This window comes from Anthonomus grandis, chromosome 1 (genome assembly GCF_022605725.1).
Source record: "Anthonomus grandis grandis chromosome 1, icAntGran1.3, whole genome shotgun sequence".
Classification (NCBI taxonomy): Eukaryota; Metazoa; Arthropoda; class Insecta; order Coleoptera; family Curculionidae; genus Anthonomus; species Anthonomus grandis.
The window spans coordinates 51,618,988-51,737,221 of NC_065546.1; the positions used below are offsets into that span (position 1 = coordinate 51,618,988).

The window sequence follows — 118,234 nt, forward strand, 5'->3', positions numbered from 1 at the left end:
TTAAAAATTTAAAAACTGCCTATATAACCCCTTAAAGGCGCCTCTGAAAATCAGTTTTTATTGAATAACTTTTAAAGTACTTGGTATAATTTAATACAAATTTTACGTGATCAACTCTACTATAATGACCTATAAAAATGGAGTCCTTTTTCACACACATTTGGTTTGTTTATTTTACCAGGAGCGGACTAGATTGTACATTATAATGTTAACATTTTTAACACCTTGTATGAAAAAGACTCTGAAATAATAAATAAAGATAGCTTGTACCTTAAACGAAAGGAAAGGCACTCATTTATTATTCATTATCAATAAAATGAACTGTTTTAGAGTAAACAAATAATTAAGGAATTTTAATTAAAGAGAACCATGATACGTTCGTTTTTTTAGCGATCCGACAGTTATTCAAACAACAGTGAAGTTCAATTTTAAGTTGTTTAATCTGAAAAAAGTGCATGTTTTTAAAAATGCATTGTGGTTCTTAGAAAGGCGCCTTAACATTTAAATTATTTAAAAAAATGTAAATCTATGTTTTTCTTAAAACGAAAAAAACAACCTGAAAAAAGAATGTAATAAATAAAGAAGCTAATAAATCGAAGCAATTAATTAAAAACTTTATAAGTAGGGTAGATTCAACTTGGATTCCCGGACATAATATGTCCGGGAATCATATTATGATATTATATAGTGTATCATATTATGATACACTCGCGGGTACGACGAATCGTGGACTACTGTTTTCACCACACAGGGCCGAGCCGTGCCGGGGGTGCAAGGAGTGCGCCGCACCCGGGCGGCGCTCATTTGGGGCGACAAAATATCCGAAAAATAAAATAAAAAAGCGCCAAGTAATGAAAAAAAAAATATGAATAACAAAAATTTATAAAATTTAAAACTTATAATTAAGGCGCCAACAGAATACAATGTTTACTGAAACCGAGCATTGTTCCCCGAATCGTTGCTATAATAATAATAATCTATATAGATAAAGAAATAGGTACCAGGACCAGGTAATAAAAACAATAGCACCGCAATTATGGTGGGTTCAGCCACGCCGGCGCCGCCGCCGGTGCTGATGATGTTATAAGGGCGGCGTAATTAAAAGAGCCGCGTAAAGTACCACCAATAGTAATTCCTCGAAATTTATTTCTTGCGGAATTTCAATACTTTTAGGTAATAAATAATATGTATTTTGGAGCTGCAGAAATAAGCGGGGGTGTAATGTTTAGAAATTCCGACCCTTTTTTTTTTAATTTATTTTAATTTGCGAGTTTTAAAGCGACTTGTCGATTAGTGTTTATTTTTAATACATTTTATATAAAAATTGTGTTTGTGTTGTTAACGGTAAGTTTAAAATATTTTATTAATATCTTCCAAATATTTAGAACTTCATGCCTTAAGCAATTTTTCATTGAAAAAAGTATTGTCTGATTTTTGTGCCAACTCTAAAAAAAATATTTGTTGATTTAGATGGCTGATGGTCGAAAGAGGCTTTCTGGTTCTCAATACCGAAAAAGGAAGCTAGAAAAGGAGGAAGATGACAGGCGGTTAGCAGGTTCGTTTTTTGCGTCACCAACGAACCCACAAAATGCACAACCTCAACCTTCAACAAGCCAAAGGCCGGATGTTCAACCTTTGACGTCAACTGAAGCCGATGCCGATGTAGAACAATCAAATGATGGAGATCAACAACCATCAGGAGATGAACTGAAACAAGATGATCACTCGACGAATACGCCAGCAAATACGCAAACTGAGAACATTGAAGCTATTCAGGTAAATGAAGAACGATTTAAAGATCCAGCATATTGGCCCGAAATATTAACGGATAATATTAGATTATTGATTTTAGGAATAGGACCTGTTCAAATTAAAAATAGTAATTATCTCATTAATAATTTAAATAGATGTTTTAGCGCTGCTTACTTTGAAAAAAAATTAACTATAACAATGAAAAAGTTCCTAGAACCTGGCTTATTTACTCAAAATCTAAAGATTCAGTGTACTGTTTTCCTTGTAAATTATTTAAAATTTCTGATAATAGTTTTAATGAGAGGAATGGCTATAGTGACTGGCGACATTTATTATCTCGGACTTTAGAAAGACACGAAACCAGTAAGGGGCATTTTGAAAGTGTTAGGAAATGGCTTGAAATAAAAAAATCAATAGAAAAAGGTTTAACTGTGGACTCTATCAATCAAAATTTATTTCAAATGGAAAAAAAAAGATGGACTTCGATTTTAGAGAGAATAGTATCTGTTATCCAGTTTTTAGCTGGACAAAATTTAGCTTTTAGGGGTAATAGTCAAAAACTATTTGATAAGGGTAACGGTAATTTTCTGAAATTAATTGAGACGATTGCAAAATTTGATTCTGTAATGGCCGAACATATTGATAGAGTCCAAAAAGATGGGAACAAAATGCCGCATTAAAAAATTTTAAATATTAATCCTAGAGCCTTTTTTGTACCCTGTGCCGCCCATAGTTTAAATTTAGTAGTTAATGATGCAGCAAAAAGGTCTCTAGAAGTAACTAATTTTTTTAGCATTATTCAGGAAATATATGTCTTTTTTTCGGCCTCAACTTGCAGATGGAATGCTCTCTTAAAAGAGCTGCCCAGGCTAACACTAAAGTCCTTATCGGATACCCGCTGGGAAAGCCATATTGAGGCAATAAAAACTCTTAGATTTGATTTAGAAAAAGTGTATGATGCTGTGTTTACGCTTTTTAATAATGAAAGCAGAGATAATGAAACAAAGAATATTGCAATGTCCCTAATAAATAAAATAAAATCATTTAAATTTATTTGTTCGTTAGTTATTTGGTACAACATTTTGGCAAAAATTAATATAGTAAGCAAAACACTGCAAAAGTCTAATGTTATTTTACCAGAAGCTGTACAGATGCTAAAAGAAATCAAATTATTTTTGACACAAATGAGATCGGCAAACGGGTTTTTAGACATGATAAATGAATCTAAGAAAATTGCGGAAGAAGTAGACGCCGAAATTTCCTTTCCAGCCATTCACTCAATAAGATCAAGGGAAAAAAAACGTTTTTTGATTATGAACACAAGGATGAGCCAATCCAATCTTCAGTAACAAATTTTAAAGTATTTTTTTTTAATATTCTCGATATTTCAACCTCAAAATTGGATGAGAGATTTCACGATTTACAAAAACATATTGAATTATTTGGTATTTTAAACAATTTGAAAGCATTTTCCCAACTCGAAATAATGACCTATTGTAAGAATTTAGAAGCTAAATTAACTGACCCTGAAACAAAAAATATGGATATAAATGGATTGGACCTCTATAATGAAATCGACATATTATCAATTTACATTAATGATAGAAATATTTTCTCGGCCAAAGAAATATTAATATATCTGGTTGCTAACGATTTAAAAGGCATATTTCCAAATTTATTCGTAGCTTTAAGAATATTTTTAACAATTCCAGTCACTGTAGCTCATGGGGAACGCTCATTTTCCAAACTAAAATTAATAAAAAGCTACTTAAGATCCACAATGAGCCAATCAAGACTATCAAATTTATCAATAATAAGTATTGAAGAAGACATTGTTCTAATTTAGATGTTACCGACCTAATTAGGAAATTTGCATATAAAAAGGCAAGAAAAGTAAATGTTAGCACTTAAACCAGGGTTCTAATTACTTTTTTTTTTATTTCTTTAAATTAGTATGTAAGTAAAATATATTTTCTTTAGGTGTTTATATCGATGTAATTACATATTAATATAGAAATACTTATATAAGTGAATAATATATGCTTTTATGTATATTGTTTGTATAGATAATATTGATATATTGATTAACATATGTGTTTGGAATTTAATTCAATATAATTTTTTTATTACACCTTTTTTTTAAGCGTTGTACTTTGGTAAGAGCATTTTTAAAACACTTTTTATAAAAATCACTGCAGAAGGGGCGGCAAAATTAGCTCTTGCACCCGGGCGGCAAATACTCTAGGCTCGGCCCTGTCACCACAACAACCCTGGATTGTTCCTTATCACATCAGAATTAATCCTCCCAAGTATTCCAGGACACCCTATATAGGCAGTAGTCAGATTTTCTGACTTTAGGAATGGATGTTCCACGAGGCTCGATAATACCCACTGTTATTTTTCAATTTATGTTTCATATTATCCCACCACCTTTTAAAAAGTGTATGATAAAAAGTGTTTTCATTAAATTAGTTGCGACATTTTTAATTTGACTTTGTTGATTAAGTATTTTGACATCCGTTGAAAAAGATTCTCTTGAGAACTAAGCCCAGATTGCATTTTGATATGTCTACTTAAAACATAGATGAGTAAATATATAGTAGTCTATTAAAATAGATGCCTACAGACTTAGAAACTACAGATTCTTATTGTATAAATAAATGTGTTCTTATCCAAATTGATTTACAATGGAAAATGTCTTTCTTGGATGCCAAAATACCCATACATTATAGGCAACTGAAATCGGTAGGCAAAGTCTTAAGTTAAAAAAAAACATTGCTTTAATGTAGGAGACACGCTATTGTTCTCTTTTTTAACTTGTGACTAATATTTGATATTGCAAGCTTATTCCATTGACTGAAACCTATTTTTCAATCAACGCTTATACGTTGACTTTTACACCTAAGGCCTCACTTGGCCAAGCGACTAATTTCAGTGTTATATACAAATATTCCATAAGTAAAAAAGGTGGATACATAATTCTTTTATTTTTTGAAACTGGTTTTATCAATTTTCTATTACTGTTATCTACATTCAAATTTTGGATGAATAAGACGTGTTAGACCCATCTAACCAGAATGCCGAACAAGACTAATATTAGCTGCATCTAAAATAAAATAACTTATTAATTAGTTGTGGCATTTATTAAATTTATCATAAAAGAAGCAATTAAGTATTAGTGTTCTATTAGTGATATGTAGTATATTATTTTTTGTCAAAACAGAAATGTTATCGTGCCATATCTTTAAACATTACAAAATATTTTCAAAAATCCTCTAAATAAATGTACAAAGCATATCAAATTATAACTAAAAAGCGCTAATTCCAAGACAATGTAAGTAAGCTTCCGCATTCTGTGATACAACCGAAGTTTATATAATTTTTTAAGTCTATTCGTTTTGAGTTGATATAACCGATAGAAAGGAATATGCCAGTTTCACTCTCTGGAAAGAAAAAGAAAAACTGTTAGAATGAAACGTTCAGAACGACAAATAATAACAATTCTATGTATAAAAACTCATATTTACAGAAACAGCTCCATCTACAGTTAATGCTCCAAATGGTCCAATTGTTAGCGCTACCGGTACTTTACATCTTAACATCATTAAATAAATAAGCCTTCTCGATTCCTTGTTTTGTTCGTACCACTTACATCTATAAATTGCATTAGACATTCCCTCAGAGCTCTATAAAATATAAAAACTATTTTAGTCGATTCTTTTCGAAAAATTTCAAAAATCACCTAGACCACATGCTTTAAATTGTCTCTTGTTTGTAGTTATTTTTGTGTTGAGTTGTATAGGTCTGATGATGCTTTGTTTAAATCAAAATATGTAACCTGTTTTTTATTTTACTACAAGGGATACGTATAACGGATAGGTCCTAAGAACTGATAAGTTCTAACAACACAATTACCACTTAGGCAGAGCGAATATGCATATCGAGCAAAGAGGTCTGCAGAAACGATCCTGGATATTCTAAATAGACTCCTCTAAACTAGAGGGAGCGTTTCATTATGATCAAACTGCTTTATGCATCTTTATGCATAGTCACCCCTTTATGCACCTATGCAAATTGAACAGCTTGATCGTAATAGTCAGAGACAAACAAAGACTGACAGGTGATGCAATGATACTGGCTTAATGAAAAATTTGCTTGAGACTAACATAACAACGCTTACAAAGTCAGAGTTTTACAAAATACGTGATGTTGGTAGAAGCAGAAGTCCAAAACAGGCCCTAACAAGGTGAAAGCCAGGCAGAAGTTGCCGTCATTTAACGCTGTACCATATATGTATATCTAATAAAGACATACTTAACGGCCATAAACGCAATCAACTTGTAGTAAAAGACCTTTTGAGTAGCCTAGAGAGTATAGCTATATTTAATAAACCAACTCTACCATAGATACTAAGCATTTAAGGCCACTATGGTAATGAAAAAGCAGACAAGCTAGCCAGGAAACGGTTTGAAGTAAGCTAGTTAATAGGCACCCAATCATTCTTTGGCATTGCGGAAGAACTCTTAGATCTAAGATTAGAAGTAGTAAGGATAATACCTCTCTCAGGCGGTTTGATGGCAGGTTACTGCAAATTAAAAAAAAAACTAAAAACTAAGTAGTCTGTGACTTTTTTAATAAAGTCGATCTTGTGCCCCTACATAGTATTTTTACTTCATTCTTTTTAAAAAATCCGACGATAAGACGGTTTTTATAGTAAATTTTGTAGGATATGAAAACAGTTGTAATCACTTAGTTGTAAAGTACTCTAGGGAAATATTTAATAAAATAACTAAAATCTTTGTAATTAAAACATTCCAGAGTTTGTTGGCAATAGCTACGTCAACTTGCCAAAAGTCAGCGTTAAGTTGATAAACAATATGATTTGAAGCTTCTTCCCTGAAGATGTAAATATCAATATTTACATCAATAAATGAACCTTTCTTGTCCATAGATCTATTTGCTATCTCAGAAGGCGAATGGCAATACAAAATCTTTGATTCTGTACATGCTAAATATTAGGAAATAATCTCAGAGGCGGGGAAAATATTGGCTTTCGGAAAAAATGCGGTATTGCCAATAGAAACGATATTCATTGAAAAAAATTTGACCAGTAATATAAACTCCTCAATGAGAAAATTTCTGATAAATGAGTGTCAAATCATATCTTAATTCTAGATTCATACCTCTACACCTTTTCTTACACTACAATCTATTTCGTAAAGGTGGGAAATCCATAGATTTATGGAAATGTCATGCATTTTTTTACAATTAAGTTTTTTATTCTATGCATTGACCTAATACACTTAACATAATTTTATATCCGTTTAAATTAAAATCTAAATAAGAGTCACAAACGACCACATCAAGGCAGGGGTTTGAACCGAAGCACTCCGAACCATACTATGGCATATTCACTGTGCACAAAATATTACTTTAGATAGATTATATTAGCTGTATTTTGATTTCTAAGCTTACCTCAACCAAAATCTCATTAGCATTCCAGCACAACATGAATATTTGTAGCACGCATAAAGTCAAAAATAAAATGTTATAAGTCATCATTTTTCTCTAAAAAGAATATTATATTAAAAATTGGACAAGTTTTAGATTTATTAGACTTACGGAATATATCTGCATTAAAGTGGTGGCCAGCATAAGTGAAGTAACACCATATTCTAATAGCAAAAGGTTCTTGATAGAATGATTAAATTGCTTGGCAAACCTTAACAAAAAAAAGAGAAACTTAGGAGGCAAAAAAAATTAAAGAAGATCGAACTACATTTGACACAATCTCTTTAAGGAAAAATAAACGACTACTTTTAATTTCAAGAACTATAATAATTATACTCGTAGTTGTCTACTTATAATTATTTATATGCCAGTTATTATGTTATAATGCGCAAAGATGATGGATTTCCCTGACATATCTGTATTGATAATGTTGTTTAAATATAAAAGGAAGAAAAGGACACCTAATACTCTTCACTTAGGAAGAACATCATATTTAATTGAAAAAGTAAAACTAACATTTCTCTTTTCAGACAAACAAGAAATTACCAAGTGCCCTAAAATTATAATGTTCAATATTTTAGAGTCATACAATAACGAAAAGCTTTAGTAAAGTAACAAAATACAATTGCAAAAACCATATTATTACTCATTTAAACTAATATAAAAAGACTATTATTCTAATGTTTCTGTCAATAACCTTTGATGTTGTTGAAAGAAGGAAAACTCAACAGCTGGTCGAAAATTGCAAGTGTTTTTAGGATAGTTTTCCAAGACTCTGGATTTATGGACTGGACAAGATGCAGTATTCGGAATCATGAGAAACAGAAGAAAATATGCCATTTATACCATGCTATAATAATCTGGCGAAGATTTCAGGAGATTTTAGCATAGCACAATTCTAAAAGACTATGTTCGCCTCTTAGCGCAACATTTTTAGTTGTATGATAATATAGTCGTTTAAAAAAATAATCAAACATAGCAAAGTAATCAAACAAAGCAAATATATTGTTTTTGCAGAAACAAATCCATGTAGCTATTATGCCAGAATGTTCAAGATGATTCGTGTAAAATAGGCTAAGTAAGTGTAAGGGCTGAACCGATATTTTAAATTTTATTGCATATGGGAAAAATGTTGAATATGGCAATTGTATTAGAAATGTAAATGAACCCTGGTAGTGGGGTAGGCAGTAATATTCTTTTGAAATAAGCGACATAATCGTTTTGGTTTGTGCAAGGACAAAAAGAAGTCCAATTTTTGTTTGTTTTTTCCTTACTTTATATCCTTACAGATTTACCACACATTATTTTAGAAACTTGGTTGTATATTCATATAATATAAAACTATGTACTATATAGGTACTATGAGAACTTGAGTTTGAAACTAGCTATATATATACCTACCTAATTACTGTTTGATGTTTTATAACCAGATTTTTTAAAACTTCATAGTTGTAGTCAGTTTTGTTGTCAGGCTTCTTCTGGTTAACTTCAAGTTCTTGATTTTCAAAGTGTTCAATTTGGTATTGAAGAATTTTAAATTCAGTCTTTAGAAAAATCTGAAAACTCTTTAATATTAATAGAAATATAATCAATGTAAATTATTTCTCGTGACTTTAGTTTGTAGGCTTGCTTATTTTTTATTATTGGATATAGTTAAAAAAAACTATTTTAGACGGCCGATTTATATCTTTTGGTTCAAACCAAAAAACACATTATATAAATCGAGTGTTTGAAGTAGTTTTTTTACCTGTATCCAACAAAAAAAAACTGAAGCAAAAATATAATTATATTACTTTAATTTGAATCTATTACTTTAATTAAATAATATTTCGTAGCCCTAGCAGTTGGTAGTATAGATTGCATTTAGTAATCGTAATAATACGTTTGAGAGTAGAGGAATCGATTATTTGAACCGATAGATCTAAAAACCTCCTACAATCATTTATGTATCGAAATGTCATGTGTATTAAATATCCTTTAGGATAATTTCTTTTAGATCCTCTCTCCGGACGCCTTCTTCCGGACTGGTCATAATGTAGGTTACTCAGTTTCGTATGAGTTATTTGTTTCTTGACTACTTAATAATACGATTGTCACAGATTCGCATGCTATTGTAAAGGTTTTTGCGTCATTCTTTACTGGAATATTTATGGTATCTGGACAATATCCAGTAATTCATCTTACGTTAATATTTCTAAAGTTAATACTTTTAAGTGATTTCGGTCGGTAGAAGACTTAACTGACATCTGATGGTGTCAATGGTATATAATGGATTGTCTCGGTACGCTCGCTTTTCCCTTACCTACATTTTTAATTTATTACGTTCAAAGAGCAAATTCATGAATGATTAGAAAATTACCAGAATATCAAATCTCGGGAATATAATTTCTACATCCTTGTCAATTACTCACTCGAAATATACTTTCCAAAAGACAAATTAGACTATCAATTCCAACCGTTTTATTCCTGGAGCAAAAAATTTGTTTTTTAGATCAAGTCTGTTTATTATTCATTGGACATCCCTTCTAAGATACATTCATAAAATAAAAAATCTGGGGATGATACTGGACAACAAACTTAGCTGAAGATAATGTAGAGGGTACAGGTGTAAAGGAACAGTCAATAAAGCCTCAAAAGCCATTATGGTGGTGACACCTATCGGGTAAAAACTGGGGTATATCCTCATATTACTGCAGTGATGATGGCCAGACTTTGGCATTGCAAAGCTGCAAAGTAAAGACTTGCATACATTAGCAAGTAAGTGTCTTATACGAGCTATCCGATCTATAAGAAAAAAATGTCGAATAATAGAACTTGATCTTAAACATCTGTATGTATCAATAAAGGAAGCTGGCAGAAGGTAGAAACCACTGAATGAATGGCAAACAAACCTACCTAGTCACTCAGGGAAAATACAATATGGGCAGATGGTTGTAAAACCAATGAAGATCAGAAATAAACACTTGTGCCTTAAAACATGCAAGTTGAAAAATGTATGTACTGAAGTAATATTCAAGAGAAACTGTGGAGTCGCCAAGTCCGAAAGGCCTAAATTAATTAAATCTAAACTCCGAATTCTCACAGTATTCTTGTTATGTCATCTCTGAAAATTCCACAAAAACTAAATATAATCTGATTTAATTTAATGTAATCTTTCTCTTCAGTTCTACATTGGTGCCATCAAATTTAGTGTGTAATAGTAGATAATATATAATATTTGATAATTACCATGAGAGAATGCATTAAAACTTGCGACACAACGCTAAATGTAAATGTCTGTATTGGGCTTATTATTTGAATTATCAGCAGTTGAACCCAAGTATTTTCCTTGTTGGCGTTAATCCGGTCTTTTTTAGTATATATAATGTAAATCTTGACGAACAGCATAATTCCTAAAATTAAAACTTTACTTGTATTTTTAAAACCTGATATAAAGGTATAGTTTAGCAACTGTTCTAAAAATCCCACCCAAAATTTTGAGAAAAGGCTGAAAAAATACGTTGTTTGACCGATTTCGATGACATTACAGTAGTTAAGTTGGAATTAGACGCATTTTAAGCCTTTTTCCTATAATGTTAGGAGCGGTTTTCAGGAAAGTTGCTAAGCGAGACCTTAACCAAACATAAATAAACTCGTAATATATGTTTATTTATTGTTTAACTTATTAGTAATGTATAAATTCATTGAATGTTACCTAATTAGAATGACTACCTATTTTAGAAAAGTGGCGTCACTATCTACTCTTTACCACATTAGACTAAAAAACACATACTCAATCAATCAATGTATTAGCTTAAATTAACAAGCCTAAGTTTCAAGTTTAAAAGAGACTGATAGCGTCTCTCCTTCTCTTCTCCTTTACTAACAAAGAGCATAGTAAAGGCGAGACGTGCGGCGTCTCCTCTTAGCAGCAAGCGCAAGTGAGGAATCGGTGAAGCATTGTCGTTTTCTCTTTAACTTAATGCTTTACCTATGGTTTATGTTGCATGTTAATGCATGGATATTTTAGCATCCAATAAATGACTTTGCATGACTACGAAATGATATATAGAATATGGAATATAGTCATTATACTAACAAGACATAAAAATAAACAACAACAAATATTGAAAAAAAATATGATAATTTCCTGTACATTTAAAATGAGGACACCGGTCTAACAATCCAATATTGTCAGAAAAGTAGGTAGACGTGTTTACCGTTGAAAGGGTGAACAAAAGATGCGCATCTTCAACATTAGTAACACGAGAAAGCTAAAAATTTAAAGAATATTAATAAATACTTATTAGAGGATATATTGTATTTTCTCTAAAAACTCTATATTTTTTACCACTCAAGTGTCTTTGATCAAAACTAGTAGTTACAGCATCGTTAATACCAGCGATACCTGTCTACCGTGTAAAATTTACAAAAAAAAAACTAAAAATGCTTGTTAATCTGCTGAACTCCAGCTACCAAGGGTCAACCTATTTCGATGCACTATTAAACAGAAAACTACCCCGACATATATTTTACTATGTCCCTACACCAAAAAGACCCAACCACCAAAAATTCTACTCCTAATAAATCTGAACCTTATTAGAATGGTTCAGATTTTATACTCATCACACAATAATTTAAGCTCACCAAACTCATTCCACTTTTATCGAAAATTGATACTGAAAACATTCAAAGAAGCTGACTTAATAATAATTCTACATCTATAAGACAAAATTATTAGTTCCGTTGCCCACAAGAAATCCAAAATTTAAAGAAAGGCTCTTGTAAGAATTTTATCTCTTGATCTTTCCTTTGGAAAAAATTAGATAATATTAAAAACTATTTGTTCTTATACGTTTCAACCAAAAATTCGATTTTCATTACTGAAAATTAACTTAACATCTACGATATATAATATAAGCGTTGATTGAGTATTTGGGATTAGATAGATTGAATATATCCAAATATACAATATATATTTTTCCATAAAATACTTAAATTATTCTTACCGTTAAACACAAATGTTACGGTCGCCAGGAAAGTGGTAAAGAAAATAACACAAGTGATCCATTTGCTATAGCTATAATTTCTTCTATAAATATTTCTGATTTTCTGGATAGTGCTCGTGTTGTGTTTCCTTTCTTCCTTTTTAAGGACAAGTAGTAGGTCCATAACTTGCATTGATTGGCATATAAATATCCGAAATAAGACTAGCACAACAAATATAATGCGAGAAAGCAGGTTTGCGACTAAAAAGAAGATCATTTATAAGGATTTATTTAAGAAAACAGTAAACGATATTACTAGTACGGTAATTTATTAATATTAGTAGATTTATTAATATTACAAATAATACTGAATAAAAATTGGGGTACGAAGAAGGAGAATATTAATGGACAGGCTCAAACTAGCGCAGTCAAGACAACATTGTGCATTTAAGCAGTATCTAAGAAGTAGTAGGGGTTCTGGAAGGAAAGCCTTTGGCACTCCATGAAGATATAGGTCGCAGCAAAGCTTAGTAACCCATACGGTAAGGGAGAAAGTGCTGCACTACATTTATGCTCGATTCTTAAAGCGATTCTCATGGTAACATGAGAATCGCTGACACAGCTCTACCATTATGCCATGTATAAATAGTTCTGTAAGATTAGTTTTACGATATTTAGGTGTTAGAAAGAAGGAAGGATAGAGGAGAAAGTTGAGAGCAAAATGTATGTGAATATAAAATTTGACATTTGTCAATTAAAAGCTCTTTAGCATCTTTACTTTCTTTCTTATAGCTCGTCCAGCAGCACCTTAGTCTAGCATAGACTTCTTTCGCTTATCCCACATTGTCTATCCTTTAATATTAGCCTTATTAACATAGAAGAGACGATATATAAGTAAGTCTGAGACACTGATCTGTATGCTTACGAACACGAACGAAATCTAATTTCAGAAAGTATTCTGTTTGGTTCGATTCCCCTTTTGACAATGTTGTTATTTGCGAGACAGTCGTATTAATTACAAAGATCTAACAGAATGTTGCCACGTGCAGAGTGGCTATTCAGATCGAGGTACACTTTTGGCTGAAAGCGCCAAGCCAGCTACTTTGCAAAGTTAATTATCGTTCAATTTCTTGTACTCTACCTCATTTGGGAAGCGGATATCAGTCTCCTTAGTTCTAGTCTCCTTGAATAACATTTTTAACATTTGATTATTGTGTGGTAGCATGTACATACAAGTTTTTCTAGATATCTGTTTCAGCGGGTTGCAGAACCTCTCATTCGCTTCGTGATAAATTTCGTCTTCCGGTTTTTTTCGATTTTCAATCCATCTATGTATCATATCAGATCTTCACGCTTCTTATAGCCGCTCTTGAATCTTTCGCTTCCGAAACTATGAATTGTGAATGAAAGTTATATCTGGGAATCATGTGAATCGACATCTAACACTTTCCTGATTTATTGTGATTCTCTCAAACCGAAATAATTTTTAGATCCTATGGAATCCTTTTTTTCTTTTAACTCCTGACATGCTGCCACAATTCTACGATCCTTAGTTAAATTTAGAAACATAAAAATACATGGTATAAATATTTAGGTTTCAAAACTATAGGTTTCCATTTATATATGAATCACACGGTTTTATTTTTTACACATAACGGTTGCAGTCGATTCTTATATTCACAACAATATTCGTATCAGAATCTACATTTTTGCAGCAGTGATAGGAAAATGTAAAAAAAACTTTGGAAATCAGAGCGCTGTCTCTTAGGTTTATAGCAGTTACGCTTTTGCAAATAGAACATGCCGATACAGAGCGAAAAATCTACTCAGAGGGTGGTTCCTTTAAATCGCTGTTTTTAATAATACAAATAATAATTTAATCGCCTTTTATCTGAGAAAGTGGATACTCTCTACTAGAGAAGTCAATTGATCCAAAAAAGACATATCTGAAATAATATTCTTTATAATAATATTCTTTATAATAATTTGTAGGTACCATATCCGCGGTGAGAGACAGTGCCTGAAGACTTTGCCTGAATTAAAATTATCAATACATTTATTCAAACTCATCTTAAGATATTTTACTTACTTGAAGAAAAGTCATCCGCATGTTTAATTAGTTCATACATATAAAACACTGAATAAATTTTTGCTATAACGTATAAACCCTGATTAAGAAATGAGAATATATTATATATAATTTGAAACTTCTTATCTAGCTTCGGCATATTTCTTCTCCATAGCCCCGTTAGTATCATCAACGTTTTACATAAGGAAAACGCTTGATGCTCCGAGTATTTCATTATTTGTACTTCAATGATTTTAAAATTCTTTGTTTCTATCGACTGTCTGTTATAAGTATTAGAATGGTTTTTATAAATATTCAGGATCGTTACCGCTATAATAACAGAGGTTTTCCTATATAATTAATCGTAATTAATTGAGAAATATAAGACAAAGCGATTTTATATAACAAAGTGGTCAATTATATAAAGTGATCAAATTATTTTTTTTACCTTATTCATAATGGAAAATTGTCTTGTAATTATAACATAATCTTCGATGTACAGAATTTTGGCATCCAAATGAAGTAATTTTTACCAAGCTTAAAATTGCCAGTAGCCATGTCAGAAAAAAACGCTGGCGAATTTTAATATCTCCTTTTTGATAAAATGCTAGGAGAATCAGTTTTGACAAAAATGTATGTAATCTCAAGTAACTACTCTAGCCTTCTGTTAACAACGTCCTACCTGCAAAATCTATTTATCTTCCTTTAGCTACCTTAATATTATTTATATTTTTTTAAAGAGTTTATATTTTAAATTACGAAGAGTTTTACCACTAACCGCAACTCTTTATTTTACTCTCGATACGTGCTTCGTTAACGTGTACTTTTTATCACATTTGTTGCAATTAATCTGATAGATCCCGGATTTTTCACTGGTTTTAAAAATGTATCTTTTGGGTTTCCTAAAAGATTTCGTAACATGGCCGAACTTTGTTAGGCCATTCTTAGATCTAATATTTTGAACACCCTATTAAACCTTCTGGTCAAGATAGTATCTTCATCTATTGGAAATGTGGAAGAGTTTCTAAGATTAACTTTAAGCTTATGTCTTCTAATCAAGTTATCAATAATCTTATCGTCATTGATCTTAGCAATTCTTTTCATGGTTGCTTTTTCGTTATTAAATGTGTTATTACTTATGGGAAATAAGACCAAACGATGTACCAAGAAATGCATAGTAGCCATTTTATGTTGTAAACAATGGCTAGAGTCACTAGTTATATATCTAAAAGTATTTGTTTCTTATTCAAAGGAAGATTTAATAGATGGAAAATAGTTAATGAGTTATTTTCAAAATTATCAATTATTAGTGCTACTGTCGAGCACGGCAAACATATCTTAACCAAACTCGTAGAAAGTATAAATAAATAAGTAAATATGTCTTTATTTGGTATCAAATGCACATTACATTAGATTTGCCCAAAAAGGCGAAGATTAGCTAAAGCTACTTTTATCTCTTAATCCTAATATTAATAATAATTATAAATATGTTGACAAACAAGCAGTAATGGTAATATAAAAATTAATCAAAGAACAAATTGAGAAAAAAACTAAATTAATTGTGCAATATCCAAGAACAAAGTTTTGTAAAAAATTTTAAAGCGAGATATTGACATTGAACAATCAGGTCTAAATCAATTATAAATTGTTACGGCGTTGTAGGTATAACTACGTGAGAAAAAAGCTGTGCTATGGTGTGGCAACGTCAAAGTCTTATGTCTTATATCTCTAACATCAATCTCATTTCTTGGAATTAATTTCTCTAATAGATATTTTGGCTTTTGGTTTTATAGAGCCGATATATAAATACATATTGGAATTTATTTTTTGCATTTAACTAAAAACGGTTCATAAAGAACTCTGCCATAACGGGAGAGAAGCAATTAACCATGGCTGTACCTACCACTTCTTCATAGTACGACTTGTTATATTGAAATATATTTTGTGACATGCAAAGTTTTGTTAATCTAAGTATTTATTGGATATTATCAAAATCGTTACTTTTTAAAAGTTCAATCAGATATTCAAAGTTTCTACTATAGCAATGTTTGGGAACAAAGATACATCGAAAGAAACAAGAATTTAATTTTGACTTGAAATAATTAAATTATTAACCTTTGAAAGTCAGCCAAATTGTTGGCTGTTTTTGACTGAAAAACATTCATAAGGCAATTTCAATGTCTTAAATTGCTTTACTAAAAACTTTAATATATTGTAAGTTGAAGATCTTGTAGCGGTCCCATTTTAATACCAGGCTTATGGATTTATTATTTTTTAGGTCTGATGATGCTCTTAGGAGCGAAACACGTGTCATTATTCTAACAAATTAAAGAATTTTTGACACCGAGACTTTGTGTTGTTCTCCTTTGATTTATTTATGGATTTTTGGTTAACAATGTAATTTTGGAATTGTTGGATTCGAAAATTAATGCAACTTTTTCTGTTAATGCTGTAATCCAAGATCATTTTTGATAAAAAGTTTTTAGAGATCCTGTTAGATGGCCCATGTTTAATAAGATGATCAACTCGTTTACGTTATTCTGCTTTATCTAAAATAACAACTTTAATTCTCTTGTCAGCTTCTAAATTGAGACAATTTTTTTCTCCTATCGTTTAACAATATTAGAACCTGATGTGTTTCTTGGTTTGGTAATAATTCTTGTAATTTGGTTGCGAATCGTTTCTTTAGCAAAACGTTTTAATGACTCATAAATTCAGACCGGAAAATACTGAATTGATGATTCAACAATCACTTATTTTTGCAGTTTGAACCTGATGCAAAGTTAAGATCCTTATTAAGAACATCAAGTCCTTTCTCATTAAAAGACTGAGAGAGACTTGATTTCCAGTGATGTTAGTTTTTTTTTGGTTTATCCTTCGAACTCATCAACTTTTATCTCATCTTCTTTTTTTGTTGAGTGAAGAAGAGAAGAAAATTTGCTAATGTGGTTAATAACTTCAAACATGTTTCTCTGAAAATCACTCAAAAAGTGTTTACTATAAAAATGTTGATGTCTTTGATGTGTAAACTTTGAAAAGAACCTTAGGACTATTAGTTTATATTTTCTTTTCTATATAAGTATATCGTCGACTGAGAGCAAGTCAAGCCTGTATACAGGAGAGCAAAATAACTTTAAAAAATGTATGGAATTATCTTTCTTAATAGTCAAATTTTAATATGTTTTTTAAAGATACATTAGCTGTGAGTGCAATCAACCGCTTTATAAAAGTACTTTTATATTTTCTTTTAAATTAAGATGGCAGTCATTGTATCTCGTTCGGTATGAAAATAAGGAATGTTATTATTTAACAAAAGTTATAAATGAGTCATAAAACATTACAAAAAAAATAAAACTGCCTTATAACATTTAGTACTAAACATTTTTTTGATTTGTCTTAGGTGACTTCTCAGATTTACTTTTATTTTAGACCCTCGCTACCTTAGTCAAAATATTTTTTTTCGTTATTGTTTTCTGTTTCACGAGTGTATAGCCGATTATTATAAAATAAATCACTCTTTTGACATATTACTGACTTTAAATCTTTTACGTGTTTTTACTATTTTATTTGGTAGGTAAAGAACTCAAAAAGTTTATATAATAGCTTTAGCTTTATTAAGAATTCACATAAATGGTACAATAATAAACTCTTAATAATAACAATGTTAGATAACTTTAACAAGCTAAGAAATCAGTACTAAGGCAGCACAACTGCCAGTGCTTAGTTCTTTCAACTTTAAATTAAAATACTTTAAAAGTAAATATGATGAAAATTTTAATTTAAATGCTGTTACAATACTTACAACTAGAAACATATAAGAAAAATATTACTTACATTAAAATAACTGAACATAACAAAGATTAATAATAATGTTTAAAATTGAATGTTTGAATAAATGTTTTTTTTTCTTTAGCACAAGTAACTAGTAAATTTTTATGGAAAGCAACTCTTAAGATAACTAAAATCAAGTGATTTTATATGGATTTTACAAAGTTGTTAAAATTTTGATTTTTGATTAGTAATTGTTCTTATTTCGTATGATAAGGTATTAAATATTTTGGACCCATGTATGTTATACACTTTTATGAAATTCTCCTTTTTTATGTTTCAGCGACTTTTTGTGATATTTGTCGAGTTTGGTACTAATTTGAACTTATTTCATTAATGATTTTCTTTTTCTGGCCTTATAGTGGAGTAGCGTAAGCTTTATGATTTACTAAAAAAATCATATTGAAGCTAGATAACTCCATATGGATCTGGTTTTAGTAATATTTATATTATAAACCTCTGGTGGAACTCCCTGCTAATCTAGTACCTCATATTTTACTTATTAATGCATCCACTCAAATGAACTTATGCCCCATCAAGGAAGAGAATATCTTCTCATAGCTATACAGCAACTATATTTTTACTTGCACGATGTCTGGTTTCGAAATTGCGTGGTTTTCAATCTACCACGACAACTATCATGTGGTAGTGTAAAGGAAGAAATAATAATAATACGTTGAATACAAAATCATAAAATATACAGGATATTTTTTTGCAATTTTCATGTTAAAAAATTAATGAATTAAGCAATTATAAGAAGTAAGGCTAAAAGAAGTCGTTGCAGATATTGATAAATTACATCTCTACGCCTCCAGATATTTTCAGGAGTAGTACTCTGTATATGCAACCAACTTTAAGTTCTTTTTAATTTAATAGTTTTACAGTTTTAAATTTAAGATCCTTTGTTTAATTTTATCAGTTTTAAAATTTAAACCGGTTAAAAAGTATGCAATTTTGATTTATTTTCGAAATTGCGATAATATAAATATTGCCAGGATTTTTTAAATGTGCAATACTTTACTAATTCAGTACATAACATTCAAAGCTGTCTTTTTGTGTGGTAATATTTTTTTTCTTTTAGATGATATTCTAATTTTTGTTTCACTCTATGTACCCAATTAAGAAATTGTTAGGTTTTATTGGAAAAGTGCATACAATATACAAACTTTTAAATTAAATAATTTATGCATCATGCACTTAAATAGCAGTTTAACGAAAATTAGTAAAAGAAACGATTATAGTAGTTAATAATGTATCCAATAAGCAATTAACTATGTAGATGCTAATAGAGTAGCATTATTTATAAGGGAATATATTTCAAGGTCTCTATAATAATTGTTGGCTTAAAAGGTAGATAACGGATTCACTATTCCAGTTCGTTTGAGACCATACATGTATTTCTTTTTAATACTGCTAGTAAGGAATGGTAAATAATGCTTACATAAAGCCTTGCATTGGAGGACTACTATTTTTTTCCAAAGTTGAATGTTCCTCAAGTAAAGAATAGTTTAGAAGTCAGAACGGCTGTTCTAATAGATGATTTTCTCAGCAAACCCCAGGAGGGAGGGTCCTCTTTTAAGAGAAACATCAAAGATGCCGAACATTCTTTTTAGTGTAGTTAATACTGTATTGTACAAAATAAGATAATATAATCATATGGATCAGTTTGGGTCAAGAGAGAATATAATCGATGTCTAGGATCTATATAAAATTGATCGCATTGAACACGCACAATTGAAAAGTTCACCTGCACACTTTGTGGCTATAAGAAGGCTTTTGGTAGTACCTAGGGCCTATCCGCTAAGATCATTGCCTGTATCTTCTCCTCTATTATAAAATCTAATCTCACATACGCTGCTATCGTTCGATCACCTTTTACGGAGAAAGCAAGGATTAAGGTGGAACTGAATATGTTCAGGAGTATAGTTCGGTGGATATAGTCTATCAACATATTGCAAGCAGAGAGGAGTGACAGTAACAGGGGAACTATCTGATATACAGATGATATCAGTGTTGCATGGTTAAGGCTTCTATGCTACAGTCCTCTATACCAGGCGTATTCTGTGGGAGAATACGCCTCGGTCTTCTAAGCTGCAGTTTTTTGTGTGTTAAAATGCGGGCAATAAATTTTAAATTGAGGACATCGCAATACAGTAGTATCAATCTGTTTGGATAGTAGAAGCGCCATTAAGGCTATTGCGATTGAGAAGGTGAGCTACTGGTTCTACAGAGGCTAAAGCATACATACGAGAATTGAAAGTAGTATCCATTTCTTCCTAAAAAGACTTACTTATTAAGTTTTTGACCAAACTTGTCTTCTCATATATGTATAAGATAGACCTCTCTCTTACTAGACTATTACTCTGATTAAAATACTGTCAAGTCTTGAGTTACTGATAAGTCTTTTATCCGGATACTGACAATTAAGATCCCATTGCCGCAGCCTATGGGTATTATCGACAACCGGGAAGCGCCATTAAGGAGAAGCGCCATTAAGCCTATTGCGATTGAGAAGGTGAGCTTCTACTGGTCCTACAGAGGCTAAAGCATACATACGAGAATTGAAAGTAGTATCCATTTCTTCCTAAAAAGACTTACTTATTAAGTTTTTGACCAAACTTGTCTTCTCATATATAAGATAGACCTCTCTCTTACTAGACTATTACTCTGATTAAAATACTGTCAAGTCTTGAGTTACTGATAAGTCTTTTATCCGGATACTGACAATTAAGACCCCATTGCCGCAGCCTATGGGTATTATCGACAACCGGGAGTGCCGCTGGTGTTGAAAAGAGGAAGAAACAGCAGACCACATCGTCGGGAAGTAGCCAGCACTTATTCACGCTCAATTTAAATATGTGGGCAACAGTTACAGTTTGCTACGGGACATACAATTTTTTGCTCTGTTTTGGTTTTTCCTTCCTAAACACCTAAATAACAGGATACTGGTCCAGAAGTTGACTTTAAATTAGTACTGCGACCATGCTTCTCGAATAGAGTGGAGATTTTCATGTTCATGAGTGCATGTTCTTAAAGAAATCCCTTTTTTAATGTACTCTTATCCGACCACAGAATATTATCTAAAAAATTTGTATCCTCTTGATTTTTTTGCAACATTCTGCGGCAAAATTGTAGGCGTGGTTTGTAGTCTCGAGGCAGTAAGCTTTGCACCTGTTAAACATGATATGGGTGATATTGAAATCGCCTAGTGATGTCGTTTTCTACCGCTTTCGATATCTCTGCTCCTCTGCTCGTGCAGAAGTAGTCGGATCATTTTCAATTTTTTTCTAAAACTTGGTCAACATTATCAATACGAGGTCTTCCCTCTTCTCTCTCGAACAAGAGCATGAGGCATCCTGCCTTCGGAATATGAGCGGTGAACATTAATAAATACACACTAGTCAGGATATTGCGCCAAATTTGGATATCTTTCTTGATAAAGATTAGATGCTGCTGAAGAATTTCCTCTGTATTCACCATAAATGAGATGCATGTTTGCATACTCTTGGGCGATATACGGCATGGGAATAATAAATGATTAACCAATAAAACAAACAGCTCAAAAAACACAGTCCACAAGAAAATGAACTGAAAAATAAATCCAAAGCAAAATGTAACAGCGGTCACCTTCAATTTAACCCATGTTAAAAATAATTCTGCGCTCCTATTATAAATGTGTTTTAATTATAACTAAAGAAACCTAGACTTAGTGTCCTGAGGATGACTTAATATAAGTCGAAACGTCGACATTTAAGTAAACAGGTTTCTGTTTTATTTCTGACCCCACCCAACAACCCTCCGCAATATTAATTAGTTTATTTTTTTTATAATTTAAAAAACTATTAAAAAAAATTCTAAAAAATATCTATTCTTAAGGCGTGACAATCGAAAATCTGATCCAAGAGTAGCATTTTGGTGACTTCCACTAAAGTATCAATATCTCGAAAAGCATCGATTTTTTATTAAGGTCATTTTATATTTTTCTGGGTGCTTATATGTTGCTCCATCAGTCTCTTCAATATTATCGTTGACTTTCCGGACACCCTGTATATAAGTGTATATTTATTAAAAATTAAACATCAAAAGGTAGATAAATCATTCCGAAGTATTTATAAAAAAGGTTATCTATTTTTTTTTAATTAATAAATTTCTTAGGTACACAAGAAACAAACCATTTTTGGCATCAAAAACAAGACGAATACACATAGAGAATAGCACATCATCCTCATCAGTGAATCTATTTTTCTCGTTATCTTCAAATTCGACCTCTTCATCATCACTGCTAAAATTTATGGTTGAATGTCCAAATTTCTTATCTCTATTCAAAAACTTCTTTAAATGAGAGATTTTTATTCGATTGCGGAACTTATTATAAAAACTCTGTAAGTGTAAGAGATCCATTAAACTTAATTTACTATCCAGCTCTGAGTATCGACGTACTTGAAGTTACTGAAGAAGAGGTTAATGTATAGATTCTCCAAGTCTTTTAAATTGCATCATGCATTCTTAATAAGTCAGCTTGAAGTAAGCTTTAGAATCGATACTGTGTTTGATCAAGAGTTATTGGCAGAGAGAACTCAAATAAGTGAATAATTTTAGTCCAAAATTACTAAGATCAACTCTAATAGCTAACTAGCCAATAATAAAATAGCTATTACAACTAAATAATTATTATGTTGCTTTATATCTCTGCTTCAAGGAGCTCTGTCAACTTGCTAACTGCAATTTCAATTTCTAGAAGGAGAGAAAACATTTTTAAATATCCGTGAACAAACACTAGCTTTGCTTACAGCTTAATTTTTGCCTATTAAGCCAATTGTCATTACGTAAACAGGCAAACAATATTGTATTTCTTATCTATAAAGAAAGTTTTAATCAAATAAAAGAAATATGTTTTTAAAAGACTGAATATTTTAAGACAATGTCTACAGAGAATTTCCTGCCCTATGATTTTATTTATTACTGTAGATTTGTCATATTTCCCTTATAATACTCTAGTTAGGATAAAGCTTCTGCTGATTTCATGGAATAATGTTAAATAAATGTTTTTATTTTAATTTTCTTAATAGCAGTTTTTCACATTTTCCTTCACTCAGTCTATCTCAGGTTTAGTAATGTACCCTTATTTCTTCATTGTCATGGTGTTGCTCTATAGTTTTTAAAATTTCGTATAGCGAGCAATTTTTTTCAAGATAATGCTGTATTAGTTGTTTTTTAGTCTTAGCATCGACTTTAATTATTTTTTATTTTAACTACTTCAATAGCATTATATATTTTGTTCAATTATCCAATATCATGATACTGCTACTACAAGTAGGTCCGACAGTATTTTATTTCCCTATTTAGTCAGTTTTACTGTTGTGTTGTATAATTAATTGTTGTTCTTTTAAAGCAATAATATCCTCGTATAAATGTCATTGCAGAGGTAATATGAATAAAATCAAACTGTAATATCCGAAATGCCTCAAGATAATATTAATTTTGATTATAAGCAATCCTAAATAGATCAAATGATCTCTAATCCTACGCATACTCTCCTACGAAATGCAATACTAACACTCCGCAATAATTCATACATATGTTTAATATGTGTCGATTTTTTATAAATATTAAGGGCGTTATCTGGGTTGTAAATTACGACTATATAAAAGATATTAATATTTTGAATATTCTCCATTTAGATTTCAAGTTTGGTCAATATAAGTTTCTCGATATATTATTATGTGCAAAAAATGAAAATAAAAACTTTTTCAATTTTTTTATTTATTGTGACGCTCTTTTATGGTAAGCAACAAAATCATATTAAAGTTAGTTGAAGAGGTTATATTTAAGATATCTTATTGCTTTTTTTTACCATCATAGGAAAATTACATTTCTAGTTTTATTGATATTTTCATTAATTTTTAAGTCTATAAGCTAAAAACTTTAAAAAATCGATTACTATCTGAAAATGTATACTCCGAGAAACCTTATTCCTAAAGAGTTCCCACGTTTCAATAGTTGTAATATAAAAAACTCCAAATGAAGGTATCACTAGTGGGTAGTCAGATAAATCTGACTTAATTTTCCGTTTAAAGAACCTTTCTTGTATTAGCAACAAATCTACTTGGTATGTTATGTTCAGAGAATACATTTTGATGTAAGTTATTTAGATTAACTTACATCAAACATGACTGAAAATTGTAAGTAATGAATTAAAGTATAAATATTTTTTGAAATTTTCCTATAGTTTTCTGATTAGTATATTTCCTATTTTTTTACTATATTTTTAATATCTTTTTCAACAATATAAAATGATGTGAATACCAAACTTTTTTATTCTTATATCGGAAAATTTAGGAAAATATGAATGCAGATACAGACCCCGTATTTCTTTCATCTAATCTTGACATTAATCGAAAAAATGTGCAGTCTATAATTTTTCGAGTTTTTTTGTTCGAATAAATATAAAAACTCAATCCGAGCCTTAATCTGACAAGCAAATATTTAATTACTATCATTTAGGACAACAATATATATGATAAAGAAATTAAGTTAGTAGAATGTCCATAATGCTATTAAACTGTGGTATAAATTTACACTTAGTCAAACACTGCAAAATCTGATGAATTTTATTTGTAGAAGACTTTTGATAGCTAAGAAAATACTTATTGTTTAAAATAACTTACAGTTTATACAAATGAATGGAAATAACGTATTGCTGTGGAATGGTAATGGTAAAGGACTAAAGGTAGATTTTAAAAAAATATACTTAACCTATATGGCCAACTTATATCCCTAGAAATTAAAAGCCTTAGATTTGTCCATAAAAGTGGACGCCGAAAATAATTCTGATAGCTTAAATATTTTTAATTTAATTTATTATTTGTTTCTAGGGTTACTTGCTGATCAACAACAAATCAAAAAGTCATGCTTATCCTGTGGTCCCGAATGTCGTTCCGCCTGCGGATCTCGGCACTTTCGAAGCTGCTGCTTTAACTATATAAAGAAGAAAAGAAGTGCAGAAACAGAGTTTTCCAGATTTCGTTATACCGTGGAAGAAATGCCTCCAAGAAGGGCCAACTATAAAATACGAACTGAGCCTCAATCTGCTCAAAAAAATCATAAAAAAGTTCATAATTTGAAGATCGGAAGGATATTGATGTTATAAATAATATATTTTTTGTTAGATTGCCTAATAAAATTAATTTCGCTTTAGAAAACGTTATAGTTTTTATCGGCTTTAATTTATGTGATTTTCACTGATGGTTTGGGGTCGAATCGTCTTAGGTAGTGGAATTCCTTGAGCCAGGTAAGCTGTAGAGAATTAGAAATGCCATCAATAGGTGAGTGATGCCTGGGATTACCTCACAATTTTCTAGATCACCTCATGTGAAGCATACACAGGCAGACCTTAGAATGTATTAAGGCTTCCAACTCAATTAAAGAACACACACCTATGGTCCAGAATATTAATGGCGAATGGAATGCAAAATTAAATTTCTTTTGATAGTTTTGACAAGTTTATTTTTGGATTTTCTTTATTATTTTGTTAATGTAAAATTTCAAGAATTAAGGTTTTTATCTCGGCACTTTGTAAACCGTAAACCATTCTTAATCAAATTGTGCTATAGAATGTATGGTATTTACAATTTTATTTCCCAGCCATAGTCGTTTTAACCGGGGGAAAGTTTCCATCTTATCTAAAGTCAGCCAAAAATTCTATTAGAATGATGACTTAAGAAATTTTCCATTATCGTCCAGTATCCCTTTTATGTACACTCTCAATGATGATTGAGCAGCTCGTCAAGATTCAACTTTAAAATCCTTCTTGCCCATATTAAGCTGGCTTCCAATAATTAAGAAAGATATGTTCATGGCACCTAATAAAATTCCATGGTGTTGCCCTGGATTAATTGATATTTTACTTGGATAGGAGAGGAGTATTGTCCCAACCTTGTGGTGCGTTGTAGTCGACAGCCTCATAAATCTTTTAAACAATGCTGGCCTATACACACAAGCCTACGCTGACGATCTGGTAATACTTTGCCTGTGAAAAGACGCCGCCTCAATGCGGAGCCCTTGCGTATGGTAGACAGATGTTGCCTCTCCGGGAGTTTCAGGCTTAACCCCAAAAAAACAGAGCTTCTACTGTTCACGAGGAGACGTTACTTTGGTGATGTCTCTTGTTATATCTCTATGCGTCATGCAGCTGCATAACTCCAGGACAGTTCGAGTTCTGGGAATCAAGTTAGATTTCAAACTCTCCTGGTACGATCACAGAGACACCAGAATCAAGAAGGTCACCTGCGTGCTATGGGCCTACAGACGGGCTTTCCGCAATACCTCGGGTCTGTCTCCTAATATCTACTCGGGCATTGTAAAACCCGTTCTCACAATATACGGGGTTATCGTTTGATGGCCATTTATGGAGAAAGCGAAAATTCGTGCTCAACTGGACAGAATCCAACGTCTTGCATATCTCAACATAACTGGTTCCATGCGAACGGCGTCAAGTAGAGCGCTTGAGACTCTGCTGAGCCTTCCGCCTCTGGACCTCGTTGTGCAATTCGAGGCAATGAGGACTGCGCACAAGCTATACGTCCACGGCAAACTACGTGCTGGCCGGTCACGCAAAAATCTAGTCACGGGCCGTACAGGAATGTCCTTTCCTTCTGATGGGCAGTGACTGCATGGCTCCAGTGACAGTGGATTGCAAGGGATACGTGACATATATTGCAGGCAGAGAGCATTTTAACAGCTAAACAGGGGGACCATCTGATACAAAGATGGCTCTACAATAAATACCAGAGCTGGATCAGGGCTTTGTGGTGGAATCCCACATACTAGTAGGGCATACTCGCTGGGGAAGCATGCCGCTGTGTTCCAGGCCGAAGTATTCACTGTATTGAAATGCGGACAGAAAATCCTAAGCTGCGCACACCGCCAAACAGTCGTATCAATATGTTCGGACAGCAGAGCCTTTAAGACTATCACGGCCGTAAAGGTAAGCTTCAACTAGACTCGTACTAGAGTGCATAAAAGTTCTGGAAAAACTGGTGCAGGTTGGCTGTAGGGTTTAGCTCGTCTGGGTACCTGGCAATACAGGCCATGCAGGTAACGAGGAAGCGAACTCTCTTGTCAGACTTGGATTTGCGAATGTGCCGATGGGGCCGGAATTGGTATCGCCAATTGCGTAGCGGTCGCGTCAATAAAGAGTCTGCTAGGCAAGTGGACCCAACAAAGATGGGCTGAGTCCCCTGTTATGCATGAGCACACTATAGGTGGGCCCTTTGCCTGTCTCACCAAAAATCTACTACGCCTAAAAAGACCCGCCCGAAACGACGCGAACGAAAAGACGCTAGTGACAGGTCTTTTAACCGGACACTGATGGCACTTAACAAGCCATCTCCATACCATCGGCAGAACGGACAACTCTGTCCGCAATACCGGTAGTGCTGGGAGAAGGATGAAACTGTAGATTTTCTCTAGGTTACATTAGGTTACGAAAAACCGGATGAATTTTCAACGCAAGTTACAGATCTTCAACCCACTGCTTCCGAACTCGTCTTCGAAATAAGTAAGAGACAAATTTCTCACGTGCTAAAAGAATGAGCATGAGAAAAAACTAAGGTAAGCTTGGACAGTCGCTAGGATTGGAGTCCTTATACTGCAGATTCAATCTGCATCTGCGCCTATTATAGGAATGATGTATATTCTATATAATTGTGGCGCAGCAGAGGAAGCCACGTGTCACTTTCTTATAAGAAAATGTGAAAGGTAGGCTAGGGTGAATAGAAGGAAACCATCTTTGATTTTTTTTGATTCCACACTTACGAAATATCCCGAGGAAAAAAAAACACTTCATAAAATATTGTAATGCTCCTTATATTATGAATCAATTTAAAGCGAAAATTATATTTTTGTGAAAAATATTAAACTTGGAAAAATACGAAAATATTATTATAAGGTTTCTCTTTTGATGGTTCAAGCCAAAACTTTTATAACTTTTTAATTAAGCCATCCAGCGAACGGAGTTGATTGCTTACGTGCCAAGAAATTAATATTTTTACCGACGTCAATCTTATAAGTAAAATGCATAACTATTTATTTTAGGCATTTTTTAATAAAAAGAGTTTGATGTAGAGTGTATTCCTTAAAAATTACATCATTCACGTTGTAGTGTTAATATCTTGTGTGAATGATGCTTAAATTATTTATTTTGATTTATTAAAAGGAATTAGATGCATAATTATGTCCTGGTAAATAGTGGTTGTATAAAAAGGAATATATAAAAATGAAAGATAATAAATAATAAAAAAAAGAAAAGCTTAAACTAAGAAAACAAAATTGCGATTAAAAAATTTAAAATTGTCGGCAAATATCACTCCTGACTAGCTATGTGGACACTAAAGCAAGTCAATGATTAAAATTACACTTTGAGAACCGAAACGTAGCATTATATTGTCAAGAAAAAACATTGCTCATTGCACGTTGACATAGATGATATTCAATTGCTATTTGCTTAAGATGGTAACAAATTTTCAGCTGATTTATTGTGTAAAAAGCCATTAAATGACAAATAGTTTCTGGTATACACCACAATATAATACCGGCAATATCTGGTCTATTCGTGCAAAAGTTTATGTGTGTGTGATCCATTGTGGTCAAACTTTTTTATCATTAATGCCTTAATAAAGTTAAATCAGCTTATGAAAATAACGTTATAACAACATCTAATTTACAGGCTATATAGCATACATCTCCTTGTCGTGAATTGAGATGGTATTATTCTTTCCGGAAAGCTAGTATTATTTCATATTTACGTAGGTCAGCTATCTTTAGCATTGTACCATGATATTAATCATGGTAATAATTATATTTCATATATAGTATGCATTTAGATAATCTGAGTATCGTCGAGGCATACCTCTTAAACCTAGAAAATGTTGAGGGACAAATATAAGGTTTACCCCAATAAATATTGTAAAGAATTGAGCCTTCAGGAATTTGTTATTTAATTAAAGTCCTGTGAATAGTCTGAATCATTGAGTGATTCCTGCTAGAATTGCAAATACAGCTCCTAAAGAAAAAACGTAATGGAAATGAGCTACTATATAATAAGTATCATGAAGGACACCCAGGCAATAAAATAAAAGGTCGTCTTGTTTTGTATGGACATATACTACTCGTATGACCCTGTGTTTTATGTGTGTAGTATATTAATTGGCTATATTCAATAAGAAGATCTAGAACCAAGCAAATTTGGCATATTTGAAAAATGTTTTGCTCAATTCTTAATGTGTCTTCCAACCTTTTTGGGCTATCTATAACGTTGAATTTTTCACAGTTCATCGTTTTCTATTTATGATTTCGCTTGAGTCATTGCAACCTTTTTAATATAGATTAATCTTCCTCTTTGGTCATATTTTTTAATCCGCTGCTTGCTCAGTGCTAGTTCAGTTGAAGTATCTAGAGCTGATGTGATATAATCGGGTTTTTAAAATCAGCACTTATAAATAAGATATCATGTCGGCCCTTTGACCTTTTTGTCAATTATTCTAATATAACGGAGTAGAGCCATATATTTTTTGCCATAGGCATGTTCAAATGGCGTATGTAACAATGGTTGTCAGAGTTGCTTGTAAATTTTGATCAGATATCTGTCTAATAAACTAAACATCTTTAAAAAAAAGTCTATTAAGTGCTCCTTTAGAAGACATATTACCTATTCATATCAATTTTCTAAGGAAGAAACTCTACTTAGAAAACTTCGCATCAAATTGAATATCAAACGAGAGAAGTTTTCATATAAAAGGGGAATTAAGGTTATTGGTGATACTTCAACTTTAATATCGGTACAGTATCGAGAAGATGGGCAGGGAGTTGTTAGTGACGGCTCTCATTCTCGGTAAGATTATATTTAAAAATTTATTAAAGTAAAATTAATATTGTTATTAATTAGCTGTGGTTTATTTATCAATTGCTTAGTATTGCTTGATGTCATTTCAGCTTAAATATTTAAAATATATAGCGCTTACCAAGAAAGGTTTCTAATTTTTAAATTTAATTTGACTTTCCCACTTTGATTAGGAGTCCTTCTTATTTCATGTTTTTTCAAATAGAAACCTTCATATGCATGCGATGGTAATCTTAAAATATTTGGAATTAAAGTAATTTTAGTTCATACTTAGCATTATGGCTCTGACTGATAAGGATTAACCCCAAAGACGCAATAAAAGTGACTGAATATTACTCTCGATCAGTCATATCACAATCTGTAAAAAAGTCAATTTTACAATTTATAAGGTCTTATGGTAAATTTAAGCTCGTTTGACAAGTTTCAACCAAAGAAAACTAATTATTGCTTTTTCTGCCATGAGACACTGCTAACCATTAGTCGTCCTTTTTTTACTCATAGTATAGTTTCTAATGGGCTTTTTGTTTTTTTACTATATAGCGTTTTCTTTAACAAAATGTATGCAGAAGAGCTCATATTAATAGCAGTCTTATTTTTTTCTGTCTTGAAAAATGAGTGCGGCTACTTCGTATTCAGGCGTTTTCATTCTGTTATATTTTTACCTATTAAGACTCTCAGATAATCTTAAGATCTTTTTACTCCTTTCAATCAAAGAAATTAAACCACTGCTACTTATTTTTCTTGAATGAAAACTATTGGTAAAGGAAGGATGCTTGTGCTGCTACTAATAAAGTCTAACTTAAATGGATAACAATAGATAGTCATTTGTAGATGGTCAGAAAACTAAGTTACTATATTCTATTCTTTGCTTAATTCCTACCAAAACCTTTTCTTCAGCTTTATGTGCAATAAACGTACGTTACAAAGAATGTATGAATTTAAAATTTAAGGTTAAAAAATAAGATACTTAATTGATTGCTTAAAGTTCTAAATTATGGTGAACGTTGATGAAAGAAATTAGATCTCTATACCTTATTTCTTCTTAATGAAAAGTAGTGGTCAAATCTTTGCATTACTGCGGTTAATATTTGCGATGTCTACAAATTGAGCCTAATCCTCTTCAAAATGATAATGGCTCAGATAGTAAAGGGTGCTGAAATTGCAAGAAGAGGTATCGGGTTAAATATTAAATAAATGAAAATTGGTTGTTATTCTCTTTTTATATCGCAGAAGATGAAGATCACATACAACGACTGCTATACTAGGATTCAACATCAATAGCACCAAAAGCCTTCAGAAACAAACTAAAGTGCAACAAAGCTGCAATCATATCCTGAATAGCGATTATAATTTTTTTTCACTTTACCTTAAGTGAGAACTATTATTCTGTCACTTTTATTATTTTACATGTATTTATTTAATTAAAAAGACTTATCCTACAGACTGCGCCAATTAATTTTTTTTACGCTGAAAAACAATACTGAATTTAAATAATGGATGGTACAAGTAAATTTGACTTAAGTGAAGTAGTATTGCAACCACTAAAATCATAATTTAAGTTTCTTTGACTGTATATTGTTTTTTTAGGTTAAAATAGAAAAAACTTGTCCTAATTTTTAACAGTTAATAATAGTCTCGGGCTTTCTGATCAACTATACCCAAATAAAAACCTGTATGTTAAAAACATAACAAATATCTGATTAAAAAAAAACAACTATAGGCGGTTAAAAATAGTACAGTAAAAGCTCTTTATTCGCGGGATATACGTTCTGTAAATATGCCGCCAATAAAGAAACCGTGAATATGGAATGGTTAGTTTTTTATTTTAATTTCGGCTATGTTTGTAGTCAAAGTTTGAATTTGCACAGATTCTTCGTAATTTTCTGCAATCAGAGCAGGATCACATTCCATATTATCCAATATGATTTTGAAGGTTCATCTAATGCAATGGAGCTTAAAGGCCTGGATTATTCCTTGATCAAAGTTGAAGTAAAACCGTCGTATTGGGAGGTAAAAATGTCACTTTTATATATGGATGCATAGTTTCAAGTTTGCGAGGATGACCTGGTGCATTGTTTAAAACTAGAACTGCTTTAAAGTCTAAATTCTTTTTTTTTTAAGTAAGTTTCAACTTCAGAAACCAGTCACAAAAAATAGCGCTTGTAACCCATACTTTCTTATTAGCACGCCAAAACACTGACAGGTCGTCCTTGTTTTGATTTCTTAAAGCACGAGGATTTAACGATCTGTACAGCATCAGTGGATTAATGAGACAATCACCAGATGCATTAGAATATAGCAGCAATGTAACTCTATTCTTTGCTGCCTTAAATCCAGGGGCAGACTTTTCGCTTTTAGAAATAAATGTTTTGTTTGACATTCTCTTTCAAAACAGTGCAGTTTCATCTGCATTAAATACTTGTTCAGGTTTGGATCCTCCATCAGCTACTAGGTTTGCAAATTCTTCTGGATATCTTTCTGCTGCAGCAGTGTCTGCAGATGCAGCTTCTCCAATGATTTTAATGCTATGCAATGATTGTCTCATCTTAAATTTATTTAACCAACCTTCCGATTCTTGAAATCCTCCATCTATACATTCATCAACACTACTACCACCAGGTTCTTTAAAATGGGCGTAAAGATGCTTGGCCTTCTCTCGGATTATTGGACCACTCAGAGGCACCCTTTTTCGGCTGCAGTCTTCAATCCATAATGACAACGCCACTTCTATTTTTTCTATTGCTGGATCACGAACAACTTTCGCTGGCAGTGAAGTTGAAGTTACACACGACCTTATTTTATCTTCAGATTTTTTTTATCGATCGTACAGTTGATTCGTTGACATTGAATGAGCGTGATATCGATGCAAACAACTCTCCAAGGTGTAAACGATGAACCTTTTCTATTTTCACTGCAGTAGCACAGATTTTTTTCGCATTATACATTATACATTATACATTATACATTATACATTATACATTATACATTAGGAAGACAGTGGTAGAGACGTGTTACTCGGTCACAATTTTTGTAACGAATGGAATAACTATAATGGAAAAATTAATCTTTAAAACAAGCGAAGCGACTCTTATAGCGAGACCGCCCTAAAAATATGTTTACATTGTATTTACATTCTCAGAAACGCTGGGTATAGTTGTAATAAGGTCAATTTTACTTTTTTATTAGTCCATTTGACGATGCGTTTACAAAGAATATTCCGTTTAATACCTATTTGAATCCTTTTTATCAATATATATGTAACGACGTACTGGGTCGTTCCGCGAATCAAGAAATTTTTAACCGCGAATATAGGAATTGGGTCGCATTTTTTTAATCCGCAAATGAAGGAAGCGCGAATAAAGAGCTTTTACTGTATGTGGTTAGATGCCACGAACCACATAAGAAGAAGAAGTTTATTGTAAACTTTGCTTTCTAGACTAAGCATTTTTTTAAAATCTCTGTTTTATAGGAGTGGTATGGGGAGAAGCCGAAACATGCAACTCATGCGGCTTCGAATGCCAATCCGCGTGCGGAACGCGACATTTTCGCACATGCTGCTTCAATTACCTTAAAAAGCGCAGTGGTCCACCTGAACCTCTTCCTCTGTCCATGGATCCAAGTCTGAGATTGGAGCTATGGCTGGCCAAATCGAGATATCCCTATTTTCAACCAAGGAGTATCTCAGATGAAAACATTGATCCACCCGAAATAGCTGGCAGTAGGAGTGAAGTTGAGAATCGCCATGATTCAATCAAATAACAATTTTAAGTAACGTTTATTATATGTACTGTGTAAGCACAGATTAAACTATTTATGGAAGATTCACAACTGTGTTTATATTTTCATGAATATTTATTTTATTTCATTTTAACAGTTGCCTTGTATTTTATTATATTTTATTAAATTAATTTTAAAAATCTTGATATTTATATATGGCCATATAAAATGTCCATTCTTAAATTATTGTAGCCTCTCCAATCTATTGTATTTAAGATTTTTGTGTAAACTATTAACTGTTCTTTTAATCAGACTTAATAAAATTTAACATAATTATAAGTTCTTGCCTCTATCCTCTCAAATCCAAACTCATAGAGCTTCACAGTGGTTTAATATATATTCGGTCTTAGAAACCTATACATGTTCTAAATAGTACTGAGAAAAGCTGCCTTTTTAAGTTTTTAGAGCTTTCAAGCAGTTATTAATTTAATTTTTATAAGATTTGTGTGAGAAAACCAACTATCACAGCTTCCTAACTACTTTTTGGTTCTAGCTCATAAAGTCAGTATGAAATTTAGAGTTCGGGGTTTATAGCTTTTGTTAGCCTATTGGTTTTTTGATTCCAGCAAGTAGGTCTCTATTAGTCTCACTATTGCTCTAAGAATATTAAAAGTATCATATGCTTCAGCAGATCCAAATGAGAAGAAACTTTTCACTTTTCAGCATGTCATCTTAACTTGAGATCTTATCGTTTAATCTTTAACAAAAATGACTTTAACTTATTGATTCTTTCATTAGGCATAGTTGCGAATCTATAAAATCTTAGCCAAGATTGAGGGTCTAAACGTAAGGTCTTTTCTTATTTCTTTTTAAAATCTTTATTCTTCAAAACTATTCGTAATAAGATAGTCCTCTACCTTTTCTTGGGAGCAGGTGTACACTTATACAGGGTGAAAAATAAACGGAGATATTTCAATGGGTGATTCCTTGTAAAAAAAATGAGAAAAAGTTTCTATAAACATGGGTCCGGAAATTCACAGTTTTCAAGATACAGGGTGATAATTTTTTTTTAAATATTAATTTTTTATTATTATTAAACAAAATATTTATTTGATTCTTTTCAAATTTGGCAGTATTACTTTTTGTATTAAAAGGCTAATTTAGTCCTAAAATTATAAAGTCCAGTGGCGTTCCGGGGGACATCTTAGCAAATATTAATGACAAAAAAATTTACGCCACTGCCTTTTTTTCAAATTTAATATTTGTTGTTTGATTAGGCATTTAAAAGTACAACATTTTTGCCTCTTGTATTTTTTTCGTATCTCACTTTTTTCGACTCACTGTTTTTGACAAAAAAAATAAATACCGTTTTGAAGGTGGACCAATTCAATGGCCACCTCGCTCTCCTGACTTAAATCCAATAGATTTTTATTTATGGGGACACCTTAAAAGTCTGTTTTATGTTAGTCCCATACAAACAATAGAGTTAAGAAAAAGTTAAGAAATAAAATTGTTAATGCTTGCGAAGAAGTGAGAAATAGACCTCAAATTTTAGTGCGTCGTTTAATGATTCGTCGAGTAAGAAGGTGTACAGAAATGGATGGTGGACATTTCCAACATTTCTCGTAGTTGTTGTTGCAATAAAAAGCTCCCAAAAATGTTTTAGATTTTTCGTTTTCCAAGGCACCTGTGATTTTTTTACCAAAAATTGATAAAGCAATTTTGTCCAGCGGCATGCAATAAAACGGTATTTATTTTTTTTGTCGAAAACGAAGTGAGATACGAAAAAAATACAAGAGGCAAAAAAGTTGTATTTTTAAATGCTTAATCAAACAACAAATATTACAGTTGAATTTTATTTTTTTATAAGAAATCACCCATTCAAATATCTCCGTCTATTTTTCGAACACCCTGTATAGCCAAGATAACGAAAAAAGAGTTGGTGGTGCTGCTTATAAAAAGGTCCAGGCCCGACAAGACTATTCAGCTGAAAGAGGTTTTTTTTGGAGTATGAATACTAGATTTAGGTTTGTTGTGTGTGAGGCACCTTGTGGAAGAATAATAGTCCGAAAAATGGACCTAACATTGAAAGCACTCATCAGCATAGGCTCGATCAGGTCTTCGACTTCCAAAGAAAATCTTGCTTTGAAATAAATAACAAGCAAATCTCTCACGTCCTAGTCGTATAGACATAAAAGAAAACTATGCTAAGTTGGATAAAGAACAATAAGTCTAGGCGAGTTATTAAAGGTCACTGTAGATACAAGGTTGCCATTACCTAATTATGGATATTATCGTCCACAGCACGTATCCTCCCCTGCTACAGTGCGGGATCTTCCATACATACATCAGTTTCAACACCATTACCTTCACCTGCCTCAGTTGAAGGTAATGGTGCAGTAACCAAACATAATAACAGAAAAAACTGAAGAAACCTCTAATAATATTGGTGATCTTTTACGACTGGTGTAACCAAATAAGTAATAAAGTAACTTTATGAATATCTATTTGTTTTGATTTACCTTTACATATTCCGAAAGACTCTGTTATTGCATATTAAACATCTGGTACAATAGCCGTTATGGGCTTTTAAACACGTAAACAAAATATTGAAAACTTGTAAATGAATATTTGAAAAAATATTTTAAAATATGAGTGTTCAATTTTTTAAATGCAATAGATTAGAGATGAGCGATATTTCACTATCGGTGATTTGTAAATCACCAATAACGGCGGTGACTGAAATATTCATATCACGGCGACCCGTGATTACGAGATACCTGTACCGTTACCGTTCCAATAGTGTACATTGTCATGGAACGAGTTCAAGTTAAATGCTTCTGACCTATTAGTGATGACTGATATTTTTACAGCTTTTAACCACAGCCCGGCCAGTAAATATTAAAAATATAGTGATCACGGTCACCGTTTAAAAGAACGGTGATTGCCGAATCACGGTTGCTAATCACGCCGTTCCTAATAAATCACCGGATCGCTCATCTCTACAATAGATAGTCTTGAATTGTCTACAATCTCTATGATGTAAAGATGGCATTTTAAGTGAAAGAGTCTAACTAGAAGCCGTATGATATTTATTTAGATGAAGTTATTGCCTGATGAAATGGGCAGTAGGCTTAGCAACATTTCCAAAAAGTTTTGCTGTAAAACAAGCTCTTGAAATAAGAAAATCTCATCCATTTTTCACAAAGAGACCGACGTATACAACAGACGAAAAACAATGAAAAACACAAAGTCACGGTCTCACAACATTTACTTAAAGCTACACGTGTTTCGCTCTATTCAGAGCATCATCAGGCCATAAAAAGCCACTAACGTTGGCAAAACAGTAAATAAACATACAAGCTCTTGAAAGTTAACGCATTTCTCAGTGCAGAGTATATTACCAGTTTTGTTTGATCTTACTTAAAGAAGAAAGTTAGAGCAGGTTGAACGGTGTCTCCGATTAGGGTTTTCCTGATCGCTTTTCAATAAAACCCTTTAGAACTAAAACCCTTGAGGCTCTGTTTGATCCTCGACTCCTGAACCTTGACATGCAATTTAAGAGAACTGACTCAGCAAGGTGACTATTTGTCCATATTCCTACTAGTCCTTGCCTTTGGAGGACAGCGAGACTGGCCATACTAAAATCAACATTTTAAAATTAAATAATGCAATTTGGGCGACATGAATCCAAATGCGTATCCTCTGTGTTAAAATGCTAAACAGAAGTTTTTGAATTGTAGACCCTGCAACATACTCTTTTTAAGTGATTGGCCAACAATGCCGCCATTAACACAATTACTAGAGTGTTTAAAGGTCCTAGAGGAACTGGTGCAGTAGATTCCAGAGCTTACCTTGTAATCCCCAATACCTTACTTACCATTTAGGTAATGCTAGTAGCGAGGAAGCTAACGCCTTAACTAGGCTAGAATCTGCGAAACTAGCAGAAAAAGTAGACTCCAAACGCATAGTTGGAGTCTACTTTTACTACTTTTACTACAAGTGCCGTTGGTATAAACAGCAAAACTTATACTTCCACAACCACGTTGTTCTTCTTGTTTCCTGCCCTTTTTACTCAATACCTTTTCTCGTATTATGGTTGGCAGTAGAGAGTATCGATCTTTATTTCTCATAACATCTCATAAAATTCAATTTTGCTGTATCTAATTCTAGTGGCACCATCTAGTTTTAAAAAGCCTAATCTGACCTAGTATTGATTTTGCTAAATAAATCTGTGTATACTGTTCTAATGGACGAAATCGTTTGAATTAAATGTCAATAAATATATGTAATTACAAGATTGGTCGAGGTGTCACTAGAAGTTATTAGTGAGTCTTTTTTAACCACAAGACATTAATCAGAAAACATGAAAAACATATTATTAAGGTAAAGAACTTTATTTCATTTAAACTAGTTACTCAGTTCAATAAAGTCAAGTATATGCAACTATATCTTGCAATGCCATTTTTAATATGATGATATTAAATATAACACGGCGGCAACGCACAGGAAGAAGCAGCACTTCGATCTAAAAGACCGATATCTTCATTATCACCGTTGTTAATTGGTTGATGTTTATGTCTGCTCACTTCCAGATTGGCTTCTTGAATCGCCTCCCATAGTTTTGCCTCGGACATGATTTGTCTTGATAAATCTTCTACGGCAGGCTCAGCACTCAGTTCTAATAAGCTGTTGATAGGATTTTCGACTTCTTCACCGGTATGGGTGAGAGCTGGGAGATTAGACCGTTTTCGACCACAACCTTAAATAAAATAAGAAATGTTAGGTAGATTGCATATGTATTAAATCTGTATTAAAAAATTGTGTGGACTGGAAACTTTCTTGTACTCTCTTAATATTTCTGTGTAATATTGGTACTATTAAAACATTTTAGTCTTTGAAATTATTACCGAATTTGATTTACTCAAAAAAAGTACGGTAACCATTTGGAATAAAAGACAGTTCGAAAGAGGGCGAGATTTATTCCGCATAAAAAAATCTGAGAACACTCAATTACACATTACACAAAGCTCGATTAAGATCTATCAAATTATAGAGAACTTCTAGTTAAATATTTTAAAATTAAGAAAACTTCTGTGTCGAATCATTGGTGTGTTACCATTTGCCTTCCCCGTAAACGCCGCATAAAAATACAAACCTTATAACATTCAAATCCATATACTATATAATTATAGAATAAACATTGGCTGTTTTGGATTGATTGATTGTGCAACATCAATAAAAATAATTAATATTTTTAATTTGGATTCTTTAAATCGTTAAATTTTTATACAGAACGGCAACATATTCAATTTTCTAAGTGTCATACTCATAGGTTATAACATTATAAAAGACCCCATATTTGTGCAGTATTTATTGAATATTGGACACCAAAATTATTAAGGTTTTTCCCTTCATTTCCTTTAGGAAAATATTAATAAAAATGTGTAGTCAAGTAATAGAGAAGGCAGCATACGCCGTTTGCCAGCTATCTATTTATAGTCCGCGTTCGCTGTTAAGTCGATATAATGCCCGTATCTTGAAATTCCTAAGGAATTTTAATAATTGTTTGCCAGATAGTAACAATCAATAACTAATTCGATTTTTAGTCTTCTGTTACAAACCTCTACAAACTAAGGTTTATTTGTAAAAATGAATGTTAAAGAAATTTAAAAAACTTTCAAAACTCCCAAAAACTCTCATAAATCTATCTAGTTATTCAATGTTAAAATGTGGACAAAAAATTATTAAAATTTCTTGGGAATTATAGGAGATACGGGCATTAGATCGATTAAATAATAGCTGGCGCGGACTATAAATAGGTTGCTGGCAAACGACGTGTGCTGCGTTCTCGATTTTGGTTGCTGCAGATAACAATCGCTTCACACGCATGCAAAAATAAGCGGCAACATTGGATACTTGCATTGTAAAGATATGTGGTATTCTACGTTGCCAAGTTGGTTTTTTTCATTAACTTTTGGTTAGAATATCTCTTTATTCTGGAAAATTTGTTGAATAGTCTCAAAGTATATATTATTGGATAGCAAATAAAAAAAGTTAAAAAATACTTTTTATAGTTGTTGTAAAATACAACATGGTTGAAAAGTTTTGAACGGATTGACAAACCATTTTCTGAGAGATAGTGAACTCAAACACCTTGCTTATGGTTTGCAGCTAAACGTATTCTAGGCATTCAATGTTCTAAGATGCAAACAGAAAAATTGAACACAGTAGTATCAATTTGCTCAGCAGAGCTGCCATAAAGGATATAACGGTCGAAAAGGTAAGCACCAAGTATATTACCGGAGTGTATGAAAGTCATAAAGATTCCATATTTGCACTCTAAGTATTGCGGACGATTTAAAGTGCCGTTGGTATTTGGAGGAGGAAGAAAATTCAGGGCACGCCATTAAGAAGGGCCTAGAACTCACGCCCTTTTCTAAGCCTATTGGCCTCTGTTAACCTTCTGTAAGTCATGACTCGTCTATCAGGAGAGCTATGTGCAGCCGCATTAGCTGGCCACTATAATTTTCTTGTATAAATACGCTAACTAATTTACTAGAAACATACCGGAGTTTTTAATCTGAACAAACTGGACAAATCATACCTGCAGTTGGGATAAGAAGTGATTTGAAGAAAGTGGCGGAACCTATAAAGCACAATCGTGATACAGAATCAGAATAACTTTAGTCACTTAGTTAAGAAACTTCCCTCTAGAGTAATCCATTGCAACCAATCATGAATTTCAAATGAGCTCATATGTTAAAAGTAATGATGTTTGGTTTCAGATACGACTGTTCCCTGTCGATATGTTATATTGCAGCAATAATTCTTTTGATATATTACTTCTGTAATATTGTTACAACATTACACTAATATTACATTTAAAAAATAACAAATATAATATTACATGTTTATTGCTACAATAATTCATTATTGTTGAAAATGCAATATATCAGTGAAATGCTAGTGTAATGATGCATGTATATTGCAAGCACACTATTGCTGTAATATTGTTTATATAAAATTCCAGCAAATATTTATGTCAATTTATATTCTAATATTTCATATGCAATATTGCGTATATACTGTTAACTTTTTTGCACCTATGTTGCACCTGCAATACTTTTGCAATATTTAATAACCGTCACAAATGTGATATATATCACTGAAATTCGATGTGTAATATTACAGCCTTATAATGATTGATTAAATAGCTGATTAATTTCACAGGTATCTGGTAAATTTTACAAACAAATGTTTATTAAGTGGGTTTCAATGAAATATAATACTATAATAATCGAAATATATAGATAGTACAATTATTTATTATTATCCAGGTGTGTAAATATACATATATATTCAACCAAAAGCGCAATTACTTATATTACACAATTTACAAACTTTATTCCTAAACTAATTGGTAATATTATAATTGGCACTCATACAACTTAATTCATGCTCACTGTGTGAAGAATGGGAAAAGTGACGTAAGTTGTATCACTGCATATATATAGATGTATATATATTTATCAAACACAAATTCCTGTATGTTTCACTCTCTTATAATAAATGACTTTATCGCAATATATAATATATCCTTTAACTTATTCATTACCTTTCATCAATAATATTTTCAATAAGAATGGAATGTTAATTTTGTTATATTTTATCAATATTGCAAATTTAATATAAAATATAGCAGCAATATAAATGAAAGATATAAGTAATATTACGTGAGTATTACTACAATACAGCACATACATTAATGCAATATTACAGTAACATACCCCATGAATAATTGCTTTAATGCTTCAGCAATGTTGCGGATGCAATGAAAAAAGCGGACATTAAAACATTGCTGCAATATGACTGTAATGAACTAGTAATATATGTGCAATATTTCTGCAAGACGCAATATTGCAGATGTAATATTCCTGCAATATAATTTGCCGACAGGGTTTAATGAGCTCTGTGGAATCTTGGCGTTAAAATTAGCCAATAGAGTATTACTAATAGCTTAATAAAGTTTATGTTAACGATATGTGAAACTACATCTTCGGTACCTAATATCGCTTGCAACATAATTTTTTTTGGGTTAAGCCGTGTCCATTATTACTAAACGAGTATTAAGTTAAGGAGCATCAGAAAATTGATCGAAACCTTAATTCTTATACCTTACTCAAATGACCAAACTAATTATTGATTTTTGAGTAGCCTATAGGCTAATAAAACGTATATGATCTGAAAAAGATGAATTATCCGGCCAGCACTAATAGTCAGATAGTTTATTATTAGTATTATTTCCTGGGTATTTCCTATTATTTTTCTTTTTAAGGCTTAATACCACAAATTTTCCTAACCCAGATACCAAAATTCTGATAAGTTTTTGCCGACTACTATTGGATACTGGAGCATCCCATATTTAGTACGCGATCTAATGTTAAGTATTATTATTACTATTCCATTTATCGTTTTTGTTATTTCGCAAGCTCCTGTTTCATTTGCAATGCACGCTATTTGCTATTTTATTCGTTACTTACTGACTAGATTGATTAGATGTATAGTTAATTAAATAGTGTTGTACCCTCACACGAATTAATGTAATTTTTATTAATGTGTGTTATTAATGTGGGTATGATTATTATATCATTAAAAAGCTTTTCGGTTACTAGTTTAAACAGTTTTACGACGAACCAAAATTCTTTATTTTACTCTTGATAAGCGATTCGCTTACGATGTTAGCTTCTTCGGGAGAAGATTATTAAAACTGATTAAGGAAGGATAAGACTGATACTGAAGAAGAGTATGCATTTTATGTGTGTTCTTTGACTAACTTATTACTGTACTTATGACTTTTGTTGCGTACTTACCTGTAAAAGCATTACAAAATGGTCTTTTCTTAGGGTCCATAATAATTTTTTCTCTGGCATTTAGATAAGGTGTTATCTAAAGGTAAAAAAAACAATATTAAATTTTACTTTTAATAAATTTTACTTAAAATTTAACTTTTTATTTCCCAAGTATGTAAGCAAAAAAAAAATATACAGGGTGTAAATAAATAGACGCGAAAAAATTCAGGGGCCGATTCTTGGGTAAATTTTAAGAAAAAAACTTTATATGAACGTATGTCCTAAAAGTCCTAACTTTTGAGATACCGGGTGGTACAGATTGAAGAAAAATATATGTATTTTTACAATACCTGTGAAACCCCTGTAGATATTTTAGTAATATTTGGTATGCATTTTCTATGCATCAAAAGGCATTTTCTCTAGGAGACTCACTATTTTTTTTTATTTGTTCGTGCAAGATTTAAAGTAAATATATAGACTACGAGAAACTGAAACTTTTTAACCAATAAAACATGATTGTGGTCGCCAACGTGATATTAGAACACCGGAAATGAGAAGAAGTAGTACTTAATTTAATTAATGAACAACCTGACTAGAATCAGTACTAGAAAGACTGCAGCTACATGTCAATCATATGATGGTATGGACTATTTTAAAAGATCAATTATTATATCCATATCACGTACAACGAGTCCAGGTTCTATTACCACGAGATTTTCCCAGGCATCTTGAATTTTCTCGTTGGATGTTAGAAGTCATTGAGATAAACCCTCAGTTTTTAAGGTAGATTTTGTTTACAGACGAAGTTAATTTTTCCAAAGAGGCAATCACTAACTACCATGATAACCACATTTGGGCAGATGAAAATCCCCACGCCATAGTTGAAGCTTAACATCAATAACAATTTTCTTTAAATGTATGGGTTGAAAATACATTTAAAGAAAATTGTTGTTAAATCATTGGAGACCACCTTATTGGCCCATATTTTCTACTACAGAGATTGAATGGGAAGACATACACTCGTTTTCTCCAAGACATACTTCCAGGACTTCTAGGTGTTAGAAGAGTAATATGGTTTATGAACGATGGGGCTCCTGCTCATTTTAGTTTATTAGAACGTCGGTATTTAGACAAAACATAATATATCCAAATCGTTAGGCCGAGGCCGTCGTCAGTTTTAGCCACATCGGTCACCAGATTTGAATCTACTAGATTTTACCACATGGGGTCATTTAAAAACTTTGGTGTATAGGATTCTGGTACTGGATATTGATGACTTGAGAAATCGAATCATTAATTCATGTGCCATAATTCAAAATTCTCCTGGAATTTTTCATCGATTTCGTCAACAATTGCGGTAACGTATAGATTCTTGCATAATGGCAAAGGGTGGTCATTTTCAATATTTTTAATAATTATTTAATTTCTTTTTCTTTAATTTGGTTTAAAACAAAAATTAGAATTACATTAATAATAAACGTAATACATTTAGGTAGATGGATTATATTTTTTTAATCAAATACGCACCCTCGAACAAAAGAAAGTCAAGAGATTAAATTGCTCAGAAATAAATGAGAATTACAAGAACAAAAAAAAAAATTTAAAAAACTGGTGTATCATATTTTTCATCAAAAATATTTAGTTTAAACCATACACGAACGTCACTGGTACAAATAAAAAATCAGTGAGCGTCAGAAAATGCCTTTTGATCAATAGAAAATGCATTTCATGTCGAAAGGTTTGCTTCTTTGGCTTATTTCATGACCAATCTTTGGAAATGCTTTATTATGAACCTCAGGTTGCTGAAATTTAAAGGTTTTGCTAAGCTTTACGAATATTCATTAGATTTTATTGCAAATGAAATATTTATGGAAGTATTTTTTATTAAAGTTTATATCAATCTCAGTTTATTCTGTTCCTCAATATAACAAAAGCCATGAGGAACAACTTCGGAGGTAATCCTATCTGACGCACCTGGGTATTAATATCAAGGAGGTCGTCTTGATTACAATAACTCTCTTTCGCTTTGTTAGAATTTAGCTAAATAGCTAATGGCTGAACTAGCTAGGTAGCTAATTCAGCCATTCAAAAAATCGAAAGCAATTCGCAAATTGCATCTGTTGTTATAATAATGTTGGAACTAATCTTAGGACGCTACAGAAACAGATTTAAACTTTAAAAAAAACTCTATATTCTGCGATACAAGGTTTTAACAATCCTTCATTAATATACATAAATCCGCTAACCTGAATATTTTCAGAAGTAAGCCATAGTATGTGATGCAAAAAGTTTTAATTAATTAAGTTATCAATTCTTTAAAAAACAAAAGAAATACATCTACTTTATAATATTTATGTTATTGGTAAATCTATAAAAGCAGCAATTAATACTAGGCCTAGACATTCGTTGAACACTTATCATATTTCATCCAATAACTTAAAATTCCTTACCCGTTTTGGGAGAAACATTCCATCAGATTCCATGATGACAATAATTGCTAAATGCAATGTAATAAATAATACTGCTAATGTTGGCATACCTGGAAAAAAACATTGTCGATTATATTTAAATGTAAAATTTAAAAAAAGTAGTTAGGTAAACAAATTATTATAAAAGTTGTTTTAATAGGAATTTTCTTTATGGAGAAATGGCTTTTTAAAAAGGAAAAGTCCATTGTTTCGGCAACTTACAGTCAATAATGTCAACTAATTCTAACAGCACGAGAAGCTCTTATTATTATAAGCTATAATAAATCATGTAGCTTAATGTGGACAACCAGATTTTGCTTAAGAAATTTTCGATCTATGTCAGTACTCCTATCAATCTGTAAAATATTGGAAATTATGCTATGTCAGAGCCTTTTGTTATTGTTTGAGTACAGATAGAAAAACATAGATACGAATATACTTTCAACAGGTAGAACTAAAGTAATAAGTAGTAAGCATAGTAATAATAGAGCAGTTAAGTGTGGCGCTCAAGAAGGCTGTTTAGCTGATCGACATTTTATTTAAAGAAGCATTTGGCGAATTAAGGCGATAAATGAGTCAAGATTACCAGAAAAGCATTTTCCTCATATTAAGATTACATCAAATTCATTGGAGCTCCGTGAAACTCCATTGGATCTCGAGGTGCAATTTTAAGACAAAACTAGCAGTTTGTAAAGGAAAATTTCCTTAATGAATTTCTTAGTATACAAAAAGGTGACGAATACTAATAGGACTGTATTTTAATGTGAGCCCTTTATAGAAAAGTCATGTCATTTCGGAAACTGTACGTTAACTTTAATGTAATATGTTAGAGATACACGGTGCGGTAACTGTTCTGGTCATAAACATCTTGCACGTGATTATCAGAATAAAGTTTTCTTATTAAGAAATGTATGTATCCAAAATCTGTTGAGCACGGGTACTATTAATAATTTATACTCCTATTAATTATCAAGCGTAGAAATACTTGTCATTGGTAAAAAATGTTTGAGTTCAGCCTAAAACTAGAAAGCCTAGGAGTTCAGTTATAGTTAGTCATCGGAGCAATCAGGGTGCAGTTTGGATTTGTTAAAGGTAGAACTGTTAATTTAAGAAGGAGTAGTAATTACAAAAAGCATTTGGACAGCTAAAAGCCAGAACTCGAAAAAGGACGCCCTAGTAAATGAAGAAGATCATCTAAGTGTATGGATATCAAAAAAGAGTTTAACAACAGACAACATTGAGAGCCTACTACCTCTTAGTCGAGTAGCTCTCTACTCGACTAAGGGGTGGTGACAGAGCTTTAATTTTTTATGCAATGTTGATAAACTTTGATATCATTGTTATGTTGGTAGGTGTCTAAAATAATCCAGGACAATATAGGGCTTTGCACCTACAGGAAGCACAACTGCAAAATGCAATAGGCAAATATTCTTATCTTATAAATAATATTCTTATAATTCTGTTAAGGGGCAAAAAGACAGTTAAAAATGTAATTTTGTCAATTTATTAACATGTGTCATTTTCTACCTAAATATATTTTAAAGCTGAATTACAATTTTTAATACAATATACCTTAAAAGATATATCGTTAATATTTGCTTAATATAAAAAAACAGTACTGTTTTTTAAGATAGAATTTAAGGTTAAATAGTATTGACATTAAAATGAATAACTAAAATCTGCTTAAAATTTCCTGGAAACGGCCATTGAACTCAAATTTTGTTGGAGTCATTTAGGATCCTACTACTTAAAAAAAAAAATTAAGAAATATGCAAATACACAAATTTGTATTTATGCGGGAGTTAGGAAAGCGTTCATTCAATAACACCTTTCTGTGCAAATTTGCGACCATAAAATAGAGATTTATACAATGCCAAGTTAACATCATTCAATTCTCAACTCTCTCTCTTACTATAGGACTTAATGATACCAAATCTTTTTTTTCAATTTTATTTCTAAAAATAATCTTTTCTTCTAGACCTAGTATACAACCTGATAAAGACTTGCACGTTCAATCAGAAGAATTATTTTAAATATGTACTCTAGTTTAAAAAGTGAAAGTGTTAGTGAGTGCGATTCGTCAAAATAAAATTTGTAGGAGAATTTGCGAGTTGACCAAGCTTAGTCGCACAACTGTTATTAGAGCGGTTAAAGCCGGTGATGTAATAGATCACTCACTTAAACGCAAACGAGTTGGTGAAAAGCTTAAGAATATCATTTATGATTTTTATAATATAATTTTGTCTAGGGTGGGTATTTCCTTTTTAAAATAAAAAGAGTGAACTTTTCTTCGAATTATACATTTAGCATTTTCATCAAGGACTTTTGTAGGTCGTCCTGGCTTTTGCTTGGGAGATTCCACTTGACCTGCTACTTTTCTTTCCCGCAACAATTTGAAAATGGTGGACTTTCCAATTCCACTCATTCGAGAACATTTTTCAACAATTTCTTGCACAGTAAAACTAGGGTAATCGTGTTTTATGCAATTATGTACATTTAAAATAATAACTTTTTCACTCAGCGATAGTGGAGAATTTTTAGTACATCTTTTCGTTGGACTGAATACCTCCATTTTTTAAATATTGGGATAATAATATTGTGATTACACTACAGCGTAGCAGTGACTACTAACGTTTAAAATATGATTTAAAAGTATTTATAGTCTGTATATATTACCTGACCCCATTTTTGCATGTTACAAAGCGTTAAAAGATAGGTACCTATACAAAAGGATTAAAAGTATTTATTTAGTATTTAATCTCTTTCAAAATAAAGGCATTTAATCCGTGAAAATTAAATTCATAAATATTATAAGTACCTGCGCCTATGAACTACCACGAAATGTAGCCAAACAGAACGGAATTCCCCAGTTTATTGCTCTATACACTTCTGAAATAGAGTATAGTAGTAAAAAGGCTGATATAGTTAAATTTATGGTGAGCAAAAACATGCAAGTTCAAATAATAAAGGAGTTAAGTTATTTAGTTGTTATAAAGTTATTTGAATAATAACTTTATTCAAATAATAAAGGAGCAAGAGTTCAAAAATGAATATTTCCTAGACAGTTTTTCGAATCTCATGGCCACTCCATTTTACGATTGCCTCCATACTATTGTATTTTCAATTCTATTGAGATGGTCTGGGGAGCAACTAAGAAACGGTTGCGTAAAATTAATCAAAACCGCAATTACGCGCCTCCGTGCTAGACAATATACGAACGGTCATTGAAGAAATCGACAGAAGCAATTTATGGAAGACCTGTGTATCCCACGTTAAAAGTGTAGAAGGCGAATACTGCATCTTACCGTGAATTAATCCAAATATAATTAATGCCAATAACGAATCCAGTTCTGAAGAGATGGATAGTGAGGTTGAATAGGTAGATAAGCACTTTTGGACGTAAAAAATGTTGAGTGCAAAATTATGAATATGTAGTTAACTTCACTTATATTTGATTTCGATAAGACCAAAAAATTCCGCTAAACAATGAAATTTCATTGTCCAGTGGGAATTTTTGGGCTTATCAAAATCAAATATCAACGGAGGCAAGTATAACAATATTCTATTGCAGCATGGCGGCGACATAATCTTAAGCCGCGTATCCACCTGACAAACGGAACGTTTAGAAACATTGCAATCGTTTACAAACACAATGTTTATCCGGTGGATACGTCGGTCACTCACATTTGCAAACATTTGCAGGCGTTTGTCACTGTTCCGCGAAAAGTCGGTAACTTCAAAGGATTTGACTTGTTTGTGGATTTCTGCCTGATTTCAGTGGAGACGCGATATTCTACGTTTGTAGATAAATAGATATTTACATAGCTCGCTAATGCTTTCATGATGGCGGCACTTCAGGAATTATTCTAGAAATGAGCTGCTTCGAAACTCTGAAATTGATAATGCAGCACAGGCGGCAAGTTTCTTTCTACTTAACAGGGCCATTTTTACAATTTTTCTATTCTCGGTTTTCCTCAAAATAAAAAAAGATCTAGATACGCGACAAACACTCTCAAAACTGCTTTGTGAACAATTTCAAACAACATGTGCTGATCGGTGGGTACTTCGTTTGGCAAGCGTTTATCAATATTCGCAAACGTTTACAAATGTTGTTACAAATGTTAATGCTAGTGGATACGCGGCTTTATACCCGTATTGCAACGAACCACTATTTTTTTGAATTTATTTGCATTTTTACTCAATTTAGTTTAATTTTTTATTGATAAATTTTGTTATAATTAAAAAAAAAACTGTGTAAAAAATATGTGTCCTTAAATCTAACTATGATTTTTGCGTCACTTGATTAATGTTTTTGTTGGTTGTAAAAAAACATTTTTACTATATATACTAAACCAGAGAAACAAAAATTATATGCACGCCAATGCCTTATAAAGAAAATGCCGTGTACTAAACGTTTTTAGTTTTTATACTTGTTCAAGTAACTTCACCTAAATTATAACCGAATAGACCTTTTCTTATCATTCTGATGGGATTGAAAATTATTCTTAATATCTCTTGTTCTTTTTTTTTTTAGAAAATTGAATGTTCATGTTCTGACTAGTAATTCAAATGTATTATTTAAATACTATTAGTTACTGGTTTAACAATAAATAAATAAACTCAGCTATTTAATGTCTCCAGCTAAAATACTGAACAACAACAAATTGGTCTTAACAATCAAGCAATATAATTTTTGAAATAAATATTTGAAGAAGTGACACTACACGTATGAATTCTAAAATTTAAAAAAAATATACAATTTAAACCCCTTTATTTAAATTAAATGAATTTACTATGACCCTTCCACTTCAATAAAACGTTGAAAATTTTAAAGAGCTATAATTACAGGGCATCCAATAAAGGTATTTTATCAAAGACATAACTAAAACGTAATTTACATGTCAAATAATCGCTCGCTCAATCGCAGAGGACGTTCCCCAAGATAAAATCCGCTTTTTAATATGTTTCTTCGAGTGGCAGATAAAGCAAGGAGCCCCCCTGCCAAAATAAATTCTCTATATCCCGTGACTTTTAGCTTTACGCAATTACTTATTATTAGAATGAGCACGAGGGGGGACCCTTTCGGGCTTGTAGAACTAAGTGGCATTTACCCCCGCATTCCAGCTCTCGAGAGTGTTTCATTGTTGTGAATCGTAGGGGTGCCGCCACCCGGCCAATAAAGTAGGGCCATTTATCACTGTTAATAATTCGCCGCTGCTGCTTTAGGACCACCGCGCTCCTGCTTTGATTTCTAACATTTTACCGCTTGTTATTACACGTTATGTTATGGGATCGCTCGCATTTCGCTACAGCATACTCTCTTGTGTTTGCTACAGATCCAATAGTTTTGTCTTTGTCTTTGAAAGAGATCAAAAGGGTCTTGTTTCATATTTAATAAATTTTATTGTAATATTATGTTTAAGCTTATAAATTGCTTCAAAAGAATCATTCAAAAAAATGAATAAGTTCTGTAATGTGGTGATGTACCACGTTACAGAACTGAATAAGGCTCCACCGATCAGATCTTGATTCTTTAGATTTACTCCACAGCAATCTGTAAAGGGTTACAAAAAGGGGCCCTTTGTTCAATAAAACAAAGATACACTAGATCAAATACCTGCTAGCATTTTTCCAGAAACATATATTATAACTAAGTAATAATTTAATTAGGATAATGTAGACTGACCTACCCACTGATTGACCAACATTATGAATTTTTACTCTTCAAGCAAAATAACTCTGAGATATCTTCTTGGCAAGCTTATTGTTGTTCAAACTTAAGGTCCTAATCTATGATAATTACTTTAAGTGTTTTTGTGACCTTTAAAACATAAAACGTTTTTAATTTCAGATGGATTAAATGACAAGAAATTTGAGAAACTGTATTTTCAATCCTTGTAAGTCCAGTGACAGAGAGACCTGCAGAAACCCACTACTATTAGAGCTATGCCACAGAAGGGTCGTGTCTATTCTTAAAATTCATTACCCCATGTTAACCCTTTCACTCACTGTGTACACATTTGTGTATATGAATTTATCATCATCCTTATATAAATTCAGAAAGGAATTTATTGTTTTGCTCATAGTGTCAACATTTGTGTACATTAGGATCTTACATGTAGTATAGATGCCGCCCTCTAGGGGCTTTCAATAAAAGTTTGTTACTGTAATTTTAACAGCTGGCGAGCAATATTTGAGTAACGCGTGCAAGGTTATCTGGTAGATTATTGTGGTGTCTTGTTTGTGGTGAAAATAGTAAAAAAAAATAAAAACAAATTAATAAAAGGTGGTATTGTGAGTGCTAACAGTGATCCATTCAGTTTTTTTCGCGTAAGTACATTTTTTTTGTCTTTGAAGACACGTACACATTTGTGTACACTGTGAATCAGAGAAGTAAAATTACAAGGTAAATTTTATCGTACTTTTTTCTTTTTTATATTACTAAATAGTTAAATATTATAGAATCCACGTTTATAATGAGCCGAAATCGGCCGCTTACTGATAGAGAACTATTAGATATAATAGAAGCCGGATTATTAGACATTGAAGGACTCAGTGACGGCGAATTCAATGAAGATGATGATCCTGATGGTATATTACTTGGAACTAGTATATTATATAATGTGCGTAGCATATATACTTTTATCTTGTAGAATTACAAGCAATGAGTGATGAGGAGGAAGAGGCTGAACCTGTTCCCAGCACACCTGTAACTCAACAACGTGAAGAGACTGAGCATCTAGAACAAGCAGAACCTAAACCTGCTCCCAACATAATGGCAAAAACTCCACAAAAGTCGAAGAAATCCAATATAGAAGACTATTTGGAAAACAATGGTCTTTTAAAGAAAAAGGATATATTCTGGCGAAAAAATGTGTAGTATATCACTCCACCCATAGAGTAGCACGCTAGAGAAGAAGAACCAGTAGTTCAGCTAGAAAGCCCAGCGTTTTTTTTTCTGTAATTATTTTGCAGATATTTTTCAACCCATGATGGAATATACAAATCTTTACGCTGTTCAGCAACAAACCCGCTTTGTTCCTACGACTGTTGAAGAACTAAAAACGTTTGTAGGAATACATATCATCATGGGTAATCTACATTACCCAAGAATTAAGTTTTACTGGGACCATAAATTACAAATTCCACTGATTTCCAATAATATGACTGTTAACAGGTTTTATAAATTGCGACAACATATTCACTTCGTGAATATTCACGAAAAACTGGACAACAGTGACAGATTTTGGAAGGTGCGTCCGTTATATGATGCAATTAGGAGAAGATGCCTTTCCCTTCCATTGGAATCAAAATTGTGTGTGGACGAGCAAATGGTGCCGTTCAAAGGCAGTTTAAACGTCAAGCAATACGTCAAAAACAAACCCAAACCATGGGAATTTAGATTTTTGCGCTATGTGGCAGCAGTGGCATCTTGTATGATTTTATAATATATCAAGGATCTACTACTGAACTTGACCTACAGCAACTTGATGTATTTGGTTCGGGTGCTGCAGTGGTACTAAAATTATCTGAACGAATCTTACACCCTAGGGTACAGTTATATTTTGACAACTATTTTTCAAATTATAACTTACTTCAGTACCTAGGCAAGAAATAGGCAAATATATACAACGTGCACAGCAAGATAGAGCTGAAAGATTTAAAAATCCGCCATTTTCGTCCGATAAGGATATGAAAATAAAAGGTCGAGGTTGTTCCGAAGAAATTATTAGCGGGGATGGGGAAGTCATAATGACAAAATGATACGACAACCGGCCAGTTGTAATGGCATCAAATTATATGGGAGTTGGTGCTAAAGACAAGTGCCGGCGATGGGATAAAAAAGGGAAGGGCTACATTTACGTTTCAAGACCACAAGTAATAAATAACTACAACTCTAACATGGGGGGTGTTGACAAGATGGATTTCCTTATTACCTTGTATCGGACATTTATTAGGTCTAAAAAGTGGACTCTGAGAATGTTTGCTCATGCCATAGATATGGCATGCGTAAACGGCTGGTTGGAATATAAAGAAAAAGCTGCTAACATGGGTGTGGCTAAGAATGATGTCCTAGATTTGCTTCACTTTAGAGCCTATGTTGCTGAGGTTTTAATCTTGGCAGGAAAAACATCTACTAGGAAAAGGGGGCGACCAGCAGCTGATAGTCCCGGTCCTTCAACGCCCAAACCGTTAAAAGTAAGACCAGAAATTAGACCAGTGGCCGAAGTTCAATTAGACAGACTAGACCATTTGCCATCCATTGACGAAAAAGACTTTGCATCTAGGTATAAAGTACCAGGCTGTAAAGGACGGTCAAGAATTTTATGCCAAATATGTAACGTTCACCTGTGCCTTACAAAAAAAAGCAACTGTTTTGCAATATATCATACAAAGTAATTTTTTTGTTTTAATTTATCTTTTATACCATTGACTACCAATGTACACAAATGTGTACATAAAAAAAAACTAAAAACAAACAAAAAAATAAAAAAACTGTTTACGTCAAAAATTTTCAAAAAAAATTAAAGAGTTGATTTACAAAAAATCAAATTTTTCTTTTAAAAAATTAAAATACATGGGTAAAAGGGATAAACCAAATTTATAATTAATTTAGACATATAATTTTATTGAAGACGGAAAAAAGAAATAAGTCTAAAATTCACGGTTGTGTTTAGCAAGAAAAAAGTTTATAGATAGACCATCCTATCCGCAATATTTTTTTTTATTTGTTTAGTCAGTTTGAACACAGAAAAACTAAATTTTAATAGAAATATTTTATAAAAAGTGTGTTCAAGCTAAGGATGTCTATGTTACTTGAGAGCGGAGCGTATTGTAACACATCATGGTTCTCTGAAGCATGATACCCAGAAATAAGTAAGTAATATTTCAATGAAATTTACTTCTGATTATAATAGATAATGAGACCGTTGATGTTTATAATAAACTATCAGAATATTGATATTTCACAGACATAACCTATTGAAGAAAATCAAAGTAATCACTACAGGCGGGTTTGGTTGGGTTGGGTTGTGTTTGGTTGGGTTTAGTTGGATTTGGTTGGGGTAGGTTGGATTAGATTTAGTTGCGTTGAGCACAAACCATTTCTTACACTCAAAAAATTTTTGCTTTAAAATGTTCTATATAGATTTTTTCAGAAAAGCGCAAATTTTCAGACCAAGAAAAAACTTTGAAATGAGAGTGGACAATCAACGTGAGTCACATGAAAATATTATGACCTAACGTTGAGAATAAAAAGAGTATGTTCCCTGGTTTATTTTATTTAAACTTAGATTAATTATTTAAAAAAGAGATTGTCACTCGTGATAAATAAAAATAGAAGACCCATTTAAATGATGTGCAAATCGGATATGATTAAGAGAAATTACTATTATAAAATATTTCTATCAAAGCAGTTTACGTTACGTTTTATAAAATATAGCAAATAAAACACTTTGATATAAATATGAAGGATATAGAGATTTGAACCACTTCTTGTTAAACCACTAACATTTATTTATTAATAAATAAAAGCATATTTCCTTAGTATTGTCAATATTTAAAAAAATACACTTATTAAAATTTATGATTTAGTAGAACATCCTATTTTGAATACACAGTATAGCTTTCTAGCGTAGGAGTGAGCAATCTTTCTTTAGGTACAGCGGTTTATGCTTAATAGAGATTAATTGATAGAGATTAAATTGTTTATAATAAGCTTTATTTTCATATTTTTTTATTAAAACCTCAACATAAATAAATTTAATCATGATATAAAACTTACTCAAAAATTTTCAATTATAACACACACTTAATCACTGGAGCTTACTTTCCGTATCAATACTGAAGTTGTGCTTAAGGCTTAACATTTAAACCTTATTAAAGAATGAGCGGCATAAGCCAATGAAGCTTTAAGAAGACCACAACTGCACTGTTGCATAAAGAAACAATGTTGGGAAACTTATATAGCCTTTTGCTACCTCAATAGTGATTTTCCTGCGCAGTGATTTATTGAGTTCTATAAGAAATTTTACTAAAAGCAAAACGAATCAAGTTGTCCATACTGCGAGCGGTGCCTGTAAATGACGTCGTTAAATGAGAAGCTGCGGTGAAAACCCCGTCGAGAACCGCAAAAACGATTTTAAGGGAAAAATCCTGTTCGCGACGCCCGGCCCTGCCCGTTCGTCTTTTTTCACAGTATCGCACTGTTTAACTGACATGGTTAATGAACAAAATATACTACGACAACATCAATTTTGTTACGGTATGGCCGACCTTGAGAACTATAATTACAGTTTGCGGCTTAGTCTGAAGTTATAGGGGGTAACTATTTCTCTAGCATTGCGAAATAAAGCAGAATATTATTATGGTTGCTTTTGAGTATATAGCGTAATTCATTATTATTTATTACCTACATATAAACACCAACCAACCCAACCCACTTGCTACCCTATATACAGAGTGTATGAAAGTATTTTTAAGAATGGGACATAAGTAGTAGTAACGGATACGATTAGTAGTAATAACGAATACGATTTATTTCTCATAAACCCCTAATAAATATATGGTAATAAAAAAAAGTTTGTAAAAAAAAATTATTTAAATATTTAACCAAAGAACCTTTATAGAGTTTTAATATAACTATTTAGCAAACTAATCTTGTTCCAAGATCCTATTACTGTTTAACTTTTCTGTTATCATTTTAAAGTCTTCCAAATTTCCCGGCATCTATTCGCCCAGCAAATACAATTCAGCCGGCCCATTATTGGCGAATTAATTGAATCCTTGGTAAATTGATGGCAATATTTGCCAATACACTTATGTTACTCTAAAACTATTGGCAATCAAGTTTACTTATAACGTTCTTTAATTCTTTAAATCTCTCTCTGTACGACGAAATAGAATCAACCCCTTTATCAAGGATTTGTTATGGTTGATGGCTACTTAATCCAATTAACCTAAACATCAAAACGGTTTAGCAGTATTACGTTCTTCAGGATTATACTTGTTACCTCGGATGAAAATCGACGACTAATTGCATTCGGTAGTCAGGTGGACAAAAACGTATTTGCATATTCCAAGTAAAGCGTGCATAGGGCAAATAAGCAAATACGTTGGCTTATCATTTCAGCTTCATCATTATTTTCAAATAAAATATTTTTTTCTTAATTTTTTGAATGAAACAAGTTTAAAATAATATCTTGGATGTAAATTATTTTTTTTACGAGTTTTTTTTATGAGTAAGTCAAAATGCAAATTGAAAGAGGAAACAATATTTGAAAAAAAAATGTTATCATCTTATTTTAATTAAGTAGATGTTCTACAACTTCCATCGTGCAAATATAAGGGAGCTCTTTCCTAACGGTATTATCAAGAGGTTTTCGTTAGTAGTAAGTGACCCCAATTGGAGGAATTTTATTTAGTCTCTTAATCTTTAATCTTCTTGGTTGTTTGAAAATGATTTTATATCTTTTTTTTATTTAGGCAATATGCAACTCCATGAATTCCGTTTTTAAAATTTTAAAAAGTCATGTTATGCATGTGTTTTTTTTGTGTAGACATTACGTAAAGAAATCTGTCCGGTAAGTTTAAACCCAATTTTCAACTTTATCTTTTTGAAAATTTGTCCTGAGAATGAAGTAGGTAGGTAGGAATTCAAGCTGAGATTTAAAATCTCGCTTCTCTAGCCTAGGTCAAAAATTACGGTAAGGTGTTTGTATTTTTCTATCGGAGGAGGAACCAACTGCCTTTTCCTATAGATTTAAAGGCCAACATCCACCTATCCGTCCAGGCCTGTAGTTTTAGTTTTTCAGCTGGCGATTGTAGTGATGATCGCTCCTGAAGTTGTTGAGTAGGTATAGGAGGAACCTTGAGGAACCCCTGGTGGATTTTGAATCCCCAAAATAGTCACCGATATAAATTTTTAAAATTGCTGATAACTAAATCTAATTATTCTTAATAAAGACCATCAAGATATATCGATTAAAATTGATAATAATTTAATAAAAAAACTCAAAAAAAAAACGTTATTGTGTCATGCTTGGATCTGCAGAAAAGCTTGTCGTAGCAGTAAGATTTTTTACTGGATCTACTCACCTGTCGTTAAATCTATTCTCACATACAATGCGTTGTTTGACGTCCATACAGGGAGAAAGCAAAAATTTAAGTACAACAGGCCAATGTATACCATAATAGGACCTATGCAATTGGCCCCAAACTAGAGCCCTAAAAACTCTCTTAAATGTTCGACCCCTGGACAATGCGATACAATTCGAGATCTTAAGGACTACGTACAGACTAAGTTCTTGGTAAACTATGAGCCTGTTATGTTTCAGAGCTTCAAAAGAGTATAAAGAAGTAAAGCTGGTTGGAATAGAACAATTATGGAGAAGTTTTGTGGGAGTTGTAAATATGTATATGGGTAAATGAAAATGATTATAAGGAGTCACTTTTCAAAATTTAAGTTGGAGATTTTTTAGACGCCCTGAAAACTTTAAAGTTAAAAAGAGCTGTTGCTCTAAATATAATTACAAGACACATTTTTATTTTAAAATACTTCTACTAAATATTATGTCGTTCTTTTTTAGATTATTTAAAAATACTTTTGAGCTATGAAAAAGTAAAAGATCTTTTATCAATTTTACAAATATTATTTGGTCATTTGTTTGGTGTTAATATTCCTTGAATTACAATGTGTATAACTGAAACTTAAGTACGTATTAAATTTAAGATGAAACGTAGAATAATAAAAACCTTTTAACATATCTATAATAATTATAAAATATTTAATTTCGATAAAATTGTTTTTTATTAGATAGGTTTAGATAGCTTAGATAGGACCTTTGCTCTAATGCATTATATTTAAAAAACGTATAAAGAGTTCATAAACAGTAATATTGTTAATAATTTAAAGCATATTATTAATAAATATTTATCATGTAAATATTTTTTGACGACGCCACTGGTAAAGATTCCTTGTGTCGGTGCGTTGTCGGCGTTGCGATATTGTGGCTCTTTTCTCTAATATAGGGACGTTATCTGCATTCTTAACTAACTAATTATTTAGTTAACTTTGAATATTGACCTTTTTATAGATTCTTATCATATTTTATTAAAGAAAATGCTTCATATTTTAGTAAGTAATATTATTTTGTGCCTGTCAGAATAAGTGACAAATTTTAATGATATTATGAAGTGTTTTTTTGCCATTTCTACATAAGCATTTTTGCATCATTGCCCATAGTTCCATGGCAATGCCAATTCTAGCCTTTCAATGTTCTAAGCTTTTTATTGACAAATTTTTTGTCTAAGGGACTTTTTTATGAATTTTATTCAATGGATTTTTTGAAGAAATTAACGGATGTCCATATGGGACTTTTATATTCCTATGATCTATATATTGAATATTTTAAAACGATACATTTATGTTTTCTGGTGTACGGCTCCAAAATACTTCCCATATGTCACTATACCTTTTTAGCGAGTTTCCAGTTTTCCCGATAATACCTGCAATAGGCTCGTTCTAGAATATCAACTCGTTGCCAGATTTAAGATATTTTCCCGGAAAACGAACACGAAATAATATGGTCAATAACGAAATTAGTGTCGCCTTTATTTCCTTTCCTTTTCCTTTGCCTTTATTTCCAAAATTTCCTTTTTTGTATCAAATTCCAATCACTGCGAGAAAATATTTTGCAAATGTTGTATTTGTCCTTAGAACATTGAATTATTAACAACAACTTTGTTTATGTTCAACATGTATACAGAGTCAAGATAGGGGTTTTTTTACAAACATATTCATCGATTCCCTGTTGTCAAGTTTACACACATTTTCAATAAAAGAAATTTTCAGTTATATATCAATACATATAATGTTAATTGAACTTATTGATGTTAGATTTTGGATAAAAAATAAAAAGTAAAAGTAAATATATGTTATTCTAAGCGCAAAAATAACATCTTCTAAGCAAAAAAAAAATATTCTAAAAGATTCTTATTCCTAAAACAGCTTCTCAGAAATTTGAAATGGCAACATTGTAAGCAAAAACTAAAGTCATCTTGGGAAATATCATCTTCACAAACGACTTTGTGTTTACATTCGGCATTTGTGAAGTTCTGTGTTTTTTGTTTAGTTTTTTTATTGGAAAAGGAAAAAGAGTCGTTGGAAAATGAGGAAAATGAGTCATTTCAGTATTTTTTTAAATTATTACAATAGTAAAAACTTGTGCCGTTTGTGCCGCATCGTGGGAAAAAGGCCATTTAAGCCGATCTTTTCACAAGTAAATACCAATATTGTCATATCATCATATCAAGGGACAACCGTTGCCATAAACGTAGAATAATAAAAACTTATTAAGAATTCTATAACAAAGATAAAATATTTAATATCCATAAAAATCCTTTTTATTAGATAAGTACTTTTACTCTAATGAAGTACGTTAAAAAAACGCATAAAGAGTTCAAAAACGGTAATATTTTTTTATAATTTAAAGCATCATCTTTTAATAATAAATATTTATCATGTAAATATTTTTTGACGACGTCACTGGTAAAGATTACTTGTGTCGGTGAAATCAACAATGCGGTCGAGCGGCGTTGCGATGTTGTTGCCTTTTTCTTTAATATACGTTATCTACATATATTCATTTAACTTTGAATGTTGACTGCTTTATAGAGTATGTTATCATATTTTATGAAAAAAAAAGCTTTATATTTTATTGATTGTTTTGCACCTTAACATAAGTAAAAAATGTTTATGATAAGTGTGTTTTTTTTGCCATTTCTACATAAGCATTTGGCATCATTGCATCAGAGATGTTGCAAGCAAACAAACTGCCCATAGTTCCATAGCAATGCTAATTTTAGCCTTTCAGTGTTCTAAGTATTTCTCCTATGTTGAGTTGAAACTTAAGACTCAGCAAGTTCGACAATAAGCTAAACTTGTTAACAGGGTTTTACGAAAACTTTTTTTAATATCAAAATTTAATAAAAATGCACCCTAATTTATTCATTTTTTAATAACGGAATAATACGCAACCTATTATTACTCAACAAGAAAAAATACAGACATAAACTCTACACTGGGTTTTAATATAACCAGCGCCATCACAAGACATAAGGCGGGGGTGGGTGGTGGATGCGGCCCGGGATTTCAGCTCAGTTCACCCGAGCGAAATTAACTTTTACAGTAATAAAAAGGTAATGAAGGTGTAATTCGGCGGTTATATGGGGGGGCTTGAAAATATGAAATATGATGAGTAAAAGGCGTACCTGACTGCCGAAAAGGGGAGCGCCTGCGTTTTAGCGCTTAAGATGCACCCGCGGGGGCGGAGCTTTACTGGGGAAGCGGCCCTACGAAATTCGGGATCGTCCGCCGAATTCTGGGGTAATAATGTTGAAAGGGGTCTCCCTAACCGCTCTACGGTTCACTTAACGTCTATTATGAGGCTGGACAGGCATTAAAGAGATATACGTTATTTTTTTGGGATATTTATAAAAGGGGACAAGATAAATTTAAAAAGAAGTTTATAAGTATTTTAATTAAAAGCTAAGCTTTGCTAAAAGAGCTGTCTCATCGAGCAGAAACGCATCACTCATTTAATTATTTTGTTTTATTGAGCGGATCAAGTATTAATTACAAATTTATGGGATTAGCAGGATCTATGGAATCCAAGGGGGGGAAGAGAGGTTATACTGAGTAAGGAATAAACTCGGCGGATAAAAAATTCATCAGTAGCTACTATAATATTTTTTTAAACGTACAGAAACTTCAGAATGAAATATAGTATCTTAATTCAATTTTATTAGCTTAAAATTAGTTCTTGCAATTGCTGTTGCCTTGGTTCAACTGTTCTCTTGTAGCATCCTTTAGAATATAATAATCTAAGGCGAGTGTTTTACGTAACGAACCTAAATGATAGGCACATTAAAGTTTTTTTATTTATAATCTAGTTTTATATCAACGTATTTGGCAGCGTCATTTTTTTTTCAACTATCCAAAATTCGAGTGTCAAAGGTAATATTTTCAAGGGCTTCATCTCACAATATAAAAATAATAGTTTAGTTTATTAACCTAAAAAAACATCAGAAGGTAATATTAGAATTTCATAAAAAAATCAGCAGATTCAGTATGCATCTCGGAAGACCACGACTCCAAATCACTGACTGCGAAGTAGTAAGTCCGTTAATTAATTATTTAGTTAACTCGTTTCTTAAATATTTTGGGTTGAACAGAGAAAGCCGAAATATGATATCTATTAATATATTTTGATACATAATATGAAAAGGATCTCTTAAATATTTGGTATATAGTAATAGTGTTTTATAATATATTACGTATAAGGTGTATGTACATACATCTGTTCTAGAAACAATTTTGTTAAATTAATAGGATGGAATTTTGTATTTCATTAGTGTGTTGAAAGAACTCGTCCATTATCTCAAAGAGACCTACGTAACTAGAGAAAAAATAAAAGTCTCAGTCTCAAAACATCTTTATATGTCACGAAGGTTACATGTTTCGCTAATAAAGCATCATCAGATCTACTTATTGCCAGATGACCCCTAGGTACTTAAATCAGACGCCGTATTCCAAATACAGGATATCATTGAAATGGTGTAAAAAATTCGGGGAGTAATAGTACTCCTAAAAATAGTAATAAAAAAGGGCGGTAAATGCATATTAATGAGTTCTTAAATTAAAATATTTATAAATTCACTTTTTTAGTACCCCTAAAAAGTGAACTTAAAAAACGTTATTTTTTTTTAAATTGTAAATAAACGAGATAAGATTTCGAAAAAAATCCTCCGCTATAAATTTTGACCCTAAATCAAATGGTGTTACAAAAAAATTATTTGGAAAATCTGAAAGGATAGTTCTTTGAATGGTAGGGGGTTGTTTCATGAATAACTTTTTTAAGGTTATTTTTTTTGAATCGTGATTAACAGATCAACATAGTTAATCAACATTAGATCAATATAGTTAATCAACATACACTTATGAAAGTTATGGCATTTCAAAAGCAACCATGTAGTTATTAAATAATTAATTAAAAAATCAAAATTTCATGATTTTTAAAATATCTTATTGCTTTAAAAAACGAAATAAACCAATTAGCAAAATTCCTTATTAAAATAATGCATTCCTTAGTTCATTCATAGTAAATGCTCAATGTGACCACCATTCATTTCGATACAGACATCTGCTCTTTTTCTCCATGATCTGCATAATTTGATTGGAACAAAAATAATTCGTTTCCGTAGTTGCTCTTCAGGATTAATCGGCACTGACTAAACCAAAGTCTTTAAGTTGACCCAGATGTGGAAATCTAGTGGATTAAGATCTGGTGATCTTGCTGGCCAAGTTTGTGGACCATCACGTTTTATCCAACAGCTGTCAAAAGCTTGGATCAAATGATTCCTCATCGCTAGCAAGGAAAATAAGTTGGTGCACGTTCACGAACAAAATACATGATCTGCCTCTGCGCTATGGGAAATTCCTCCACACCATACCAGCACTGGTAGATTAAATAATATTTTAAGCATCTATACAGCGTTGTCTTACGTGGTATGTCAACATTCTGCAGTACAACCGTCAACAAACGCTTTTATATGTTCCGAAATCGTCACGATTCCGATGAGAATCTATATTAGACTGTTGGGTCTAATATAGATCCTTGAGGTATCCCATTATAAATGATTTATTACCCGAATGCTTTTCGCAGATGCTATAATACTGCTCAAAAAGATTTAAGTTGATTCAGGGAATTTAGTAAAATTATCTAAAAGTAAAAAACCGCATCTACAGTTGGGATGCTGAAAGCCAAACTAATTTTTGTTTACCAAGTTGGAGCTATTAAAGAAAAGAACTCAATAGTGCATATATTTACTAAATTTTCCACTCTTTTAGATAGAGTTATGAAATTAATTCGACTAGTAAATTGAATCGCCTCCTTTATGTCTAATTCAGTAAACCTAAATTAAGAAATAAAGAAACGCTCTAATGAAGCATAGACTTAACAGCATACGTCAAATGCAGCATATAATAAATTAATATTAGGTCTTTTATTTTACAATAGATACTTTAAAAAGATTTTTTTTTATTGAGGAGCATCACCGTTTACCCATATATCCTGCCATTAAGAAATTGCTTAGGCCCGCCCTTGTATACTTTATCAGTTTTATCCATATTCTAAATTCTATAAACAGTGGCAAATGCCTAAAGACCGTTCCTTAACTTCCTCATCCTTGATTCACATCTAAAGTTCTAAAAGTCTTATTTGAACTCAAAAATAATGAAAATAATAAAAAATAGTAACTGATTCCAATTGGAACCTTTGGTGTAAAACTCAAATCATAAAAGAGTTAAGCCACTAATGAAAACTCGATATTTTATTCTAATCTCGATACGTGTTTCGATAACGTAAGATTAAATTATCTATTGATGTTTTTTCAAAAATCTTTAATGCTTCTTGCTAAGTGAGTTTCGATGTAGGGTCAAGTAAAACTCAGTAGATCTTAATACTGCTGACGTTTCGACCTATATTAAACCATCCACAGGGCGATAAAAACCTTTTGTCCATAAACCTTATACTTCACAATCATAAAAACCGTAGTTAACCTCAAAAAATGCTTATATATAATATACAATCGTCTTTTTGTTTAAGGCGCAAAAGAAGTGGAACCAACAGTTTAGTCTATTTGTTCAGTTATTAAATTTCACCTTTGAAAATTATTTTAATTTTGGGGGTAATTTCAATAAGTTAATTTTTGGGTTGGGAATGGGTAAGATAGGTAGGTAGCTCTTCCCAGTTTGTGTCGATATAATCATGTTGGAACTACAGAATAAGTGCTTGTCATAGCTGTCTTTTAAGGTTCCCTTCTTTAAAAGATATGTGGACGATATTATTACTTGTGTCTTAACTAATGAAATGCAAACTGTTGTTCAGACTTTCAACTCGTTTAATATATCATTTTAATATATCATTTTTAGATGTATTACTTATAAGAACTAAAAAGCAAAAAGAAAATTATTTTCCGTTAAATCAACTTTTCCAGATCCTCAATAGAAATGACCAAAATCTTCCTTATCATAACACAGGAGAAAGGTAAATGGGCTAACATACATTGTTAGAGGTCCCGCACCAATTTAGCCTTATTTTTTTTTATCCAGACTTTCTACAAAATACCCTGCATAATACTACAGTAACATATCTTGGCTTTTAGTGATTCGGTTGCGCAATAACTCAATTTGAAGTAGCGGATTCGAAGAATTTTACATCTAAGTATATATATTCTAAAAGAGAAAAACAGCTTAAAAGAATCTGGTGTAATAGAAATTTATAAAGATTTTTTCTATAAGTGAAGAATACATCTGCAAACTTCACTAGGTAGGTCTTTTTTTCAGTCGGAACGACAGTTAAAAAAGCCTCTAAGCAAAGCTCTACTTATAGTAAACATTTAATTCCTTGTCTATTCCTTGAACAGTGGCTCTTTGATATTTACTTATTCGCGCTATGAGGCGCAGTCAAGTTTTTTTGTTGACCTGTAATTGAGTATCAAAAAAAATGCCTTTGCTATTAATGTAAATGGAGTTTTTAAGTTTGGGTTTTAAAATCAGCATTCCAAGATTTTATTTTTAGTTTTTCAATTTTTAGCAAAAAAATCGATAAAAGGTTCAAAATGATAGGTGTGTGAGATGGTGCCTTACCGTGATGCCAAAGCCATGGATTTACTTTTGAAGTATCTTTTAATTTTCAGTGAATTTGCTATTTCAAACGCCGCATAGCCCTCAGATTATGTTATATTTTTTATTTACTATCTCACCTTCTGGCGAGAATTTCAAGACCAGGGCGAGACAAATCCGCCATTATTTCTTAACTGCTTTTTCTGTGCTTTTTGATAAAGTCAATTCTTCAGAAGTCTTTCTATTCAACAATGCAATACGACTTAGCAAACGTCATTAGATTTGTAATTTTAGTTCGTAATTGTAATTCGATATTCGCAAAACATGTTTGAGGTTAATTGAAAACCCAGTACTGCATCAATGTTAGGCCATTTAAATTTCTTGACCTTCTTACTTGTATAGCAATTCCTTTTTAATCAATCTTATAAAAAAAGTACAAACTGAAAAAATTTGAAGAGCATTGACGAGCTTTTTTCGGTTTCGGCTCAATTGGAACGTTCCATTAAGAAGTTTGTTACCTGATTTACATATCAAATTCGTAAGCCCATGTCTCATCAACTATTTCAATACCTAACATGTCTTCAGAGGCCTTGACACGATTGAGGTTTGCAGAAATTTCAGGACTTAGAACTAGTCTGGCGGCAAGGGATTTTATGCCCAAACAATAATAATTTTAAAATGATACGAAGTAATAAATGAGACTCGGACATTTCAAGCAGATGGATCGGTTACAAGAATTATGGGATGTCAATTTGTTCTTTAACATGTTTTGTTATGTGTGGCCTTAATATTGAAATTCGTATTAAATACGTGCTAAAAAAATCCTTTTGCAGCTGTAATCCAGAATTACCTCTACATGTATTAAGTCGTGTTTAGTTCACCAGCATCTATTTCGTTCTCGTGATGGGTTACTTTTTGGATCCTAAAAAAGTACAAGCAACAAAAACCTCAGATCGGAATGAGTTGAGTATTGGTCAAAGCATTTTTATTCAATTCCACTCACTCATACCTCCTAGTTTAATATATTTCTTCAGTTTTTCGAATTACTAATCACTCCTATAGTATATAGGCAAAAGTCAAATGAAATAAAGAGAAGTATTCAGTGTAAGAAACTTTTATGCCTTCTTATACCGCCTATTTTGTTTGGCGATACATTAAATTTTTATTTTTATGGTTTTTCGTTATTGGCCACCAGGCAGGGTTTTATCTTAGTTAAGAAGAAAACGGTTGCCGATCTTACGGCCGGCAACTAGTTTACAGGTTATTAAATTTAACGATAACCAACTCATATATCGCAAAACACAACAGGAGGTGTGAATGTGCAGCATTTAATACAGGTTAGGGAATCAATCATTATGCATAGAGTTTTGCTTAAAGCCAACGCGCATGCATGCATTTCGTGCGCTCTGTTACTCGTTTTTTAGTTCTACGTTAGTAAGCGCCTATTTCCCTCATGGACTTTCGAAGACGAATTTTATTCACAGTACGTTAGGTATTTGGAAATTTTTTTTTATTTTGATTTTAGAAAAAATAGGGGTTTAGTAAAATAATTATATAGTAGGCCATAAAAGTTAACGCTATTTATAAAAAATATTTAAAAAAAACTATAACGATATTATTAACAGACCTACTGTATAATTTACAAACTATCTATAATCTGCTAAAAAACATAAACACCCTATAACAAAGCATCACAATTTCTTACTAATGAAAATATATCTAACCCCGCCTTGTCTTCTCTCGACGTTCATATCAACATTATTTAATGAAAACCACTAATTACAGCTAAGTCAATTTAACAAAGCCATAGCGGCCATAATTAGTTTATTCGGGCTCATTTAACCTAAAGCAGCCTTAGACAAGAACAGCCAGAATTAATATAGACATCTCGTCCAGACGCGACTCCCAGCGGTTTAAGACGCTATTAAAATGTCGACAAAATTTTATTCCATATATTTAAAACGCATGATTAAGGTGAAGATCATTAAATTATACTTTTTCCAACTTATGCAATCATATACCAGAACTCATGTACCTTTTTCTTGTCGAATATTCTTTACACACATCATAAATTCAAACCTTTTATGCTTCACGATCCAATAGGACAGCATCAACTACAAAGTTCAAACATTACCCTCAAGGAATTCCTAAAAACTCTCCCTTAACTCTCTCTTGAAGCTACGAAGAGAAGCACTACTATCATATCTATAAATGCGTTCCTTCCTCAGTCATTATGCTAGAGAACCAACTCTATAGGGCCAACAGCAAGATCAAGACATAGCATAAACACACCCCTCCGTCAATTTTACGGTCGACGTATCGTTAGAGGTGAGCTCTTTCTAAAGCTCTAGCTAAGAGCTAGAAATTTCTAAAACGTCCTAGAAATTTCTAGCGAGAAATACACACATCACACATAACCATGTCAAAGGGGTGCTTTAACACAGGGAATAGATATATTTGGGCGCCAACAAAAAGTACCAAGGATATTAGTCGATATCATCCCGATCTGTAAGAAGGATAAATCAGCAATGGATCCGAAAAGATAGAGGTCCAACAGTCTCCACTAGTCCATATGCGAACAAATCCAAAAAATACTGATCATTTACCCAATAAGACTACTTTCTTTTTACAAAAAGAAGGAAACCAGTGTCCCTTTGTACAGAGAAATAAAATTACTACTAAATCACAAAAATTAAACAGACATTACCTCCTTAAATTGATGCTTCAATCCACTAATCCTACACTTCCACATGACAAGAATCCACTAAGGGGCAACATAGCCTTTCGAAAGACCTGCTCAAGTAGTCAAGGCCGTTCAATTAAAGGCTCAACATCGCAACATCGGCTTGTACTGCAAGTAGACGATGACCTAAGACTCAGTTCTTCGGAGAACAGTTACTAAATGCGCTGTATTTGCAAAAGGAACCACTATATCAAGTAAGGTCAGCCAGATCAGTACTTCGTGGCAACCAGAAGTACCTCTTTGTCAAAGTCGAGAATTATTATTATTTTGATTTCCCGTGATACGTGATTTATTATCACGTAATTTTAGTGTCCTTTATCTCTAAGGTTACTGCTGGTCGCTACGTCCTTATTGAATACCAAAGAATCACAATAGGAACAATAAGAAGCATTTTGCAGTAAATGAACAAAACATAATTTTTTAGATATTCTCTTAATTATATTAAGTTTTCCATTGAATGAATTTATATAACTTTTTGGCAAATACACAACATATGTTTATATATATTATTCGAGTAAATTATGTACTTTTCTGGTTCCCTCAAAATATTGCGTTTGTTTTTTAAGGTTGATTGTTTAATAATCTTAAATATATCTTCCAGATCAATTCCTTTTTATACGTTCCAAAGTACTTGTTACCTCAACATTTTTGAAATTTTTGTTTTTGACTTTATGATCTTCGGATTATTTTAGATCACGAGCCAAGACCTATCCTGAAGACTAGTGACCATTATAATTAACAACAGACAAATCAACGTTTTTCAAAAATTTAAGGTTTCCTTCTTCATCTGATAAAGATAAGTTAGTAGAACACTCAAGATCCTTAGATGACCTTAGACTAAAGATTTTTTCTAGTTTTGCGCTTATATCATTGTTCTGTGACAATGACAAAGGACGGTGCCGTCCCAGTGAAGCTTATAATCTTGACTTCAGCACTGACTACTGTGAGTACTTGTTATATGGAAATATGGAGCCTTTTCATTGTTGGTTCCTGCTTTTCACTGGTATCTTTTTATCTTGGCAACAGAGTCACCAATTTACACTCAGTGGGTGTAAATGATTGGTATCCAGCTGTGACGTGCTGAATAGTTTCCAAGGTTGAGCATCCATATATGCAATTATCACTCTATACTAGGGTATTCTTGATAGTATACGAATAATTTGTTGTACAAATAACTTGTTCCTGAAGTGCTACTATCTCTGGAAATAGATATATTTGGACGACAACGAGTAGTTTTGACATAATTATTACGAAATATTCTTGGCCAGTCTTATTAATATGTCTTCCATGTACTGGTTTTTCTGTTTGTGAAGAGCAATGGCCCTAAATTTCTTGCTATTTCAATTTTGGTGTGCATTACATGGCAGACTTGAGAAGTCCGGCTTTTCTTTTATTTATCCAGTTGTGCCACTATTTATATCACTCTTGTTGCTTTTTTTGGTAGTGTTAATCCCTTGCTGGTACTGCGAATAAATATCTGCAAAAAGTTAATTTGCCAGAATCGGTTTATACCAAATTATTCCAGATCATATACTGATTAAAAAAACTGCATTTAAGTTGTTCTAGTCTTATTCTGAGGTAAGGTTTATCTTTGTTTTTAAATATTATGATTATGCTTTCTCGCGTTCTTCCGGTATTTCCTTATCTCTAATTTGTTTCCTTAATTCAAACAATTCTTCGACATATTTGAGCAAATTATAGACTTAGCATATTAATTTTAATATTATTATATTATTATTTAGTAGAAATAAAATGATAATAATTAAATAACTTAATGTTATTCTAAATGGCAATAAACATACATATTATTTATAGAAGTATATAATGTTAGATTATTGGAGGTATCGCTAATTGTGTGATGTCAGTTTCAGTGAAAGGTAGTTTTAATTAAGATATGAAACGAAAATAATTACAAATTGTGAACTGATGTATAACTTAGATGAATAAGAATTACTTTTTCTTATTGTCTAATTAATGTACTTGTAGATTTGTAAGGTAACCAAAAAAAGAATAGTCAATTTTTATAAGATGTTTCTAGATTGTTTCTAAAATAAACTCTTCTAATTAAATCTGTTGACTAAAATTATCCTCCTAACTGATCCACTGTATAACCCTCGGGATAACAAGGCAATGCAAGGGATGATCTACACGTAGAGGGTGTGGCCGTACAGCATCCCACCCTCGTGATGCGGTTGGAGGGGTTGGAATGGATGATCGTCCAAAATAAGGGGGTATCATGTCTGTCATGGATATTATTAGGAAAGATAACAGAGTAATACGGAAAAGTTGCGACGCTTCATTTGGCTTAATTCACTCTGACGCGACGGGATATACTTTACTTGATCCGTGTATGTGTTGGTGACGTCCGACTTTATCTTAGTTGAATATTGTTTGACGTATATACTTACGGTATAATTTCATTGCAAAAAAGTAATGTTCAGTCAGTGAATGTAGAAGGATTGTTACTTTAGATGTGGTGGGTACATAATTTTTATCTGGTTACTCTTTTTGCTATTTCGGATTTTTCGGAATTTAGTTTTAGGTAACTTTATTTATTTATTTTTCTTACATACTATTAAAAATAAGGTTTAATTTTTTATTAAATTAAACACAAATGGTTCGCCTAACATTTTTAAATAATTCGGTCACTTCATCAACCTTACCTTATTTCAGTCTAAAATAGTGTCCGTTTCTCACTTTATCATTGTTTTAAAGAACTATCCAAAAATGCTTAATACCTTGGAGAGCGATTAATGTTTCCTACATTTTTTAGTTATCTTATAAAAAACCAAACTACTTAAATTCAATTCACTTAAATATCAACATTTTAGAGAATTAACTATTTTTTCATTACAATAAATAAACTCCTTTATACGTGACCAAAGGAGTCGCATTGCAAGAATTTTTGAGGAAGGTATTTTTAATGACATTTCAGAAGCAAATAGTCCAAATTCTTTTACTATTTTATATTTTAGCTAAAGAGTTTCTTCTTAAAATTCTACTTATTCTACTGTTGTCTTGCGTGGTCATAGGGCTCGCAACACTAAGAAATGTCTTAAGTATTTAATTAATTTAAGTGCAAAATGAAGGTTAGGAACATTCCAAAGAAATCTTTAAAATTATATTCAAGCCGATCTAAGAACTAGAAATAGAGAAAATATCATTGCTCTTCGAGTTTTTTAATGAAAACTGGAGATCATTCCAAAGAGACTTTTGAAACAAAAACTAGGTAATAAAAATAGAATTATGAATCACCTGAAATTGCTTTCCCTTATCGATATGATTTTCAAAATTTAGTCATATTACTTTTCTAGCTATGAAAGAAGTACTATCTTCTTGGACAAGCTCCTTTAATATTTTATTAATTTTGTTATAGAGTCAACTCTTGCTTATTTGGTGTCACCAAGAACGGGATTATTGGGATCGGAAATATTGTTCAATAATTTCTAGCACTAGGATAATATTTGGATAATATTTTAACGTATTTCATTATGCAATATTCACTCACTGATTTGAAAATTGTGGAAGAGCAGAATTTGTTTAAGATACTTAACATTGTGGCATAACAGCAACAAGCGATGTCATCTAGTTATGATCAAAAGAACCCAGTATCTAATATTTGAATTTGATCTAAAGGAAATATTTACCTGATTCTATTTAGTCGGTAGAATAGTGTTACTATTCATTATTTTAGTTTTCAAGTTGTCTATCAAAATTTCGCTAAGGAATAGTTAAAAACAACTGCGGCAATTATTGAATTTAAAAAAGTGTTAATCTAGTAGAGAAGAAAGAATATTTTTTCAATAATTATGTACTTTTTGCTTAAGAAAATTTTTTACGACCATAAGACCGACAGAAGGATAATTAAAACTAGAAATATACACATTTTTAATACTCTTGCCTAAACTGCCCATCTAACCCACTAATAATACCGTTGGAACCATGTGTTATATCCTTATAACCATGTGTTTTACTGCTACCACCACTGCTAGAGTCAGGAGGCAGGCAGAGCACCAAGAGAGAAATTGTCTTTATATACAAATACAGAATTCAAATATATAATAGCATAATTTGCACCTTTCAGATATTTAGTCATTTATGAAGTATTAAATAAAAGTTGATTGAGAAATTTGCGATAATGATGTTTAGGTTTTTTGGTCTGTTTAGGAAGTTTACCTTAAATCTATTATATTAAAATAAAAAATCTTTGGATAGACTACTTTTTAAAGAAAATGTGTCCTGTATACGGACGACGATTTTTCTCTGCTCCTATGTACTTATGAACACAAATATTACAAATATGCTATGGTGTTCTCACAACCTAATCAGTTTTATATTTTTATATCTAAAATAGTTTTTAAATTTATTTATGAATACTGATTTATATCATCATTTGATAATCAGGTGGTTGGCGGAGTCATTACTTTTTTTATGTTACATTTTAAAATAGAGCATTTATTTGAATATACTTATATTGAACAATAGAAAAATTCTTACAACCAAAATTCATCATTGACTTTTACCAATTTTTACAAAAAAAGCCTTATGGAATCTTGTCAAGTATGGTAACAGTGCCAAATATCTGTGCAAAAAATTTACATATTGACAAGTTTTCGTATTGCAATGTTTTGAAGATAACTTTATTTGGTCAAAAGTTTATTTGTATTTTTTTAAAATAAAAAAGATAAATCATCTAAATATTTTTTTGTTTCAAGATATTATATAGACCGTACCCTTTCTTCTAAACCAAAAACTTTCGAAAAGTTGGAGCATCACAAATTGCTTAAACACGAAAGGAGTAGACATTTTTTCTCAAACCCAAAAATAAACAAACAAACTAAAAGTAAGCTGACTTATAAAAGTTTCCAAATAGCATTTAGCATTGACATCCGACATTTAGGGTGTGGTTCATTATGCAGCGTCTATTATAAAAATTGATCAATCATTGATGCTTCTTAAGCTATTTTTGGAAATATTTTACACATTTTGGAAACTTTGCTTGTATTTACAGCTCTGTTGCACAACGAAAACAACATAAACCTATAAAGCGTCATAATTCAACCTAGTAGCTAGATAAGCTAAAAGTTATAGGCGATTTTTCAAGTCATGGCTTTATTTCATTTTTCTGTTTTCTATCCGAAAGTTGTTACAAAAATGTAGTCTTGTCAGATTGCCTTATATGCTGTTTGAAAAGAATTTAAAATAGGTCAACCGTTAAAAAGAAGGTTTTATTTGGAACCAAAAATTAGGTAACTTTTGAGTAACTCAATTGTTGCTTATGTTCCCATTATTTGTATAGCTTCGTTCCTAGAAGGTAAATTTTAGAAAATGTATTTATATTATTTTTTTTTATTCTATAAATGTTTCTATAAGACTTATGGCTTAGGCAAAAAAAGTTCAGACTTCTTGAATAAACGGCAAAGGGGATACATACATTTTCATTTTCTTTTACCTTCCTCATAGAATACTAACGGCTAGCAAGGAAGAAAGGACTTAAGTTATTTAATTATTGTTGGTTTTTGTAAATTATACCAGGTCTGATGATGCCTTTAATTACGAGAAACATGTAACTAACCACCTTTCATCCGTTTTTTAAAGCGAGACATCGTATTTTCTTGACTTTCGATCATTCTGACTGTATTTATCCAAAGCTTTAACGATACAACGTGCTGAAGGTAAGGATAAGGAAGTACTAGAACAGAGATCTCTGTAACTGTTAAAGCTTCAGGTTGCGTCTCGAAATAAAAGAGTTTTAAAGTGGACTGTATTTTTATTAAATTTACGAAAAGATTTATAAACTAGTCGTAACACCGGCCAGGATGCAACCGCATACTTAACACTACGCTGTCTTTCGTAAAACTGTTTTTACTCCTCGCCCGACTGCCGAGTGCCGACACATCCTGAGAATCTTAATTCGGAGAAGCATCAATATCCCGAACAAGGCGCACAATACATGTATATGTATAGTTTATTAACGAATTAGTTGTGTTGGCACGGCGTTTATTATAATACCCAATACATAATTTTAGAAGTAGGCCTAATAAGATTATACATCCCGCCCACCTTGAAAGGATACTTTCAATACATAAAGTTACAGTAGAAGTAAACCAACATAATAAGTATAAATAAATAATGTAATATATGGACTTAATATTAATTGATTATATGCAAATAACGTAAATTAACAATTAAATTCAACTCTATGTCTAATAAACAGAAAAACGCAAAGTTCATAATTCACCACCATTGTTTGTCCTATTCAGTCTCAATCGGAAGCACGCTAATTTTGGACACAGCTCGCTTAAACACCCCGGTTTTTGTTTTCACGCTCACTACGCGCACAACATTGTCCTTGCCTGGATGAAGTTCACAAACTCTGCCCAACACCCATTGTTGTGGAGGAGAATTTTCATCACGCAGAAGCACCAGCGACCCCATTTGAACTATGGAACTTGCACTGCTTCTCCATTTGGTTCGTGGTTGAAGAGAAGTCAAGTATTCTGTTGACCATCTCTTCCAGAAGTGCTGGACTATTTTTTGAAGACGCTCATACAAGACCAGTCGGTTTACAGGAAAATCTGCCACATCTCGTTGTGGAATGGAGGTTAGCAAGTCGCCAATAAGGAAGTGACTGGGAGTTAAAACGGTAAGATCATTGGGATCATGGGAAAAAGGAGTTATTGGTCTGGAGTTAAGGATTGCCTCTATCTGGCATAATACTGTAGATAAAGACTCAAAAGTCAAATAAGCTTCCTTTAACATTCGAACTAAATGAAATTTAGCTGATTTGACTGCGGCCTCCCAAAGACCACCAAATGTGGGCGAACGAGGGGGTATAAAATGCCATTTTATATCATTTTCTACAAAAAATGTGGAAACATCACGATTTTTTAATGTCTCCTGGACAGATTGAAACATCTTTTGTATTTCCACATTAGCCCCGACAAAGTTTTTCCCGTTGTCTGAATATATATCCTTGCATAAACCGCGTCGTGACACAAATCGTTTTAAAGCATTTAAAAAAGAATGTGTTGTCATATCCCCAACTAATTCTATATGAATTGCCCTAGTGACAAAACAAATAAAAATGCAAATATATGCCTTAACAACCTTACGAGATCTTAATTTTCCATCTTTAATCATTATAGGACCGGCGAAGTCACAGCCAACCGTTAAAAATGGTCGTGAAGGTACAAGCCTAGCTTGGGGAAGATCGCCCATAATAGGAACTTTATAAGGTGGTTTTGCCTTAAAACATACAAGACATTGTTTGATCACACGTTTAATTGCACCCTTTCCATGAACTATCCAATATTTATTTCTAATGATAGCCAAGAGTGCTTGAGTAGATGCATGTAAATTACGTTTGTGTTCATATTCTATTAATAGTTTGGTAAAGTTATGATTTGGAGGTAACAATATTGGATGTTTAGCATCAGGTGGAAGAGTAGAATGTCTAATTCTTCCACCTACTCGCAGTAAGCCTGAATTATCCAAAAAAGGATTAAGAGAAATTAGCTTACTTGATTTTAATGATTGTTCATTGTTTAAAGTATTAATATCTGATGCATATTCAGCATACTGCACCATCCGTATTAAAAGATTCAATGAATTCTCAATAAAATCAGATTGTGTTAAATCGGCATTTTCCTTGTTCTTATTTTTTGGATTAATTCTAAAGATAAATTTAAGGACAGAAGCCATTACTCGTAACAATTTCTGAAAGTTTGAATATTTTTCAAAAATCGTTTGATCAGAAAATAAAGTTTGATTAAGAAATGAAAATTGCATAGCCTTTTTTTTATCAGGAACCTTATCAAAATTTATATTTTGTACTACACTTGGCCAAAAAGACTTAGGTTTTGTTAGAAAATCGGGTCCGTTCCACCATAAAATGCATTCATTTAATTTTTGTGGATTTAAACCACGTGATAGAACATCGGCGGAGTTTTCATTGGAACCGACATGTCTCCAATTTTGTTTATCGCTAAATTCATGAATTTGAGCAACTCTATTCGCAACAAAGGTATTCCAGTAGTTTGGTTCACCTGCAATCCATGCTAATGTAATAGTGGAATCACACCAATAATATTTATCTGGAATATCAATGTCAAGAGAATGCTGTATTTTATATATTAGACTTGATAAAAGCAAAGCTCCACAGAGTTCTAATCGTGGCAAAGATACCGTTTTTAGTGGAGCAATGCGCGATTTCGCACATAGCAAATTCGAATGACGCTTTCCGGTAATATCTGTAACTACGATATAAACACATGCGCCGTATGCCGCTTCACTGGCATCACAAAAGCCATGCATTTCAATTAATGAATAATCTGAAACCGTAACTTGTCTAGGTATTTTAATTACATTTAAGTAAGGTAATTGTTCAAAAAATAACTTCCAAAGTATGTAAATGTCTGATGGAATAGTTTCATCCCATCCGACCTTGCACTGCCAAAGCCTTTGCATTATGATTTTAGCGCTCACAGTAACAGGACCGGCTAGACCCATTGGGTCGAATATATTTGCTATTACCGATAAAATTTCGCGTTTGGTTTTCGCTTCACAACTAAGGAAATTAGATGAAAAGCTTAAAGTGTCGCTCTTTGGTTTCCAGAATAATCCGAGTGTTTTACGGTTTTTATCTTCGGATAAGTCATAATTTTCTAGTTGACCTTGATCGCAGTCGTTTAAAACTTCAATCTTATTAGAGTAAATTTTCTTTAATGGAAAACAAGCTTCGTTCAATATTTCCAAAATTTGATTTTTTAACAGAATAGTGTGTTCAATAGAGTCCGTCCCAGTCAATAAATCGTCTACGTAAAATGATGTTAAAATAGCCTTAGAGGCATTTGGATATTTTTTAGAATTCTCAATTGCTGCTTGATTTAGTGATCGGATAGCTAAAAAAGGAGCTGATGCAGTCCCATATGTTACCGTGTTTAACGTGTAGTGTTTAAGTTCATCATGTGGACTAGGACGCCATACAATACGCTGTAATTGTCTATCATTTTCGCATATTTGCACTTGACGGTACATTTTTTCAATGTCACCTACAAGTACCACATTATGAAACCGGAAATTCAGAGTAATAGAAAGTAAATCTTTTTGTAAAACAGGACCTGTCATTAATACATCATTTAAAGAAACCCCTGTAGAGCCTTTTGCCGACGCATCAAAAACAACCCGTAACTTTGTTGTTGTGCTGTCAGCTTTAATCACGCCATGATGCGGTAAATAATATGTTAATTCGGAGGTATCTATGTTTTCATTATCAATAAGTGACATATGCCCTAATCGGTCATATTCCGACATAAAATTACAATACTCACTTTTAAAATTATTATCTTTTTGTAAGCGTCTTTCAAGAGCATAAAATCGCTTTATAGCATTATGTTTCGAATCGCCAAGATCAACAAAATTATTTTTTACCGGCAAACTGACCTGAATACGACCCTGATCTACGCGTTTGTAATTTTCAATAAAATGTTTTTCACAGGCCAATTCTTCCGGTAATAAATCTCTATGATTTAATTCTAAGTTTTCTATAATCCAAAACCGCTCAATTTGTTTATTTAAATCGTTATTAGTCACTAAAAAATTACAAACTTCATAACGCTGTGAATCTCGAATTAAAAGACTCCCGTTATTATTTGTATTAAATATCAAAGTGCCCGTTAATATCCAACCCAATTTAGTGTTGTGTAAGATCGGTTTATTTTGACCCAATTTATGCTGGCCTTTACACATGATATCAAAGAATATATCAACTCCGAGTAAAATATCAACAGGACGCGATAAATTAAAGTCCTTATCGGCAAGTTCAAAATTCTGCGGAATGTTTAGGCTTGATATATCAAATGAAACTTGCGGTAAGCTTTCAGTGATTTTATTTACAATAAAAAAAGTATCAGATTTCTTATACGTTTCTCGAAGTGAACTAAATGTAGCGTATACTCTATTCGAGATTTTATTGCAAGCATTATTTAAACCGGCAACAGGAATATTAATTTTTTCTGTTGTTAATTGTAATCGCTGTGCCAATCCGTAAGTCATAAAATTACTTTGCGATCCACTATCAAGAATCGCTCTAACTTCGACCGCGTTGCCGAAAGCATTGATTATTTTAATTATCGCCGTTGCTAGTATAATTTGTTTATTTTCAAAAGAGAAATTATGCATGTTTAAATACGGATTAGAAGAAGTTTGAATAAGAGGTTCGATTACTGGTGTATTTTGATTATTTTCGGTTTGAGTAGCCGCAATACCTGTGTCATTTTGGCCTTGGCCCTGAACTGATAATAAAGCCTCAGTTCGTTTATTTAAATTAATGTTTTGATCCTTTACTGGGTTGCCAGAATAGGTGTCATAAAGCGAATGTAATAACGAATTATGTTTTTTGCCACAATATTTACAACCCGACGAAAGGCATTCATTATTAGCATGAAAAGGTCTTAGACAATTAAAACACAATTTATGTTTTTTAATTTCGGAAAAAAGTTCCCTTGTTTGCATAGAAAATATTTTATCACACCGAAAGTTAAGGTGATTTTTCTTGCAAAAGGCACATGTAATTGTATCAGTTAAAAGGTGGTTTAAATGTTTATTTTGGGGTGTTTTTTCAAATTTGCTTTTAATTTCTACTGTTTCTAAGAAAATAATTTAATAAAAAAAAAAAAAATTTTTAGTTAGAAATTCAGTAAGTTTTGAAATAGTAGGAAAGTCAATGTTTTCTTTGTTTAATAGATCTTCCCAATCGCGTTTAGTAGCTAAATCTAGTTTTGAGGTTAAAATATAAATGAGAAGTGTGTCCCATGTATCAGTTGGTTGTTTTAAAGCAGTTAAAGCTCTTAAATCTTTATTAAAATTATCTAAAAGAATTCTTAGTTGAGCACGGGATTCAGTTCTTAGTGTAGAACTTTCAAAAATATTTTTTAAATGCGTGTGAACAATCAATCTCTTGTTTTCGTAACGATTTTTAAGCAAATCCCAAGCTATACTGTAATTTAATTCCGACATTTCTAATGATTGAATTAGCTGGGCAGCGTCACCCTTGAGGCATGATTTTAAATACCAAAACTTTTGAATATCATTCAAAGATGTGTTGGAGTGAACAAGAGAATTAAAAATGTCATAAAAATTCATCCACTGTGCGTAAGATCCGTAAAAATCTGTTAGATTTATCGGTGGTAACCTAACAGACGTTTGTAAGTCAATATTTGGATTTATACCCGTGCTGCTTATATTTGCATTATTTGTAACATTGTTTACAGATGTGTTTTGTTTTTTAAGGGAGTCTGAGAGTATTTTTTTAGCCCTTCCCACAGTTTTAAAAAACCTAGTTTCAAATTCCTCGCGTTCTGATTCTTGAACCATTCCAGTTGTGTATTCTATTTCATCTTGAATATTATTGAATGTTTCAAGACAGAAGCTAATTTGGTTTAATCGCTCTTCAAGCTCTTCGAAATTATCCGAGGATGTGTCAAATCTATCCAAGAAAGTAGTAAATCGCGTTAATTGGGATTTTATTTGTCCCCTTTTTAGTTTAGATTTAGCCAAAGTTTCATCGCTAGCCTCATTTTCATTATCCCCATGCATTTTGAACTCTCTTTACTACAGTAAAATACCAGATAGCAACAGGGTAAAAAAGACAATGTAAAGAAAGGAAATGTGACGACTTACCAAGTTGCTTTTGCTTATTTGCTGCGATGCCACTGATGACTTGTACGACCACACTGTTTTAGTTGTCCAGCTGTGTTGCTGATTTTGTAGCTGTGTTGCTAAGTTCGCGAGGTTTGCTAGCCGTGTTGCTAGACTCGCGTAAGTTGTCTAGCTGTGTTGCTAGACTTGCGTAAGTTGATGTATCGAAGCGTTAAGGGGTTGCATCCGGAATCGATAGGACCAAAATATGTTAAACCTTTAGGTTGCGTCTCGAAATAAAAGAGTTTTAAAGTGGACTGTATTTTTATTAAATTTACGAAAAGATTTATAAACTAGTCGTAACACCGGCCAGGATGCAACCGCATACTTAACACTACGCTGTCTTTCGTAAAACTGTTTTTACTCCTCGCCCGACTGCCGAGTGCCGACACATCCTGAGAATCTTAATTCGGAGAAGCATCAATATCCCGAACAAGGCGCACAATACATGTATATGTATAGTTTATTAACGAATTAGTTGTGTTGGCACGGCGTTTATTATAATACCCAATACATAATTTTAGAAGTAGGCCTAATAAGATTATACAGTAACCATGAGAAAAGGAAATTTGGTTAAATGGGAAGAATTACCGAGCAGTTCTAGAGATATTCGAAAAAAAAACTGAATTTTCAAAAAAAAATTAATATTTTCTGCTAAGTGTCCACTAAAATAAACACCTTATAAAATTAAAATACCAAAAAAATATATAAGTCCTTACAACTAGAGTATATTCGATCCGCTACTTACGCAGTTAATTTTAAAAAATTGATTGAATATGCTATATGAAAGCACACTGTTATATTAATTTGGTTCATAATTACACTGTCAGTAAAAAAAACTTTCTTTCATAAATTCTTTGTGCTCTTTATGCGCTTGTTTCCATTTTTGATGCTTTTAAATTTTACCGCTACAGCTAATAACTACAGATACTTTTATGTCAAACATGAGTAACTCAGTTAACTAAACTACATTCTAAAGAAGCTATTAGTAGAAAAAAAATATATTTTATTTATACAGTGCTTTCATTTCAAAATAAACCAGCCTTAAAAACTGCTTAAAAAAACACGTCAATTTAGATATACAGGAGGACGTTTAATTTTATTTTTGACAGAAATCTGTCAATCAGCTAACCGCACTTGGATATGTCAAATGGGAACCTCCATCGTGTGACACATTATTGTAAGCAGCATTAAAATATAATTCAATATATTAGGACTGAGCAATCAAGAGCTGCCTGCCACATAATATTATGGATTACACTTAGGATATGCCCTAGTTTAATATACATATACTGTAATATGGCCTGAGGAGTCTGTAATTATGATTAAAGTACTTTATGCTGTGTTCTACCCTATATTTATTTGTTAAAGGCAGAAAGTATCTAGTAATAATTATTATAGTCTAGATTTTCCGGAAACTGCTTCAAAGGATTGTAGGAAAACAAAAATGAGGAAAAATTGTAAAAACGTAAGGTTATTAATCGATACACAACTTAAATATTTTGATTAACTTTATTAAATTAAATGAAATTATCTATATATTATTATATGAGAAATATAATCTTAGGTTATTATTAGACTTTCATATAGGGTAAATAAGTCAAATGGTTTTGAAATATTGATATAATTTTGTGTAGAAACTTAATATCTCAAAACCCATTTGATTTAGGTATAGGCATAGTTACATAAGTTTAAAATCTTACGTAGAATCGAAAACTGTAATAATATTGTAACGTTTCTAGGTGGGAATTAAACCACTCGATACACAAAAATAGTCTAGTTTATTTTACACCTACACACTAAAAACGATCGCTTAGGACTAATAAAAATATGTATTTACAGGGAATTTATTTACTACTATTTATGACCGATTTAAAAATCAAGCCAACATTCCATGTTCCGGCTAAGGTCCGGATACACATAATCGCAACGAGAACGATGCGTGAGTCGATTTCTCAGATCTCACTTGACCGATAGACGGCCATGTTTAGGGCAGTGTTTTGTTACCAGCGTATTAACAAGACTCGTGGTGTATGGTTGATGCGTTTTTTAACTTACATTATTATAATATATGCTAAATGTTTAGTAGTTTTCAAAATAATGAATTGGTATTTGAAAAATTTAAGAAAAAACCAAACAACAGTATGGTAGCTTGCTTGGTAGGGTAGATACCAGAAGCGCAAACTGACAACAGTCTACCAAACAAACATTGATCAGCTGGGACCCGTAGAAATTTTCCTTAATTTTTATCAGAAAGTTTTTTAAATACAATTCAAGTTGAAAAATCCATTGAAGATTGTTGAGCAGTTACTCTGAAAATGCTACTCACTGCGTTATATGTCTTACAAGCTTTGAGTCTACGGTTTTTGGGGGATCATGCTTCACAGAACCATGATCTCTTATCACAGCTCCACTCGAATTTAAGTATGCTTTAATATATAATATGACTGCTGCACTTGACGTAAAAACACATATGCACAATATTACAAAACTTTGCAAAAATTGAAAAATTTTATCCTAAATAAACCCCAAATACCAAGTTTTACTGAAATCAGACCCATATGAAGAAATTTTTGATAGTCACATGACCCTAAAACTCAATATTTTAAAAATTTGTTACAAACCAATAATTATTTCATAAATAACCCCAAATACCAAATTTCAATCAAATTGGACCCATAGGGAAAAAGTTTTGGTAGTCACGTAACACTAAAACTCAATATTTCAAAAATTTTCAAAAAATTCATAATTATACCCCAAACCAAACCCAAATACCAAATTTTCGTCAAATCGGCAAATACCAAAAAAGTTTGAAAGAAAAAATTACCACATACAATAATAAATATAATACACATTAAATCCCAATTAGATTTTTTTTTATCATTAGGACCCACTGTGTTGTAATTTTTGTCTAGCAAAATGCCTTGTATAGACCACTGTGTCGCACGAATATTATAATAATACACGGAAAATTCTAAAACGTCAAAACGTTGTCGAATTATCACGGCTAAAAGAAGGCGACTTGGTAAAAGATATGCATATATTCGGATTCTCCAGAGTCTCTTGAATAATTCCATATCAATTTCAGGAAGAACTGAGCTATTTTAAGCATTTTATTAATGAAGTTAGGAAGCAAGTCCGAGCTGATTCATCCGTTGACGCCATGTTGTCAAAGCCGCCGTAAAAGTCGGCATTAAAATCGCGCGTAGACGTCAAAATTGACCATTTTCAGACGATGTTTTTGGGTATAAAAAACAGTTTTTACCTTGTGATTTGTACATGGAAAAATAGTATAAAGCCTTAGGAACAGATTAACATCAATTCTGGACCGATTCCAATCAGTTTTAGTAGTTAAATTTTGATTATAAAAAGTGTCTTTTTTCGCCGTTTTCGTTGCCATGGAGACGCGGCCATGGGTGGCTTTGAAAATTCATCAGTGTGCAGGGTAATTTTTAGCGATATTTCGTACTTAGACTTTTTTGGAAAAAAAATTACTTTTAGGGTACTTGTAAAAATAGTGAAAAAATAAAATTTTAGTATGTTATAGTAAGATAAATGGCGCATGTGCTCGATTGGTTTTGGTTTATCTATCGCATACAGGGCGCGCACAATTAATTTCCAAATTCAAAAAATGTTAAAAAAATTCATAACTCAAAAACGGTTTTACTTAGAAGTACGGTTGATATTGCAAAACATTCTCCTTATCACACGCTACAAGCCGCCCATAAGCCATTTGGCTCTAGCTGGCGGCACTAAAAAGTTATTAAAGCTGGAAAAAAAAAGTGCGAAAAAGGGTATTTTTAACCGCGCACTGCTCACCCTGTATAAATGATAGCGTTAAACTTAATACGCCGTTTTGTTTGGAAAGAATGGAGGTTTAATTAATCTGAATGATTTTTTTTTAATTTTGCACCATAAAAATTTTACACCGAAAACCAAAAAAAAAATAATTTTTTGAGGTTTTTTGATTTATATCCCAAAAAAAAATTTTTTTTAAATGTTCTTAATAAAGTTTGTAGGACCCAATAAGGCGAACATATCTTTTGTGAGTCATTATTTTCCGTATACTGAGAATAACCAAAAACTATACCACACTGTCTCACGTGAATTCTAATCGATCTATAGAGTTTCATAATATTCAAAGAATCGTGGCGATCTGTATCGAATCGAGACTTAAAAAATTGGACAATTTTTTTTTTTTGAGTTTAAAGGCGTCCTAGTCCTAAACAAAAAAAAACAAATGAAAATGCGTAAATAATCAGGTTGTAGCCTCATATTTCTAGATTATAAAATGGTAAACATCTTTTCTCTAACCTAAACACAACAAAAGTTATAAGCACTTTTGTCCGGCGGGTCCGAATTTTGTGCGAAAACTCCCCTGCGAGAGAGCCCCTCCATTAAGCACGGCTTCCACTGAATTGGCATCGACCGTCTCGGCACGGTCGGTACAATCGGCCGGATTTGCTTCACATGTGTTTAAATGGGGCCGCGCGCACTGAATCGGTTCGGTACGTTCGGTCGGTTCGGTTTTCTCCGGCGACGATCTCATATTGTGGGGAGGGAAAACAGGCAAATAACACAATGGACATTCGACACACTCCCGAAGCTTCCCCCGAAGCAACTCCGCGAGCGCCCGAACAGGGTGACCTCGACACATAACACACCGCTCGGAAATACCCGAGACGAGAGAGACAACAAATCGGAAATCACTTACCAGAATACGTACCGAAAAAACCTTTCGAGACACTGAATTATCGGGGTTGCCAGCGCTATTATTTTACAGGTAATATACTATTTTTTTAGGTGATCGAATGATACCATTCGATAAATCGTTAAAAAAAAATAATTAAAAAACAAAACTAATTTCAATAGCTGTCTTATTATTCTTTTTAGTATATGCTTCCTATTTAATGGTTGGGTTGAGTTGTATTGGGCTGGGTTGGGTTGGTTGGGACTGAGCTGGGTTGGTAGTGATTTTTTTTTATATAAAAAGGCGCTGGGTGCAAAAAGGACCTGTTGGGTGAATAATCATTTTTCATAAGAAAAACTGATTGCGCAAAAAAAAAACGAACAGGGGTAAAATTTTTATATTTTTTATTTTCTTTTTTCAAATGATTGAGTCTCCGACAACGAATTTATAATAAATACGACATACATTAACTTTTGTAACTGTTTAATTTTTTAAATTCCTACAAAAAAACGACGTTCGATAGGATAGTAAACTGTTACGCCAGGGGTAATTATTTAATTTAGTCACTTTTTTTTAAACGATTTAAAAAAAAATAAAAATGAAAAAATTGAAATTTTTGGTCTCCGACAACGAAATTATGATGAATACGACATTCACTATCCTATGTACCTGTCTTTTTTGTTTAATCTTGAAAATGGGTAGTCCATAAGATAGTAAACTGTTACCGTAATTTGTATACATTCCAGCCCTGACAAAACTCAACAATATGAATGAAAACTTGGCTCAATCTAAATAAGGCTGTAATATATGATATTCTCTAAGAACCTGTCTCTTTTCCTACTTATAAATATTATTAACTAATAACTCATTGCACTTTTTTACGACACCAATTCAGAAATAATGTTAGTCACAAATTACTTAATAGCAATAAGTGTGTGTATAAGTAAATTAAAAACTGTATAGTCTATTACAGTCCTTTTGGTTATTCAGTATGTTATATTTAAGCTGACACTATATTTTATAATCCAAATATCCTCGGAGGCATATGACTTCATCAAAATCGTTCAGTTTCTCCAGCATATTATCCTAAATTGCACTTTTTCAAGTTTATTAGTCAAAAGTAGTAAATATAAACACTATCTATATAAACACTATAAGCACCACACCTATGCAAGTCAAATGGAACTTTGTTTGCCACAATTTTACACAAAAAAACTTGCACTTTACCAAGTGATGGTACGTTTTTTTGGCGTCATATTCCTCTTCACTTCGCAATAAGTATAATGCAAGTATTTAATGTTCTAAGAAGAAGAATCACAGGATAGGAGGCCAAGTAGAAAATTACACAAAGTTAGTTATAGTGTTTCTTAATCAGTATCAGGAAGTATCATCCCAGGTCCTTTGTAATTATATCTTAAAGCTTCAAATATACTGAAGAACTCACAACTCACAAATTAATAACTTTTGGCAAACTATCGATAAATATAAACTAATTATTGTAAGCACGACTCGAATGTAAACAAAATAATATACCTATACCTAACCCTATTTTGTGTTAGATGACAACACTACAGCTATTTCGAATAAAAATTGGCTGACATGTAAAAGACCCAACCGATCATACCCGAACGTTTAAAATATTTCGCGGGTATTGTGTAGAATGTCCATTATGTCGAATGACGATTGTGTCGAATGCACCCGTCTCATGGGGAGGGCAACTTTTGCCGATTGCACCGAAAGCCTGCGACTATTTTAGCATTTTTTCGCACAGAGTGAGGAACTGTTTCAAAGAATTTTAAAGACCGTTGATTTGATAAATATGTCAAACGAAACTTTATTCGAAGCTGTTCGCAGTTTTAGAATATTGTATGATAAACAAAAAAACACATATTATCATGATAATTTAAGGAAAGAAAACGCTTGGGAGGAAGTATCCAAATTAACTGGATGTTCTTGTAAGTGTCATTTATTATATCTTAAATCGGTGTTTTCGTTATTTACTGTTTATTAAGTTGGCATCATCAAGAGATTTTAAAACTCAGTTTTAATTACCTGAGGATGCCAACTTGGTCGGCGAAATGTGCGAGTGTGAAAGTTCTCGTTTTGGTGTTAAGTGGTGTACAACTCTTGCTTTGAATATAATTTATGTTTTTACACAAATACACAAAAAAGATAGCTTGTTATATAGTTCACGTATTCAAATGCACGTTGGAATGTTATGTTATAATTTATTTTATTTGACTCTATACAGGGTGGGTCCCACAACGAATGCTGGCTATCTATATCTCGTAGAGTTCAGAAATTTTTAAAATTTGACAGTATACCAACGTTGAGGCGCAATTCAGCTAAAATAATTTTGAGATGGCGCAAAAACCAGTTCTCTTAATGATACAAACATCCTCTTTAAATTATTTTCTAAATAGTGGGATATAAAAAAATTAAGAGGGCGGAGGCGGCATGACACTATACAAAATCACCCTGAACATATTTTCATTCTAAAATATTTGAAAAACATTGCTTCGTCCTCCAGCAAATCATAAAATAGATGATAATATTCTCCGAAATCTCTTCTTTTAAAAAAAATATACATCCAAAATCTCCTACGCTGATCTACCGCTTCTACTTCAGCACAGGCTACTGCAATCATAACATCCCCTACAGAATCTGAGGAACTGCTCATTTTTTTTTAAACGCTTAAATGGGAGCTTAATCACAATACTTCTATATGCTCGAATAGTCGAACCACGTTTAAACGTCGTCGTGTCTTTGTTTTGCCGATTGTATGAGCGCTAGTTACCGACTGAACAGACCGAACGTGCCGATCCGATTCAGTGGGCGCCCTCCTTTAGAGCTTCGCTCTAATAACAAACTCTCAAGACACGTGGAACTCAACACCGATTTAGTAAACATTCAAACAAATTTAAATCGGCGCGGTATGGTCTCGTCACACGGGCGTAAATCGTTATGTAAAGACGGGTTCATATAATTTTATTGGTTTACTTTAGACCTAAGTCGGACTCGCGGATAGTTCTCGTTACGGTTATGTGTGTCCGGACCTTTAAACTGATTTGGCGGCAGTGCGGTCTCCTTATATACTCGGCAGACCATGGTTCCGGAAGATTCGCTCCGAGAGATGTGGTGCCCGCTTAATTACCCAATACTTGCCGATATAAATACCGATAGTTGTATCTATAAACTATGTATAGAATGTTGTATTGTAATGCAGTTGAAATCTACTTCCAGCATAAAGGCAAATGCTAAAACTAGTTAAATACTTTAATTATGTGTTGCCAGTGACCCTGCCAATAGCCCATTTATTGCTTTCCTATAATTCATGGACCATGAATTATATTAACAGGCCCGGATTTTCAAAAAATGCCGCCCCGGGCACTATGAAAAATGCCGCCCCGGGCACTATGAAAAATGCCGCCCTTTTTTTAGGTGATTTTAGCTTGCGAAGTTAGGGTTGCTGGTCAATTTAAATATTAGATTGCATATTATCAAAAAGTATCATATTGAAATACTAGTAAAATTTTTATTTAAGAAATTAATTTGTATCCAATTAAATATAATTTGCTTTCGTTTTTTTTTGTATCACGAAGGGAGGTTAAGACAAAAATTATATAAAATAACAAGAGAAAAATACGTTTTATTAAGAATTGAAAGTCATTTAATACAATTGCAAAATGGAGACGGATTTTTAATTAGAGACTTGTTTGATCATGTATACAATGAAAATATTATTAACTGTTTCGAAAAACGATCTGACAGCTATAGAAATCTAAAGATGTATAATATGAGCGTGTCGTTTTCATCGAAAGACGCGTCTGACTTTTTGTGTTGCGAACTGTTTGATGATATCTTCGCAACTACTTCATTAAAGCAAATTTTAGTCTTAATATTTGACATGTAAACATTCCCCATGGTAATTTATAAGTATAACCGTTGAAAATATTTTCTTTTCTTTCTTGAGATTTGCCGCCCCTCAAAATTGTGCCGCCCTGGGCACTTGCCCCGACTGCCCCTAGTGTAAATACAGGACATGAATGCAGTTGTCATCCTGTATAATTTAAATTGTCTAAAATTGGATTTTTAATGTCACTTTTAAAATGTTTTAAATGATTTTTTATAGTAGTATGATAAGTAAACTTAATTCTTTTCTAGATTCTGCAAAATACTTACGCTAATTATCTTTTTCAGCTACTGAAACGATGTAACCAAACTTCTTTTACGACACCACTCTCTACAAATTTATCCAATGAATGATATGCTTCATCATTACAACAGCTATACAAACACACTAACCAGATTTCTAACTGGTTACCACCAACTAGATGAGCAAAATGACGATAACGACAATAATCTTTCGGCTTTATGTGAGGATTCCACTCCGGATGAGGAGCCGAGATGTAGAAGCAATTCATCTGCTACAAGCAAATCATTTACGATAGCGGCTATTTTGGGATTAAATAATAATGAAAGCGGGAAATTATGTAAGTATATAGAATAGTTCATTTAACTGTATTTCTCATTTTGATTGTTGCTTGAGTCGATAAGCGAAATTCCAGAATATATTGAAAATTAAAGGCATTGCAGAAGTAAATGAGTAGACTATGGAACAGAGTTTATCAGGTATTCCTTGGGTGAAACTATGACTAAGAAGATAATAATAATAATAATAATGAGACGTTTATTAGTCACCAAGAAATTACAGAAATTAAGCACAAAGAATACTAATAGGTAGATGTACAAAATTCCACTAAATATTGAGTATTTTATCATTTACCAGTAACAAAAAAAAAATCGAAGAATTTGTAACAAAATAAAAAAGCTAATAATGCAAGGTGACCAACAGGCCATAATATGCAGATTTACAGAGATATCCCTTATACAAAATGCTCCCTGAATTCTGTTGAGGCCAAAAAAAACAATAATTTCAAAATTTAATAATAAATATTTTACTGAAAAAAGAAAGAACATACCTAACGGGAGCATGGGAAGAGGATCAGGGTATGGAAGAAAATATGAGGGAAAGGGAAGTTGAGGAAAATTATATAACGATTTATGGCAACCTTTAAAGCCATAAATTTCAAAACCATAAATTGGAGATGGTGTAGGAAAATTTGCAATAAAAATTCAACTAATGACTCTAGATACACAGAGCTATTATATGGTAATCCTACAAAACCTCATAGGTCTATAAATAATCCGAAAATATTATTGCACAATGTAGTAGACAACAAAGCATCGCAACAACGCTTAGTGAACCCCCAATACTGATCTCTGTGACAGTTCTACTGTCAGATTTATGTTGGTAATTTAGAACCTACTGGTAATTTTTTTCTAACTTTCACGTGAATGTAAATGGAGTATTGATAATTCTAGAACTTAACATAAGATCGCATGCTGAAATATGCGAAGCCTAATAGTTTATAATATTTTTGGGTGCAAATTAATAAATTCTCAAATGAGGTTGGAGAAAATAGTATTTTACAATTTAAATAGTTTTTGCCGCAATGCAAGCAAATTGGGGAAGATTTTGTACTAGGTCCAGTTTTTTTTAAATTTCAAATTTCACTAATTGGTCTACATCGCCGTTTTCAATTTTCACATAGTTTAAATTTTATTTTTAGAGATTTAACAAATCTACTTAATTTATACCATATATTTTTTTTAAAAGTAGTTATTTTGATGGCTTTTTTAGTTATACAATATTAGAATTTTGATTTTAAAAATGTTTTGCGATGATATTTTCATTTCACATATCTATCATCTAACGTACTAATTCTCAGAGATTTCTAATTTTCAGTGTTTAATCAGCTAAATAAACTTCCTAACATTTTGAGTTTTTTTTTAAATTTTATTCCAGGCTTTTGAATTCATTTTAGGTTTCTCCCTGCTATTTTCATCAAGTGTTTTTCAAGCTTGTGCTAAATGCTACGTTCTATTCCCAACTATAATTTAACTTTTACCATGAGATCAGATCATGAAGATACATTTAACACTTATATATTCAAAGAATTAAAAATTTTGTTGTTAAAAAAATAGAATTTGAATGTGTTAGATAGACACATTCAAATTGCACGCTGCAACACATTTAGGAAAAACTGCACAAATCGATAAAAATTAAACACAAAATTTCTCAATTCTGCTTACTTCTGCGGAATCATTGGCTAATTTGCTCCCTTTTCTCTCCCTTACGTCATTTTATGAAATATGATTTTTTCAGGTAGCTCGTCCCCTAACCTGGATGTTATGAACTTGGCGGTACATCCAGGAATAACAGAAAGATCATTAGTATCAAACTGTGGACGTATACAGCTTCCAGTTAATAGAGGTTTGGTGCAATCAAGTCGATATCAACTGCCTCAACACACAATTTCGCCATCTTCAAAACCGCCTGGTAAGTTAAATCTTCACGCGTTTTAAAAGTAAATATAAATAGTTCAGTTGTCATTAAATTTGACTTGCTTGAAGGTTAAAAAAAAACTCGCAAAACTTGATATTTACTTCAATTTTATTGGTTAACTGAGCAAAAAAATTTAATCAAACCCCGATGAAGGTGAAGCAGCAATGGAAGCCCTAATAGTTTTATTAGACTCAATATCTACTAATTCGCTTACGATGACTCCGCCCATATCTAGATAAGTGATCCATTTCTTACACTGGCTTATTCTAGCGTTTTTCGTCGTCTGGCTCTCTTGGAACTTACAGGGATTTTCCGATAAGGTATCCGAAAATAAAGAGTATCTAAAAATCAAATAGACGAGGTTATTCGAGCGTCATTTGCTTCAACATTTCTAATACAGACGTAATTTTAAATAATATGTCAATCAAATTAATGCAGCAAGAGCTGTCTTGAAGCAAATTTATCCATCACTGTCCAGTTGTTTAGTCACCATATTTTTACAAGCAAATAGCAGACTATCGGTTTAAAGATTGCCATTTAAGTTTTTGAGAGGCTTGAATTTAAGAGTTATGGACTATAACAATACTGCCATGGAACGCCAATTAATTTTATTTATTTTTCTATTAGTGTTGCTAGAAGAGACCAGGGTATATAATTTTTATATAACCTCCTGAGTGGTTAACGCAGCATATACAGGGTGTTTCGGGAGCAAAAGGATATATTTTGGGAATATGTTCAGAAGATCAAAATGAGATAAATTAACCCATATCTTTTAATCCGATTCTCAACCGTTTCTGAAATAATCGGTTCTGAAGTTCTTTTGTAAGATTTTCTATTTTAAAAGCAACACAAACAATAAAAATACTAGTAAAAAACAAATTCAAAATGTTTTCGAAAATACCCCCACCAACTTCAAGGCAAGCTGTAGCACGTTTGTTAAGCGCTCGTGTTGCACGTTTAATTGCTTGGCGATTGTTTTTAATAATATTTGAAGCATTCAAAATTTGATTGTGGAGTCCTTCTACGGTTTCTATAGGTGTGTCATCCACTTCCAGAGGCAATAATCTAGTGGATTTAAGTCTGGTGACCTCGGTGGCTAAACTTGAGGTTCTCTGGCAATCCAACGATTAGGAAAACGATTGTCTAAGAAACTACGCACTCGGCGGCTAAAATGCGGCGGGGCTCCACGTGTTGAAAATACATTCGGTGTCGAACAATTAGAAGAACATCATCCAAAGTATTAATTAAATGGTCTTTCAAAAAGCGTAAATATCCTTCTTCAGTAAGGCGCTCATCTAATAGAAAAGGACCAAACAACTGGTCGTTTGTTATCAAAACTACCAGTCAAATAAAATAGTTATTAACAAACAATGACGAAATGCCGGCAACGTGAGTTAGAAGTACAGAGAACGTAATTATTCCAAAAATGTAGGAAAAAAAATTTTGGACCAATTATTTTAGAAACGGTTAAGAATCGGATTAAAACATATGGGTTAATTTATCTTATTTTGACCTTTTAAATATGTTCCCAAAATATTTCCCTTTACTCCCGAAACCTGTAGATAGAACAATTAACAATTATAAACAAATGTTACATTATTATGAATTGATTATCATTAATTAATTCATAGCCATACAATAGCATATACATTTAAACTAATTAAAGCGTTACTTAGCTAGCGAATAACAAATTATTTATATCCAGTGCTAATTATATTTTAATTATTTTTCTTGTTATACAACGTACTACTATTTCATTACCTGACAGATTTCGGTGGTATATTAAACTGTCCAATCTTCATAAGACTTGTCCTTTTTACAGTAGTCGAAATATCTAAAGGTTTAAGCATAGCATCGAGATATTTTCTTTGGACGCCTAGAATACCAACAGCAATCCCAGCTTCTACTAATAACTCTTCTGGGGCGGCGTAAGCTATCTCTAAATAACGAATCCTTGCATCGGCCCTAACAAATATTATGGGTACTGTATAAAAAAACTTCAGTTATTTGCTTCTAAAGATCATAGTAACATGAATTTTAAATTTCCGAACTTAATGATTCCAAGAAAAAATGGTAAGATAGAAAATGATAGGTAAAGCCTGAAGTTAAAAAGAGAATGGCAATGTTTCATTGTTTTTCTAATCGCGCTTCACTCACACTCACCATACATGTCTCAACTTAGGATTAATGATTTTAAATTTCTATGGCCTTCTCTATGTTCAATTGGAGTCAAAATTTTGTTAGTGGAGAACTGTTCTTGGCCTTTTTTTAACTTGTGACTTAGAGTCGTTATTGCAAGTTAGTATAATGACTACCGCATCTAAGACCTGGGTCGTCCAGATCCGTATATATGAAAGGTACAGGACATTGGTATGCAACTTGCAGTACTTTGACTCGGCAGTTGTTTTCAAGACTAAGATTTGACACCTAGCACTAGTGTTCAGTTAGAAGATCCAAATTTCACGTCTATTTAGGTGCTGTAACATGTCTAGTGCCAGGTATATTCACCCATTTCTGAAGAGTCCTAATATCGAGCAGACTCTCGTTTGTAAATTTTTGGTCTACCAGTAGTTTCTCAGATCCTACGAAGCCTACGAAGTCTACGAAGAAGGGTCTTTCTTTTTACCAGCATTACCTAAATGGCCAGGCACTTTGACAAGCCTTACGTATAGCTATTTTTTACTAGTTCATTTAGTACCCTTATAAACTGTAATAGTATCTTTATAAACTGTGAACTAACCTTATTAGCCGTAGTAGCTTAATAGTCACCCTACTATTACAGCAGATTGAGACAACGTTTTACAATATCTGATATTTAATATGTTCTCTTCGCATTTTAACACAACGAATACTTCCTCTTAGAAGACGGTGGCGTATTCCGGTAAGTAGTGGTCTTGGACTACCCCTCACATAAGCCTGCATCAAACCTATAACGTTGATTCTACAACTATTTCTATACCAGATGGACTTCCTATTTACTATTGCCATCTTCTGAGATTGACTGTGTCTTTCTTTCATTCATATCATTTTGTAATGTAGGTTACAAAGCCTTTACCCTCAACGATTGTCACTTCGTATTAAAATAAAAGAAATTCCTGTAATCTACAAAAAGATTTTTGCATAACCAGACATGCGTCTTGTACGCAAGCCTCATGGTCTCGACTTGTATAGCAAGATCTAGATAGTAATTGAGGATTGTTTGCCTATAAGTTTACCTAATATTTTCACTATTTTCGGTGTACCACCAGTTTGTATCTTTTTTATATATTTATGATTACATTATTATTTCAATTTTTGCATAGGGTATATGTCTAAACCTGATCTACATAGCATCTTTGCTATATCTAGATATTATACTTGCAGTGCAATTTGAATTAGTAAGATGTATGTTTTATTTGGTTTTGTTTAACTTTATCGTAATTTATCAATTTTTATCTTGGGTCAGTTTTTTGTAATATCACCTTTAACATTTCATTCAACTTGGAAGGGTATTTGTAAGCCTTATAATAAATTTTATTGTAGTAGTTGAGACACCTCCAACTATAACAAGAATCTCTGGAATTAAAATCGTTTCATTTCGACTATTCCAGTCATTAGATTATTGATCTATCCATAGATCTTCGGTCTATTGCGCTATATAGACAATGCAATATGTAAGGGTTTTATTCTATTGATGTCTGTTATTTGCATTGACATTAATTAAACCCGACCAAATATAATCTCTATGCATATTCAAACCATTTTCCTGTTTAGTAGTTTGCTTTAAAAAAAGTGAATTATTATTTTTACTGTTCTAGTAGTAAAAATTTATAATTATAAGAGTTTAACTTATAAGATTTATAAGATTGCTGAACATTTACTAAAAATCATTATTTGCCTTCCTAGCTAATTAAAGTCAAGAATAAAAATTGCTGCGATAATTTGTTTAGTGAAAGAGCATTATACATAATATTAGAAAAATGTTAAGAAGAAAAAAGAGTAAGGGGTAGAAAATAGGTATCCTTACATAGGGTTATTATTAATTCCAATCGAAAGCAGTCTGTAATCATGATTCTCAAAAAGTATCTGTTGAATTATCGGAGATCTGTGAAGTAATTTTTTCTCATTTTTGAAAGCCTTCCCTACCAAAACTCGCCTTTCTTCTGGTGTATCTCTCATTATTGGTGCGCCAGAATGTTCAACCGGACTAAAGTTGTTCGTTCTTAGAAGCCTGTTTGTTTCTTTTTCTAAATAAAAAAATAAAAATTAAATCTTAGTGATACAAAAAAAAAACGAAATATGAACATGCGATATTAAAGGTAAAGGGTAAATGTTAAATATTAGCTAAGTAAACGTGTACATCTAGGGTAGTCTGGAATAGCAAATAATTTGGATATGATAATAGGCAGCAACGTTTAAGTAAAACTGAGTAAAGCTTTCGACACAGTTTGACATGTAAAGTTTTTTGACGATACTACTTTGCATTTTTATCCATCATTAGGCCATCATTCTTATGTGGAAAGATTTCTTTTAAGACATTCCCAAGAATGACTGTAGAAGATTTTTAATTATTCGCAGAAGACCTGTTGTATACAAGGGCAAATAGTAGCTCAAGTCGATTTTTTGCATCATTATACAATTTCCAAAGCAATGATGTATGACCAGTATAAAATCCTGTAGTATAAACGCCTGTAAAAAAAAGAACTCAGTTTAAATATCGATTCGCATCTAAGGTTTGAGTTGTTGCAGTAAATAGGATGATAATTTATTTTCCTTTACTTTTTTCAACCTCGACTGACTGTAGATATTTCACTACAAGCATTTCTTTGACATAATCTACGTTAATTATTAGAAGATATTTCTTTATGTTAAAGACAGAATGGTTCCTGCATAATAAGTCATTACCACAATTTCAGGCGAGAGATTTCTAACTAACAACAAAGGTACCTAATTAACACTTGAATAATAAGTCTCCGAATAAAATGAAATTGATCATCTATTCCTAGGCCGACACGCTCGCCAGATTTAACTTCTGACTTTTGCGATATTTTCTTACTATTATTTAGAACAAATGTCAGAGAACTTAAGATTGTATTAAACATACTTTGGTATATATGTAATTCATCAAATTATGGTAAAAAATTAAGTTAAAAAAAGCAACTGAAACAATACATACGTTACTACAAATGTAATAGGTATTTTTTACTTTTTAAAGGTAAAAAGTATAAATTACTGAACACTTGCCAATCAGGGGTAAATTCTTTCTAAACAACGCAATCCAAACCACCTTGATCGCCATAAAAATAAGAGTCTCAAATAGCCGTCTATCCTTGTCGGATAATGAATCGTTATTCTTATTGTTCATATGATGAAATTTTTTCGCGTCTCCGACCCCCATTAGAATGGCAGCATAATCCCTAGCTACCATACTTCTTAAATCTGCCAAATTATCCCTCTCTTCGTTTTCGAGCAGAGTCACGATCGGTTGCCTCAGTTTGCGAGCCGCTTCTTTTCGTGTTGATTGCATTTTACTCCAAACCTAAAAGAGAAATTAATCTTACTTAGGGTAGCAAACATTTAAATTTATGCACTACACGTATATAGCTTACAGGTTGATATTGAAAAAAACGTTCCATTATAAGAGATTTTTAATTTATGGTTATGGACTATGATTTTGAAGGTTTCGAGTTGTTTGTTTAATTAGCACTAGCTTGTAAAAGACTTACTATTATGCCAAAAAAGCCTTTACCAATTCAGATTATAACTCATGGTAATTGATTGCCTTTATGGTCGCTTGGCTTGGTCGCGAGTATATAACTATATTTTTATGTTGAGTAATTCTTTCTTGGATATATAGGGTGATTCAATATATGTGGATCCTACTCTCCAGAATTTGGATAGCTTGCAAGAAAAAAACGCAAGTTTTAATAACATTCGTTCCTACAGCCTGTTATTATAACCTCTTAAAGCGCGCTTCTGAAAATCATCTTTTCCTAAATATCTCTGCCTAATCCTTCAATACTACTTAGCTGGTTCTTGTTATGAGTTTATTGATATTTTAACCAAGTTTCCATACCCAGCGAAGGACCATTAATTCATCCGTGAAACAAAAAACAAACACTTTCTGGAGTAACACCTCTACTAAAACTACTAACTAAATAATCCTTTAAGACTTACACAATCTGAATTACAAAAATTAAAGTAATAATCCCAAAAAGGGGGAAAATAGAAGAACAACTTTTTTTCGGCCGTAAACGATTTCTCAGTTGGTGGAATATACAGATGCTTAATCATTTTTTAGAATATCAGTTGGTCTTTATTTTAACCTTAATATTGGAAGTTAAAGAAAATTTGTCTAAATTCCAACATTCTCTTTAAGCAACGTCCTCAACTAATACGATTAAGCCTCATAAGGCAACGGACACAATGTTACAATTAGCCGGACCAAAATACCATCTTTGGTTTTATTTTGACAACGCGTACCTTGCCATCTTTACCTGGGAATAACTCTAATATACGTGCCAGGTTCCACTTACGTGGCGGTAAGTTATCGTCTTTAACTAACACAACCGAGTTTACGTTTATATTATTAGTAGCAGAACACCGTTTTGTGCGATTCTGCAATCCATTCAAATACTCAACTGACCAATATTTCCAGAAGGCCTATTGTACTTTTATACATCTTTGCCAAAATGATGAACCTATTTTCTGGTATATCAGTTAAATTTCTTTCTGGATAACTGGTCAACGAATCTCCTATTAAAAAATGAGTCGGAGTAAGACAATTAAAATCGTTTAGATTAGATGAAACCGGATACAGAGGTCTTGAATTTAATATTGCCTCTACTTGTGTCAGAACCGTTGAAAACTCTTCAAACGTAATTTATTACCTCCGACAATTTTTCGTAAAAACGTCTTAGTAGATTTAATTGCAGGTTCCCACAATCATCCCCAGTAAGGGCTATTAAGAGGTACGAATTTCCATTCAATTTCCTTAGTAGAAAGAAATTCCTTTTTTCCTTCCAAAAAAACAATTTGAATTTGATTTAAAAAACTTACACAGCTCGCGTAATTGATTATTTGCACCTTGAAAGTTCGTATTATTATCGCTGAAGATAGTTATTGGACAACTCCTTCGAAAAATAAATCTATGTAATGTCAAAAGAAATGCATTAAACTGAAAACCAGTTTATTATGCACAGCGTTAGTGGCCATGCACACAAAGAGTGTAATATATGCCTTAGAAATTGCTGCTTTACGTACCCTGAGTTGTTTGACAAAAAAATGGATCTCCAAAATTCACACCAATCTCCAAGAATGCGCGTGTCATAGAAAAAACCCTATCAGCTGGCAAACACCCCATAAGCTGCTTTGAACCTTTAGCACTAAACCGAACACAAATAACACATTCCTTTATTATGGATTTAACGAAATGTAACCCATTTATCCGTCAATATTTTAATCTTAAATTTAATAAAATCGTTTGAGCTCCAGCGTGCAGAAGTTTCTTATATTCTAATAGAATTATAAGCTTAGTTACATAGTGCTTAGCAGGTAAAATGATAGGAAACCTTTAATTGTAATCGACTACTGCATTGGCTAGACGCCCATTAACTCTTAACATACCATCAGAATCTATAAACGGATTCAAAGATTTTATGTTGCTATTTTTAAGCACTGAATTTTTTTCATATTATCACAAGAGTTTCCATGATGGAGAGAACTGAAATAGTTTATTTCCTGAGAAAACCTTTCCATTTGAACCAACGTGATAATAGTATTTCGTGCATGATCTAATTCTTGCATTAATAAAGGTCCTAAATGCTTATTGCCCTTATTTTTGTAATTTTTTGAAAACCTAAAACAAAATCCTATTGTTCTTTGTAAAAAAGAAAATCGGTCGCAATCGATTTTAGAATCCTGAGTGATGGCTTGCACAAGATAATATCAAATTCATCCGAAAGCTCCTCATTTTCTTAAAGAAATGAGGGCTTTTTCCACCAAAGTTTATTTAAATTTAAATGCTTAGGAGTCCATGTGACACATAGTCAATTGGGCTTTTTTCGTACCCAACATGTCTCCATTCATAATTCATTGTCAATTCCCGAACTTCAAATACGCGATTTGCAATGAATGTAGTCCAGCGTGAAGAACTAGCCTTCAACCAACACAAAATTATACTAGTCTGAGTCTGTCCATAAAAGCACCTTTTTAAAATTAAAATTTAATATAGGAACAACCTTGTTAATCAATCTTGAGAGCAGCAAAGCTCCACAAAGTTCAAGCCTTGGCAAAGTAATAGTCTTTAAGGGTGCTACCCTCGACTTAGAAGAAATAAAGTTGCAACTTATCGCACCATTTTTGTACAGCTCTTTGATATAAATGCAAGCATTGGACGCATCAGAGAACCCATGAATTTCTGCAAAAACCAATTCCGCTGAAGCAAAAAATAAGAATCGAGGTATTTGTAAGTTAACTAATTCTGGAAGACAATAAAAGAAAGATTTACATTTATCCAACAAACTGCATGAAAGTTCCTCATCCCATTCTACTTTGCTCACCCATATTTGTTGCATAAGAAATTTTGCTAACAAGATATAATGCTAATCTTTTAGTAAAATTATTATTTTTATTAACTGCAGGAGCCAATATTTTAAAAGAATCCTGTGAAGGAGACCATGATATCGGCCGTAAACGATTTCTCAGTTCCTGGAATATATAAATGCTTAATATTTTTTTAGATTATCAGTTGGCCTTTATTTTATACTTAATATTAAAAGTTACAGAAAATTTGTTTAAATCCCAACAATACTTTTAAATTTAAAACTGAAAAGATTTTTATTTGTTCTTCAGATATGGAGTTATAGTTACTAAGGATTAGCTCGCAATTATTTAATCTTCGGAGTTTTAAGTCTTACAAAAATTTGTTCCATGAAAAGGAGATTTCCCAATCGGGCTATCTATGGATTTCGTATATTCCTGCGTCAATTACGACTTACAAGAAAAGAAGTATATTCTAATCTTTATACCATCACAGTCAAATGTTAGTCCATTCTCAACATTTAGGTCATCCGCATACGTACAGCAACCTAGTAACCTATTGAATCTTAGTAGACAATAATAAAATTTGGGAAGCAATAAATAGCCATCATCAGTGCTACCTAAAAGATGTAAAGAATATAACTTCAAAACTTCACTAGAATTATTAGACGTACGACTCAAAATAAATAATAAAAAACAAAAATAACAAAAAACTCTCTATATCATGTTTTGACGCCACCAAGGAGTCAAAACATAAAATATCATGACAAAACTTATTTTAAATAAACAAATGTAGACAAACGTACATCACAATTTAAAAATTAATAATATTTATACAATTTAAAAGTTCAGACAATAACCAACATTCAAAAGACTGTATACATACAGAGCCAGAACAGTTAATAAAATTGTGTGTTTAAAATGTAATAATAAGAATAAATTTTTCTAAGAATAAATTAGTATTGAATAAATTAGAGATTTGTATTCACCTTTTCAGCTTCAAATTTACTTCACAATTTATACATTTAATATTAGTGTAACACTGAGTAGCTACTATGGACTTAGTAGCTTATTACATTCTCTGCAGTCTTGGCTTCCTGAAATCTGAAGCTTGGTTTTCTGTAATACGTCTTACTTCAGTAATCAATAACTTTAAATGCAGTAAGTCTGCAATTTTTGAAGAAAGATACCTCTTGGCCATTTTAATTTTTATTTATATCATCTGCAAATACTTTTTGTTTTTTTTTAACGATTAATAAATGATATGTTTCGCTCCGTTTTCATTTAAAAATAATAATAAAAAGGTGATCCAAAATAATTTTCCTGATTCGTTCATCATCTTTAACCGTAACTGGAACTCTTTGCTCTAGAATTTTAAGCCATCATATTTGGGAACAATAGTCAATCAAAGTTACTATTTATAACTGAAATTAAAACTGGTTTTCAGTACAATGTATAATTTCGTGTCTACTTTATTTATTATTATTCATTTAACATGCAATTTTTTTTGCAGCAAAAAAAATTGTTCTTCCGCATATCTGCCTTAACTTAACCTGCTTTAAATTAATGGGAGAATGACAATATTTTATTAGTGCCGCACTTCCACTTGCTGCTGAGAAGGGAATGCAATACGCCGCACATATCGACCTTCTCTACGTTCAATTTGAGTCTAACACGTGTTAGTAAAAGGGAAGTAGGAAAAACGCTCTTGCTCCCTTTTTAACTTGTGATTTTGTTAATTATTGTAAGTTAATATATTGATTTTCGTAAGATTTAGTTGCTCAAAGTCATTGAGTTATCGTTATATATTAATTAACTTATGTTGCGTATAGGGTAATTCGAGGAGAGATGACGCACTTTTTTTCAAACTAGTCTGGATTTTAAAATTTAAAAAAGAAACTAAAAAACAAATTCAGATTTTTGTGAAGAAAAGTATTAGTTTTTTATTAGAAAACAAGAAATTGACAATAAGATTTAATGTTGGCAAAAATCCAAATTTATTTTTTTCTTATCTTTGCGTCATCTCACCCTATGTATATAGGAGAGATGACGCATTGCCTAAGGTGAGTTGACGCATTCTTTTTTAAGCCACACTTTTCAAATTTAATTTTTGAAATGTGTTAAAATTAGGTGTTTAAATAATTAAAAACATAACATCAATATTTTAAAGCTTTTATTGAAAAACAAATCTGTTTCAGAAAAAAGGAACGTAAGAAAAAAAACTCATTCAAACTTAAAAACAGAAAAATGTCTTATTGGCTATCTATTGATAACAAAGAATTATCTTTTTTGGGCTGTTTTTTCCCACACAAGTCGCAGAAATTTAGCGATTTCTGCGACTTGTGTGGGAAAAGCTATGCGATTGCACATAAACGAATTTGTCTATTATACTTTTCATACTCCATCCTTTACATTTGCGCGTAGTTATTCAAAATGCTGCTACCCTATTACTACTCTCTCTATCTCTGTATGTCCAAAGTTCTTCCTAGAAACTCTAAGAGTATTTAAACCATTCTCTGTATCCTTACAGCTTCTTTGTCATAGCAACCAGGTAACTTTTTTATAGTAGAATATTGTCTAAAGCACTTTATAGTAGATCAAGCTATGATATTACTTCTCTAACTTTAAAGAAATTATTATTTTTTATATTTTAATGCACTCCATAGCCATAGAACTTCTTAGCCTAGTCTTTATTATTGTAACAACATATTTTTGGCCTAACTTAAAATTTTTACCATATCTCAGCCTTATATCTAGATCAAGTCAGGAAAAAACTTATTATGGCTCATCATACGTTTCACTAAAGAATTTGAAAATAAAAGTGTCATAGCAATCCCTTTGACGCTTATGGAGTATATTTTTGATTGAATACTCTTTCAAACTATCATTTATACAATCACTCAGAATACTCTATGTTACCTGAAGATAATATTGAAAATAAACTATCATCGATCTCAGAAATCTGTCCATTGCTTCAGTGTGGAAAAACTTAATAAATTCCGGAAATAAGTCGTCGACTTTGCTGGTGAATATAGCTACATCCTTCACATCTTGAATAGTGGCCACGGCTATATCAATCACCTTTACCTTTCTTTGGAAGTGCTTCCTAAACTTGGTCTGCAAAAAAAATATTACTAAGATTGCTAACTTTAAAAAATATCAAACAACTTAAAAATATATGCTTGTGTTTTTCTCGCATATTATTGATATTACCTGAGTGTAATTGTCAACTGCATCCATAACCATTATTTCGCAATCAATATTTTTTCGTCCTGATATTGACATTGTAGCGTTCGACAAGCCACTTACTCGCGAAGGTGATTTTTGTAAAGCCTCTTTTCTGAAATATATTTATTAGACATTTTCTGCAGAGTGTCTCAAAAGAAGAAGCTAGTGATTGTAAATTCCTCAATTCAGCAGAATTTACAAATGTTGTCTGAAGCCTCAAGCTTTCATAGAGGTCTAAAGTCTCTGGGCGAAGGTTTAATTGACTATACATTTAAATTCAGTCTATATAAACTAAGTAACGAATAAAATATAAAAATTATACGGGTATATCGAAATATAAGCGCGCACTTTATGCAAATACAGATGGATATAATTCTCGTATTTATACAAGATCGCGTGTTTAAAAAATGGGATGCTCTGATACCTAATAGTAGTTTGGACGCAACAGAACCGAGATTCCGCATCAGAGTGATTTGTGTTGAGATCTTAAGCACCTAAGTTTGTCTCTCTGATATATTGCCAACAACGATAACATACACCAAACCTTACTCGGTTATCATACCTGACGATAGGCTCTAAGATGTTGACTTACGAATAAGAATAAGAGCTGGCAATTAAGGACGAAAACCGAGAGTAGAACTGTATAATTAATTTTTAAAAGTATACGTCGATGTGGAAAACCTTAAAAATTACAAGGGTTACTAGCAGCTAAAACACAAAATCATCAAAATCTATTTAAATCGTCAGATGAAACCAAAAGAGCTAAAATCAATTTAGATCCAAAATGCTTAATATTGATATGAGATCATACTATAGTTAAGGGGAATAAAGCGACAGTCAGTCAAGTGAAGTCGAGAAAGCTGTCACAAGTTTTGAGGGAGCTTTAGGTACTGCTTACAATACGAAAAGCATTATTTACTACAACAAGAGAAAAATACGAATAACGCTATCCCTACAAAGAATGTAACAGACAAGGGCAGAGGAGGTCGAAAGATTTTATGAAAGAGTTTATGAGAGCTTTAGACTGTGTAATCAGTTGTATTGAATTAATCTTGAAAATGATGCCGACTGCAGATTTTTGTTTATTAAGTACGTTATTTCCAACACAGCAAGACCCAATTACAATTACAATGAAAATCTATAATACTTGATCCTATAAGAAGCATACGAACGTGAAAGACAGTTTCTCTATATTACAACAGTGTTTTAGATTTGGTTATAGGACGTAACACAATCTTATTCCGAGATATTAAGACCCAGCTGAGCGGTGCGAATACAGGTAGCTTCAGTATCAATAATTGTTTATTTATATTTATATTATTTAATAAGTAATGCCAAAAATCTTCAGATCAGCTGCCTAAATTAGATCTACTATAGCTGGAAACTGAGTCTATAAAATCATTTTTGTTTAAGTTAAAAAAAATGGACCTAGATTAAAAGGAGGATAAACGTACTTTATCCACAGCGTTCAGCTTCAACAAACTAATGTTATTATGTGTAAATATTAGTTGAACATTATCGTAGAAAAAAACTATAGATCAAAATGTGATGAAAACTAAAATCCGCAAGTAAGTTGTGTCTTGTGATTCTATTACTATATAACTTTTATTACCTTATAACTTTTAACTTAGCAGATCGATCTAAATATTAAATTAATAAAGTTGTTTTATATCAAAGCAATATATCGTTGTAGTACTAACCAATTTTGATAAAAAAGGAGGTGCAAAATAATTATATCATCTATGGAAAATAATGGTAGAATAATGTACAATTGGATCAATTGAACAATTATGTTCCTTAGTACAGGAAGAGCCATAAATGTTTCGTAATATACAAAAAAGGTTACAATTTTAATACTCTATATCTTAATTTTGATTAATGAGTTCACTAGGATAAATTATATGCGAAAGATATGTTATTAAAAAAATTGAAAATGCTTGTTTGAAAATGCTAGCTTATATAAAATAAAGTTAAATTGTTAAGTTGCTTACGATTGATAATGCACCATATTATTAATATCATCCCACACCCAATTTCCATATTTCATTGGAGAAGCCATATTTATATTTTTTGTTTTAAATAAGTATTTTAGTTCGGTAACAAAAACAGACTTTGAGTAGTTGTCACTCAATAAGGAGATGTTAACCTAACTGATGACGGTAATATACATAGGATAGACCATTTTAGCAAACATCCACAATCATATCGACAAAATCTAATGCAAACATAAAAACTTTTGTTAAATTATCTAAAAAAATTTGTCAGTTTTCACTAAACGTTAGTGTTGTATATTAGTAACTCTAGTTCTTGTTAGATGCAATTAAATTAATCGGATCGTAATGATGAGTTACTAAAATCCAATAGAAATTCTTACTCGTACTCGTTACGTTGCAAAAAAAGTAAGAAAAAATATGTACTACTTGATTTAACACTCCTAGCAACAACATCCAGAACCTGATGCTAATAAATTAATATAAATTACATATTTGCCTTAATTTAAAATAAATTTTTTAATTTCAGTTCGTAGTGGAAAACATGCTCAAACAAATCATATGCAAAATAAGAAAACCTGCAAGAGTAAACGGGTTAGAACAATTTTCACACCAGAACAACTGGAACGTTTGGAGGCTGAGTTTGAGAGGCAGCAGTATATGGTTGGTCCAGAAAGGCTTTATTTAGCACACACCTTACAGCTAACAGAAGCACAGGTATTAAAAATTGGAATAATTATAATTATTAATTTGCAATCAAGATACGTTTTTATAAAAATTATAGTCTTGGAATGGTATATGGTATATGTTCTATAATTGAGGACCGTTTTTTAAAACTCGATATCTGCAAAAGTCTTTTTTTTTCAGGAGCACATTTTTTCTGTTTCAGAAAAACGTTTATTGCTAAAATGTAAAACTAACATAAAAAATTGTAAATAGGCATAAACAAGAATAAATACATGCAAAAACATAGTTAATAACATTTTGTATTTATTAATAAAAAATAAATGAAAGATGCAGTTTTTTTCAAAAATCGATAAGTACAGCTTAAGTTTACCAAAAAATAACTTTTAATTAATAATAGGTAGGAAAAATTCTAGTAAATGTATAAAAGATGCATATATTTATTATGTAGCTGCTATCAAATATCTATTTCTGTATCCTCACATGGATCGTCATGTTCTTCAACGGACTCTTCAAGAATGTCATTGTTATCAATAACACCACCCAGGACATTCTCATAAAACAGTTTTGCTTCATCTGTGAGCTCGACAACTCCTAGCAGCTTTCTCACATCATTATTCTTCAGATCCAGATACCGTAATAGGTAGTACATATTTTACAAAATAGTTTATTATTTCATATGTTAATACTCGAACCTCCGAAATTTTAAGAGAAAGTTATTTCTTTAAGATTTTTTGTGTAGAAGACTTTCCAATTCTGGCCCAAAATATTAACGTTTCCATGTTTGTTTAGGATTTCATAGCACTCTCGTTGTACTATGATTTCTTCCTTTCTACGATATTCTTTTTCTACCCTGCCAAAAACTCTGTCAGCAGGCATGAAACTATGGCCTCTTATAGGAAAAAAGTGTTTAATGTTACTAAAGGCTTTTGATTTTTGCAAAAAATTAATAAGAATAGTCAAAAGGATGCTGTTTTTGTTTTGGGAACTGCATGAATCGGAAAATAGCTCCAAATTTAACCCGCTTTTGCCTTCTTTAGCAATTTTTTCATCTAATTGGAGAAAGTACTGCAGTAGTCCAGAAGATATCTCATTGGAACCACATCTTGACTGAGTTTTTAGCCAAACAAAGAAGCTGATGTCCTCATGAAATTGTTTTTAACGTTGGTGACGTACGATGCCTCAATTTTATAGCTAAACTTGTCGTGAGTAGAAAACTTCTCCAACAGACATTTTCGGCAATGGCTGGTTCTGTTGACAATCGAAGGAAACTTTTATTGCGTTATCTTTGTGGTATTTTAAATATCTAAAAAAGGTTTTTGCGCTCATTTCGTGGAGTCTATACCTTATAGACGTGCGAAAATATTTTTTGCACCAATATTTTAGCTTTTTTTATTTTCACCAAAAATTCTTTGGAAATAAAGCATGTGTCAGAATGTGGATTTCTAAAACCGAGATTTTATAAAAGATTAAGTTTTTATAAAAGATTTTCTTATATTTTGAAAAAGAACACTTAAAATATGTGCTCTTTAATTGCATTAGTTATATCTTTTATCAATTTGTTTTTGTTTGCGTCCGCTCCGTTTTTCAACTAACAACTCTCCCGATAAAAACTTCTTTGAAATATCAGTCAATCGATCCTTACTGGCTCCTAAATATAATGTGTATATATATATAATATGTTATTACTTAAGTTCAAAATAATATTACCCAAGATATCATTTTTACTTAATTCTCCCACATGACAAACTACTCCTTTTTTCTTTCTGTCAACATGGTCGCAACCAATATCAGCATCACTTAACCTCTCCTTATAACGGTTGCTTCAGAACAGTTCCTCGCTATAACGGTTGCTTTTCGGCCCTTTTTTAGAGGTACGTTGTTTCCTTCCTCCCTCAACATAACGTACGTTTTTGCAATATTTACCGTCATCCATTGTTTAATCCCACGTGGTTAAAAAAAAGTTATTAAGCGCAACTTTACTCTACACCAGTCGAAATTAAACTAAACCATAGAGTAATTAAAAGTATTTAATATTCGTTTCTCTATGAGCTAAACATATTATTAAGGACAGAGAGACAGATTGAAACAAGAAAAATCACAGCGACGTATGACCAATGAAATCATGTCTGAACTTGTCGAGTTTTAAAATACCGATTGTAGTTATCGAGTTTTAAAAAACCGCCGCATATTGGTAGTGCTATAACATGTGTACTTTTCGAGTTTTATTATATCTGACTTTACTAGTAGATTGGAGGTTAAATTTCGATAGACATTCAGTACAAAACTGAAATTTGATAAAAATGTAGTTATCGAGTTTTAAAAAAAATGATCCTCAATTGTTATACGGATGGTATATTTTATAAATAATCCCAAAAAAGTTGTACAGATACGATCAATGAGCGAAATTTGTCGTTCGATCAAAACAGATCTGTGGAGTTAGTCTTGACTCCTCATGATTGTTTTTGACTAGCAACACTAATCGATATAATTCTAGAACAGTCTTAGTTTTAGCATAAGACTTCGTAGTCGCACCATACAAGGTTTTACTGTTTTCTGAGATTTTTATTGTTGTCAGCTGCTTGCTTAGTATAGGTAAGCTTTATTATTTTAGTAAATTTTTACAAATCCTCTAGCGTGTCTCTGTCCTAGGTTCTGAAGGCTAGAGCCAGTCAACCGTGTAATTGTCTTTTATTCTAGTGTTTTTTTAACAGATAAATGATGAACGGCACTACTTCTAGTGGTTTTTTTATTTGTCGTATTTCTTCTTGGATATAATATATACCACACGTTCTAGGGCCACGACTTCTGACCGAAATACTGTCGCATCATTCCTAAGCTTATTACAGTTGTTGTCTGTGAAAAGGCATCATTCTTTATTTTCCATACTTCTATATCTTCTCCTGCTGCCTTAAGTTTTGCTTATATGAAGATGCAGATTGGCGGCAAGTCCACCTCCATTATTGATTCTGATGGCTCCAGAAATGCACAGATACGCTAGCCTTTGAACTGTAATCTATGTAATCTTTCTTCTTCAGGCAATTAAATCGTATATCAAATGCCATAGTTTCATTTTGGACTATTGGTTTATTCTGATTAAATATATCCATAAAATCTTTGTCTTGGTATGGCATTAAATTGATCTTTGAGCTTTTGAGTCTTCTTCCTTGCACTCAAGCTTCTTCTTCGTTTTTTTAAGATATCTTACCTTGTATAACTGTATAAGTCAATTATCTTACTGCTATAGCTTTGAAGCTCTGCTGTGTCTAGCACTATATAAAGACCCGGCATCTTCAACCATTTTGCAAGACTGCTTGCTAGTGATGCCAAAGAATCTTCTTTATAATTTGAATTTAATATTATTTAAAAAAGTAAACTGTCAAAATTTTAAAATAAATACCTTAATTTAAAAATAATCACTTCCTTGCAGGTAAAGGTCTGGTTTCAAAATAGACGAATAAAATGGAGAAAACACCATTTAGAATTAACACACCAAAGACTGGCAGTTTTAAAGCAGCAACAGATGTTGTTAGATGAAACAAGCCCTGATGCTCAGGATAATAATAGTTCAGAGACAGAAACCTAAATAAATGTCTACCCCTTTTTCCACATTTAGTGAAATACTAATACTATAAATAAATGTGTTTTTAAAAACCTTTTTTTAATGAGTGTTTTAAAAATCAGTGAAGAATTTAGGAATGGAATTAAAATTTTACAATGTAAATGAAATTTTCAATTGCTTGTTATGTTTCCTAGATATTTTCACAAGATGCAAGTTTTTAGCGCTAGATATCATCAGCATCTGCATTCAAAGTAGCTGATTTTTACACCTTTCATTATGTATTATTATGTTATTATACAGGGTGTTTCTAAGAAAATGAAATGTGAAAAATGCTACGGCAAATACTTATACTAAAATATGATGATCTCCCCGAATTGCCTTGAGTTCAAAAACTAGTCAAAGGTTAATTTGAATTTTCATATTTGTATTATTACGAATTTCGTCTAGAGGAATTTTGTATAGTGAAAAATTTAAATAAGCCCTGATTCTGCCCTGACCTAACTTTTAACAGGTGTAATCCCTAAAGGTCCTTTGATCGTTAACGTTTTGGGTACATTGTTGTTTTTTTATTGTACAAAAAATAAATTTCTAAAGACTACAAAATATTTGCAATTTTTTTTTCATCATAGCCGCACAGTTTATGTATACAAAAGAAGAAATGGCACAGAGCGTATTGAAAGATTCTATTGAAGACAATTCTGAACCTAAATAGCTTACGATTGGGCTTGAACTTCTACGCTTTTGACGTCACAAAAAATGGAGTTCCACAAGAATTTGTTGTTTCTTTTTTTAATTGAGTCATATCACTTATGTGACATATCAATTTGGACTTAAAATCTCAATGATTCTTTATTTATTTCAAATTGTGAAGCTCTAAATATATTAGATACAGAAGACCATTCTAAATGCCTTGGTTTGTTTATTCGTGAATTCGTAGTCTGCCGATCCTAAATTAATACTAAATATACAACTTACACTAGGATGCTTCTTTACTAGAGTAACCGTTCATATGCTGGGTAAAAAGGTTGCTTGGTATGTTTGTGTCTCTTGGTTCAAATGTGTATTCAAATCTTGGGATATATATGTCCTTTCCATTTTTGGGCTGCTTTATGTTTCTGTTTCAGTCAATTTTTCTTCAGAGACCTTTAACTAATAGCAATCTTATAACACATGGTCGCCTTCTTCTCATAGAGACTAACATACTTTACCCCTATTGCCTATTTCCGAAACTATCCGCTTACATGAATTACATGAATACATTAATAATTCTCATTCCTATTCGGTTATGAGCATTCTGTAAATTTAAACTGACGTTTTTGATAAATTGTTTTGAGAAATGTTGACAAGAGATCCTCCAGAAATTTTGAACATAAGTTCAAAGGCATTGTTTTTGATACACTTTTTATACATCATAAATATTATATAAATAGACCTGCGGTCACAATGAAGGAACACAAGGTGGCCTACTCACAACAAACCTAATATTATGTTATTCTTCTAGCAAAGTGAGTGTAATATAAGCTTGAGTATGAAACGAAGATTTAACATCCAAATATTTAAAAACCAGCTGCTAAAATCATTTAATTTTACGTATGCATTTAACAATAAAAACAAGAGCAAATTTTTATTTTTCACTCTGCAAAACCAATACTAGGCGAATATTATGGCACTTATATTATTTTTGAAAAACTGGAATCGAAATGAAGTTTGAATCTCTAAACTCTACTTTTATATTTATGAAAATCAAATTTTTACCTCAGGTATGTTTTTGCTCCCTAATTTACCATTTTCACATTTAGGTGTTTTTATGATAATGTATCCGTTTGTACAGGTAGATCGAGATGTCGAGAGCTTAAAGAGATCAATTTTAAAGATATGCAAAATTATATTAAAAGAACCCTACAGATCCTTTTGTACATTAAAGCATATCAAACAAAATATATCATATTCATGATATTATATGTAAATAAAATTTGTTGTGATGTCATTATTTTTTAAAATAGTTTAGAATAATTATTTAAGTATGTTTAAAAACTGTTATGATCTAATATGTCTTTTAATGTAAAGATTTCATCTTTACTTTTGGTTCATAGATTGATCACTATTTTTTAAATTTACTAACGCAGATTACTAAGATTTTTGTAAATATATGATATATAAGTATTGCTCTTTAATGTAGGTGTGCAAATATTAATTTAAAGATTTATATCCAAATACTAATGCCGTTAAATGGATGTAATTTTATATTGCGTTATTTGTACTTCGAAACTCTTTTTTCTGTATATGTAAATTATACAATTAGAAAAATTATAGTTTTAAAAAGGTTTTTAATTCTTTCTATGACGTGCAATAGCATAATGTATAATTAGAATATGTTAGATATATAATATAAACTATGCTAACATTTGCCAAACTTAAAATTGTATATATTATCTCTTCACAAGTATGACCATTGTATCTAATTTTCAGTATAATAAACTGTTTTAGATGTAAGGCTAATTGTTTTCTTTTTATTTTTACTTAATTATAATGTTAATAAAGATTAATAAATTGTTAAGAAGTTAAACATTTCCTTATATGACTTAATAGGATGTTTTAAGATCTAATTACTAATGATTGATGTTTTCTTTAGATGGTATTAAACGAGACAACGTGCTGTGAAGTATAAAAAAAAATTATCTGCAATTTCAATGATATTCACTGTATCTGCCCTCAACTTCTCAAAGTCACAATTTAAAACTTAAAAACTCTTTTGGAAAAGATGGACCTATGTAACGATTTTCTTAGGTCTACCTATCATTCTTTTCTTACTTTTGTATCAGTTAGCAGATACATCATAAGTTTACTTAGATTCAATTTCGTCTCCACGTCTTTTTATCTTGTGTAGTTGCAATCCAGTTACTGGTAATTCTTTTGAGGTCGTCCGTCCATCGAATTGGTGATCTTCCCGTACTTCGTTTATCCGATCTTGGTCTCCATTCCGAAATTCTCTTAGTTTATCTGTCGTCTCCCAATCTCGCAATATGGCCGGCCCATTTCTACTTAAGTTTTGCGTGTTGCAATATCCTCGACGCCAGTTCTTCTGCATATTTCTGCGTTTCTAACCTTATCTCTCAACTTCACACCAAGCATAGACCTCTCCATTTTACGTTGTGTTATTTGTAGTTTTCTCATACTTAGTTTAGTGAGAGTTAGTGTTTCTGCGCCATACGTCAAAACCGGAAGTACACATTGATTAAATGCTCTTCTTTTAAGGTTTACCAAACGCGATCCAACCCAGTGATATCCTTCTCAGCAGCTCGGTGGTCTGGTTATCTCTGCCAATTCTTGTTTCGTGTCCGAGGTAAACGTACTTATTCACGATCTCAATTTCGGTGTTTTCCAGTCTGATGGATTGGAATGGATGAAACACTAGGTATCAAATTTGTCATCGTTTTGGTCTTGTTATAGTTTATTTTTAAACCAACAGTTGTGTAAAAAGTGTTGTAGTTATTCCAGCATTTCTTTAGCGTCTTTCAAATCGTCGGCTTTAAGTACTATGTCTACAAAGCGAAGGTGGTTTAGTTTTTCACCATCTATGTTCACACCCATGTCACCCCATTCCAAAGTTTTAGATGCACGTTCTGAGACTGCACTGCTACTGAGTAAACAGTTTTGGAGACATAGTATCTCCTTGCCTGATTCCCCTTTTTATTTTTATTTTCTTTGTAATAGTATGTAGTTTTACTATTGTTGTTGCATTTTCATAGATCTCTAATCGATTCTGCAGCCCCTCAATGCTCTAAAGATTGAAGTTAATTCTACCGTATCAAATGCTTTTTGGATATCAACAAAAATAAGGACCAGAGGTTTATAGTATTGCACCGTTTTTTCTATCAAGATCTTAATGCATTGTAGATGATCATTTGTGCCATATCCAGAGCGGAAGCCAGCTTGTTCTCTCGGCTGGCAGAAATTAATTTTCCTTTGCAGTCTGTTGGTGATAATACGAGTGAAGAGTTTATACAGATGATATAGAAGGCTTATGGGTTATAGTTTTCTAAGTCTGTATTATCACCTTTTTTATGGAGGAGAATAATTAACGAGTTGTTTCAGGACATGGGAATATCCTGACTCTGAAGGTACAAATTAAAGAGATTTTTCATTTCATTTATTAAAATGTTTCCTCCCAGTTTAATGGCATCTATAACAACTTTATTCTCTCCAGGGGCTTTGTCATCCTTCATTTTATTTAGAGCATGTTGTATTTCGTCGGTGATATCAGGAATGTCCTCTGAGCCTTGGTTTAATACTTTTAGTGCTGTGTGTTCTGCTAGATCTATAGGTATTTGATTTGTATATAGTGCTTCATAGAACCCTTCTACTATACGTAACATCTCTTCTCTGTCAGATATTAGTTGCCCATATTTCTCTCTATGCTTAAGGATTTCTTTTTTACCATTTGTTAATCTCCTTCTTAACACCTTTATGCTTTTTTTCTGCTCAATTGTTTGCACAACTTTCTGGTTCTTGTAGTTTCGCACGTCCCTTCTAATGGCTTTTGACACCTCTCTATTAATATTTCTGATTGTTTATTCATCGACATCTTTATCACCTAAAATTTTCTTTCTTTGCTCCATTTTTTGTTTTGTACCCATAGTGATTTTTTTCCTTTGTGTATCTTTGTCTAACAGTCTTTCAACAGCAAATTTCTTGGAGCTTTAATAAATGATAACCAATAGCTTAAAAAATCACATTGCTGGTCGTATCAGCGAAATATTAACTTGATGCTTTGCTGTTTGGGTTTCAATCAATAGTTGCTGCCGGCTGTTACTTTAGAGCAGCTGGTGAATGCTTTTGAGGGTATGTTAATGTGTGCGTTCAGTCGTATTTTATATTATAGAATTTAAGAGGAAAAACATTCATTCAACGATGAGATGATTGATCTTCTGTAATGTTAAATTTGAAGGTAATATTACTGCTTCGGTACTACTTAACTTCACCAGGTTTTTTTGTCTTGGTATATTACATGATGTTGGGTTTAGATAAATTGTGTTTTAATATAAAACCTTTTATAAGCAGATAGCAAGTTTTCTACTAGAGCAGAATACCTGTTTCATTAGGTAGGATATAGGATCGATTTATATGCAATATAAACATTAATCTTTATAATTTATCTTCAGTTCTGCTTACATTATCTCTAAGCTAGTAAGAAGTACATAACACAAGATCAACGCCTGAATCTCGTTGGTATTGAACTTGAGGTCTAAAAATCGAGCTATAGAATATTTTGATATAATTTTTTTAAGTATGTACCAGTATTTTTAAAATGAAACATTAAGGAAAATCAAAGGTCAAAAAATGTATTAATAAGATTTATTCTGGATATTGCCTAATAGCACCAGCCCAAATAGAATTGCTACTTCAATAGGCAATTTTGGAACATCAAAAAAGTCAAGTGTCTCGTCTGAATCCGTCAGATAAATTCTTACCTGTAACCCATCAAGGTGGTGCAAACACCACTGCCCATTATGCACCTCTGTTAAAAGATAAGAAGAGCTACCTTGAGCTTACCATCTATGATAGAGACATAGTCGCTAAAGGGATTAATGGGATTCATCGAAAATTCTGCCGCGTATTGACAAGAGATCAGGCCAATCACAAAGTACACGCTTCATTTTCTCTTCTTTTATACATGCCCATACAGCCCTAATGCAAGGCGCTGAGTTCTAATTTGATCAATTGGCTATTTAATTGACAGTGACCAGCAAGGAAACGTTTTATAAGACGTAGTTCTTTCTAATCAGAGAAAATGTGCAGAAATACTCCGATTTGTTTGGGTAGATGAGATGATCTTTATATTCGAGCATCTTATCGCTTTTTAAAAAGCCTATGAGAGTTTAAATGTGATTTTTATTAGCTTTCTGATGCTAAAGGTATTTAGAGTGCACACGCAGCTGAATACAAAATCCTCTTGAGCCTTCTGTACTTTCTAACAGAGTGGAGGCGAATTATTGAAAGACGACATATATTTTTAAATAGATTTATAGATATATTTTTGGCACGGACATCAGATACAGCATTACTTTCAAAACTATTCTTTGAATGTGATCTAGTTTTCGACAAAAGTGACCTGTGAATTTTGGTTTCATTCCATCGATCCATCCATTCCATCGATCCATCCATTCCATCGATCCTCGCCTCCCTATCCATCGATCTGGAAATATTTGGTTGAGGTACTGATGTCGGACATTTATTTGGTGGTGGTGCTCCATCTTGTTAAACCCATATCATATTCGCTGGAACTTGTGGGTTTCCTGGATCAGGATACAAGTTGGCCAACGTTGGCACTACATTATTTTAAAGCAATTCTAAATAATTATCGCCATTCAAATTGCCCTCAATAAAAAAGGGACCTATGATCTGATCTTCAATAATTCCTGCCCATACGTTAACCTTTTCAGCGTATTGAGTATTGTCTTCTCTCGCCCAGCGAGGATTTTTATCTGGACAATAGCGAAAATTTTGACGATTGGGTCCGTAAAGGTGCACTCATCAGAAACCATAACATGTTTAAATTGGATTACATTGCTGTCTAACATTGCCATCATTTGGTCACAAAAATACATTCTCCTGTCAAAATCTTCTTCCGTGAGCTCCTGGGTGGGTATAATTTTATAGGGATGTATTTTGTTTTCTTTTAATATTCTAATAACTGATGAATAGCTAATATCGAGTACTGGGGCTGCTTTCCGAGTAGATGTATGTATGTGTTGCTCAAACTCAAGTATAACAGCCATCGGCAGCTACTTTTTTTACCTGCCTAACATGTCCCAGCTAGCAGAATTGCTTTTCTATTTTACTAATTGTCCCTTGGGGTAAAGGCGGCAAATTTGGAAATTTTTCATGAAATAAGCGAGCTACTTCCATTTGCGCCCGTGTATTATCTCCACAGCCAATCATCTGTAGAATTGTTATTTTGTGCATTTCTGTTAAATGAACCATTTTGCTGGCTTGTAGTTATTGAAATTCAAACGACTATAGCACTGACAACTACTCCTGTCATGCAACATGAGTCAACATTAAGTCTGGCATTTTAAACCAAAGTAAACAACAATTTTTAGTTTTTTTATTCTCATATCAATAAAAAGGAATGCTGAAATAGTTTTTGCTTGCTTTATCTTTACCAAGACCTAAATGGGCAAGAAGTATTAAGTGAGTTGAAGAGAATCTTGAAAAAAAAATAATTTTCTTTTCTAAATGTTATTTTTTGAATTTTACTTATTATTTCCGAAACAGTCAAAGATAAGTATAGGACATTGTTAACAAAATATGTCTAAAATGATCTGAGGAATCTAAAAATTAATTAACATACAGGGTGTTATGTTTAAACTAATCAAGTTGGTATTGATCATCGTTATCTAAAAAGTTTTTATGAAAAAAAATGCGCAACTATAAAAACCAATCGACGTGTTCGAGCGTTTTTTCCAACACGCTCTCATCTATTTATTAGCTAATTTATTCCATTTGGCTGACACACACTGTATAATAAATCATTGAAATATTAATTCAGCAAAAAATATATAAATTTTGAATCATCTAAAGCTTCATAAATGCTTAAGTGAAACTTAAGTGAAAAAAAGTTTTTGTTGGGAAAATAGATGAATTTCTTACTATTGACAAGCTTTTTGGCATGGGCCGACTATTTTGATTTCCTTAGAAGAATTACATTTTTGCCACCTAAAAAACAACATTATTAAATTTAATTTTTTTTATGTTTATTTTGATATAAACATAAAGAAGGTTTATATCATTTTAAATAATGGCACACCCAAAAAAACTTATAAATGATGGCTAAAAAGCTACTAGAGAACCGGGGCAATAAATAAAATGGCGAATCAAATAAAGTGAAATAGGGCCGAGCAGAGCCGCTTAAAAACGTAATTACACATCAAACGGCATCAGAAAGAGGAAAAATGCGGTTTGGAATTCATATTGTTTTCATAACGTAACGAGCGTATCTGCTATACACGTTGTCATATATCAAGGGGCAAGACAGAAGAGGGTGCACGGGCGGCCTTTCCCTTTGACAACCGTCAACTTGCACATGATTAACTATGTTAATATGAATCGATGCCGCGTTTTTGATGCTGATAAAAGAGTTTTCGCATGGATACGGTTATATAATTAATATCGTATTGTCGGTATAAATCAGATCATTTACTCATACTTGTTTAGTCAATTTAGCTAAAAAAAGTTCTTAAAAAATTATATCGACTCGAGATCTAATCTTTGTACACAGTGCCTGCCTAAGCAACACAAAAACCTCTTAAGATTTGAAAATGCCAAGACCTTATATGACGAAATCCGAATCAAATATAATTTAACTCTGACAATTTTTAACTCAATAAAAATTTGGTATTAAATTTTCTTCATTTATTGCTTGATAAGTGAGCAGATCTCCCTAAGCAGTAAGTAAACTATTTATATCAATTGAACAGTCCGCATCACCTATGATACAGAGTGAAACAATATCCAGCATGCAGACGTAAGCCCCTCCCTAGAAATTGATCTTTAATTCCCTCAATATGACGTCTTGAAGACGTTGTTTTTCGTACTTTTTGGTCTACATAACGAGTCATTTTGATGTACTTGCGACCTTAAAGTGACGTAAAAATGTCACATCAATAAAGGTAAATAAAGGCTAAAAGACGTCTTAAACGGAATTAAAAAAGACGTCTGAAAAACGTCCAATATTCATGTAGGACAACGTTTAAATTCATGGACGACAATTTTAGGTCATTTAATGTGACCTTTGAGGACTTCTTGAATATTAAAAAAAATATATTTACTTCAATTCCAAATATACCTATTTATATATTCATTCGTAAGTATAACAAATAAAACACAATCTGCCGATTGTGTATAGGGTTTTTTAAGGATATATGTTTTTTATGGATACAAAACCGACTTAGATTAAAGACACAGATTATTTCTGCTGTTAACTAAATGTTAACTGTTAATTAAAATGAGTATTTTGGTATAACTGTTCTCTCAGAAATATACTTTATCTAGGATATAAATACCTTTAAAATAGAAGATTTTAATATAATTATTAATTGAAGTTCTACAAAAAAGTAGGTACAAGGAAAATGCCATTATCTCAAAACCTACGTATTTATTGGGTCTAATGTTTTTAGTATTAATAAACTGATGTTTTTGTTATTATTTGAAACTGATGAATGATCAATTATTCAATTTTCTAGAATTATTTTAAATAAATTAGAAAGTCGAAATCGAAATACCAAAATTCGATGAGAGAGAATGAGGTAGTTTGCTACAGTGTAAGTCAGAGAAAGGGGCAAATTAAATAAGATTTGTGGTGATTACTGTGCATGTGTGCAAATGTTTCTAAACGCATAAGTTATAAACTTAGAATAAACAAATCTTGAATTATTGCAGGTCTGGTCTTCTGTAAACATAAAAAGAAGGAGGTCATCAAAAATGGAGTTAATTTCGAAATTTTCCACTGTTTGCATGTGGCATACGGAAAGTTTTTAATAAATGAATTCAATAATTCACGTCAAAATTGTTGTTAATCTCTTTTCAATAACTATTACAATGATCCTAGGAAACTACGGAAAGAGCAACTACTGTTTAGAAAATAACACTAAACTAAAATGAATTTTTAATGAAAAGGAGATCAAGTTTAATAAATATTTTAGTTCAGTTAAAAGAAAATAGAAGCAGAAAAATATATAATTTTTGAATATGTTGCTCTTCTCAGTATAAAATGTAAATAAAATATTATCAAGCATTAATAAAATCAATTACCTCAAAAACTTATTATTATGCGATACTTTGCCACTGACCAAATTCAAAGTTATAAATGATAACTTTAACGTAACAGAATTAGGGTCTACTATTTCAATTAATTAAGATGAATCATACTGGAGTACAATAAAATCTAATGGCTATGACT

The 118,234-nt window shown here is 32.1% G+C and overlaps 6 protein-coding genes across 9 annotated transcripts; 3 read left to right on the forward strand and 3 right to left on the reverse strand.

Moving 5' to 3' along the window:
• Positions 1–5,064: 5,064 nt before the first annotated feature.
• LOC126735627 (uncharacterized) lies at positions 5,065–14,533 on the reverse strand. The gene is made up of 8 exons (XM_050439718.1): positions 14,320–14,533; positions 12,252–12,491; positions 10,492–10,655; positions 8,665–8,819; positions 7,375–7,474; positions 7,228–7,320; positions 5,280–5,438; positions 5,065–5,195 (listed from the first exon to the last, which is right to left on the reverse strand). Exons 1-8 carry the CDS (start codon positions 14,531–14,533, stop codon positions 5,142–5,144), a joined length of 1,179 nt encoding a protein of 392 aa, XP_050295675.1. The 3' UTR covers positions 5,065–5,141.
• Positions 14,534–38,120: 23,587 nt separating this feature from the next.
• Positions 38,121–88,133, reverse strand: LOC126738148 (cardioactive peptide). Of its 3 annotated transcripts, none has more exons than XM_050443345.1 (4): positions 88,062–88,133; positions 45,045–45,133; positions 42,616–42,691; positions 38,121–38,504 (listed from the first exon to the last, which is right to left on the reverse strand). In XM_050443345.1, exons 2-4 carry the CDS (start codon positions 45,129–45,131, stop codon positions 38,224–38,226), a joined length of 444 nt encoding a protein of 147 aa, XP_050299302.1. In that variant the 5' UTR covers positions 45,132–45,133; positions 88,062–88,133; the 3' UTR covers positions 38,121–38,223. The 3 variants fall into 3 exon arrangements, with proteins under 3 accessions (XP_050299302.1, XP_050299286.1, XP_050299293.1); XM_050443329.1 differs by lacking the exon at positions 88,062–88,133 and adding an exon at positions 79,172–79,733; XM_050443336.1 differs by lacking the exon at positions 88,062–88,133 and adding an exon at positions 54,847–55,247.
• On the forward strand, positions 51,539–52,826 carry LOC126735704 (piggyBac transposable element-derived protein 3-like). Its single transcript, XM_050439816.1, has 4 exons — positions 51,539–51,653; positions 51,716–51,898; positions 52,038–52,496; positions 52,663–52,826. The coding sequence occupies exons 1-4, from the start codon at positions 51,539–51,541 to the stop codon at positions 52,824–52,826; spliced, it is 921 nt and encodes a 306-aa protein (XP_050295773.1).
• On the forward strand, positions 52,848–53,462 carry LOC126735784 (piggyBac transposable element-derived protein 3-like). The gene has a single exon (XM_050439905.1). It carries the CDS (start codon positions 52,848–52,850, stop codon positions 53,460–53,462), a length of 615 nt encoding a protein of 204 aa, XP_050295862.1.
• Positions 69,846–108,298, forward strand: LOC126738136 (pituitary homeobox 2-like). Of its 2 annotated transcripts, none has more exons than XM_050443318.1 (5): positions 69,846–69,965; positions 88,080–88,372; positions 90,109–90,282; positions 104,557–104,744; positions 108,142–108,298. In XM_050443318.1, the coding sequence occupies exons 2-5, from the start codon at positions 88,138–88,140 to the stop codon at positions 108,295–108,297; spliced, it is 753 nt and encodes a 250-aa protein (XP_050299275.1). In that variant the 5' UTR covers positions 69,846–69,965; positions 88,080–88,137; the 3' UTR covers position 108,298. The 2 variants fall into 2 exon arrangements, with proteins under 2 accessions (XP_050299275.1, XP_050299267.1); XM_050443310.1 differs by lacking the exon at positions 69,846–69,965 and adding an exon at positions 87,917–88,022.
• Positions 90,379–104,166, reverse strand: LOC126738127 (uncharacterized). The gene is made up of 7 exons (XM_050443299.1): positions 104,028–104,166; positions 102,022–102,148; positions 101,728–101,925; positions 95,512–95,806; positions 94,295–94,514; positions 92,050–92,253; positions 90,379–90,629 (listed from the first exon to the last, which is right to left on the reverse strand). The coding sequence occupies exons 1-7, from the start codon at positions 104,093–104,095 to the stop codon at positions 90,422–90,424; spliced, it is 1,320 nt and encodes a 439-aa protein (XP_050299256.1). The 5' UTR covers positions 104,096–104,166; the 3' UTR covers positions 90,379–90,421.
• Positions 108,299–118,234: the final 9,936 nt, after the last annotated feature.

Coding starts and splice junctions, on each gene's coding strand:
- LOC126735704 (XM_050439816.1), top strand. CDS start 51,539: ATGAGCCGAAATCGGCCGCTTACTGATAGAGAACTATTAGATATAATA. Junction 51,899..52,037: donor AGACTATTTGGAAAACAATG/GTCTTTTAAAGA, acceptor ATTATTTTGCAG/ATATTTTTCAACCCATGATG. Junction 52,497..52,662: donor TGTGGCAGCAGTGGCATCTT/GTATGATTTTAT, acceptor AACTTACTTCAG/TACCTAGGCAAGAAATAGGC.
- LOC126735784 (XM_050439905.1), top strand. CDS start 52,848: ATGGCATCAAATTATATGGGAGTTGGTGCTAAAGACAAGTGCCGGCGA.
- LOC126738148 (XM_050443345.1), bottom strand. CDS start 45,131: ATGCCAACATTAGCAGTATTATTTATTACATTGCATTTAGCAATTATT. Junction 42,692..45,044: donor GAATGTTTCTCCCAAAACGG/GTAAGGAATTTT, acceptor TTTTACCTTTAG/ATAACACCTTATCTAAATGC. Junction 38,505..42,615: donor ATTTTGTAATGCTTTTACAG/GTAAGTACGCAA, acceptor ATTTTATTTAAG/GTTGTGGTCGAAAACGGTCT.
- LOC126738127 (XM_050443299.1), bottom strand. CDS start 104,095: ATGGCTTCTCCAATGAAATATGGAAATTGGGTGTGGGATGATATTAAT. Junction 102,149..104,027: donor AATATGGTGCATTATCAATC/GTAAGCAACTTA, acceptor AATATATTTCAG/AAAAGAGGCTTTACAAAAAT. Junction 94,515..95,511: donor AAAGAATTTACCCCTGATTG/GCAAGTGTTCAG, acceptor TTTTTTATTTAG/AAAAAGAAACAAACAGGCTT.
- LOC126738136 (XM_050443318.1), top strand. CDS start 88,138: ATGAATGATATGCTTCATCATTACAACAGCTATACAAACACACTAACC. Junction 88,373..90,108: donor TAATGAAAGCGGGAAATTAT/GTAAGTATATAG, acceptor TGATTTTTTCAG/GTAGCTCGTCCCCTAACCTG. Junction 104,745..108,141: donor TACAGCTAACAGAAGCACAG/GTATTAAAAATT, acceptor ACTTCCTTGCAG/GTAAAGGTCTGGTTTCAAAA.
- LOC126735627 (XM_050439718.1), bottom strand. CDS start 14,533: ATGAAATACTCGGAGCATCAAGCGTTTTCCTTATGTAAAACGTTGATG. Junction 12,492..14,319: donor TGCGGATGACTTTTCTTCAA/GTAAGTAAAATA, acceptor TCTTCTTTTTAG/TCGCAAACCTGCTTTCTCGC. Junction 5,196..5,279: donor CTGTAGATGGAGCTGTTTCT/GTAAATATGAGT, acceptor TTTTCTTTCCAG/AGAGTGAAACTGGCATATTC.